At 35.7% G+C, this 122,342-nt stretch overlaps 1 protein-coding gene across 2 annotated transcripts; it reads right to left on the bottom strand.

Annotated features, from left to right (window-relative positions):
• Positions 1 to 4,150: 4,150 nt before the first annotated feature.
• On the bottom strand, positions 4,151 to 113,018 carry VPS13A (vacuolar protein sorting 13 homolog A). Of its 2 annotated transcripts, XM_075020694.1 has the most exons (72): positions 112,856 to 113,018; positions 104,850 to 104,893; positions 104,268 to 104,310; positions 103,182 to 103,277; positions 102,796 to 102,897; positions 102,032 to 102,141; positions 101,645 to 101,704; positions 100,402 to 100,461; positions 100,089 to 100,169; positions 99,582 to 99,639; positions 97,803 to 97,930; positions 97,472 to 97,578; positions 96,665 to 96,836; positions 96,237 to 96,299; positions 92,119 to 92,254; positions 91,343 to 91,437; positions 90,396 to 90,538; positions 89,779 to 89,980; positions 89,575 to 89,689; positions 86,696 to 86,832; positions 83,461 to 83,593; positions 82,555 to 82,672; positions 77,534 to 77,672; positions 73,424 to 73,508; positions 71,552 to 71,724; positions 69,903 to 70,059; positions 69,446 to 69,525; positions 69,141 to 69,200; positions 68,907 to 69,063; positions 63,638 to 63,754; positions 63,446 to 63,549; positions 62,847 to 63,014; positions 61,885 to 62,192; positions 61,003 to 61,150; positions 60,033 to 60,183; positions 59,002 to 59,126; positions 57,942 to 58,111; positions 57,127 to 57,347; positions 55,681 to 55,913; positions 53,149 to 53,241; positions 52,284 to 52,640; positions 51,434 to 51,535; positions 49,946 to 50,104; positions 49,568 to 49,829; positions 48,507 to 48,667; positions 47,173 to 47,276; positions 45,606 to 45,903; positions 44,010 to 44,405; positions 43,081 to 43,185; positions 42,837 to 42,983; positions 38,621 to 38,749; positions 37,781 to 37,914; positions 35,819 to 35,948; positions 35,228 to 35,463; positions 32,390 to 32,543; positions 31,561 to 31,707; positions 30,912 to 30,993; positions 30,136 to 30,205; positions 29,538 to 29,643; positions 26,353 to 26,466; positions 24,372 to 24,517; positions 24,163 to 24,244; positions 23,071 to 23,184; positions 22,517 to 22,592; positions 22,255 to 22,418; positions 21,860 to 21,905; positions 20,887 to 21,010; positions 19,747 to 19,861; positions 8,946 to 9,031; positions 8,306 to 8,429; positions 6,674 to 6,748; positions 4,151 to 5,144 (listed from the first exon to the last, which is right to left on the bottom strand). In XM_075020694.1, exons 1-72 carry the CDS (start codon positions 112,953 to 112,955, stop codon positions 5,094 to 5,096), a joined length of 9,588 nt encoding a protein of 3,195 aa, XP_074876795.1. In that variant the 5' UTR covers positions 112,956 to 113,018; the 3' UTR covers positions 4,151 to 5,093. The 2 variants fall into 2 exon arrangements, with proteins under 2 accessions (XP_074876795.1, XP_074876796.1); XM_075020695.1 differs by lacking the exons at positions 97,803 to 97,930; positions 100,402 to 100,461; positions 101,645 to 101,704; ... (4 more) ...; positions 104,850 to 104,893; positions 112,856 to 113,018 and having other exon boundaries at positions 100,089 to 100,107.
• Between the last annotated feature and the right edge of the window lie 9,324 nt (positions 113,019 to 122,342).

Raw genomic sequence — 122,342 nt, 5'->3', positions numbered from 1 at the left:
GTAACTCAGCCCAAAAGATATGCTGAGGTTCTCCTGTATTATTTAAATACATGAAAATTCCTTTTTTCTAAGGAGAAATACTATAGCAATGGTTTTTACTACCGGCATAAAATTGCAATTTTAATGCAGCACAGAAAAAAAATTCAAGTTATATTGATTTTTCAGCTTGAGGAGTGCTTCTGTGTTTTCAAACAGGTTGCTAGTTGTCACAGTTCAGTCCTGTGAAAAAGCACACCCTGACATTTCACTGCCCATAAAAAAATGTTTACTGTTTCACATATTAAACAGCACAGCTCCCTTTTGTCCAGCAGTACAGAAAAAGTAAAGTCTGTCTGGAGCTGGTTTTGGTTGCTAAGGAGAAAACAGCTCGTAACATTTGATGCATTTGTTCTTTCTTTAGTGTTGGAACAAGCAGTAGAAGCCCGTTCTTAACACTGCTTTAATGTTTTTTCTGTGAGGGAAGGACACTGACCTGTATGTTGTGCCCATACTAATGAATGGCAGTAATCAACACTGAGGGAACAGCGCAGTACACCCTGGGGTGAGGTACAGTGCCACTTGCTGGACAAGAAGCAGCCAAGGAGGAGTGACAGAAAGCACAGAATAAAACAGCATGTCTACATGTGTCATCTCTGTCCCTGGCATATCATCTCTACCCTCCAAGCACTATCATGTCAAGTCCTCAGACCTCCTGTCCTAAACACTGTTGCTCAAAAGATAGTTCAATAGCATTTGTTGTCATAAAATCTGTAGATATTGGAGTTTTACAGTACTTAAGAGCTTCAGTCACATGAAAAAGACGACGACAAAACTACTTCTTCTAGGGCAGCAGATTTGATGGAGGAAAGCATATAAAATGCCCAAATACTTGAACTACTTGATCCAGTTTTGGGCCCCCTGGGAAGAAGTTCTGGAAAAACGTCTGTTTAAACTCTTAGCTGTTTCATATCTTGAGTCAAGATTTGCCGTCTCTTTGAAGAGCACATTGGCATCATGAATATGGAAGCCTGACTTTGCTGGAGTACAAGCTTTGCAGATTGTGAGACAGTTACCATTTTACAGGACCCATCAGTACAAGAATGCTTTTCTTTCACACTTTACAACCAACATTTAAAAACATTCACAAGGGCAGTTACAAACTGCACATAGTTCTTGATCTGCTTGATGCAACAAGGAATAAAAACCCACAAAGATAAAAAAAACAGGGACACCAACTTCCTTGGCAGAAATTACAGATAAATTGATCAACATAGGAAAAAAGAACCACCCTCAGTAATTTAACTGTTAGGAACTTTAGCCACCTATATCCTTAGTTCCTGGGAGGTAAATGTTTCATTGGTATTGGTTGCATCTTCAGTTTCAGTCACTGCAGACAGAGAGGGATCAAATGGGAGAGATTAATGCTGGAAAAAGGTACTGTGGAATTGTATGGTTTGCTGAAGAAACACTGGGCATTCTTGCCTTGTACAATACTTCTGTGATTCCAAGCAATGTAGTCTCCAGGGAGTTCTTTTCTGGAATTCCAATGTGAAAGGCTTAAGGGGGGGGGGGGGGAATCTTCTCAATAGTTTTGTGGAATATTCTCATTCATGAAGCTAATACAGTATCAGGAAATATATACAAATCAAATATATAAAAATCTATTTAAATGTCATAGAGATACGGAGCTATTTACAAACAAGCCACAAGACTTAGCAATCCTATTAAGGTATGCAATGTATTTATTGAAACTGTTTTACATCAGCAGAATAATTAGGAAACTTAGGAAACTTAGGGTTGGTAGTTCAAATTCAAGAATATGCTGCAAGTATTAAATTTTTGTTAAGTGCTAAAGATAATAAATAGCTAGTGGCATATGTATGGAATTTTTTTTGGTGAAAAAAAGAGGATTTCATAAGAATCTGGTTATCTGGCAACATCATCTATGTTTTTTCAATGTGGCAACAGAAAAAAATACTTTAAAGGAAGCTTAGACATGTAAATCTAGTTATTAAAAACTTGTCCTTATAATAAACCAAAGGTAAAGACTAAAGTCTGTATTCTGCTTTCACTGAGATGGCTGCAACAGAAGCTTGTCCTTGTATTCTCAGAGACAGGATTTAACTTAATTTGTTGATTTCTGCCTAAGAAATTCTAAGTAATGGTATTACCTGTTAATTAAAGCAGTATATAAAGAAAACAAATAATCACATTCCAGTCAAATAAAATTCAGTTTCACTTTATTCAAGGTGAAGAAGAGGTCAGGGGGCGGGAGGGTGGGGGGCAGGGAGGGAAAGTGTGGAAACCAAAAGAGCCATGCCACGCAAAGCCATGCAGCTGAACAAAGGTGCAAACAGTTCAACTTACAAATTTTTTAGCAATGTGTCTGGCATCTTTGATTCTATGTTTGGTTTGTCATTGATTTCTTAGAGGTAATTCTAAGTATGAACAAACTACTACTAAGAACCCAAATGACATTTCTCAAAGGTATTATGTTTAGGTAACAGTCATCTAGAAGAGAAACTGTTCTTCAGTAAAGGCCATGGTATACTTTTAAACACCACAGTGGGCACACCTAAATGCCTACATTTTAATTTGTATTGATATCCCCTTGTCTAATTGCATATACATTTTTAATAAAAATTAATATATCTATTCTGCCTTCTTATTGAAAAAAAAATATGCATATTGCAATAAGGAATGAGGCACAGCAGAGTGGAAATCTCAAACAACTCGCAGTAATCCAGAAAACTTCACAATGGCATAAGTCTGAATACGTTTCTCCTCATCCCAGGCTGATGTATAGTTAGAACAAAAAGAACTGGTGTCTGCCAAGAAATGGCAAAATTCATTCATGACTGTATGGAGAAAGTGTAAGAAAAAAAACAAGGAAAAAGATAAAATTTACTGACTAGAAAAAGGGGACTATAGGAAGGCATATTGTCATTACAAGTGGAGACAAGGAGGGAGGTGGGGGAAAGGTCCCATGTTGACTTTTGAACACTTCCAGTGTTTCCGTGTTTGTGTTAAGGCTTTTAGTTAGCACAGATGATCAAAATATTTCATACTGTATAAGAAAAATGTAATTTTGGCGGAATTCTTATGTTTTCCAAAACATGAGCTTAACCACAGACACACACATTTAAAATAAATCCTTCAACATTAATGGTTAAATTGCTCAAATATTACTGAAGTGCCAGCTGAGATTTGAGAATCAGGAGTTTGTTGGCAAAATAAATACAAGAAAGTTAAGAACTGGAGATAACAATTGAAATAGATGCTCTGTGAAAAGAAAATACTTAGAATAGGGTAAATTGAAAAGCTACACAAATGGGAATGTACAAAGTACTTGCAAGAGGTACTAAAAGTGAAAGTTGCAGCAGATACTCAGTAAATACTGTGGATGGAGAGAGGAGACAACACAGTAATCAAGATCATGATAAGGCTATTAATTGAACTATCATGCCTAAGATGAAAAGTGATAGATGAAAAATTACAGATATGGAATGGCACTCAGTGCACCTAATAACACGACTTATCTAAGGCAAATTACTCTATTAGTTTGGCATGATTATAACCTGAGTTAATACTCTTGGTACGTGCTTAGTGTACAAACAAGTGGAGTAACACAGTCATTGCGATAGTTAGGAATTCTCTTATAATCTTTTGATTAAATTTAAAATTTATGGGAAAAATTACAAGATTACATGTATTTTGTAACCCACTAAATGGTTACTCAACACCAAAGGCAAGACTTAGAGCAAATTAAAGAACTGCAATTGTAAGTTAGCATGCTAGTCATTTTAGATTTTACAATAATACGACAATTTGGCTATCTCAAGCACCAACACCAATGTCAGAATTATATCCTGTAGCTATAAATATTCCAAACAGTTGTTTGGAAATAATGTTTTGGCAGAAGGTACTTACTTTATGTAGCAGATATTTTGAAGACTTCGATATGGGAATTTATGGAAACCTTCAGGTAACACTGTACTTTTTCCCGTACTTTTTATATCAACTGCCGTAAACAGCCATTCAACAATACTATGACTATTACATCTAAGAAATAAGCAGAATTGCACACATTCAGGCTTTCCCTATTAAAGTTCTGCTGTCTGGATGTGAAGCAAAAAAGTTTAATTGGATAAGAAAAGTTGATAAAAGCAACTGTGAAATATTATATTTATTATTTAATATAAATTTGACTTTATTAGTCACTTGCTTAAGCACACAATACTGTGTAATCCAAGGCATTTATTTTTGGTATGCAACAGTGCACTTATAACCCCATAAACTCCTTGAGCTGCAAGACTGAACTTTTATTTAAAATAATAGGCTTTAATTAATATTTTTAGTGCAGAGATATATTAATTTTCCCCATTACACATTTTTGTAAACTGTTATATTTTCTGTGAATATTGATGGAGATGTTGCAACGTTTCCTTGAGTAGAATATAAAAAAAGTTTACACTAAAAGTGATACTGTATTGCAAATTCATCATGACCTGGTCCATTCATTTACAAAAAAGAAAATGATATTGTTAACTAAGCAGCCACTCCTGTCATCATCTAAGTTAGACCTCTCTGGTCAATAACCTCCTCCTTAGAATTTGAATTGTAAGACTAGTGATTATTAAGTTAACATTTCCTTTGATAAAGAAATTTGAATTTCAACATAGCCTCAAGTCATAAGAAAACTAAGACATAAAGTAAGTATTGATTTTCAGAATCAAACCCAAAAGATTTGCTCTGAATACCATCATAAGAATTATTCCAGAGTTCAATTTCAATATCAAATGTAATGGTAAAACAAATTCACTTTACACTGTATTTATAAAAAAATGAAATCTGGAATTCTTATGTTAAAAAAAAAACAAAGAAAACAAGCCAAAACTTGGCAGAATTTTTTTGATCACTAGATTTTTTTAACTTAACATCATCTATTTTTGTTATACAGCCATAGACTGTTGTGACCATAATAAACAATTTCATAAATCCTCCTTCCCTCCTGTTTTTGCTTTTGTTGCTGATATTCAAATAGTTCTGCTTGTTAAAGAGGACTTAAAAGGTAGCTGTTCAGTGTTCTTCGTATCTTGGTGCTTCTCCAGTCATTACAATTTTGGCTGATTCTCTCTCACTTCTTCCAGTTTAGAAAGGATCCACTGTGTGAAGGGAAAAAAAAAGTTTCCTTGGTAAATACCATACAAAGCAGCTGAAAATTAGATTGGTTTGGCCAGACATTTCACTGCCAGCTCTCTTCCTAACTGAGTTTTAACACAGTGCTCAAAATTCTACTGTAGATTATAAACCCCTGATTTTCTCACATGAAAATGGAGGCATTTAAGTACCAGTATCTGACACTGAATACCACAGCTAATTAAACTGCCTAGGTTGATATATCAGTTCCCTGGTCTGTATTTCAATGAATAATATATTAATAAATAAGTTACATTATCACTTCACCCACATCATTATTAATGCTCTGCATTAGTCTACAACTCTAGACAAATCACTGATGACAACACAGAAGCAAGAATAGCAAAAGACAGAGAACAAGAATAGGTTGCAGCAATGTGATAATACAGTTATTTAGAAAGAAGCTTTCTCTAACTACAATTGGTTTCTTTTCAGAAATTTCAAATTCACATGTTTACTGAACATGGAAGGGAAATTAGTTTCCAAAGAGACTAAAAAAAAAAAAAAAAGAGGGGTAGGGGTAGGCAGGGCAGTGACATGGAAATCTAGGGTAGGAGATGAAGTTACATGGAGGGATTGCCAGGAGAAAGCTGGATAACGCTTTCAAGGAAGATGAGTGGATTATTACAAATCAGCATCTCCAAAGAGTGCAGACAAGTCAAATTCAACATGGGGCCCTCAAATACCTTGACAGTATTTGTAATGCTTTTTGAGGTAAGGGTCAGAAGGTATCACTCAGCTGTGGTTAGAAACTACTCTCATGAAGACAAAAGCAACTAAAACTGATAAGAAGATGCAAAAGCAACTTAAACTAATGAGAGGATGCAACTTTCACAGACTGTTTCAAAGTGTGATCCTAGGGTACCATATCCCACTGGTGTGAATATATACAAGACTAATTTATTGACTGTGAAGATAATTAGCTACATTAATAAAAACAACCTGGCTACCTCATCGTTCTGGTAGCAGACCTGAACCACTCTACTCTCTGTTGTAGTGAAAACTAGTGATGTCAAAATGAAGAGATCATACAGAATATGTATATAATAATAGCAGTAATATCATATAACAAATAAACTATTTGTGTTTCTATTAGGGATTTTCTGCATTCTTCATCCAGAACTGTATTTTGAGGAAGAGAGGAATGACACCCCACCCCCCAAATAAAACTAGGAGTAATTTACAAATATTGTTTGTTCTATTAAAACATACCATTTTGATTCACATTCTTGAATTTTTATTAGCAGTACTGTTAAATCAGCTGTTTGACAGACAGTTATAATTCCAAAGATTTATGTAAGGAAAAGTTTGGTGTTGGAATTAAGTATTTCTGAAATTCAGTACTGAATAGATCATTGCCATTTCCATCTGGGTAGTGGCTGTGTGGAAATACTGAATTTTAAATATACATAGTCATTCCAGGTTAAGAATATTTCTGTTTGACTTTTTAAGCCAAATTTAGCACAGTACAATTGTAATAGTATTTTGATTTTACCTTAGCATCCTCTGGACTTTTAAAATTAATAATTTTTCCAAATTCTTTGGCATGGAACACAGACTTAACTCGTTCCTAAAAAAAAAAAAAAAGTAATTCAAAATTGTAGTTAGTTTCTTCAAACTTTACAACTAAGTAGTTATTTACCATTAAGGCAGCTATATGGTTCAGACAGCCATATGTACCCATTACACTAATCTGAGTATGTTCACATTGCATGCACACACCCTGAGAAACTTCATTTTCTGCATGAAAGTACCGTGGAGTGTAACACTCCAGCAATAACAAACTTCCCTTTTTACCATGGAGGCCCTGGAGACTGGAATATAAAGGTGTGTAGGAATGGAAGGCAGATAATGGAGTATGTGGGGTAACAAAATCCAGTACTCCCTAAGGTAATTTTTCATTCTCCTTTACGTCATTACCTAAGTGGACATTCCACCAATACTGACTTGCAAGTAGTGGTCTTAGGTAGTGGAAAATAGCAACTTAGGCTTCAGAAATAGAACATAAGCAGTGCTTTGCAAAATACAGGTTTCAACCATAGATTTCAATAAAAAGCATACTGCAGACATGTGAATGGAGTCTGAAATGACTGCTGTGTAGGGGTAAAGATGGGTATGTTATTCAGCATTGTCTGAAATGACAGAAACTCTAAGAATTTTTTCATCCTGTAAAAGTTCACTTGCAGTCAGAAATCCAGTTTGGAGGATTCCAAACCAATATGGCTCTGCCTTTCATGCTCTCTGCAATAGAAACAAATAATCTGAGTGAAAAACTGAATGACTTTGTACACTGTCAAGACTGTCCTGACAACCAAGATGCGTAATTACACACATGAAGCTTATTAAAAATAGAAACAAAACTAAACACTGGCAGGTAAATTTACAGATTGAAATTAAATTCAGTTACCATCTGAACAAGAATTTAAGAATTTATTTTTTTTAAGGAACTTTGCCTCTATAAGTACAGTCAGTCATCAGCGGTCATCTTTCTCCTCATGTCCTTTGCCACTTTACCAGGGAAAGAAAGTTTTGGGATGTTTTAAAGGAAAAATTGCAAATGAAAGTAACATTCTTCAACTTGCATTGAAAGGGATAAGCATATGTTGTTACATTTTTTTATGAAGATGTATTAAAACCTTATTATACTTTTGAAGAATTTGATTACTAGCGAATGGAAAAAAAAAAATCCTTGAAGCATAGCACATGCAAATGTACTGCTCTGATACATTTGAATCTTTGGGATCGCAACAAGGTACAAGTCCACATATTGGCATATTTCCACCGTGCCAGAGTGAGTAATAAAAATATTCTGCAATTTTCTGAGACAGTTTTGTTGCATCACCATTTTCCAAACTATGAATACACCATGAACTGGTGCATACCAACAAAAAATTCCCAGGTTTCAAGGAATAATTCTATCTGTGAACACCAAGTCACTATTCTGCTTAGAATAGTCAGAAGCTAGTTATCTGAGGAGTTTGCCCATGCCAAATTTCAACTCCCTTTTCTTTATGCGTCTCAACTAGAAGAGAGATCAAGAATTCAAAGGAAAGAGATCAGGAATTCAAAGTTCAATTTTATAAACAGTAACACAAAAAGAAAACAAAACATGATTAGGTTAACATACCTTGGCTTCAATGCGTAATCTTCTGCCATCGACGATGAACGGTTCTTTGGTAAACTCATCATAAGTGTATTGCCATTCACATGTCAGCTGGCCAAATGTCCCTTTTGTCACAAATAACACACCACTAGGCACCAGAAAATAAAATTAGTAATTAAAAAATTAATGTAAAAATCCCTAAAAGTTATCAAGTTACCCTAGCCCCAGTGAAGTTACTCATTGTTCCAAAATAGTTTTCAACTAATGATATATAATAATCATACAGCATACTTTCCAAAAGAGTGAATTTTGAACCTTCCTCTAACTTACTTAAAAGACTGTGTTTCACAGCAAAACCGCAACACTACTTCTAGCTGTATTTCTACAAAAAGTTGTACAGACTTCTTATTTGAGGATGCCTGATACTCCACTGTTAGATATTATTGACTCTGTTCCTATATCCTTTTTTTCCTTCAATATGCTAACTTATAAGCGAATCCCACAGTTCCTTTGACTTCAGCCTAACCAGTTTTATAACAAATTTCTCATTTAAAGAAATCATAAAACCAACATTCTTTTTTTCTCCTTAAATAGAGAGACTACTGTAATACTCAAAATAACATACTGATCAACAATTAAGGCATGCACAGTCAAAACTGTTTACCTTTTTGTTACCATTAACAGATCTGTACTGTTGACCATAGCATGTGCAATATATCTGAGTTTTGCAAATCTTCCATTTTCAATTTTCTAAAAGAGAAAAAAGTTTTATAACTTTGAATATGCTAGTATAAATTCATGTACTAATTTTGTGCTTAAAATGTATTTATCCTCTAACAGTATAAATTATAACAAAGCACACAGCACATACCTTTAAATAAAAGGCTACTTTCATAAAGTCATAATATGACTAACATATCTGTGACAGCTAATGTTCATAATTATGTAGAATTATTCGGTTTCTGTTAATGCAGTTATGCAAATAAAAATCAATCCTAACCAAAACTGGCAAGGAACAATATAATTTCTCAAAACATTTCAGGACTCAGTTTTCTATGTAACTTTAGCACATGCCAAACTTCTGCTGACTAAATACAGTTCTGAGACAACAAAAGAAGTAAGGATTCATCTCCTAATTTATGTCAAGTCACCTCCAAAACACTGGAGTAATTAACTCTGGGAATAAATCTATACTTAACTGTATACAAGAACCCACTATCATGTAGACAGTGGGACTTAATAATGCACTTGAGGTAACATATAGCGTTTCTCCATATTCTTTTGTTTCCCTCTGAATGTACTTAATCTTTTCCTACAATTGCTGTGAATATTGTAGAATATTCTGTAACAGGCAACAAATTTTTAATATTGATGACAGCAGATGAATCGTTCTTAAAAACAGAGGCTCTAACTTTAATGTGACTTGGCAACCATTGGATTTCTGACTTTCTGAGCAATGAGTGATTAAATTAGTGATTGAATTAAGATTGCTGCGTCTTAGTTGGGAATGGCAACATGACTGCTTGCACACTTCCCATCTGTTACAAACTGGAAGCAAAAATAGATTTGTATAAAACAGTATGATTCAATAAACCTTTAACTACAAACATATTGCTTCAGATATGTATGCCAATATTTAAAAGCATGTAGGTTTGTTCTCAATGCAGTTAAAATAGCAAAACCATTTAATGAGTATTCATCACTGCTGTAAAATGATAGACATTTAATTAGGTGTACCCTACAACTTCAAATTTGCCCGCATGGGTAACTCCACTTGCTCATTTTTTTAAATGATGCCTTCCCTCAAAGATGTGGATTCTTTAGTGACTAAAATGCAAGAACACTTGAGTAACAGGTTCCCAAGAGAACTTTCCAGAAAGCTCTCAGAAAGTTCAGATTAATTCTCTCTTCCCAACTTGGTTGGGCTACAAAATCACAGCTATTAATCATGTGCCTACTTACATAAGTCACTGCTTGAATTTATTTCTGCAAGAGCTAGTGTCAGGGGCAGGATGAATACAGCAAGAAGAATGGCATAAGAAATGAGGAATTAAGGGCTTGGAAAACAGATTTTTTTTTTTTTTTTTTTTTTGAAACTCCTTATTCAAGCTTTGTCTAGGGGTTGCCATCCCTATGATTTGAGTCTCTCCCTGCCTCTCCTATTTAGGTCCAAGCTCCTATTTCATAACTAAATAACCAAAAAATCCTCTCTCGAGGTAGCCTCTACAGTGTTCCAGCACACAACACATTAGATGGTTAGAAGGTAGAGTAGTATGTATGGAAAGACAGCATGGATAGGATACTTGACCCAGATACCAAGCTACTGGTCTAGTTCTATGTCCTGATGGATTTTCAGTGTTAGCGGCCTAGTGAGAAAGACCAGGACTGGGAGGAGAAGGCTGACAGGAACTTAGAGAAATAATGTGTGTGGAAAGAGCAAGGATGGTTCAATACAGGTAACAAATACACACCATTACATTTAATCTGCAAGACTCTGTCACAATGCCAGCAGTTCCTCTTACTGACCAAACACATTACAAATATTGCAAAGTATGACGAGTATCTCTCTTCTGTTAGCAATTATAGGGAAGAAGCATTTAGCAATTTAGCCTTATTAGGATGGAAAGGATCTCTAGTCTTTCTCCTGCATCAAAGATGATAACTTTCTTATGCTATACATAGCATTGAGGTAAGGCTCTCAATCCAAATGTTAATTCCCCTTAAGTGGGACTTAAGAGAGCAGGGTTAACTCTTTCTGTCTTTTCATTAGCTTGCTAGGTAATTTTCAACAAGTCATGTCACCCCACTTTAACTTACTCTGTTTACTGATAATCAATTGAGAATTATGAAAATTATTATGGAAGTACACTACTCAGATATCACACAGGTTGCAATCCTAAACAAAAGCTATTTAAATGTCCAGCAAATTCCACAAAAACTATTTCATTCTACTAAGATTTACAAACAAGTGACTTGCTCAGCACAAAAATACTGTCAGTATGTGGTATGCACTAACTACTACTCATTGTTAGCTATAAGTCAAAGGTCACAAATTCAAGTTATCTGTGTTCTATAGTTTTGTAGATAACAGACATTAATTGGGAAATAAAACACGGGAAAATGCTGCACAGTCCATTTGCAAAAGTAACACTTGTGTCTATGTCAATGCTGAGCAGTAACTACTTGTAAATTTTCTGCCTTTAGATTTTTCTACCCTTCACTTACAATCTTTATCCCTTTCAGCATTAGACTTGCACCTATTCATTAGCTAGTACGTCATAGAGGAATACACCAATTTACTGCTGATAATTCTTACAGCAAGATCACTAATGTGCTCTGCTACCAAAGTGCCTTATACAACTCAAACATAAAAGAATATATAATTGATCCCTCAATATAGATGCATAAATATGTTTTTTTAAATTTCACAGTATTTAGCTATTAATTGTGTGGAGAAAGACAGCGACTTGGACCACTGGTCATGCAAAACTACGAAAGCGAACATTGATCAATCGTTTGTTTGATATTAGTTTCACCACTGTAAGAAAACAAATGTTAATTTTTAAAACACAACTTCTGTATTTCAAATTAAAAAAGGTTTAATAACCTTATTACTTTAGTATATGTTATGATTCATTGACTAGACATGGAAATTGAATGAATCTATTGAAAAAAGACATACCAGCAGCTGTAAAATGTGAAGTAATCCAAGCACAAATCCCCTCCTTTGCAAATTATTCTTACCTGTAGTACAAATGTTTAGATGTCGCTGCAATAATCTAACAGTAGAAGTGATAATTTATGCAGATATGGGTATGCAAATACGCTCAGCGTCTTAAAAGTAGCACCTCTGCATTTGGTAAGATTCCTAATCGTATCACACACTCCTAATTTATTGAGAAGCAAGCACAGAGGCCTTTGACAAAGTTAGAAATGAAACAGAGCAGAGCATAAGTAGTGGAAACAAAATGTAAAATCTACAATCCTTCTGGTTATACTTCTAAAAAATACTCACAGTATATGTCATTAAAAAGTCAAAATGTTTGATATCCTTGAACTCATCTCAACTGAAACTACTTGTAAAAAAAACACTGTAAAGACCTTAATTACTTAAAAAGTGGTTATAAATCTGCTACTCCTCTCTTGATGTTCAGGCTAACTTGAAGTTTTCAGTTAAATTTTAGATTGCCACTGTATTTCCTTATGAACTGATTACTGTCCAAATGTGTGAGTTCTTAAGACAATTCACTGTTGTTGCTAGAAATTCCAATATTGTATGTATCTTTCAGCTCAAATTATAAGGTGACTTCTTCAAAAGCTGTAGAATTGCTACTTTCAGCAGGCTAACCTGGTATAATTACATACCCAATCTTTCCCACAGAAACATTTAATAATTCTAAGCAGTACTTGGTTCACTTGTTAGATCTAGCTTGAATGTGTGTGAAAAAAGGGGAAAAATTGTTAAATAAAGAAAAAAAACATATAAAACATGTCTTTTTCTGCCACAAAAAATTCTCTCCTCATCCTTTATTAATAAGAACTAATGTCAATCTTTTATTGCCTACTCCCTCATTCCAGTTATCCTAATGTGCAATGTCATTCTATAAAAAGCAAAGCTTTTGTCTATGACATGTTAGCGCCTGAATTCAAGATTCCATTCAGCCATGCTGAACAAACAACCACTCTGAAATCAACATGATTTTCTTCAAATCAACAGAAATTTGTGGTCATGGTTAACATCTCAATCTAAGGCCACAGTATGCAGGACACTAAAAATTAGGAAAGCAGCTTTCTTTTAGAACACAAAGTTTCTACTTCACAACAGAAATATAATTTGCCTGTGCTGACTGGCAGAATTATCTTGATCAATTTTTCATCTGAATAACAAAGAGAATTCATTTGATGAGCTGAATGTAGAAACCATACTGATCTACACTTTCATTATGATGACCACATACAGATGTTCTGTTTCCTGCCAATATAACCAAAGTTCTTTGATTTGTAGCATCTGAAGTGATTACAGTATTAGCAGGAAAATGGAAAAATATTTCAATATTCTTTTCTGTATTCTCTGTTAGCAAACAAGCTGGTGTATGCTTTGCCTAGGACACTTCTAGTTTCTACTTGCTTTTCCACCGTATAAAAGCATTTATGCTTCAATCACAAACAAGTTAAAATGAAACCAAGCCACACACCTTCCATGTTCTTCTGAAACAATTGGTGTTAACTAGTCTCAGACTCCTGTAAACATATACAAGTCTTCTACTTGGGGATGGGCAATGGCTATGTAATAATATCCAAAAGTTGCACACTTCAGTGGTAAGGATCCTGCTCTTTCCTTTAACCTAGACACAACAGGTTTTCCAAAGGAGGATGGATGATAACAGTTGGGAGCAGCAAACTAGATAGCATGCATGAATGAATGCCTGGTAAGAGTCAGGACAATGTCAAATAAAAATGAAGTTACTTTGAACTTTATAAAGAATTTCTCCCTATGATTTTATGAAGTGAAACCTCAGTTTTAGAGTACTTCACAATATGATGTTTATGTTTTGATTTGAACCCAAGCCCAAGCCGGGGGTGAGGGAAGGAGAGAAAGGAGGAGTATGACACACTTTTCCCACTCCTCAGATGTTCTTCCTGGCAGACTGAAGTTTGAATACTAAGAAACAAGGGCCTGTTCAACCCATTCCTACATTCTGCCATCTGATCTGAAGCTTACGTCATGACGAAAACAGGATCGCTGAACTGAAAGCTGAACACCTCCAATGCAGTAAGACACAGTACTGCAGCATGGCTTTAAAGGATTGTCTTCTCTACAAGCTTACATCCACTGCAGCACATTTGGGCAGCAGCACATTTGGGCAGCAACCTTGCAAACACTGTAAAAGAGCCCTCACAAACTCACACTATGAAGGCAAATTAAAAATAAAAAAAAAGGGTTTGCATTTTGGTTTTGGGTAGGCACTGAGCTGTGACACAGAGAACTCCACTGATTTCATGGTGCAAGTGCCAATGACTTAGGTTCCTAAGCATGAGACTAGCCTATCTTTCAGATTTAGTCCCTGGCAGGGCAAAGCCCAGTGATTTCTGGCAGATCTACAGCTTCTGTAAATAACAACAAAGGTATAAACAGTCTATTAAATGATGCCAGGAACTGTCTATAGTATCCCTCTGCACTGACTTAAGTCTACAGAGCCTCTGGAGAAAACAAAAAGACCAAAGAACACTGATCAAAAGGGCTGTACTGGATAACATCAAAGATAAAGCACACAGCCAATTCTTCACCTCAACAAGGAGGAAGCCTATAAATTCAAGTTACCATTATACAAGTCACTAAAAGAGTAAAACTAAACACTTGGGAAAAGCTGGATCATCAGTTTGTTCTGTAGCTGACAGCAGAAAACTTGGCAACCCAGGCTGAACGGATGGCACTTAGTCCTGGAGTTTTCAGCACTGGACTTCAAATTCAATTTACCAGTAAAAAAGTGGGGAAAAATTTGTGCAGCCAAAAGTTAAACTATTAAAATACATTAAACTGAAGTGCTGGGAGGGGATGCATTTGAAGGTCTGTATTTTTTGGTATGTTACTTAAAATCCCTAAAGAAAATAATGTCTAAATCGTGATTTTTTTTTTCATTTTTGGTGCCTTAAAGAGCATCAGTTTCAGCTAGTTAGCTATTACACTTCTCACAGGTTTTTGTTCCATGACCTGGAGAAAAATTAAATCCTGATATCCCAGGTGATACAATTTTTTCTTGTCCTAAATCCAAATTATTTCTTTTCCCAATGTATATTCAGAGGAAGCTAGACTCAAGACAGAAACAAAAATTACTACAATTTTATTAATAGAAAACCTTCAAAAAGAGAACTATACTCCATGAAAGACAAAATATGATTATATACCTTAGAGTATTTGCCAAATACAGTGGTAAATTTTTTACTGTTTTGGGTGTTTTTTTGTTTTGGGTTGGGTTTTTTTGTTTGTTTTGGTTTTTTGGGTTTTGTTTAGTTAGCATTCTACAACCTTTCAATCTACTGAGTAAAGAAAGAACTGGTTTTAGTTATATTGCAGTGGAACTTCAATTAGTGATATCTGACCCAGAAGTACTACCATTCATGCTAAATTTTACTTCCATATTCTGTAATGATTTGTAGAATTGTAAATTTAAAAAAGTTAGGTCTATCTGTTAGAAAAAATGTATTATTTCTAAAAATCAAATTCTTTTTTTTTGCAGGGATGCTTTTTCAGTCAAAAAATGATTACGTTTCTTTCTCAAGCTGTTTTACAATGAGGAAAAGATACGTTTTGTAATAAAATTGACATGCATTGTCTTGTAAGACAGGTCATTAAAGAAGACAAACAATATCTTATAGGATAAAAAAGAAATTACAGTAAAAAGCCAAAAAGGAAAAAGGAAATGTCAGGTAACATAGTCAACGTTACCAAAACCCAGTAAAGTTTAAAAATGCAGCAGTAACCTTTCCATAAAATTGTACCTAACAATTTCCTCAACTTCTAGGTATGAGGTGTCTTTTTTTCAGGATTGAAGATCAAAATAATTTCCTACATTCTTCAAAGAAATACCTGAGATCCATTTGTACCTGATATATTGAAAATCGTTCCCACAATGTTTCAGGCAGTTACACATGGCAATACAGTCATTCATTTACTTCTGCAAGACATTCTTTTCAGATGACAGTATTACAAAATAAGTAGCAATACATGATCTGTAGCAATCTTAAGCATCAGTAGTTTCAGCTAAAACAAGCTCTTAAATTGAGTTTGTCCCGTCTTTTATCTGGGAGATTACAGGCATATATTCCTTCACTCATTGCCCAAGAGATCAGACAGTACAGGAACTTTTGAAGGCATAGCGCTAGAATAAACAGTCTTATGGATTTTAATGGTTCTTCCCTCAGAATTTTGATAACTGGAAGACATATCTATGAAGGACCTGATATCATCTTTGGTAAATACGCAAACAATTCAGCAGCTCTTATTGCTTTAGAGCAATTCTAATTCTTCAGATGTTGGCAAAAAAGTTAATTCTTACTACAGTACTTATTGATACATAAATATCTATTGCAAGATGTCTTTAGAATGCAACACAAAATTTAGCAACAAACCACAAAAAAAAAAGAGAAAACTGTGCAAGCATTCCAGTGAATACAGAATAAAACAATTTTTAAAGAAACACAATACAGAATTATAGTGATTCAGTGTTGGTTTTTTTTTTTTTTTGTCCCCCATGTCTAAGTGAGTAAAAAACCCATATTTTTGCATGTTATGTAACTTTTACTACACAGAGCCTTGTAAAAGTACTGGTGTTTTCTCCAGCTGCCCATAATTTTACATAGGGTTTAGTCCTGGGGTGGATTTTTTTACTTTTTTTGTTGCTATGAAAACAAAAATATTGATTTAAGAATCAAATAATTTATGGTCACAATCAAAAATAACTAAATAATCCATTACTTCACACATCTAAGGATTCCAAAGGACAAACAAAACAAGTATTTAAAAATTACGGTAAAACAAATGATAAATGAAAAATTAAAGGTTTATGTTAAATGTTCCTTTCAAAATACATACATTTTATCTTTTAAAAACTTTTATAGGCCATTTAGTGTTCTTACATAATCTAGTTCCAGGAAACATGAGAAACAATGTTGGAACAGAACAATGAATCCATTTTAGATATAATTTAGATGTGTTTATTGTTAAAAAGAAAAGCAGACAAAATACTTTTGAAATATGAAATAAATAAAACAGTCAAACAGCATTTTAACACCAGTAATGACTGTACAACTCAATAAAGTTTTACTAAACACATTTAAAAGCATTCCATCTAGCAAATTGTAAATAAAACCTGTCAAACACTTATATAAATGCAAAAACATTAAATACACTTGATAGAAACATATCTGGAAATAAACTTTAAGTCATGGTATTACTATTTCTTCATATTTTTCAATATTAATTTCACCTAATGTCCAGTTTTATCTATAAGACTATTTTCATTATATTTTTTGCTCCTTTCCCTAGCATTCACCGTCATACAGTTTATTTCCCCACATATTTTTCTTTCTCCACAGTTTTAAAAATAAGAATTTTATATCAGACAACTCCAATTTCTCAGTGGGAATCATAGCAGCAACATTTAATACTTAAAGGTCAAAAGAGCATGACAAAGGCCATGTATATCTGTTACAGTCCATATTATCCTAACTGTCATCATCATCACTACTATTGTGAGTCTTAGTCCATTCCCTGTAGGCCTGTCTTTTCTGAAAGCATGGTAAGGGAAGAAGAAAGCAGAAGTATTAGTTTAGAAGTATTAGTTTGTCTGGCAAGTTTGTTAATTAAAGCAAAATAAAACCGCAGAAAACAAAGAAGTTCTGAAGTGACATACTAGTTCAGGACACAGTATGAGCACACGAAATCACCTATATCCTATTTTTTTAATCAGCATATACAATCTCTAAATCACTAAAAAGTTTTATTCCAATCTAATTTGGTAATCTGTTTAAAATGCTACAACACAGTGCCTGCAGTGGGGCCAGTCACCAGACCTGTATGCATAGAAATAATACAAAAGTTGAAAATAATCTTTTTTTCCCCATAAGAAAATATTATGCTATTCAAACTTCTTCAGCTAGGGGACATGAAATAAACTAAGTCTCATGCAAAACAAAGAATGATCTCTAGAACCAGAAACATCAAGAACCAAAAACATTAGTACACTTGAGGGTAAAATAAGATTAAGACATCAAATGTATTATATCAAAAATTAATGTCTGAAAAAAAATTACACGATTCAGTATTTTCTGATTTGACTGCCTATTAAGAGAATTACAACCCTGTTTGGAGCTTTCAAAACATTTCTTCAAGAGTAGTTCTACCTTAGAATCATCAGTAGTGAAAACTAATATGAAACATACAATTTCTCAACTGTAGCTACTGTCAGATGGCAACTACCATCACAAAATATGACAGGCATAACGCAAGGCAATGCCTTTAAGCTTTTTTAAGTCGGATAATGCAAGGTGGTGGTACTGTACACTCAACCACACAGCAGAGAAAAATTAGAATTGCATATTACATTGCAGAATTTTTTAAAGGTTTCTCAGAAAAAAACCCCAAATGCAAACATCGACAAATTTAAGAAGCAAAAAGCAATGCAAAATCATTAGAGAATTCTGCACATTAGAGCCGACTCTGTTGGCTCACTAGCATTTGTTTTAGTGATACACTTTAAAACAGAAAATGGGATGTTTTGGAATTCATTTTCTTACCAAAAAGAGGAGAAGGATTAGAAATAAGTTTATGCTGTTTATCAGTAGTGGCTTCTAACTACGCTCTAGTTAAGATAATACTGCTTTATAACACTAGGTTTAAATTGGAGAGCACGGGTTAAAGCTACTTCATTAGAAGAAAGGCGGAGGCGTACTATTTATTATCAAAGAACTTTCACAGTTTGCTGAACTATATCACCAGTGAATGGTATGGCGAACATAGCTGAGATGCCCCAAATAGGACAACCCTCTTCTACCAGAAAACAAAAGACACACTAATGAAATGCAGCAGGAACAGAAACAACCAGATTGGAACTTGACATTTAACACACAGCTGTGGCAATTCTCAAAATAGTCTAAAAATCCTCTCCAAAGGCTACTTCATTCTTATCTGCTTCTCCAAAAAGGTTATTTCTGTATGACTTCTCCAACATTTCCCTGGCACACTGTGAATCCTTCAATGTGTATTTTAAAAATTCTGTTTACATTCATGCAATCACTAATTACTACTTTTTTTCTTACGTTTGAATATTTTTAAGATGCAATTTTACTTCTAACAGAGAAAAAAATAGAAACTTTGTAAGCTGCAAAACAGTTGAAATTATTTCCACTTTGATATCCAAGTAAATTTGCTTAAGTAGCAGCTGAATTATTAAAGAATAGCTGCTGTTCAGCATGTTCATCATGCAAACATTATCCTACTTCAAAACTGTTTATGTTCTTTCAATGGCTGTAGTATGAGATAAATACAGCTATTTTAAGTGTGTTTAAAATGCTGTTTTACATAAAATTCAGATTTAAAATGTGTATTGTAAAAATACTGAAAAAAGTGTCTGTTTATCATCCCTGTTTATCAAAAATAAAAATTAAAGACATAAACCTTTTTAATTACACATATAAACATTTTTCTTCTTTCAAAATGCTCTGTATCTTGTAGAAACCTCTACCGCTATACTGGTGTAAATTATGGTGTCTTTCTCAAAAGTTGTATCACAGAAACGAAGTAACGAAAGTGGTCATAAGCCTAAGAAAGTGAATGAAACTTCTTGACTACTGAGTTACTAAGTAAGGGGCAGCAGGGAATTTAAGAAATGGGAAATTCTGTTAAATATTTATTTGAACATATGATGAGTTAAAATGTATGTCAAATTATCTTTCATTTTCTTCACCTGTAACATTTGACTTCCTGTTCCATCTCTTAATCTGTAAGGTCTAATAACTCCATCTTCACCGAAGAAGCGAGGTGGGCGCAGGCTTATCACATCTTCTGATGAATCTGCAACTCTGACAATAAAGCAGCAAATTTAAGGTGTGCGTCAATATCTCTACTTAGCTATAATATTTAGCAAAGACTCTACATCATTTTAAATAAAAATTAAATTCAAGTACTAGTACAGCAACTGTTGCTGTCTATGTATGTGCTTTTGCATATGAATAGACATTGAGTAGGTAGTCTATGAAAGAGTAATAGATTTTAGTCAGAAATCTATTTCAGAGAATGTTTATTAGAAAATTAGATGGCACAGAGCAGCACACATCTGTCTAAGTATTGTACTTCAAAACTTCAAAATTAAAGACATCTGTGCAATACAGAACTTTTGCTCTGGTATTTTTCTTGCATTTCTCTGCTAAAGAACTTGAAGAAGTGGAAAACAAGAGACTGGCAATCTCATGGCAGCAAAAGTGGTCCAGCTCACTAAGAACAGGGCCATTAAACAGCTGTATTCAGAAGAAACTACTAAATGCCCCCTCAAAACATTTTCTCCTACTTCTTTACATATTACAGCATGAGATAATGTACAGCAACAGCTTTATTAAAGTGAGGCTACCACAGTGTTCAATATGCCGTCCTAACAGTTCTCAGTCAGAACAACCAGGACAGATTCCTGGCATGACCTGCTCGTCTTGGAACTCATCTTACAGAGTAGCAATAATATAAAAAGTAACTTCTGATGCAGCTAAGCAGTCCTTTTTTCCTGTATATTTTGGGCAAAAGGAAAAAAATCAGCAATCAAAGGAAGTCCTATCACTCAGGCTTTCAAACTAGTTTCTTTGGTAATACTAGAAATACCTGAGATTTGATGTTGTGATTTTTTAAAAAATACATAGTTGGTAGCATTTAAGTGCCACATATTTATCATATAAATAACAATATGGATAAGATTTTTTTTATAGCTCATCTGTATTAACAACAAAGTTGAGAGATCCAGAAACATCGACACAGAAGCAACACAAAGACACAATGTACTACTGCTACTACTATTGTCTGTTTAATGCCATATGTCATTCTTCATATTTGTTTTACTTACTTTTTAATACCCTGAAATGTGCTGCTTGCCATGTCTATGATTCCTCCAGTAGGCCTAGCTACTGCTCCCACTAAGCCTTTTCCAACACCTTTGAAAAAACCAGCTGCTCCTTCTTTCTGAGCTCCTAAAAGGATTAAGTGCAGCAAATAATTACAAAACACCAAGTTTTTCTTATAATCTTAGCAAACTTAATTACCATTTAATTACAAATCTTATTTGATATGCAACTACATATTCTCCTCCACATAAAGTTCACGTAAACAACATTTAAACTAAAAGTCAGTAGGAATACAAAATCTTGATAAAAAGTTTTATAACTCAGATTTACAATGTGTGGTGGGTTGACCTTGGCTGGATGCCAGGTGCCCATCAAGCTGCTCTATCACTCTCCTCCTCAGTAGGGGTGGGAGGAGAAAATAAGATGGAAAAAAACCTTGTGGGTCAAGATAAAAGCAGTTTAATAAAGCAAAAGCCACACACAGAAGCAAAGGAAAACAAAAGATATATTCTCTACTTTCCATCAGCTGGTGATGTCCAGCTACTTCCTGGGAAGCAGGACTTCAATACACATAGCAGTTGCTCCGGAAGACAAATGTCGTAATAACGAATGCCCACCCTCCTCCTCCTTTCTCTTAGCTTTTATTGTTGAGCAGACGTCATATGGTATGGAATATCCCTTTGGTCAGTTTGGGTCAGCTGTCCTGGCTGTGTCCCCTCCCAAGACCTTGCTCACCCCAGTGAGTAGTGGTGAGGGGGGGATGTTGGAGAGACAGCCTTGATGCTGTGTGAGCACTGCTCAATAGTAGCCAAAACACTGGCGTGTTGTCAACACCTTTCTAGCTACCAATGCAGAGCACAGCACTATGATGGCTGCTATGGGGAAAATTAACTCCATCCAATACATAATGTCTCATCAAATATCAAGAATTTACCATCATATGAACAGTTAATGCATCAGAAGACATAAACTTACCTCTTATTGGTTTTGTAACTATTCCTGTTATGCCACTGACAAAACCCTACCAAGAGAAACAAGAGACATTACAAATAGGTTTTCAGATTATATTTTTCATTCTTTACATTTCTCTTACTACTTTGCTGGTGAACAGCCTCAAAGTACATGTGTTTGAGTATTCTAAAATTCACTACAAGTTAACAGAATTAGAGGCACCTGCTTCACAGTTACTACCTTCTCTTCTACCCTCATATATTTTTCTTTAAAACTATCAACCAATTCTGGCCATGTATTTGCAAAACCAGAATTAAAATAAAGAGTAACAACTCTCTGGTGACTATGGCAGCCTCTATATTTGTTACACCCGCCTGCCTAAAATTCATTAATCTTTTTGTAATTTTTTTTCTCCTTACAGAAACTAATCCTTTTCCGCCACGAGTGATACCCTCTCTCAGACCAGTGGGCTGTTTATTCATGGCTTCTCTCCTCTTCTGCTGGTAATCCTCATCCATAGTTATCGCAGCTACTCCTTTTGCCATAGCACCAGTGATTCTCGATGCAGCACCAGCTAACCCACCTATTAGAAAATAAAACAATGTAAAATGTCAATACAATTTACAAATACTCATCTATATTGCTTACTATTAAGTATACTACCATAATGCTGAAACTTACCAACAGCTCCCCCTACTAGTGCTTTAAGTCCTAGTGCCATTCCTTCTATAAATTCTTCAGGACCCTGGATGGCTCCCTAAATAAAAAAAAAGGATTGCATAAATGCAATGCTAAGCTTCAAATAGTATGCATTACATATTTTTAAATCTTACATTTTTATTGGAATTTATATATAACAAGGAGAACAAGAGCGCAAGAATGTGTAATAAAGTGTGAAAGTGCCCATGAGAGCACTTGTGAGAGAAAGACTATTTTAGAATACTAATTCATTCCCTGCAGTCTGCTTATTTTAAGGCAAATGGAAAAAAAAGCAGATTTATTTTAAAATAAGAACAGTAAGGAACAGTCTTTTGTGAATTAAGTTAAATGGACTAGTCTCTCTGTTTTATCTCCCTTGAGTTTTCCAGTAACTTTTCCTGGCACTTTCACTTTAAATTTTCAATTCTAAATCAAAATTTAAAACCAAAAAAGGCATTAATATATCCACATTTTCAATTTAATTCATATCTCTCTACTTGTGCTACATTTCATAAGAAGGCAGCAGAGATTTTCACCTGGTAAGGTTCATAGAAGAATGCTTCTACTCCTTCAGACAAGCCTCTTATGAATCCAAATGGATTACCCAAGACGTCAAGGCCAAGAATGAGAACATACATCTGTTTAATAGCCTAAAATAAAAATAGTTACTAGTAAAAATATTCAGAAATTACACTAAAACAAAGGCAGTGTAGTATATTGAGATTAAAAGAAAGTGGAATATGAGTTTAATATAAAAACCTCAAAATTACGTGGAAAAGTAGAAGTATTGTATTAAAAAGGATCTTACAGTGGGTAAATCATATTAAGTCAGTTAAATAAACATTACTTCTTAAAAGTACTTCACAAACAACTGACATTAATGTTCTTGAGATTTTACAAAGCAAGCACATTACTTAGATTTCTCTCATGCTACAGGACAAACTGAGAAAATTTTATTGATAGTCACTGCAAAATGCTGCAACTACATCTATACGAAGTGTAATTCAGTTTTAAAAAAAAGGTTGAGCATATCCTAGGAGATTTAAATTTTCCCTCTGGAAAAAAGGAAAAGTCAGAGAACAAAAGATAATTCATTCCCCAATTAAAACCCTTTATAGGTTTTTTTTCTCCTTTAAATACGGACAGAGCACTAAATTAATAAGTTCAAAGAATCCCTTATTATTAATGATGGATGGATAGAATAGGACTAATCTCTTTATGCAAAAGCATGTCTGCTGGATTCTCTCCACTGGATGACAGGACCTGAACAGTACACAAAGGCCACAGAGGCTTCATAATTCATATACTACTAATATCCAAGAAAAAACATTAATATTTTTATATCAATCCTGCTCTATCAGAGCTGTATTGTGTTTGCTTCCACTATCCATTCCAGCAAGCTGTTTTGGCATCTGTGCCACTTTTCCTCTAGTGATAATCTGGAAAGAGTACTTACCCCCAAAATAAAGGCAACAGAATACAACTAATAAGTAAGGTGTTTATGTGTTTAACCTTTGTACGAACATACAAGGCTGAAAGTAATTTTATTTATTTTCATAGAACCAAAGCACATAGTAGTGCTTTCAAAATATAAATTTACTGAAATATTGAAATTTACTTATTCTCACCTGTTTTGAATAATGCCTGACAACTGCTGATTGGAGCTGTTGTGTAGTACAGAAGTGATAGCTGAGTTCAAAGAATGCCAACCTAATAAAAAAAAAAAAAAATAAAGAAAAGAGAAAAAGTCCTTATTATAAAAGCAAATTAAAGTCTAACATCTGTAATATTGGTTTAATCCTTAGAAGTAATCTTTACAATCGTATTTTTAACCTACTTAAAGACAACATCTTGTACATCGGTGAGGGTGGCCCCTATACTCTTCAGCAGGAGATTCAGGGACTGAAGTGGTATCAGTTCATTCTTTCTTTCTTCTTTGTTACTATCTTCTCCACCCGTACTGAGTGAAAAGCTTAAGTGTAACTGAAGGATAAAAATGACATTGGGAAATAACACAACTGGTTAGTAAAAGTATTATATTTCTATGTTTATAATCTTTTAGATGATTTAAGAATTGAGATAAGACTTTTCTAATCTTGTCTGAAATCATACTGACTTCATAACAGAAAACATAAATACACCATGTAGGGCAGTACAAAAACACTGAAAGTCAAACTGTATAACCAGAACTACCTTTAAGAAAACAAGAACTTGAAATTGCTTACTCATGTTTTCAGATAAGGTCTCCAGAATCTTTTAGTTATAATTTAGGTTATTAGCTTGTTTCCAAAACATTTTGTTTCTATAACTAATATCCAAAATCAAAGCAGACTGAAACTGGTAACATAGAATGGTGTCCAGGCAAGAAGAAGAAACAAAAGCCTGAAACCAAATAATTTTTAACACAAGTTTTACAGGTGCTAAACAAACACTGGAACATGTATACAAGAAAAACCACACCTGGGCAGGCCTGGATTAACCAAAGTATTTGTTTCACAGAAATTCAGATGACAGTCTCAAAACAGAAAAACATTCAGGAAAATTGCTCAGAGGGCTCTATAGTGCACAAGTGTATTCAGCAGTTTTCAAAATCAGATGAAAAGAAGTTAAGTCTGTTTCCAATTCTCTGAAGACAACACCACATAACATTCATTAATTTATGGTATAACAGACCTTAGCTATATCTCATTTCAAAGATACATAGCTTGTCTTGCAGAATCATTGTCAATTCACAGCTCTATATTGACTTCATAACTGTTAAAGACTAATCTTTTATTAGAACCTGAAGCCTGTTTATTCCATCCTCTCTCCTCCATGTACTTTTTCTTGTCAAGTATGACAGAATACATTCAAAAATAAGCTTTTGTTTACTTTGTTACAAAGTGTTCACTTTGTTACCTTAACATGTAAGGGGCATTTTAATTCTGCCAAGTCAGGAGTAGTTTTTGTAATAAAACAAGTGGAGATGTAGCTATGAACATCTAAATGAAGATACATTGAAACAGCACTAGATATACTTGGAATGAGTTAAACTAAGCTGTTTACATAAAGCTAGCCAAGCATTTCCTGCAATTACCTGTTCTATTAGCAGACTGTTTCTAACTTCTTACCAGATACTGTAGAGGTGAAACTCAAACCATTGTCTGATCTATTTCCCAGGGGATGGAGGTTAGATTCTCTTACTGAGCACTGTTATAGAGCCTACAAAGTACCATCACAGCTTTAACAACGTCAGCTATGCAATTGTCAAAAACCAAAGACCAGTAAGCTAAAAATGCATGGGAGTTAGATTTGGGCAAACAGGCTGTTGTTTCCATGTAAGTATGCACCTATTATTCAACAGCTGTACCTGAATGTTTATGGGAATGGGGAAATAGCCAAAAGTAGACTTTACTGGAGTCAAAAAACAAAACTGTTTTTCCAGTAAGTAATGATAAAGCAAAAAATATCATTGCGCAGTCATGCTGGCTGTACATGTTTTTTAGAAATGACCTCATTCCCCAATACACAACACACGGTCTGCACACAAACTATAGCATTTTGCAAGGATCTCTTAAATAATAAAAAGTATTACTGTATATGAAGAAACTCATGGATATGAATGAAATAATGAACTTCTAATGTAAATATTTATTAAATACTAATATAAACCCCTTAAATATAAGCTAGGGGTAACAATGAAAGCACTTTTCTAGGACATTTTTATTTTATTTTTTATCACCATTATGTTTCTTTATTTCCAGTGCCTACTATCCTACAGGAGTCAAAAATTCTTCAGTTAGAGAGCAAACACAGGCTGTACTGTGAAAAAGGTATACCTTAATTGGAGAGATATGAAAGTATTCATACAGGCTGATTTGTGACGTATCCATTGACGACACACTCATCAGTTCTTCTTGCAGAGATTCAACATCCTTTTTGAAAAGTTCTAGCTGTGAATGCATTTTTAAAAAATATTACTTTAAAATTTAGAGTATATAAAACTACCCTGCATTTGTCACTGAGATGCAATACGTTGACTAATACTACTTATACTCTCCTGATCTTATTTTTTTATTTAGTTGACATTTTAAAGGACTTTTTGAGTTTGCTTGCTGCCTTTTTTTGTATGAAGAGGAGGAAACATATGTATATAAAAGACAATCCAACATACATCTATTCATTAGTTTAAAAAAATCTATTTTTATGAAAGTTCAAATACTAAATATTTCAAGTAAATCTTGGACAATTTTACATGGATCAAACAAAGAGCATACATGTATACCCTTCTGAACACATAATACAGCACATAGGTTTTTAAATACAAAAAAACTAGACTAAAGACTATTTTCTGGTACACAGAAACTAGACTTTTACATACTCTGAGAAGACCTCCATCTAGCCCTTTTTTCTTTTCTCCTTCAAAAGACAGAGTTACTTTGCAACAGTTTTTCAAGAATTGGCCAAGTAAAAAAACCAAAACATTTTAAGATTTTTAAATAATTACAATTCTGAAGTCAGAAAAAAATTAATAGTCAAAGAAAATGAAGTTGTAACTGAAAATAATGAGAGGTCCTTTCAGAACAGTAAACCCCAGTACCACCTTGCTACTTAAACAAGCAGAACAGTCAAGGTACTAAATATTAAATAGTGACCAAATCCGAAATGCCTTGCAATTCCAATAAAAATGAAAGTGCAGAAGAGGACTTCCTCTAATCTCTGGATTCAGTGATTTAGCTCACAATGCTGATCTCAAATCACTCATCTTTCCACTGGGAGGGGAAAGAGAGAATAAAATACAACAATTTATTTTTTCCACTACACAACCATGCATTGAAAATTAACATAATTTTTCAAACTACCATAATAATCTAGGATTCACGGGTACACCTGGTATCAACAGATGTAACAGACTGTATGCCCTAGCACACTGTTGGGAACCACGAGTTCAGACTACTTACTCCCACATATGAAAATACAGTGACATTTCTGAAACAATTCTAAATTAACATTATGAATGTTCATTGAATCTCTGCTTTAATAGACCCTTCAAATTTCCTTATATTTCATACGTCACAATTAGACCGCTCATTCTTACTATTTAAATTTTTTAAGATGTTTAATTAAGCTTATGATGTTTAACAAAACTAGACTCATCTAGCCTTTAAAAAAATTACATTACTCAGGTTTGCTTCAAGAGTTTATAATATAATAAGAAAAGACTATATAGAAATACATGCTTAGGTCTTGATTTAGAGAAAGGTGCCTCTCACCAGAGAGGATCCCATTCTTTAAGTTAAAATTTTACTTAAAATTTACATTACCACCAAGAGACAAGAGTTCCTAAGTCAATAAGCAGTTAACATGTTTCGTGAATCTTTCCAAAATTGTGGTGCCTCTAGAGCTCTGCAAAGAACCCACAGGCTTCAAATTACAGCAACAGGAAAGAAAGACAGGACTATGAAGAATCAACTACATCTTCATGCCTGCTAACCCCAAACTCAAGGTAACCACATAAACGTCTGTGAACTGGACAGTACATTTAGTTTTCCTTTATCCGAGGCCAGAAAACAAGCTACAAACAACCCACCAAAATCAGAATCTTCTTTTTAAAATTCAAAATAACGAACTCCATATGCTTAAGAAACAAAAGTAGGAAACTGAGGGTATATTTAATACATTATACCATGCAAGAGTAGCAAATTTATTTAGATGAAAAGATCTACTGAACTACAGCCCATAGCAGACAAGTCTTACATTAATTTATTCTGCTGTAAATTTACAAAATTCTAACAAGATTCCTATCTTGTTTGAAATGTTATTCCAGAAATAAATTCTCTTGTTCTTCTACAGTTCCTTCTAATTTTCAATTTATATTTACACTGGAGCAACTTTTTAATCTTTTCTCCTTATTTTAGTATAATCCCTGAGCAGTAATAGTTTTTTCAATCTCTGGTGTGTAGATATGGGGAAATAAAAGCAAAGTAAGTTGCCTTTCCAGCATACCTTTCACTTGCCACAGTAAGACACTACCTTTTAAAGCCCCACGAAAAAGGACGTTTTTGCTCTACTCATCCAGGAAGATCTTGTATGCAAATATTTCTGGTTCATTTTTCACTAGCAGCATTTTTGAGATACAGACAAAACCGATACACTTTCTGCTAAACAATTTATTATCAGTTCGTTGTGTATTGACATTCAAAATTTCAATACTCTTAACAAAAGCAGCATGCCCAATTGCATTGTATCTACACAGCTTATCACCTTTTTTGTTTTATTTTGGCAAATCCAAGAAACTCTGGCTCCTCTGTTGCTTTATGGTTGTATCTGAAGTTTTTATTATTATTTTCCAAGCAGACTACCTTGCATTTCATATTCTCATTTCTACTGTTCCTATGTACAAACTTCTCTCATTCTCCATGTACAGTAATTAAATTCTGTCCTGCTGCCCTCTCCTCTCCACTTAGTATCAACATGTCAATTACATCATCTTCCAATTTTATAATTTTACATAAAATTACTAAAGACTATCACTTTCTGATCAACCTCTCTCTCCCTTCTTTTTACATTCTCTTGCTCTCATGGGTAGGTAAGTTTCAGTGATTTCCTGGCCAAGATTTTCCTTTTTTTTTTTTTTTTTTTTTTTTTTTTAAATAAGTTGCATTAAGGAAAAGAGCATTACTTTCACTTCCTTCCTGTCTTGGGTTCTTAATTAACTGATGCCTCAGGCATTAGTAAGACCGAAGAGCCTACAACAGCATTAGTTTCATTCTTTTCAAAAGGTTTTTGAAGCCTTCTTTGTACAGCAAGCAAGATGAGGATAAAATGAAGTGTTTACTGATTGCCTCAGGCAATGGTAGTGCTTAAAAACCTCACAGCTTCATTAGTCCCTGACACAAGAATTAACCAGTGTTATGGACACAGAAGACCAAGTTGGGGGTTTTTTTTCTTTTTTTAAATATAAATTGAATAATTACAAATAAAAAAAAAATCTATTAATCTTTAAACAACAAAAGGTTTCTACCTCTTGGTCACTCGGCACATCAGTCTGTGTAAAGAATTCAACCAGTGCATACAGGAAGCCAAGATCTAATCTGAGATCCATCTCTTGAATCAGAACCTTAAAATACCTACACATGAAACAAAAAACAATTATTAAGGTGTTTTATGAAAACGCGTGACACATAAAACTCAATCTAGGGTATTTAGGCCACTGATGTATTGACTTCATGTACTATTTCCCACCACCCCTAGAGGGATTCACCAATACTGGCGAAAAGAAGGCTTCCCATAGTGGTGTAAGATAAACACATTTCCTGTAACCAGAATCATTTTAAACAAGTAGTGGCATTTAACATTGTATATAGCACCTTTAAACACAGAGTTTTTTCTCAATCAAAAATGACTAAAAATCTGCATTACAAACACAGTAAAAATCCTTACTTTACTCTGCCATTATATGGACAATAAAGGGGGATGAGCTTTCATCTCTCTAAGTGCTCTGATCTTTCTGAGAATGAGTTCATGTAAAATTATCTTCCATTATCTTTGCCCCATAATAATTTTAAATCTTGATTAAACAAATCAATAGCAAAAGAGATGAAACATGTCAAAATACTTACTTAATATGAGATATTTGTGAATGTCCTGCAGTTCTCATGACAATACTGACATCAGTAAATGGTTTTGGTGCTATGAAGTTGTAAAGTAAAAAGAGATCAGGACAGATTTTTATATGATATACGTACCTTTATATTTTTAATATGAAAATGTCATATATGTTCAGGATTTTCTCAATCCTGTAAAGTAGGATTACATAATGGATATGACTAGCAAACAACTAAATCAGGGGAAAGAGCAGGAACAGAAAGGAATAGGAAGACAAGGATGAAATGGAACATAAAAATTCTATTTCACTGATCTCTGGAAATGTACCAGTTTCATTTAAAAGCAAATTAATACTGATATAATCTTAGACTTATCTAATTTCCCTGGTCATGGAATAAGATTTTCCAACAGGTGATACCAAAATATAAACTAAACAAAGAAAAGAATTCCACAGATTTATGCACTGTTTTAAGCTTGATCCAAATGTAACTTTCACGTTACACTCTCCAAGAGCACTGAATTAGTGTGTCAGAAAAATATGCTTAAAAGGTATGATATTGATGAATGAAAGAAATTTTATTTTCTTCCAACTGTTAACCATTCAAATGGTTTTCTGTATATGTTCTTTGTAGAGAAAACTGCTTCCCTATCTCTAACATTAGTATTTGCATTATCTGTAGTCAGTAAGCTTATACAGACTTCATCTGATAAGTGACATGGTTAACTTCAGTACAAGCAAGTTATCTTGTCATTTTAGAAGTAAGGATTATGTTAAACTAGAAAAACAAACCTGAATCCAGGGTGATGGACTTTGGAGGTTTAATAGGATAGAACACAAAGGGAAATATGGCTCCAGGAATCTGGTTTTGTATCTAATAGGGGTAAGGACAGGACAAGGCGCAGCACGTTAGCTTTTCAACAGTGAAATATTTTAAATTCAGGACAAACACAAGAATTATGGACATTACCTGTAGCATTCCACCAATTCAAAAGCAGGAAAAAAGCTGCTATTGTGGTTCAAAATATCTCCATTTTCAAAATTAAATCATCCAATTCAAATAGTCTAGAAAAGTTTCTCTAAGTTGGTGGTAATAAATGTTCCACAGAATTTTTGCAATGGATTTGTTTTTAAAAACTTGAACATATGCAAGACAACAAACTGTACCTATTTTTTTTGTTGATTGTAAAGCAAAGCCACAAGAAAAAGCATGGAAGATGAATGGTAAATGTTTTTCCTGAACAGTCAAGTTGTCTGGGGTTTTTTTCCAGAAGCATTTAAAGTAGTATTTCCAAAGATTGAGAAGCACTGGTGTAGAAGCCAGTGAGTACAATTAAATTCAAAACATGATAAATCCAATCAATTCTAAAAAAAAATTCCAAGTTTCCATAAAAGTTGCTTTTTCTTAAAAACTCACTCACTGTTTTTTGACAAGACTCACCTGTATCCTGTAAATTTGAATTCTGAAAGACTTCTGATGTGCAGATGAACTGTATTCTACTTTTAAAGCTGGCAGATAATTCCTTCTGATGGGAATCTCATTTGGTTGTTGAATTTTCATGTTCATTCCATTAGGAGTTAAACATACCTATCATATTATTAAAGAAAATTTGCTATGTGTTTCAAAAGACTGCTTTTTATAATATACTTTAAAATTTACACTGTCCATTGACATTGTAAAGATAGCTTAGCAGTAAAAATTTTGCAGCTTTTAAGGCAGATGTCATAACTTTTTTTAAAACAATCAAATTTTGTCATAAATTTCAATAGGAAGTAAAACTACAAAATATTGCATTATTTGGGGGATTACTAGCATTTAATACGTGGCTGTCTAGAGAAAGGCAGAGTGGTATAGTATAACAGTCTACAATTAAGATAAAAATTGGCTTATTTACTTATAGCATGTTCATTTACCTACAACACAATTCTAATGAGTATCTAGAATCCATCTACAGACAAGGACAGCAGCATTTGGAGCATAATGTGCTTCTACATTCCAGAATAATTTCTGGAATGATTTTTTCATATGTATGTTACACTTCAATTTCAAACTTAGAAGCTAACAACAAAACATCTATAGCAAGCTTTCAAATGTTTAGGGATTTTTTCCAAAGATTTTTTTCTAGACAGAGAAAAAGAAGGGTTTTCAAATGGATTATGTAATCAATCATCTCAATTTTCACTGGAAGTTTCTTCAAAGATAGCAAAATTGATACATTTTTTCCTGGGTATGCATGTAAACAATAGAATTAGAGAAATATCACTATTACCAAAACATTTGATTCCAACTCAATAATCTTATTTTCTGAAGGAGTTAGCTCACTGTAATCTTTGAATTCTTGTTCTAATTTATCAGTCTGCTTAACACTCATTGGTCTCCATCTTGACTTCTTCTTGGGTTTTGTCTCCCAAACCACATCAGAACTTTGAAAACAAAACAAAGGACCAAGAGAGAAGGATTAGCTATTTCAAAACAAGTTTTCCCAACCACAGTATGGCTTTTAATAAGTTACAACTATGGAATCAGAAACCACATCATAAAGCACTACTGTAGTAAATAAAAGTGACCTAAATCTCCCACTACCTTCTTGGTACTAAGTGGAAGCTAGTCTCTGCAATATAATGCAAAAAAGAAAAGTTAACAGAAAGTCTGTATAACTCCCCAGTTTGATCAAGATGGGTATGCAAGGATACTTAATCAGGAAGCTCAGTTTCAACAGTACTGCCATCTATTATTCTACAATCTCAGTGTAGTTTTCTGCATATACCCCTGCATGTATTTTGGCATAGCTGAATTTACTAGAAATTGAGAATGTCGAGTCAAAATGAAATGCCTCCTGAACTACCTCTTACTTTTGATAGCTAGTTTCTTCATCCTGTCTAAATCAGTAGACGGTGATTTTGGTTTACATGTCTCCTCTAACAATTTTATGGTGGGAGTTTTTGGTTTGGGTTTTTGTTTTTTGTCTTTTAAAATGGTATCCCCAAATCAGTTATTTTGTCTCTTACTTTTATTACTAATAAAACAACAAAATAATTAATCATCCTTAAAGGGCACTGGACTCTTTTCTGCTCAGTTCCACTGCTTCTGGGAGAGGCTCTCCTGCCTGATTTCACCTTACAGTCAAACCAATGGCACATGATAGGGCACAAACCAACACTATCAGCAGGTAGAGGGTATTTCTTCTTTCCCCAAGTTCCTCTATAGCCCACAAATACATAGCTTTCCAGACACAGCCCCCCTAATCCAATCCTGTCCTGGTTTCAGCTGGGATATAGTTAATTGTCTTCCTAGTAGCTAGTACAGTGCTATGTTTTAAGTTCAGTACCCGAAGAATGTTGATAACACACTGATGTTTTCAGTTGTTGCTCAGTAGTGTTTAGACTAAAGTCAAGGATTTTTCAGCTTCTCATGCCCAGCCAACAAGAAAGCTGGAGGGGCACAAGAAGTTGGCACAGGACACAGCCAGGGCAGCTGACCCAAACTGGCCAAAGGCGTATTCCATACCATGGGATGTCACATCCAGTATAGGAACTGGGGGGAGTGGGGCTGTGGGGATCGCCCCTCGGGGACTGACTGGGTGTCGGTCAGTGGGTGGTGAGCAATTGCACTGCATATCATTTGTACATTCCAATCCTTTTATTATTGCTGTTGTCATTTGATTAGTGGTATCATTATCATTATTAGTTTCTTCTTTTCTGTTCTATTAAACCATTCTTATCTCAACCCACGAGTTTTACTTCTTTTACCAATTTTCTGCCCCATCCCACTGGGTGGGGGGAAGTGAGTGAGCAGCTGCGTGGCGCTTAGCTGCTGGCTGGGGTTAAACCACAACAAATCCCTTTTAGCTATATCTGTGTCTGCATTCAGATACATCAATGGCAGACCCACCTAAGAAAAGGTGAGCTAATGGGCAAAATTGAAATTGCTGGGAGTTTTCCCCTTTTTTTCCTCTCTGCCTGCCCTTTCCCCCCCTCCATGGGCTGTGATCCCAGAACTGGTGTGGTAAAACTTGTTTCCGCATCAAGTTAGATACAAACTGCCTTTTCCGTTCTTTTTATAAGAAGACATTCACAAATGGGAACATTCTGAATAATAGGGTTTTCTTCACCGTACCCAAGGAATATACTCTTATCCTTAGAAAAAGCTTGCAGGAGTTTGACATCCACTCAGGATTTAACAAGAAAACAATACCAACTGTAAGTACTGCTAGACTACTGACTATGGATGACTGCTTCCAGAAAACACTGATTCAGTAAAATCTCAACACTACATTGAATCTAGGCAATTAGCTGCCACTTTTAATGGAGTGTTTCCACTGTCTAGATAGTTATCAGATCCCAGTTTCTCAGGTGAGGGCAAGGATTGGGATTATCTTTGTGAACGATAGATGTGAATACATGAAGTATATGGGTATATGAAGTTTTTGCTTGTTTATTTTGCAGTGCTATGCAACGAATTAATCAGGAGAAAAAACCCTCACTCTGGCAACCTTATGGCTATGAATATACAGGAGTGTGTGGATTATGGCGATGATACACAAGTGTCTCTTGAGCATTCTAAAAAGCCCCTATTTGAATATATGATAGCACACATTTCTTAACCATTACATAGTTTCTTTTCTGTTTCCCTCTGCAATGTTATAGTAGGAAACCTAAAGTCACCATAATTTGTCAATCAAAACTAAAAAGAACTACAAGCTGCTACTGCATCAAAATTTTCAACACAGTATTCAGCAATTTGTTTCTGTAATGAAGACAGAATAATTCACTGACACAAATCACCCACAGACCTTACTCCTTAAAACACTATTATCACTCCCCGAACTACACAGACAGGAAATACTTCTGTTCAATGTATTGGGAAGTTTGCCACACAGAGTTACAATTACATGTAGCAAAAAAACATACATCCAAATACAGAAAGCATATGCATTAATATAAAACACAGTGAAAACATTTCTCTTTACAACAGGAGAATATGATTTTGTTCTAAATACTCTTACCCAGACCTCTTTTTCTTCTTCCATCACATCCCAAAATGAAATTCAGTGAGTGAAAATACCTGAAGTTAAACATTTTAGACTGTTGCACACAAAATAAGTTACCTTGTAATTCCAATGTAGGACACCTCTTGCTTTGTATAATTATTAACCAATGAAATTCCAACATCTTGCAAAGACAGAACAATTTCTTGTTCTGCTAGTTCTGCTTTTACACTTTCATATGTCAATTTAAATACATTCTCATCTTCAGTGATCAGGACAATACGCTGCAAACCTTCAAAAAATGACACTAAATAGACTGCTTTTCTACAATCCAGGCTGAGTATTTCCATTTTGTCCTACAAACAAGAAAGGAAAAGTTTTTACAACCATATTCATCATTCTACTCCAGAAGCAAATATAAAAATCTTAGCAATACAAACAACAATAAAAGACATTTTTTAAAGGTACAGGAAAATAATAAAATTTTTAATTATGAAGTTTTACAGCAGTCTCCTTCACACACACATGCTTTTGAACTGAAGACAATGCTTATTGGCACAAGCTCCAGCAAACACAGTTGTTAATGTTCTGTGTTTGAACCTCATATGAGATTGCCAATCATACTCATTACATATGGAATTTCATACATACACTGATGAACAGGATAATAAGTTAGACAGCATTAAAAGGAGATTTAGATAATAAACATACCTCTTTTGGGGTAATTTCCTCAGTTCTATTTCCACATTTCCATTTCAATTTTCTAGATCCTGCTGGGTCTGCCCAAGTATACAGTACTGCCTTATTTGGCTGAAGACAGTCTTCCAATTCACTGAGGGAGCTACAACAAGGTAATATTAAATTAAAATGTCAATGAATATTTTGTGCCAATGACTTTTGCATTCTAGCATTTCAACAAGAACACCTCAGTTATTTTTTCAAATAATGAAATGAAAACTTAAAACATTGTGCATGAAAAAAACCACAAAACCATTCTCAGCACACTTCAAAATACATATGCAGACTTTAGAAATAAAGTATACGCAGTAGATTTTAAATACTCATTTTCTTCCCCACTTGTAGTTAACAGGAAAACATTAAATAGAGAGGAAAAAAAAAAACCAGACAGTGGAGCTTACAAGCTGAAAGGAAAATTCAGGATTTGTGCTGCCTAACACTAATATTCCAAGAGAAGAAATGCATGTTCAAAATCCATTGATTAGGAAAGGTTTCCCTTATATGATTTGCTGAAGGGAAAAAAAGTGCAGTGTTTAGTATCTGGATACAGTGGATCTTTTCAGACAAAGATTTTAAACTCCATTCCTCCTCACACACAGTGAAAAACTGGCAGACTTGTCTTCTACAGCTCTCTGAAAGGAGCCTATCCCAGAAGGGGAAGTGGAAAGGGACGTGCTGATCTCTTTTCACTGGGATCCAGTGATAGGACGAGTGGGAATGGTTCAAAGCTGGGCCAGGGAAAGTTTAGACTTGACATTAGGAAGCATTTACTGAGGGGATGGTCAAACACTGGAACAGGCTTCTTAAGAGAGGTGGTCGATACCTCATGCTTGTCAGTGTTTAAGAGACATTTGGACAATGCCCTTAATAACATGCTTTAACTTTTGGTCAGCCAGTTGGAGTAGGTGATCATTGTAGGTCCCTTCCAACTGAAACATTCTATTCTAGTCTATTCTCCATAGTTCATTACAAAAGTTACATATATACTTATTAACTTTACACTAGGGATGCCCAAAAGCCAGCTTAAAAGATCAAAATTACTAATCTTTACAGATGAAAACCAAAGCAAACAATTTAATATATTCTTCAAACAGGAACATACAGCTGCAAGCTTAATTTGACTAGCAGCTCTTCTACTTTTCAAGTAAAAAATCTTTAAACAACACTGCTCTGACTGACTGAAAGGAAAAAACGGTAGAGGCTGTTCGGTTTTTTAAAAGAAATAGGTCAAGAATGCTGTAGATATGCTTACACTTCTCAGCACTGCTTAGTATCTGCATACAGTAGCACAGCATTATAAAGACATTCTGTCTTGAGAACAGAACCAATACAGCTACATGCAGGTGCATAACCAAATTTTCACTGATTGCAGATAATTCATATTTGTTAAAATAAACTTAGTTTTGGTCTGGCTTGACAAAAATTTATGTAAATACCTACCCGTTTTTCAGTCCATTCCCTCATCTCTCCAATAACTTTTTAACCCATTCTTTCAACTGAATCTCAACTAAATATGATAGAACAGTAAAAATCTCAATCTAATTACACTTACAATTCATTTGTTACTTATTCTGCACAGTCAGCACCTGCACAGTTTCAGAAAAGCCAAGCATATCCTTTTCCCCCACGAGGAATGTAAAGGAATGTAGTGGGCAAGGCCATAAAATTCATATAAAAAGAGACCAGAAAGCTTCTTTAGCTCATAAAACAGCTTCTTTACTTCTAGAAACAGGCACCTAGCACTATATAACACTGCACTGGTAACAATTCATTCTCTTTGATTTATAAAACAAGACATTTTGGGGTGGTCTGACAAAATTAGACACCCATGTCTTAAAAAATAGGCTTCTTAAGAAATAGGCATGTTTACAATACGTGAAATAACAGTTCACATGTCTCCATGCAGACATCCACACTAAAACTCTTCTTACATACCTTTGTCCATACTCAATAATTTCTTCTTTAGTATGGTTTATCAAGAGAAAGGGAGCTGCACCGTCATGGTAATTAGAAAAAGTAATCACTGTAGAATGTTCAGTCAGGTTAACATCCACTGTAATTCCTCCAAGCTATCAGATATAAAAATTATGAAGTAAATAACAATGGAATTAATTTCTAGTAAAGCAAATGTAGTTTACATATTTTGGAAGACTTCTACTCTCATCAGATAAAACCGCCAAATAGTCAACCAACCAAACTGTTTTAACATGTCTTTAAATTATTTCCCTGATCTAACTACTAGGTAACAGGCATTGCACTTAATCAAAACTATGGAGGAGTTCTGTACTGTCAAAATTTAGGCTGGTGGTAGAGGAATCTTCCTTGAACCAGTCATATGCATTAATGCCCCCCAAAACATTCTACTGTTAAAAACACTCATATATTTTAAAACTACTACTAGATGAGACTATATGCAACATAGAAATAAATTCAGTGGTGTTAAAGTTACTTTTCAAAGTAACAGTGTTATTTTAGAACCAATGTAAATACCTCTCATCTTCAGCTAGACAACACTAGCAAAATAATCTCTGTTTCAACTTCTATAGACCTGCCTCCCAGAGAAGCGCTTAAAACAAAACACCTACTTACATCTGTGTGTACACACACAGGAAAGAGAGAGCACAAGAATGAGAATAATACACTTGCATATACATAATCTTTTCCCCAGTTAAGGTTTTGCAATACTTGATTGTATAGGAAGACAGAAAGTTTTGAGAATGAAAATTAAACAGTTATTTATGTTGGTTTACCCAATTTCTGAAGGCAACCATTTACCTTGTTGTCCAAATGCAGCAGGAGACAGTTTTCTTGCTTATCAAAATTTATCTTCTTTGGGGGGAGGTCAGAGTTTTCAACTCTAACAAGCAGTTTGTTAGCATCATTTTCAGGCCAAAAAGGAATGCACTAGAAAAAAAAAATAATCAGATATTTTAAAGTAAGTAAGAAAACAAACTAGATGTTAAATGGCATTCATTTCAGCCCAAAGTTCATCTACTAAAATTCTACCTAAAAGCGTAATGAGTTGGATCAAAAACTCCATTAAAAAAACTGAAAGTATTTACCTACCTGAACACAATAAATTAAAAGTCAGAAATAATTCAGACTACAGTGAAGAAACTGAGCAGTTAAGGAGCTAAAAGGGAAAACAGTAGGACTTCATATTCACATGAACAAGTAGATTTAAAATGGGTAATGTATATGAAATCCAGAGTATAAAGCTGAGCATGGCTACAACACTGAAATGCCCAAGTTGTTACCAAAAAAAAAAAAAAATTTAAAAAGATCAATTGACAAAACTGTTCTTCCATTAACAGACCTTTTGCCAAAGAAGTAGAAATTACAGGTCAATCTTACAGTGACAATGACAAAAAGGGATATTAGCATAAACACACTCCCCATAGTAACTTGCGTATGCAGGACATCAGCATATTAGATGTTCTTTTGAAATACTTTATATATATCCATAAAGATACATATACGCATAAATATACACACACATATATATGTGGATATAAAACATACATAGATAAAATATGCAGCATTAGGCAGCTAAATCAGAGAGCATGTTCTGCTATTCACATCCACAGTTGAAATCACAGCAATTCTGGGTTTAAAAATCCTACAGACAATCTCTCTTCAATAGTTTACATAACAAATGGGTAAGACAGGAGGCAGGGAAGACAAAAGTTTTAATTGTAACTAATGAAAAGTTTCCAATTAAAAGAGTCCTGCCACAGGAACAAGCTATTCTTAACATTAACTCTCAACCAGGAAGAGCCGAAGTTCGTCTAGATAGACCAGTTTTCCTCCATTTCAAACTGTTCACCTGCAACATCCAAAGCTTCAGGAGCATCATTCTCAAACATAGGTTAAGAAATGAGATGTTTATATTTAATTGCATCCGAATCCTAGAATTAAATCTTCAATGGTGAAAGACTAGTTCACCAACTTACCATGCCACTAAGTTCCCTTTCCCATTGTTTCTCACACCACAGGAAGCAGGAAGACAAAGGAAAAAAATATAGTTAAACAGAAAGATTGAAGGTGTTATCTACATCAACACGTATCCTACAGACAAAGGAAATTTAAACTGTGTTGTAAACTAGCATAAAACATAGCAAGTAAATCTCAACATAGAAATTAAGAGACCTCAAAGGAAATTAAAGGAGAATCAGTCAACAGTAAATAAAAGTTTAAAATCAAAACCAACATAAGTAAAAAGGATTGGCTAAAAAAGAAGTTACAGAATCAACCACAGAGAAGTGAAAAATAAATTTTTGCAATACCCTTTAGCCACAGAAAGTGTCACAAAATGATGCTGTTGCCAAATGTTTTGCCAAACACTTGCTAAGTGCTTCACTAGGTATTATGTTTATACAACAATCTCCATTTCATAATAGGATCTTTAATTTATATTTAGCAGTGGTCTCGTACAGTCTTCAGCAATGTTTTCTTTCTTTCTTTCTCTATGTTGGTCAACTGTCTTCTGCTCAAAGGAGTGTCCTTGGCAAGCCATTTCATACTAATCATTGTCCAACAACTTCTATTACAAACTTTGAAGAACAATGGATTTTTCTAAAAACAGTAATTAAAGTTTCTGATAGATTGACTGCTTTCCAGACAGGAAACATGTCAAAGAGGAAATGGGTTCTACGCAAGGATTGCTTTTGTCCCTTAGAAGACAAGCTATCTGTCACTAAGAAAGAAGAGAGGATAAAAAAGAGAATGAGCAGGAAGGACTCCACTTAAAATGACAAAAATAGAATGGGGGGAGAGGGGAGCAAGCTGAGATATGAATTAACATTTCAACAAGTTTGGTTTTTTGAAGATCAACCTAATGTAAAAGAGTAAAGTGAGAAGTACTCAAAGTCACAGGCATTAATTAAAAAAAAAAAAAAAATCTAGGTTAGCTGGATAGTAGAGTTCTCCATCTCAAGAACAGGATCAGATAGGAACTTGTTCCTGGAAATCTGTCCTGGGTGCCCAAAGATAGACCAATAGTGGCTGGACTCTATCTAGCTTTAGAAGAGGCAAGAAACATACTGGATTGAGCAACTGGGTTACAAATGAACAACCTTGGCAGACTTAACTATCACATAACAGATTTTGAGAGACTGCTTATCAAAAGGTAAAATATGGACACAATGTGGAAAGGCAAGCAATTTGGGGAGTGAAGTTTGGAATAATTTAGGAGGGGATACAGATTCCTCTGTTGACCTCTATTACTCCATTTGATAAACTGCCATATCTAATCTTTCAAAAAATATTAGGAGTGATCCTAAAATGTACAAAGCCCTCCTTTGATACTTGATAACAGAAAGGAGACTAAGATCAATTAATACAATTATGAAACTCCTGAGAAATGATGACACTTGTCAGACAAGTTAGAAAATTCTGTAAACATATCAGTAAAACAGCAAACACAGGAAAACCACAGATAATATACGTGGCAATGTCTTTGAACTTTCAAAACTACTACCTTTGAATATTTTTTGCAGAAAATTTCAAAAGTTCCTGTAAAATAATTCAATTTTTCTAATAAAAACTCTATATCAAATATAAACCACAGGACACCAAGAAGTAATAAAATCTGACTATATTTTCTCAGAATAAAAAGTCAGATATGAAGTAGCCCATGCCACTACACATGAACCTTTGTCATTTCAGAGCTTTATCAACAAAGTAACTGAGGAATCATGCATGTAAGGAACCCAAAAACTATGTCGAGTCAAACAAAAGTTTGGTGCAGAGGAACATAAGAATATTAGGAAATAGAACAAATGTGTAGGCTTATGGCAAATAGCCTATTCTTGAGTAAAAGCAAAGAAACATTTTTTAAAACAATGATAATCAACATGGGAAGCTGAACTGACCTAAACACTTAAAGATCTAAACATCATTGTGTACACTTAACAAAAATCACAATGGAACAATGACAACAAGAAGCACACAAAGTAGTATCAATTCCAGAAATTGAAACAATGATATTTAAATGGTATTTCTCTCCCATAATCATTAAAGATAAAATGCTTACTTAAGGCACATGTGTAGGAGGTACCAAAAATGTAACAAAAAGATCTGGTTACAAATCTGATTTAAAATAGTCTTTTAACTTTAGTATTTTAGTTTGCAAGCATTTTTGGTAACCATTTGGAGTATCTACAACACTAAAGAAAAGCAAGAGGGCCTCCAACTGCACTATTTGTTAGGCTAAACTCTGTCTGGTTTGGATATGCTCTCTTCAAGACTCATTGGAAGGGAAGGAGGGAGATTTCACTCTTCCCAGAAGGCAGTATGGATCACTTTCAGCTTTCACAGGCATCCAACACTACCCCAAACAGACATTTCTTTTCCTACATGTCCTGAAGGAAGGCATGATGGCCTCAAAACACACACAAAACGTAATTGAGGGATACTGCAGTGCAAACAGCCAAGCTGCACACCCAATCTGCAAGAGTCTGGACCTCTGCAACATAGACAAAAGCCCAAAAGCCATTTCCACACCGCTTGCCCTGGGGGCCAGCAATCCCTCTCTAGAAATGATGCATTCATTAAGCACTAAAAAACAGCTGTGAGACTAGTCTCAGAAGAACAGTTTGGAGCTATCTGAACTGATCCACATGAGGGATTTTCTTCCTATATCAAAGTGGCATGACATGTACCAGCTCAGCCAAAACACTGTCAGACTCCACTGCAAAAACTGAACAGAAGTTTCAGTGCCACTACAGAGAGAGATAGTATAATAACAGTACAGGTCTATTTCTGATGCAGGTAACAGAGAAAACATTCCAATTACAATGTAAATCAGCTTCACAATAAGTCCTAAAGCAACACTGAGAAAAGGTAACAGGACGCAAGCACAATATATTCAGACGCTGTCATTGAACACTATGCATGGCTCTTATTTTCCATCAGTGAGTGTTCAAACCATTCTGGGGTTTTTTTTTCCCCTTAGAGAAATGACTCAGAACAGCTTCCTTTATAAGTTTACCTGTTGCAAAACAATAGGAATCCACTTTTCCTTGCCTTCTTCAGCTACTTCCAAAGTGTATTTGCTTCTATTTGAGATCATAAAAAATGGAGTGAAAGTTACAATTCTAGTAATATTAAAACTGCTGTTGTTTATGGTGACACCAACCTGTGAATAGAAAGACATTGTTAGAAGTATGTTGTTCTTTTCTTACTTCATTTATATCTCCTGAAAGTAATGAATTTGAAAGATAATTTTAACTCACTTGATACTCCTTTTTATGACTCTTGCATTTCACAGAACCATGACTTCCAACTGTGTCCAGTGAAAATGGATCAGACAGTTCACTATCAGTTACCATAAGCTGCACCTGTGAAGAAGCACCCTAAATTAACTGTCAATTTACAGACACTGACAACATTTAAATCGTATATAAAGTATGCATATATATATAAATACAAGTCCATACTGGACATGCTGGTTTGTTTATTAAAAGGTCAAGACACAACAATTGCCCATATCTTCTCACAAAGATATTTTCTACCACCCTTAGTTATAAGCTATGTGGAATAAGCATTATAAGTGTAAGATACTCCAGAAGAAGCAACCACATAAGGATCCTTTCCAAAACTTATCACAATTAACATCTCAAAGGCAAATCAACACAGTCTTGTGATCTCTCTCATATATTTCATCCATCAGTAATATTCAGCATTAAAAAACTCACATGGCAGACTCAAATGGTAAACTGCTTCTTAACCTTAGCTTACTACAAGCTCAGACACAACCTACCAACCACCACTGCAAGCATTCATTTTTCAAGTAGCATCAATTTTTCAAGTACCACAGTTTACACTTCTTACAAAACTTCTAGGTCTTACTTGAAATAAGGACCTTTATTGATGCAGTTTAAATGGGATAAAGGAAATTCTTTCATTTAGGAAACATTTCTCAATGAATTTTATTCCTCTCAAAGATCTCTTTCTTAAAAACACCTTTGATAATGTAAATTTCCCACCTCAAGCATATCTGACACTACACTTACTTAAAATATTGTCTTTAGACAGAGATATTGTAGGTTGCATGCCCTTTTCAGAGCATAGTGTAGTGTAGGTAACCTTCTAAGTGTAAAAAATACTTTCATACAACAACACTGGGGAGTGTGGAGCTGTCAGGTTTTACAAGATATAATACCTTATTATTCTGAAGGAAGTTTTTGGGCTGGAAAGAAAAAAGGAGCGGCCTTTTGTAATCCGGAGGATGCTTGCGGTGAATACCATCAGCTTTGTATTGCAACATTCGACCAGTTTTATTTACCATCCAGTACGGACTGTGAATTGCTATAACCATCTGCCCAGTTGTGTAGGTCACGTGGACAGCAATATCCAGCTCAGTCTTATCCAACTCCGTGATGCAGTAAAACGTTGTGAAGCTGATATCAGGTAGATTGCTTTTTATATGGTACTCACTTTTCCAATTTTGATCAAGATAGTTAAGCAACTGTAAATCTAGTTTTGTTTGATCCAAGACTGCATTATGAATCTGGGCTGAACATCCTTCTTGTAGAGTGTCATACTTGTTCCCATTTCCCTTAAAAAAATCCAAACAGTGTACATTTGCATAAGTCACACTTAAAATTCATATCAACTTTTCTTTTCTAGCTAGCTGTGAAAATTAAGATACATACAAGTTATTTAGGCATAATTTTTAAATGCTTATTATGCTATTTAGCTATGTTACATTCTTAAACATCTACCTTAACACAACATTTTACAGAAAAACACTTGTCATTGTCATCTTTATTTAACACCAAAAAAAAAATCTGTCACCAAATTCAAATACATAAACATGCTTAAGTGGCAGATTTCCTCAACTCAGTATTTCTTTCACTAAGTTTAATTTTATAAGACACAAGCAGAAAAAATCCTGTTCCTTCCATACATTCGGTAGAGGCCACGGTCTCTAGCTCTAGTAATTGTGCATTTGCAACAAAATTTCATCATTCAATTCTACTATTTGAGTCCACATACTAAATACTAAGACCATTTGGAAAAAAAAAAGTTTCAGTGTCTCCCATCTATATTTCTATTATCTTATGTCTACATCAGTAAGCAGTGGGACACAACCATAGCAGATCCACAGAATGAAACATTTAGTGTTGAGGAGCTGATGTCCACAGTGTACATGTTTTAGGTGTTTTACTTGAGACTGGCTCTCATCTGGCACTGGAATGAATGACTATTAACAGTCAAAGCACACCTAATTGTTTAATTTCATGTGAAAAGAATATAAAGTCTGGCACTAGGCTGCAATTCAAACCAAAACCTGGCAAAAAGGCAGGTCTGTGAGAAGTCACTAAAAGCATGCTACTGCTACAAGTCAGTGACCGTGACAGCACATAAAATGCTACTGCAGGCTGACCCACTTATGTCACTTGAGGCAGTCATAATTCACAGGAAAAACTACACTGCAGTTAGGCTTAAGCTGCACTTGAGCACCAGCAAGTGACACTCTCACAGGGCTAAACGTGCACAGTGTAGGTTTTACTTTGCATATATATCTAAAGTATGACTTATTACTAATGATTAATACCACCACTTTTCACATTCTGGTACTGTTTCATTTCTATACATGCAGACTTGCCCTTACAAGATCTGTAAACTTGCTTCAGAGATACTTTAACAGAAGTCTTTCTTCTAATATTCATTTAGAAACATATTTCAATTAGCTGCTCAGCTTTCATACCATAGGTGGGAATCATCACAAATAATACAAACATTAAAGAATTACCTCTACAGAGTAAGTGATTTGATAAGGAAGGAGATTGCGGAGAAGAACAGAAGGCCATAAATGAACAACATATGGAAAATCCCATTGATCTTCTGCACATAATGAAGATGTCAACATGTCTTTTACAGGAACAATATTGATGATAAGTGAGTAGTTAGTTGACCTCGCAGACTGGCATTTCCTTTGTAATAAACTGTCAACATTTTTCATAATTTCATCAAATGTAATTCCTTCACACATATCATATTCTCCATCCACTCCATTTTCATTGGCTAGCGGTTGCAAACTTAGTATGGATCTGTAAATGAAAACTTTTTTTAAACATTGAGTATGAGTTTGAATTTTTCAATTATGAAAAAGTAATATGCAACACTAACATTCTAGGATTATTTGGATTTTGGAAGATTTCTGACAGTAATTCATTGCCTGCCTTTATTTTGCTTAAAGGAGGAAGCAAAAGGTGGAATGGATCCCAAAAGTTAAGTGAATTATACCAGTTGGAGTTTTTTGTTCCATAACTGCACATACTTCCCTTGCAAAGAACTGACTGTTGGAGATTCTTATGAAGAGGCTACTGAATTCCCTTAAAAGTGCTGCTATATTCCTGTTCCAAGCAAAAGGCCTGGATAAACAATTCAATCCTATGACACATCTGCAGAAAGCGCCCTTCTTTCCAGTCCCATAAAGCATCAAGTTTATGCTTTTACACACACGGCTTTTGTAAGGCAACTGCTTTAATCCAATCAGCTGCTCCTTGACTGAAGATTTTTGTTAGTAAACATTTCCTGCCTAGTGGAACTCACCCATGTATCTGTGCAATGAATCAGAATGTCACTAAGCTTCATTAAATAAAATACAGATAGTTAGAAACATTAATGAACTTACATTATCTACAGTAAAGTGTAACTTGTTTAAGGAAAAGATACACAGCTGTCATCTTAAAAAAAAAAAAGGGGGGGAGAGTGTTTGGGGGACAACAGAAGGAAAAAGTCTGTCATCATAAAAAATAATCAAAGCAAACTTATCTGTCTAAAAGTTGGGGACAGTTCAGCTAAACTATGTGTACAAACTCATTGCAGTTTTAAGTGGGTATTGGCTTGAAGGTGCTAATAGCATAGCTATGCTAGAAGACAAGTCTTTATAAGGTTTGCAAGTCTTTTTCTACATCTGTGAGAGAGTTTAAGTGTATTAGTTTCAATTTTTTATTTCAGAATCACAAAACATCAAAAGCCCTTTTTAAGAAAAAAAAAAGTCTATACTGTGCAGATAACAATCACTGTGTTCCCAGAAGTACCTGGGCTTGGACCCTTAAAGTAACTTAGCTAATTTAAGTTGTTCAGTAAAATGGATTTCAAAAGACTTCCAATTCAAGAATCAAATAGTATTCTGTTTAACTTAAGACTAGATGCTCTGAGAAGATCCTACCCAGCAATGATAGCACAGTATTAATTGCAGTATGAGGTAGCAGAGAGAACAATTAATTTTTTTTTCCTGCATAATTGTATGGATACAATAATCAACAATGTATAAACATATTCCATGATAAAAGAATAATGCAATGAAGTACCTGTAAGAGGACAATGGTATGTTGAATTCATTTTCTGGTGAAGCAGTCCCTAAACATCTTCCTTCCTCAAAAATATTTAATGGGATTGAAAAATGGTTCCTTATCTATGTGAAATAAAAATCCAGCAACATACATTAGGAAAAAAATGGACAGATAAAGTGTTTTGAGCCTAACAGAGCACAGAGTGAGAACTCTCTCATTGTTCATCTTACCCATTTACCATTCAAGGTCAGGTATTTCAAAAGAACTGTCTCTAACACCAGCAAATCTCCTTAAATGATTTGGTTGTGCAGATTGATGTTATATTTTAATTATGAAATTAATACATTAGTTGTAAAATTCTTTTCAAGGAGAAACATAAAGCTCTGTAAAACCAAAGACAAGTAAATCTGAACTATATAATAACTTTCCAAAGAACTTTCTCCTAAAAATATAGCACATACAAGGCTGTGTGGGTCAAAATCCATATGGCAAAAAATACAAGGGAAGTCAAATACTTATTTAAGGTTAAACCATCAATACCCATTATAATTTGGGTCGTATATAGTTCTCTTGTTCTTTGTTAACATTTTTTTATTTATTTCAGGGTTAATTTAATGGCATTATTAGCTCTGGAAAAAAAAATTAGTTTAGGGAAAAATAAAAAGGTAAATCTGGTTATTAACCAAGTCGTAAACCACTCTGGGCAAAAGCAGCAAGTGAAATGTAACAGGGACATTATCACTATCAAACACTAATATCTGGACCATCCCGATACTTGTAAACCATATAATGTCTATCAAAAATACTATTCAATCAAAAATACTATTCAATCAAAAATACTATTCAATCAAAAATACTATTCAATCAAAAATACTATTCAATCAAAAAAGATATATGCTCAGAGGGCTCACTCTTCAGCTGACCTGGTACCAAATTTGAAATTCATGTATTAATGGTATAGGATGAAAAAAAGAAATAATCTGATAGAAGGATAACCTTGCAGAACCAAGGTAAGGTTAAGAGAGGTTTGATCACTTCACACAAAGCACTTAGTTCAACAAGACTGAAATCAGAGCTAGCATTAGAAAACAGTGCTGATGAATGACCCTGATCTAAAATCTGGTCCATTTCTACCTCCATCCCGCCCACTGTCTTTGCCACTTTGAAAAATCTTTTTATTCTTGAAAATCTCTTTTAAACTACCTTATAATAAACAACAGCAAAGTTACATGAATTTTTCAGATAATTTTTTAAAATATGTTTTTTAAAATGTTTATTTAAAGACTATAGGATCATTTTCATTCATTAAAAAATTCAAGTAATAATGAAATTATCATGTATGGAAATGTAACCTGAATAGGAGAACGTATAGTTATCATCTTGCTTCCTTCAACAGTATCAATCTGGCAGACAATGGACCTTTCAACACCCGATTCCTCATGTCTCACTCTGTAAATACATCGACCCACTTTTGTCAATGGAATCTTTTCCACAGTAGAATGATTACGTGGACCTAGAATTTAAAAGATGAGAAAAGAAAGACACAAAAGGAGCATACAAATATTATTTGAAAGACAGAAATATGCACTCAATAGAACTTCCTGTATTATTCAATCTATTAAAAAAAATTAAAGCAGATGAAAAAGTACAATCACCACTTTTAACATGCCAATCTTGCACTGTTACTAAAGAAACAGCAAAGATTCTTTTATCACCACAGGAAAGAGTGAGTCCATCACTCAAATAATTAAGTAGGGTTTGCAACTGCAAATAAAGAGAAATGTTTACAAGATGTAATGGCTTATTAACAAAGTACAGCTCACAAATATTGTGAAAACAACTCAACTAATAAATCATATGGTCAAGACCATTTTGAAAAATCAGTTTTGAAAAACTGTCAATTGTTGCAATAAATCAACTTAAATTGTTAACACATACTCCATTAAAAAAGAGCTAAATTTTACTTTTAGCTTTAACTGTGCTTTACTTCAAATTATTTAAAACAATCTTCTCTTAAAAACATTCCCCTTTAGAGTAACTTCTATGAACACACATACATATAGGTCTCAATTCTACAAGAAAAACATTATTTTGGGTGGCTTAATTCTGCATTAACATGTGAATACAAACAAAAATATTTGATTGCAGTAAAATTATGAAATAAAAATTAGTTATCTAAATAATATATCATATTAGAAAATTTATGCTACAAAAATTAACAAGCATAATACATGTAACTTTTAGCTGCAAAGAAGAAAGCAGGATTTCAAATACTGCCACGCATCTTGAATCCAAAAAACCCACTCCTTTTATGTTATGTAGTCCCCCAATACTTACTGACCTGTACAAGGTGCAGTATTATGCATCATGTAGTATTTACAAAAACAGAAGGTGTATGAACTTTGGAACTTACAGATCTGAATGTAAAACCTCTTGCTACTCAGAGTTGTCATTGCTGTGAACTGGTCACTCTCATTTTTTGTTCTGACAAATTCCATATTTAAATTCTCTCCATCTCTTAAATGAAATATTTTTTCTCCACATTCAACATTAAGGACACTAAAGGAATCACTAGGCGAGACAGTGATGGGAAGTCCTAAAGAATTTATTATTACAAATGGTGCTCGGTCTTTTTTGAAGATGTCTGAAGTTTGACTAGCAGCTTCAGCAAATGCCTAGAAAGCAAAGTATAGATACAAAACACATGTACTGAATAAGACTTCATCAAGATTATCTGTGCAAACCTTCATTTAATAATTCTGACACTGCATAGTTAAGTAATCTTTCTTACCGTGCCCAAGTTACTCAGCATTTGTAGCCCACATTTGGATAGTGTAATGTTCAGCTGGTCTTTTGAGGAAACATTTATTACTGTTTTATATTCTGGAACTTTGTAGTTTTCTTCTTCTGCATCTGATTCAACCAACGCTTTTTTAGCCTTCTTCTTCATCTGAAAGGAGATTTTTAAAGAAGTCTTATCTGACCCCTCCTTCTGTAGAAGCAAGTTTCACCTAAAGAGTCTTTTTCTCTCCCTTTCCTGCTCCTACATCCCGCCATGGTTTTTCTTTTTTTGTTCATGTTTTAAGTCTCAAATAAATACAAAAGAGGGAGAGAATAATGAAGGCAAGAGGCAAGTTATTTTTCAGAATTCAATGAAATTCTAGCAACAGTAGCTAAATTTATGATTATTCAAAAATAAAGAACATACCCAGTAAATGCTGTGCAAAAACATTTATCTTAACATATCTAATAACACTGTGTAATAACTATTATACATAATTGATTTCCTGTTCTTAAAACAGTAACTCTAAATTTAGTTTTTATAAGTTTCCAAACCAAATACTTATTTTGTATGTTTTCATTTTTTTGAAGGAAAGAAATAAAAATCACATGGATTACATTTTCCTGGCCTTCAATATTTCTGGAAATTATGTATTTCCAAATGTTATATGTCAAATCTGGGCAAGAAGATATGAGGTTTGACTCACTATCTTCTACCTTCCTCCTGCATTAGGTCTCATATCCTTCTGGAAAATTCTTAGGAATATTTTTAATAGCAATTTCTTAATTGCAATATCAAAGTCCATAATTTTTACCCTTCTGAGGCCATTACTGTAGAGAGTTGTTTAATCTAACTGAAAACAGTTCTAGGAAAAGGGTGGTTCATCCATTCTGAGCAACCTCTCAGGCTAAAAATACTTGAAAGGTTTTGAAAAAAATCAGAAAACAATGTAATAAAACAGTTAAGACATAAGGAGAGAAAAAAGATCTATCGCCCTTCCTCAGATAAATGCTTATCTATTTTGAGACCAGAATCTAGACTATTTCCTTAAGAAAGATGGAACCGGAGTGGTAAGAGCACTATTCCCACAGTGCACTTTGTGCTGGTCAGTAACAGGTATCAGTTTTTCCAGTACATTTCTACTAGATACTACTGTGGAACAGGATAAGTGGTCTTCTATCTTTCCAAAGTCACTGAATGCATCACTAGCATATGACCTAACTTTAGAGAAACTGATATAAAGTCATTATGATTATCTAGTGTAACTCGAATCAAATCTTCTTGCCACCTGAAAGCCAATATTACTTAACAGATCTGTGAGTCTGGATCTTCACTTGTGCAAGAGCTGGTTTCATTCACTAATTGGGGAAAAAAGTCTCAGTAACAAACAAGAAGGAACAAAATTATTAGAGTAGTCTCAGCAATGAAAGGTGCAGAGCCTTTGTCTCTTCTAATGTATTGAAATGAAAGATCTGAGTTAAGCTTTGGAAAATATACCTTGATTTCAAGAATCCACGGTTTAAAAAAATCAGTCTTCTCAACTTCTAGTGGTTCAAGCAAAGGTTCCCACACCCCAAACATCTCATTAAAATAGTGTACCTATCAAAATGAAGAAGTCAATTAGGAAATTACATACAACTGTTAAATCAATGAAAGCTCTATACTTAAAATTCAATTTACTTTTATATTAATTACTTTGGTAACATAAAAGTCTTATAATCAGATTGAGCTTTCAGCTCCCACCATAAGATGAAGCAAATGCACTAGAGAAATAAATGAAGCAGCTAAGTCTCTACCACAAAGATGCACTTCCAAGTAAGTGGTATAAGGTGTGTCACTTAAAATAAAATTTTGGATTAAACTGTAGGCACTGGAAGTTTAAAGCACTACAAATAAGGAAAAATGTATCTACAGCAACTACTGAATTTTAAGTCACTAATTTCCAAATATGAGCCAGTTTGGATGTTTTATGTATAATACTGGTACAACATAGTATTTTATAGAAATGACATGACTATATTATTCTACTGTAATCTTAAATTAAGATTGTCAAAGAGTTTTAGCCAGTTGCTACTCCAAAATTTAATATTGATGCAACAGGTCTTTGTGAACTTGTATAGAGTATAAATGTGAGCTTGTATAACACCAATTACTGCTGCTAATAGATTACATCTAATGCATTAGATTTTCATTTGAACTACCGTAACACCTCATTCCTGTCCTGCTCCCATAACGTGTATCTGCAGGAGTTTAGTCATCAAATATATGGACTGTTTTTCTTTTATTGCCTAACATAACAGGTTTAATATCTTAAGAAAACTTTTCTTTCTTATGTAGGATTCCTCACCTCTAGCTCAAGACGAGAACGTAGGTTGATTAAAGTAGTCCAGTTTTTGACTTCTCCAAGAAATGAGGACTTGGCTAAAAGCATTGGTACAGTTCGGTGCCCAACCCCAGCTTCAAGTGTTAGAAAAACAGAGTCTATATTAATTTTCAATGACTCTCCTGTGGGAATCAGTTCAGCGGTTGGATTTGTATCTTCATTTTCATTTGCCTCTTCAAGAAACCACATTTTTAGATTTTTTATATCTTTCTTATTCCACAAGTCTGGAGGAATTTGACTAATCTCTTCTTCTGTTGTTTCTGCAGTTTGATAAAGGGCTGATGTAATAGTAATTACTGTGTTTATGATTATTGGTGAAACCTACAAATAGGAAGTTGGAATAATTGGAAAAGAGAAGGTAGTACAGGAAATAGACAGCTACTTTCAGACACAAAATTATAATGAAAACGTTATAGTAACAAAACACCTCTATACTCTACAGGACTCTTGGCTTGAAAACTCATTCCTTTGCACAAGCTACAGTTCAACCTCCTCAGATTTTCAACTCCTGCCTTTCCTCCAGACAGGAGCTTTCTGAACTACATCAACCAATGCTCTATCTGAACACTTCAAAACTTATCTCTGCACACCAGGCCATTTTATAAAACACAGATTCCGAAACCAAATCATTGTGACACAACTGTTAATTTTCAATTTTGTTTTCACGTGCTAAACAGATAGGTGACCTGATGAAGAACAGAAAGAATTCCCCTCTTCAGTCATTCCTGATTTCATTTTTTTTTTTTAAGAAACATATCCCACAAGCAGTTTCAAAGCCTTCTGAGCAGGAAGTAGTAGAGAATTAAAAACACAATAAAAGTTTACCTACTTTTATTGTTAGAGATTTAATCGTTAGATCAGCTGTCTGTGGATTAGTACCTGACTGTTTCATTTCAAAGAAGAAGTCACAAGGCTGTAATACCTAAACAAAAGAGTTAAAACACATGTTAAATAGAGAAAAAAATCTTTTAAAAAAATCATACATCTTTTAAATACTGCATATCAAAAGTACCAAAAGGAAAAGTTAGCATTATATGGTTCTTCAAAATTAAGAGCAATCTGAACACAAATAATGTGTTCAAATGTAAAGAAAAAAAAAAAACAACCACGTATCAGAAGCATCACCTCAGCCATTCTCAATCATTAAGGATTCAAATGTCAGCTACAGTAAAATGCATTACACTTCAGTAACCCCATTCTTTAGGTAAAGCCTGCAGATGTCTTCAAATACACTGCATCATTGTGCCTGTGACTTTTGAGGAGAATCAGACTTTTCAGTTAAGGGCAACACAGCCACAACAGTTTTCCTGAACAAAAATACCACTGTTTGAATCACAATCACTCGGTTCCAGCTTTATTTTACAACCAGTCCTTGCATACTCCCACTTGCCAAGGCTTACCAAAAACAAATCTAAAGTACACTATAAACAAAATCATAGTGCTATGTGATTAATAAAGCACTCGGATGTAGTTAGACTCTACTGAACCTGTTTTGACAGAAAAATTTGCTCTCCTGTCCCTACCTGAGTAGATAAGTCTTTCAAAAACAGTAGTTTCAGACCATATTGTTTTTGCAATCTTTCCCAACATCTCTTTCCATATCTGAATCAGATGCTGGGGGCATAGAAACACCCTGAATCAGTTTTACAGTTTTTCCAAATGAGTTTGATCTAACAGATTTTTTTGTCTGTATTATTATTTCATTCTCTGCTGCTCGAATTTTTTTTTTTTTCTTCTGTGTTACAGCCAGGAATGAATAATAACATACTCTCCTTTAGACCAAGGTAATGCGAGAAATGTACAGAACTCGTGCTACTCTAAATCCAGAGGCTAGTTTCCCAGGTATCTGGGGAAACTTATTCATCAGGTGGGTGAATTCACCCATCACTAGTGTCCCCGAAGTTTAGGCAATATAAAATCTTCACATCAATATCAGCCTTCAGAAATCTTGTAATCCTCATATAACCTCATATCATACATTTTCATTCTTGATTAAAGGCAGCCAAGGAATGTCATCTGAACCTCTATTTCTCTGTTTCCCAGACTGAAATCATATTGTTTACAGAAAACCTGGGTTCAGAAATTTCCTTATGTGCATGTTTTCAAAAGGGGAAGTTATGCTGCTAGCTGCAGGTAATGTCTTGGGTTTTGACCTCTACTACTCTCTTGAGAACTTTCTGAATCTTTCAAAGAAGGCACTGTTTTAAGCATCAAAACTAAGGTCCTCCGAAGTTCTTCCCCTCTTCATAGCACAAACATCCCATCAGATACAGGTCTTTTTCTCTGTTTCTACAGTCTGAGGTAAGATATTCTGGCACAAGATATTCCTGTAAGAGGGAAAGCTTGGTGTGAAGCCTTCTAATTGCTTTTTACAAAGCTAGCCATATTTGTGCTACATTCGCCAGCTACAGAAATGGGAGTCAAGCAACTTTGCGTTGTGGTGTGGCTATCACTACATCACTTTCTCAATGACTAGATTGTTAACTGATTAATGCAAAGACTTTGTCTACCCAAGGAGTAAACTGAGCTGCTATGAAAGTATCTGATAAGGAGATGAAGTGGAAGTCCCAGCCCTTTGTGCTTATACCTTTGGTCTTTTCTATGTAGCTCCATAAAGTAAGCAAGCATAAACGCAGAGCTGAAAAGACTCATTTTTCAAAATTCATTTGTGATCTGAGGACACAGATAACAGTTGGATATACTGTCAAACCGAATTTTTTTTCTCTGTTACAACAATATCATTACAGGGTTAACTGAGGTATAGAATGCTGTAGAGGCAGAAAAGCTATAAGAATCTCCGGAAGTCCATGCATTCCCACCTGCCCGGTAACTAGCAAGTCTGATTCTGTTGCCAAAATATAAATAGGCAGTTTTAATGTAATGGATTTATGGACCTTAACACAAAAGAATTTATGAAGAGCATACCATAAGTAAACTATATCATATTACATACTTCCTATTCTGTCTGTGACCCTTTCTTATTCACTTACATAGCTATTTAATGCAAAGTTTCAGACTGAAAGTATTCCAAATTTACTACATTGCATTTGAAATAGTGTACACTCATAACATTCTATTTATTCGGCTTACATGGACTGTAAGAGATTACTAACACTTTACTCCTCTGGGCTCTTCATATTAGCTTGTCATACAAAGCAAACCTCAAAGCCACAGATCAAGATGACGCTTTTGGCACATCAGACAAAACAGAATAAAATGAACAAAATAAGTTAGCTCCAGAATTTTACTCCTATGTCTGTAATATACATTCTAATGATGAAAGCTTCAGAAATAACTTGCATTCTAATAGTATAAGTTACACAGAACGTTTTAAATGCAAACTGGATGTTTGCAAACTCACCGTAGTAATGTTCCCTTTCCTTTTTTCTGGAAGAAATGGGCACGCTTTCATTTGTATCTCTTTCACAGCAGCTGTCATGCTATACCTTTCAGGGCTATTTTTAATGAAGACCTCACACTGTGTTGTAACCACCAATGCAGGAGCATCACTTCTTGTTAAATCGGCCACAAATACGATCTCTGGATTTTTAACAACAATGTTCATCTCCATTGTAGATACAGGCTGCACAGGTGCTTCAAAAATGTAAATTAAATTAGATTAATTGTTCAAAGATTAAATTGTCATTATTTACATCTCTCTTATCACTTATAGAGAAGTTTTAAAGATTTAGTGATAAGACCTAGCATAACTGGTATCAGAAAACCTGTAGATGCCTGCAACTGACTTATTTCTAGGCTTTTCACTGGAGATACAAAACCATTAAAGCTCTAATTACTTTCAGACACAACAAAAGATTCCACAAAGCTTCTTTGTCAAAATGAAAAGGATAACAGTATCACCACCGTTATTACCTCTGACACTAGCAAATATATCAGCTTCACTAATATCTACATCAGTCAGCTATGATAGGGTCTTACAGAAAATGCTGGACACGTTTTCTGCTCTCTGGAGCAGTAAACCATACATTTTTCCATAGGACAATAATGCAGCATTTACTAGTGCCTGATGTTACCATTTGCAGTAGAAATATACTTTCATGTAAGACTTCCTAAGTTGTTTAGATTTTGATCATCTACCAAATAATCACAGCAGGCCTAACTGGGGTGGACACAAATAAGATATTTAGGGTACAGGAAAACAAAAACAAAAGACGGGACTTGCTTTGCAGATCTGATGCAAACTACCCAAGGCCTGGAAGCATAAATAGCCCATTTCCTGCTCTTGATGCTCTAATGGACTAATTTCTGATTTCAGGTATAGGGTCCTGCACTAGAAAGACCAAATTGGGCACTCAAGCTAAAACCCTGATTCCCGATGTAGGGAGAAATCTGCTTCAGTAGACAAGTGACATGACAAGATTTCTAGGCAGCAATATCTGGCAAGCTGAATTCATATTTAAGCATAATATGCTCCATCATTCTCAGGAAGGATGAAAATGATGATGGTGGTAATCATCATTATAAACTTCACTGAGATTGCAAAGATAGCCAAACTAACCTAGAGAGTGCCAGCTGTGATTGTCCTTTCCCATTTTATTTTAGACATACATTTTTAGTTATTTCCTTTGTCTGGTAAGATAAAGCTTCATTTGGAAAAAAAGACCAAGGGACATGAACCAATTTCCATGAGGCAAATAAAGAAACATCAATAGTTAAAATAAGCTGTTCTATACACACAAACACAGGAAATAACATGAAAGGAGTATTATAATTTTTAAGATAGTATTATAATGCCAAAATTAAACAGATATTTAAATACAAATTTTTAAATATTTCCAATACATACCTTGCTCCTTTAAAGGTAATGACTGTTTGAGATTTCTCTGTGCAGCAGCACTTTCTGCATTAGCCTTTAGGAATATATCTGCAACAGTAAGTAGAAACTCCATGCTTGCACAAAGGTATATCTCTTGAACAATCACATCAAGAACAGTGCCATCTCTCCCCTGCTTATAGCTTATATCCACCATAACTTTCTTTTCAAATCCATGTTTCATTTCCACCATCCTGAAAGACCATTAAGGCAGAATTTAATGAGACAATAAAAACCAGCCACAAATACTGAAAAACACTAGTGATTTTCACTCCAGCTGCAATACATTAACAAGAGTGAATTTTAAAAGTACACCACAGATTTTAAAACACGACCAATAAAGACATTAACATGAACTCTATAAATCTTCAAAACTGGACTCCCATACCTTGGCAACTAAAGGTCTTCATAATTTTAAAAAGACAAATCATCACAATTCCTTGTTTACATATCAAAAGCATTACACTTTACTGAAGTTTGTTAGTCTTCATGAAAAAAAAAATCTTAGTCTTACTTAGCCAGCATTTGTTAAAGCTGAAAGTTAAATTTGCTTCTATATGAATTTATTGATTTCATATTTAAAGTTTGTTTTATTTCATATTTAAAGTTTGTTTCTAGCATTTCTCTCAAAATGTGGAACAAAAGGCAAGACACACAAGTCTACAGTAACATGTACTTTAAGAACCACCTACACCAAAACAATTGCAGTTTTAACAGAACATTAAAATGGGAACATTTGGAACTCTTTGTCAAACTCCAATTAACAGTAATTATGTCAAAATACAGACCTTGGTGTAGCCTTCTGGATTGACTGTCTTTTATCATCTAAGGTACAGTTTGCCAGCTTGACTGAAGCATTCATTGAACCATCTGATAACATTTTGACAGCAGCTGACATCAAAACTAACTTAAACTCTGCAAGCTTCAAAAGATCATCTCTCTGATCCAAATTTGTAACCTGTTTGAATCAAATGAAAATATGTTTGTAACTTCCTTATGGGTAATGGAAATAATACACAGGTGTGATACACAGCTTTATTCTAACTGGTAAGATTTCTAATAATAATATATTAAATAAACCCACTGGTAATTCAAAAGACAACACAAATCAATAACATACAGAGAAAACTGAAAAAACCCAAAGCTTTACCCTTCTACTAGCTTGCTAAAGCAAGCTTACATTAGTGAGAGGGAGAGACTATGTTCAAAAGAAAGTAGAATTCTCATACACAATTTTGGGTTTTCTGATGTTTAAAAATACATAGTATATGCAAAGACACCAAAAAAGAAATCAAGTTTTATCTCTTATGACTACGTAGTGTTTATCCAGATATTGGAAAATTGTTCAAAATGTAAAACAGCCGCCTTAAGTTTACAATAAAAAATTACCAAACTTTTACTGAGAAATTTGCTGGCAAGTTTTGTAAATTTAAACCAAGAAGATTAAAAGTCCATTCATACTGTTAATACCAATTTAAAATCTCTCTCCACAATTTCATTTATATATGTGTGTCCACATATGTGTGTGTGTAACTAAAGAGTAGGTTGCATCCTTCTGCATTTTTTTCTTCCCAAACTGTATTTTAAACCAAGATAAGTTTTCAGCAAATTTTTAGTCAGATCACAGAAGATACCACATATCATGTGCTACCACTGATTATTCTCCTTCCTGTAATATCTGCCATGAGATTTAGTTACAATAGCTGTTTATCATTTCCATCATGTTCATTACTACAGCTAGAAATCACTTTCTCTGCTCATAAATTAAACTATTCCCGTTCAGATTTTCCAGGACACTAGGCAACCTTAAAGCTGTTTTTTTCTCTTTGTAACCAAAATTATATTTACCTGTTTTGAATTCGGACTATATAATACTAAAGTCAGAGAGTCGAATCTGAAGTCCAGTTTCAGTGTTGTTTTTATTTTCATAGGTGAATGCAATTCCACCACAGCTGATGTCACAACAGTTACACCTTTCAGAAATTAGAAAAACACTCAGTATTAAGAAAATTACCTGACTGCAAATAAGGAAAAAAAAAAAAAAAAAAAAAAAAAAAAAAAAAAAAAACACCAACAAAACCCAAACCCAACATCCTCACTAATGACTATAAAGACAAAAAACAGATGTAAATCCATCCACACTTAGGATACATTTATCATGCTCTCTGTAATTACATTCAGCAAAATCACACGATGTTTGAGAAAATAGAATACTCTGCTTACATATTCTACACGCAATTTTTACCATCTTTAAGACATAAATGCACAACTTCCCTTAGTGTTATATGGTACTCTGTGCAAGAATGTTACAAAGAATATAATTTTGCTTTCACCCTCATTGGTTCATCTTGACATGTTTTTGCTGTTTTTCACATTTAACAGAAGAGTTCAACAGAAGATTCTTTTCTTAACCTTACTTTCCTTTTTTTAGTGTGTGCTGAACACTTTAGGAATAAACTGAATAGGAACAACTTTTAGGGATGCCATAATTATGACAAGACAAACAGATCTAAAACTGAACAGCAACAGAACCAGCATACACAGGAAAAAAAAAGAGTAACATAGCATCTTTCCAAGTTGGGATGTTACCAAATCCAGCTGACAGACTTTTAGGTGCTCACTGCATTATTGCCGGTAGAACAAGACAGTCCTTACATTAAAACACATCATGCTACAAAACTCGCTACAGTGGCTCAGTTGTTCCTATCCATTATCATTATTGTTAGCTATAGCTCAAACCACAATGTCAAGATAATAGAGGCATGCTGTTAAGAAAACCTGCATCTGGCATCCTTTCATAAAGGCAATTCTAACAGAAATAATAAATTGACAGTAATACCTAAAAATGTTAGGCCACGTGTAATTTTAGAAAATATTACCTGCAGAATGCTGTGAAGTACTATGCATATCACTACAATGGCTAGTCGTATCTTTTGGTTCTGGTAAAGAAGTTGATGCACCAGAGCTGCCACCTATATTTTCATTTAGTGTCCTCAGTATTGTGGTAATATCTTCCTGACTGAGAATTAGCTTAAAAAAACATTGTTATTAAACTCAGAACAACTCAGTTCATGAAACTTATGGTAACTAAAATCTGTTACAAATAAACAGATAAGCAAAGTAATCTCATCTGAGTCTCTGTTTAGGAGACTAAAGAACCAAATAAAATGTTTTGATCAAATCCACACAACCCCTTACAGTAACTTCTAGAAATCAGAAGTCATTCACGCATTATTTTGTTTTAGTCCACAAACTTTCTTTACAAAGCTATAATTTAGAGATTGAATGTTAGAAGTTGTACACATATAGTTTGACTTATAGTCACCCAAAATTGTTATCTGCATTTAGTTACAAGGTACTTTACAGTAATGGCTACTAGTTCTATTTCAAAATTTGGCAAATTAGTTTTCCTCATACATGGACAAGCTTTATATTTTTTGAGGTTACATTTAAATGAGCACATGCACTAACTCATACTCAGGCTTGTCATGGGTATGAATTCAGCAGGCAATAGTGCTGCTAATGAACAGACCGAAAAACTCCAACTTTTTCCAATGCTGCTTTGAAAGATACTGACAGGTAAAAGGCGGCTGTAACAGCACGCCCACTTCTTACTAGCAACAGTAATATATAGTACAAAGTCTTCCTGCAGTATCATAGATGAAATACAGAGCTTAGATTAGAACAGAAAGCTATTCACTTCCTTCTTGCTATGAAACAACAAAATCCACTCTACCTATATGTCTTGAAATGAATACCATAACTAAGGAACTGGGACTTTTATGGACAGAAAAATAAATCCATCTTCCATGGATATTTTAGCAGCTGCTTTCAGAAATAAATGCTTACATTCATAGGCTTGAGTCGGCCAGATATTTCAATATCAGGAACTTCGTTATACCAAGCAGCAGCTAAATTTCGTTCAACAGCTACTTCCAGATTGAGTGGCTGCAGCAACTGTACTTCAGTTTGTAGTGAACCCTGCTCATAGCATGATCTGTGAATAGAAACAAAATACTCCCAACTTGACATGCTTCACTTTAACATTCTAACAAACACATTTCTGACTTTTCCTCATCTTTTTGACTAGTACTGTAAAACAGTCTTCATACTACTCCTGGTATCTCTAGTTAAAGCCTTACTCCAACAACTAGACATCTGCCTTGGCAGGGAGGAGACACATCAGGCACATATCAGGCGTGCAACATACGAACTTCTGGCAAGTTAGGACCTCTTATGTGTTCTCCACTGGAGAGCAATTCCTCCTTTTTTCAGTACTCTTCAACTGTGTTTGAAAATCCCCTTCCCTTCCCTCTCCCCCTCCCAATCCCCTGCACCAAGGCCCATTTTCAAACGCTTCTTCACAGCTGTCTGACTTGATATCTTTCCTGCTACATATAGCTCAAAAACCCCATCAAAATAGCCATTTACAAATGGGTATAACCTGTCCCAAAGTAGTGAATGATGCATAAGTCTATTATTCTACACAATATTCCCTAAACAAACATTTGCTTCTATTTAAAGATGTGCAGATTGTTATTTCTCCTAAACCATACATTCTTATAGCTTTTACAAAATCTTTATTAATTTGCTGTTACATTTCAAGATAATAGTGTATCCATCAGCCACCAACTATTAACTAATTATTTTGATAACAACTTCTCAAAGCTCTCTAACTGAAGTATCCCAAAAGGATTACATGAATTAAAAAATATCTTGACACTACATTACCTGTATAACTTTAGTTCACTCAATTTCACCGTCATAGAATCAACAACAGGTGGGAGATTATACCGTGTTTTTGTTTTAGCAATAAAGAATTGGTTCTTCACAGTGATTAGACCAAGATCAGCCACCAGGACATTAGCAGACATTGCTGACTGTGGAACTATCACAACAGGAGCTTTAATGTTGATATCTAGTGCCAAACGGGAACTACGTTCTGCTAGCTCTTTTACACCTGTAGCTGCTTTCTCTGCTGCTTGAACAGTTGCCTCAGTAAGAGCTTCCTTAGCAGCTTGGAAGTTATTTATAAAAGCCTAGGAAAAGAATACAGATCTTGGAAATGTTATTAAGAATTACACTACTTCAAAAACACCAAGAATCATAGTTTTTTAAATAACAAACCATGTTAAGATACTGTTTTTGCTATGGACTTTTTCTGAATTCTTTAATAGGATAATCTCCCCCCAAATATGAAATATGCATATATGTAAAAAATAAATTTCCATACTAAATATTTGGCAAATCAGATGGTAACAGCAATGACCTTGTAACATGACTTGTATGAATTATGTTTTATTTACTCAAATGAAGAGCAAGTTAGATTTACTTAGCAGAATTTACGGAAAAGGCATTTATTTCCATGGTTTATTACTTATATTTCAGTGTTATAAACAATGAACAATGAATATCAAAAACAATGAATATCTAAAAGCTGCCACAAGTAATTTAAGGAAAAAAATTACTAACAATAATAGCCAATACTGTTGCTTAGCCACCCACTCCACAGTAACAGACACATGGAGAAGAAAAGTAAATAGCCCAACCACCCATCCCAGTGAAGTTTTTACAATAGTATATAAGAGTTCTCACACAAATGGGCACCTCCCCATATGGGATGCTTTATCCTTTTTTAGGTCTGACAATGTTATCTTAATGCTAGGGAATAGTATCTGGAAAATTTAACTTACCAAAATAGATGAAACAAACTTGTTGACAAAAACCACTTGAATACACCCAACAGTTAGGTAAATACGATTGTCCACAACATCCATATTTGTATATGCAATACCATCTGTAGCATTCACATATGACATCATTCTAAAGTTGAAGACTTCTTTTCCTGTGATGTAAAGAGCCTTAGGAAGAAAAAAGAGTATCTCTGCTGTAAAAAGTTATGCTAGAAAGACTGAATTCCAACACAGAATGTAGTACCTCACACTTCTAAGACATTTGTACTTCAAATATCTCAACAATAAATGAAAAATAAAAATCCTTTAAATAGCTGAAGATATTCAGTTGGAAGCTCAGCTTGAATAATTTCGTCCATTAAAGTCAACAAAATAAGGAGCATAATGAGCAGCTGGGCATCACAGTTGCACAAAATCAATGCCAGCCTAACAATCACCAGTTCTGGGGGCGAAATCAGTCTGCCTATAGAGAATCATGCTCCCAGCAAATACATAAAATATTATTAAAAAAAACATAGTTAAAGAGTAGAGTCCACAAAGGAAGTTCAATTTAGCATCTATATTCCACTCAGAAATCAATGATACATGCAAATGCATACCTTTTTGTACAATGCCATCTCATCAGAATCCACAATAATGATGTTCTTTAATTTTGCAGTCACTTCTGTTGCTGCTTTCTTCATGATCACTTGGCTATCCAGACCTTAAAAAAAAAAAAAAAGTCATACAAAATCTAGAGACTATTCTGGTTATGAGGTTTTATGCCTTTGTGATTAAAGTTTTGTTCCTACCTTCAATGTGAATTTCAGCTATTCTATGCTTTTTCTCTCTAATAAAGATACGTAAACAGGATAAATCTGCACAGATATTGAGGTCAATAACATCTTCATACTTTGATTTTTTTGATGCTGTAGGAAATAGAAAATAAAAAAAATTACAGTTCTTCAGGGAGGAGATGTAATATTTTAGTATCCCTTCCCCAAAGCCTAGTTTGCTTCAAGCCTGCAGCACTGGCAAAATGCACTGCACCCATACAGGCAAGCATGACACAAAGGAATTGTATATACAGGATTGTATATATAAGAGTCCTCATGTGCTTCACAAACTGTGAACACCAGTATTTTACTAACTGTAAGAAATACATTTAATATACATCTACATAGCACAATGCAAAATTAGAGATAGGTTATTCAGGACTAAGCAGTTTACCTCAACTAGTGGTACCATGATAGCTACATTAATACTCTATCTGGTCTGTTGATTAGTCATCTGCAATGAACAGTCTTGTTTACATATGGCAGGTGACTTTTTATTAAATGTCCACCACCTGTATTTTCTAAACTTAAGTTTTAAATATGAAAATACCATTAATATAACTAGACACTGAAGAGAAGGGACAGTGGGTATCTTTCAAAAATAGTATGGTCAACCTTAAGACTTACAAAAGATACAAGCACATATATAGTACCTTTCAGAACAGAGGTGTCCAAACATTTAGTCCATTTTTGTTTTTCCCAAAACTGCATAAGAGTAAAAATAACCTATTTCATGTTAACAGAAATAATCTCCATTCATTTTGAGTAGACATGACTGATGCCACACAACACTCTCTGCAGGTATGGTGCTAAATACAGAAGTCAACAGATAGTGGACTCAACCAATAAACTTAGTCCATTTTTTCTGAAAGTCAAATCTGAAGTAATGTTATATGCTACTTCAAATGACAAAGAGAAATGTCATATCCTGTATTCAAGGATTTTGAGTCCTAAATGGTAATCTATATACAAAGCTAAAAGCAGCAAAATTAAAAGTAATAAACATTCAATCCATTTTTCCACAGGCTAGCTTGTCAGATGAGATACTACCTTTAATGTTGTGTGTGAGTATGTTACGGCTCTCTCAACCCTCACGATTGTGATAAATGTGGGGCAAAGATTGTTTATCAAAGCTAAGAATGAGTAATTGGGAAATACGTTTTGTTACTGAAACAAGTTAATTTTAATTCATCTTTATATTGTAACAATTAACCGTTAATTAAACCCTCAGGTTAAGCAATAAGGATGTACTAACGATTTTACTGATATGTGTGGGGATGTACTGATTATTGTGAGGAATGTGAAGAAAATGTTCCTGACACCTGAAACAAAGATAGGTCAAACAGGAATTGTGCCTGCGAGAAGAACAAGATAAAGATTGGGAAAGGAGATATGAGCAATTTCCGGACACTTGAAACAAAGATAGGTCAAACAAAAACTGTGCCTGCGAAAAGAACAAGATAAAGATTGAAAAAGAAGATATGAGAAACTGAAGAATGCGCACGTTGCGGGAAGATTGCAAGCACCAACCAGGAGCTCAAGTTTTGTAATATGTATGAGATAATTAAAAACCTAAGGACTAAAACTATAAAAACAAGAGGTGTGAATGTGCTAGTTACGGCAGTCGGCGGAGCGCAGACTCCCCTGCCGTCCAGCGCTGTTCTTTGCTCCTATCCTACTTGCTACAATTAATAAATTTTAATTGGATTATAGTCCGTTGTGGTCTCAATTTATAACACGATCAAGCTATGATTCCATAAATACATTGGCTTCAGTCAGATGATTTTATTCTATGTTGCTAACAGAAGACAAGCCACAGTAAATTAACCAATAACTACCCTCAGTCAAAGTTTATTTTGCACAGTTGTATAGGATTGGGGGAGGAGGAGGTAGGAGAATCACCTATGAAGCTTTTCAGCTGTGTAAAGTCTGAATTGTCACATGTTAATACATAAGGAACTAATTTAATCCCTTGTCTCCAAGAACTCTATAAAACAGCAAACACTTCACTGTTTGCCTGCATAGCAAAATGGTTCAAAGCTAGAGAAATGGTGAATCTTCTGTCTACGGCTCTCAGTAAGCCAAAGAACAGAACTCTAAGTTAACAGACTATCATAGGTACAGAAATGGTATTCATCTAGTGTCTAAGCATGTTCCTGTGTAACTGAAATCAAACAACCACCATGAATAAGAACAATCTCACACAGAAAAATATCATTTAAATAATACAGTTAAATGGAAGAATATTTTTTTCACAGAGCAATTATTCTACCTTTTACTTCTCAGTTCTATTATGCAATGGAGACCTACAAAACACCTTCAAAGAACAAGCTGAGGAACTAAACTTCTTAACAATCTGATGGAATAATAAAACATCATCAGCTGAAAGACAATGCCTGTGTGACATACTAATACTCTTCCCACATCTCATCATTCATAAGGCAAATATTTTCCTTCATCTTCCTCCATCTCCCCCCCAAAAAACAGAGCCTACAAAACCTTATTTTCTCTCATTTTTTAAATAACCTGTTTGGGTCTAGACATGATAATTACCTTTCCTTTCACAATGCTTAAAAAATTAACATAGCTGATTTCACTTAAGTACCTATGGGAAACAAATACTCAAATCCCAAGAAAAGGCACCGTTTCTGCCTGAAGTTCTTCAAAAACCACTATCAGGCTACTAGTTCATCAACCTCCTATAATAAAATCATCGACCCTTAGCAACACTGAATTAATCACTGAATATGAGTATACACTACACTTACAAACATATTTCTGTTTTTCAAAACAGAAATATATTTGTAAAGGCAGCACAAATTAACATTCTCAAAAAAATACCACCAAATGTCGCAAATGTGATACTTGCATGTTAAAGATACCAAAATAATGCTGAAGTTTAACTTGAAATGCTTATAAGAACTAACATCAGTGAACATAGACAGCCTCAGAAAGATCTCATCAGTGTACCAGTGGGTTGGCTAGGTCAGTCATATGGGGGAACTACTGAAATCAGTAATGCAGAGCAAGTATTACAATACTTCAACTACAATCATCTTGAGAATTACCCTCTACCATAGTTTGTGTGTGTGTTTTCTTTTCTGTTTTAATAACTTGCTGGACCCTCAGCATTTTACAATTAACAGCAAGCAATGATTGCAAAGATCTCAGAGAAGTCCTTCTCAGAGCAGAAGTCAACATCATTGGCATAATGCTGAGCATTTAATAGAAGCTTTCATTTCAAAGTAGCTCCCAGACACAAGACCAAAAAAATGGAGGTGATCTGTTTGTTTGCTCTTGCACAACATTATCAACAAATCAAACCTGCCAAATTCTTGGTTATCGAATGAAAAACTGCATAGCAAGCAAGTTATTCACAAGAGATTGATGTTCTTCAAGTATAAGGTAATAAAATAACTGTAAGGCAATCAAAAGTCTCAATTCATCCCAGAAAAAAAGAAAAAAGAGAAACAAAAAAAAAGAAAAAAGAGAGACAAGAAAAAAGAGAATGGCAAAAAGAAAAAAGAGAACGGCAAAAAAAGAGAACGGCAAAAAGGAAAAAAGAGAAACAAAAAAGGAAAAAAGAGAAACAAAAAAGGAAAAAAGAGAAACAAAAAAGGAAAAAAGAGAAACAAAAAAGGAAAAAAGAGAAACAAAAAAGGAAAAAAGAGAAACAAAAAAGGAAAAAAGAGAAACAAAAAAGGAAAAAAGAGAAACAAAAAAGGAAAAAAGAGAAACAAAAAAAGGAAAAAAGAGAAACAAAAAAAGGAAAAAAGAGAAACAAAAAAAGGAAAAAAGAGAAACAAAAAAAGGAAAAAAGAGAAACAAAAAAAGGAAAAAAGAGAAACAAAAAAAGGAAAAAAGAGAAACAAAAAAGACAATGGGGGGGCTGTATATACTCAATGATTTGAATACAAAGCAAATGTATGTCTTGACCAATATGTCATAAAACGGCACATGGAAAGAGATAAGATTAAACTTATTAGACCAGAAAAATTCCTTCAGTCCAATATTGTTGGATAACTGACTGGCCTGCACTCCTTTCAGGATGCAACAGTGCTAATGCTTTTGCAGGCCAAGGAAAGCTAGGAACCCTAAGTTTATACATAGAAACCAGATACCTGTAGAGTACCATGTACCTTTGATAAACATAAGGAGGCTCACCAGATTTGTCTCAAATTACAGGAATTCATATTCTACTTGTGTCCCCAAAAACACGGTAATTGATATTAATAAATGCTATTACCAGCTTCTTATAACAAAAGACTGAAAATGCTCAAGCCATCTTCCACCGTGCAACGACTTCCTATTTATTACACTTCAAGGCAAATCCAAATTCCTGTGCCAGTTCATAAACCCAAAGCAGCAATTCCAACAAATTATTCCTACAAAATTGGTGCCAAACAGAATTTAGCCATTCAGTAAATCAGTAGATCACTAGTAACCAAAACTGCCCTGGAGCTTATTAAATGCAGTAGCATATATATTATGTACTACAGCCAACATCTACAAATCAATAAATTGCTAAATTAGTACCTATCTGCAGGTTGCAAACCTAAACCAACAAAAATATTTTGACAATGGGAAAAAAAATAGTGTACCAAGTTATTTCACTGAGGAGTTAAGAGAAAAATGGTAATTATGTTATTATTTGGAAAGCACAAAAGTGTCTAGAATATATTTAATAAACTTATCACAGAAAGTTTTCACCTTCATGCTAAATTTACTAACCCATAATTTTTTTTTTTATTTCCTTACTTTTTATAAGCACCTTTTCTACATAAATACTATAACGCAAAAATACTTTTCTCATTATATGGGACAACACCATTAGGAATATAATCACTGCCAGTAAGTCAGCATTCAATGTAGATTATCATAACTAAGTGAATTTGAACACATATATTCAAAAAACATGCTTAGTATTTCTACCTCAAGAAATGTCAACAGCAGCAGCATCTACCTTGCCTCATTAATTATACAGTTATTCCTCACCTACACACTCCCAGCCAGGGAACAAGAGTATACCCTTGCTACTTCATAGTACTCTGATGGCTAACACTCTTATTGCCACTGAAATTAAAAAAGGCTATGAAGTGGGTAAGCAAATATACAGTAAACAAAATTTCTCATTTCAAAAGCCATTGACGGGCTTACAAAAATAGAAAATGTCTGTTTTCTTCCTTACTTAAATAAGTGAAGAAAGAGGAATGAAAAGAGGCGGGGGGGGAATAAAGAAACTTACTTAATTTCTTAAGAACATCCTTCTTCTCCTCTATTTTTTCATGGACCGGTTCTTCTGCAACTTTAGTTTCTTGTTTGGGTAGAAGATTATTCAAATAGTTCATAGCATTCAGCAGAGCTTCAGTATGCAAATGAACATCTAGAGATGAAAAGTTCACCTAAAAGAACATATTAAATTTATCCAATATCCCTCTCTTCCCACAATGAGAAAATTACGTTAAAAAAGATACCATACCTTTATTTTCTGTAGAACATTCTGATAGGCTGTTTTCAGTTCCGGTCCATTAATATCAGCCTATTCCACCAAAACAAACAAACAAATCAGAAGTTTGCGAATTTCATTAGAGAGAATTTATTTCAAAAAACACTACAATTTAAGATGTACAAGTGAATCTGTTTGGGGAGCAGACAGACTTTGCTCATAACACTCGGTATGTTAGGGAATGAATAAGAAAGAAAAAACCTTCAACAATTGCTCAATACTACCGTACTGTTCATGATTGGCTTAGAATTCAAAAGCAAAGTCTTCTCTTTTCTTACCTTTATGTACTCCAGAGTTAGAAGATCATCTTCTACATTATCCAACGTAGTAATTATGTAAACTGGCTTGTCATTATCATCTTAAAAAAAAAAAAAAAAAAAAAAAAGAGATTAGGGTGTTTTTTTTCAAGAATAAAAATTGACAAGTTTTCTACAACTCTTTTAATCATCTGTAGTCTACCGATTAGGCTATTAGCTATCATTACTTTTTAATCACAAAACCTCTTCTGCACCTAAAATACTTAGGTGTCTCTACTAAAATCATCAGAACTAGAACATATTTACCAAAGCATTACTAAGAAAATGAGCTCCTGAATTACTTTTCCCTCCCCTCCCCCACAATTTATTTTAGGAAGCAAATCTTCCTCAGCTGACAAAAGAAAGCTCTAAGGCTTTTTGAAGACAAATTCACAGTGTTATTTGTGAATAATTCTTTTATCAGACTATAAATACTTACCCATATACTCTGGGCACAGCAGACAAACTTCACGAAGGAAAGCATTTGCAGTCATGTCAAATGTTCTTAATTTAAGTTCAGTGCCTAACCCTACAATATCAAGCTTCAGCACAGGTGTCTCAGTATTACCAGTAAGACGGCATAATTTAATTAAGACCTAAAAAAACACAAACAAACAAACAAAAAAACCCAGAAAAAAAAGTAGTGGATTATCCTCTCAATTTTTACATAGTATGATATATTTATATACATTTTACTAGTTAATGTGTATTGATCATTTAACTTTATACAGCGAATGCCTTGAAAAAAATACACAGTTCAAGAAGCAAAATTGCTAGAATACTGTTTGCTGTTATTTTAACAAAATCTTCAAACACGCACACATGCAATATCAAAGTTATACTTACATGAACTAACTTATTTTTTAAAACAGCTCTGTAAAGCATTTAGTAATGTTCAACTCAGTCAAAACTGTATTTTCAGTCAACACAAGGAGTTTACTGCTTTCACTGGAATTTCTTAGAACTCTCTTGGTAACAGTTAGATTCCCAAGCTGAATATCAGGTGAGAGGATTTCCTACTTTTTCACCCATGCATGACAAAGATGTTGTTAAATAAATACCTGGCTGAGCTGTGGTTATCTGTCTTTCACAACCAAAGCAAAACAAAGATATGTACTCTTCCTTTCCACATAATGCCCTCTATAAATAGGGAAAATCAAACCCAAACTCAATAATAAAGCCAACAGAAGGTGATTCTTTATAGATTCTCAATTGTAATTTTTTCTTATAGATTGTAAGATAGTTTCTATTAGAGAATAATGTAAAATACAGCATCTATCTTTAGACTAGTAGATCTTAAACAAGGTCTTGTAATCGCACAAAACTCAGTACATTTCAATTTTATTTATGTATTTTCTGTAAGGTGTAGTACATAAGATATGTTGCAAGCTAGTTATGATGTGTTGAAGCCATTCTGTAAGCCCTAGCCTAAAACAGAATTTGTAGAGTTAAATGAATTTGTATGGTTTATTTGTAAAGTTATACAGTGAGCAGCAGCAATAACACTGTCATAGACATGATGGTCTAATGATAAAGGTAATGATAGTGGTATGAGGCCATCTCTTTTACTAGACGAACTGATGCAGTTAGAAAGTGTCTGATTTTGTGTAAAATACTCTTCCTCCACCCCAAGTCTGAAGCAGCAAGAACAACATATAAAACACCCTACAGTGAACATGTTGCAGGCCACAGAGTCTGGGAAAAACTGGAGCAGAAAAATAGGTTGCGTGTCACAAGATAAAACATTAATGAAGTTTTCCCAGTGACCACAGCAGTATCTGGAAAAAAAGATGTCAAAAGCTACATCTTAAGCCAAAACAAATACATAATGTGATTTTTGAGCAATAGTTAGGTAAAGGAAATTGAGTGACAAAATTAGCTGGGAAATAAAGTGGATAAATCAAAGCATTTCAGTGATGACAAGGATGCAGAAGCACAACTGTGGCTTGGGAAAAAACTCTACAAAATTGTTTCAGCAAGAAATGGGGAATCAATACTTCTGCAGACATGGATTCATAAGCACAACACACAGGGAAAAATTACAGTTCAGATGTGCTTCAGAGAAACAAACAAAAAAAGTAACTTTACCTCAGCTACTTCAAATCTTAGCTGGAATTCTGTCATATTTTTCAAAGACTCTTGTTTACGTAGTTTTTTTTGCCTTGTACTGCTAGCTCGCTTCAGGGAACCAGATGGGGCTTCAAAAAATGGCATGTCTTCCACAGGACTGCTTAGAGCATCATAAAATTCTTCTTCTGATTCTAAGGATTAATTCACAACAACATTATATACACGTTTTAGCCAATGTTTTGCAGTACTGTGACCTACAATTTTATGTCTACACCTATAAAAACTTAAATGTACAAGTATGGGAAGATTACCTAACTGATAATTAGCAACCAACAAATTCTGTTTCTATAATTATCTCCGCTCCTGCCTCCACAACTTTCCACCATCCCTGCAGCTCCCTCTATCACATTATCATAAACCAGTTCTCCTCAACTAACTCTTTCATCAGCATTTTCTCACTATTGGCTGTGCAAAACACAGTACAAACCATGGCTCATCTTGCTTTTAGTGTGTACTAATAGCTTAACTCTTCTGCTGGTCTGACTGCTGCTGATTGTACAAAAGCCTTTGCCTCGCTATCAGTGGCACTACTTTGGATCTCTCCCTGCCAAGATCTCCCATTTCAGGAAAGACTCCTACGGACTATCATGCTTTTAATCCACCTGACATTATTACAGAATTATAATCAAGACAAATACATTGCACCATCTTATAAGGCTCTTTTACTTCACCTAAAAACCATAAACAGTGAAGTATCCTTCTTCTGATAAAATTGAACAAATGACATTAACAGATATTTTCTAAGGCTGAAAAGCACCCTTGAATCTAGGGGGTGAAGACAGAGAAATAATATGAATCACTTAAAGTGATTGCACAGCTGTATGTATAGTATAAATACAAAAAAAAAAAGACTTGATTTGATCTAAATCTAGTCATTACTTTCTCTAATTGTTGCCAGTATTCTCTCTCATCTCACCCTAATTTTTAAGAATTGAAAGAAACTTTCTCTCTACCTTTGGGCACTTAAAGGCACTCACACAAAAAATAGATGAAGATGCACAGATACATATTTCTATACATACTGTACACACACTGAATTTAAAGTGATAAAGTAGACATAAAAATTAACTGTGCTGATAATTTTGCTAGTGTTTGCAAACCACATATATCACTAACTTAAGAGAGGAGAGAAAGTATTGTCCTCTGTTTCTCCAGTTGAGTCTTTTGGCATGATGAAGGTGATTGACACTAAAATAACACTGATATATCTGATTATTTTTCAAACATAAGTACTAGATGGAATGTTACAATATAGCTAAGCTGTTTGAACAGCAAGGCAGTATTAAACATGACCATTTCTCCACAGCCAATCTTCTGTTTGATCCTGTAGAAGTCAAAATGATGCTTGTTTATAAAAACACAGTGGTTTCTAACAGTCATCGTTTCAGTATTTTGTAATTTAAATAAATCCAGCTAAGTAGGAGAGGAATCCTTCACCAGAAGAAAATAATTGAAACCAGAGGACTAAGTACATACTGAACCAAAAAATGACATACATACTACTTCAGATGTTCTGAATAGAGATTTGTAGTAACATATGCAAAGACAAAAATAAACAAACCCATCCTACCAAACAAACATTTTACTGCTTTGTGTTCAGAAAGGGAATGGCAAGAACAAGCATACAGAATTTTATTGCTATGCGAAAATACTCAAGTATTTTGTACAGTGTGAATTATAATAAGCTGCACAGAATATAACGCTACTCACAAGAACTTGAAACAAAGCCACAAATAGTCACTTACTCCAAAAGAAACACATTAATTCAATGAACTCAAAAACTTGGCTTGATCTGTTTATTAAACCAGACTTTAAAATAGATCATATTACCTGACTCAGCAAATGAATGCAGATCCAAAACAGGAAACACACCTTGTGATAAATGTGGTGCTGAAAGCACAGGCGATATTGCAGCCTGAAACAGGAGATACCATAAAATTTTTTGCTTGAATTCATTGGTCATGCTATTGCATGCACAGATGCTGCATGGAAGTTTTACAACTTAAGGAAATCGGTCTTATTTAAAGCACAAGTCAATACAGTTAAACACTTACGTTACTAAAATGAAAAGCATGGGGAGAAATGAGGCCTAAATCAGGTAGAAGCAGCAGGTAACTGCACATTCATCTACTACAGAGAGAACATATCAGGAAAACACAGCAAAGAGGTTCAAACATCCAACTTCACAGATCAAAAGATGGACAGAAACAGCACATCATATGAAAACCCAGGAAAGACAAAACCTAGTCCCTCGCAGGACTACAGTATGGCAACTTCAGAGAAGTGTAAAAGATCAACTGATTTTTATAAAAATCACATAATACTAGTGCCAGGTGGGAAAAAAGAAAAAAGAGCTAGAGAAAACATTAGAGCAGACAGAAATGTTTCTAAATTTCATAGATCGTGGAATCATTTAGGTTGGAAAAGACCCACAAGATCATCAAATCCAACCATTAACCTAACACTGCCAAGTCCACCACTAAACCATGTCCCTAAGCACTACATCTACACGTCTTTTAAATACCTCCAGAGATGATCACTCAACCACTTCACCGGGCAGCCTGTTCCAATGCTTGACAACCCTTTTGGTAAAGACATTTTTCCTAGTATCCAGTCTAAACCTCCCCTGGCACAACTTGAGGCCGTTTCCTCTCATCCTATCCCTTGTTACTTGGGAGAAGAGACCAGCACCCACCTCACTACAGACCCCTTTCAGGTAGTTGTAGAGTGATAAGGTCTCCCCTCAGCCTCCTCTTTTCCAGGCTAAATAACCCCAGTTCCCTCAGCTGCTCCTCATAAGACTTGTGCTCCAGGCCCCTCACCAGCTTCATCGCCCTTCTCTGGACACGCTCCAGCACCTCCATGTCTTTCCTGTAGCGAGGGGCCCAAAACTGAACACAGTACTCGAGGTACAGCCTCACCAGTGCTGAGTACGGGGCAACAATCACCTCCCTGCTCCTGCTGGCCACACTAGTTCTGATACAAGCCAGCGTGCTGTTTGGCCTTCTTGGGCACACTGCTGGCTCGTGTTCAGCTGGCTGTTGACCAATACCACCAGGTCTTTTTCCAACCGGCAGCTTTCCACCAACTCTTCCCCAAGCCTGTAGCTTTGCATGGGCTTGTTGTGACCCAAGTGCAGGACACAGCACTTAGCCTTGTTAAATCTCATTTCTTCATGTATCTAGAAAAAATAGATGCTAGTAGTCTTTAATTGTCAGATGCAGTTATGCACAACCCAGATAAGTAACTAAAAATGTATGAAATGTCACTATTTTGCCACTAGAGTGGACAAAAGGACAAGAATCCTCACTCCATGTGGTATCATATATGACAGAATTAAATTCTCTTTTTGAAGGTAACCAAAATGTTTATTCACCAAAGCCAGATTTCCCATCAAGGTCAGAAAGCAGTCTCAGTGGTTTGAGTTTGTAAAGAATTCTCATCTGCATGTTCCACATGCGTATCTAGTATACGTGTGCCTTGCACAGAGTACTAAAGTAAGGAGAGACATGTGCATTGTCTGTGTCCCTATTCTTCTTGGGGTGCCTCTGGCTCTGGACTGCACAGACAAAGGTAGGGTGGTTTTCCCTCCCCCCTGCTACTGCCACTTTCAAAGCCCAGTCTCAGACAATTATTCACTCACTCACAGTATCTTACAGAGATCTAAGTGTTATGGCAACAAACACTCATCTTTGCATGCTGTTTCCAAGGCTCCATTTTTCATCTCACTCTTAACATTTCAACAGTCTCTCTTCTCAGTCTCCAGCCTACATAATTTGACCTTACTGAATATATCCAAGTCTATGAGTGATAGATAAACCAAGTCTCTAAGAGTCTTGTAACTGTGAAAGTGTGTCATCTCTAACACTTTCACATTCTAAGAAGACAAGCAGAAGAAACTGTGAGATTTGACTTCACAGTACCAAACCATAAGAAATAAAGCCTTCCACACTAAAGTGGACAGCCTTCTTGTACTGAAGTAGAAGAAAGTGCAGGGTGCAAAAACCTAGAAGGATCTGTTCTGAAGAGTCTTCTGTTATCACAGCCCAAGAACAATTCCTCCACTAATTCAAAATGTAAGGAACTAAGTTCACATGCAGAGCCCTGAAAAAGGATTTCACATCCTTTTCGTTTCAGAAGTGAAGTGATGGCAACAAAGGATTTCAGCTACAAGGATGAAAGCATGGGAGTATATCTGCCACCACCAAAGCAGCAAATCCATTCAATTAACTTAATGTAATACCAGGAAATAGAGTCTGTCAAGCTCTGCATTAGATGGAAGCTTGAGCAGGCAGGTTTAACCATAGGTTTTAATATGGATGCTGCATATAATACAAATACATTCACACTGGCTCAATAGTCTTTCCTTACCTCATCTTTACATCACAAGTAAAGTACAGGTAATACTAAGCACAAAGTCACTTAAAGGATTTTAAATGTAATAGTTGAATTCTATAATTAAATTCAAGTATAAGCAATGTTATAAAGTACAGGATAATCATCTTATACTTGCACATTTTATTTACATTAAACTAAAATCCCATCACTTACCCTTAAAGAAAGTTTGTCTGTGATTAGTTGCACAAAACAACAGAGACTAGGGCAGCTTTTAGCTGTGGATACTATTAGTATACGAGGAATGAAAGAGTAGGTCAGAACTAGCTAGAATTTTAACATCATCACTAAAGAGATGGCAGGAACTACATGTTAAACGGAAACAATCTTCACTTTATATACACCTTCAATAGGTAGGCATGTCTAGTTGGGTGCATTTATAGTTAAATATTACGCTAAAATAACCCACAGAAAACACCACCAACACTGCAGCAACAGCCATCAGGAACAGGGCAGAATAATTTGTATAAAGAGGAAAAGGTAATTAACAAGTAATCTTAAAAAAAAAAAAAACAAAACACAGATTACCATTATTCCTTTAGAATCAAGTACACAAAAGATTAAATAACAGGTAATTAGAACTATTTACAAATCACAGAAAAATGGATAGCCCAATTTTGTCTTTGACCTTGAGATTTCACATATGTTCAAATGATAGAACTGCCTTAAAGATACATAAAACATAGCCAGATCATGCAGACTAGAGTGATGTTAACAATCAGCAATTCAGAGTTAATTTCCTAATTTTGTTAAGAACAGCTCACAGCTAAAGGTAAAACATACTCTTTAGGAATAATAACAAGAAAATAGCAATCCTCTGTCCCGAAGAAATCATAAAACAGTGACCTGAACCATTTTCACTAAGGAAAAGGGGTGGGGAAGTAGGGAGAAAACGCACTCCACACTCCTAAACCTTAGAAATGCAAGGCAGAACTGCAGCCCACTCAGGTGTGTTGTATAACTGAATAAAGAAAAGCTGGGAAGAGCAGTGAAGTGTGCTGAAATAAAAGCTGCCACTTCTGCCAGGCAGGCACTATTTATCCAACATTAGCCACAGACAGTGGATATTTTTTGTGGTTTTTTTGAACATTAAACTCCCATCTGGCTAAGGTCCACATAACACTTCAACTTTAAAAATTCCCTTTTCTTCGCTCAACAAAATAGCTGAACCCAAACTCTGCAGCACTCTGATACATGTGTAAATTTGAAGGTATAATTAAACTAATCCTCAACAAAAGTGAATATGTTTGTTAATCAGGATTAATATGAACTACAAAGCTATTCCCAAAGTAGTAAAGGTTTGGGGAGTTTTTTTATTTTAAATTCAACCACCAGACAACTATCTCATAATTATTGGCTAAGGATCACAATAAACTAACTAACTGACAAGTAAAGTTTCTACAGCTTTAGAGAATTAGCTAAGTTTTTCAAGAGGTATTAAGTAAATGCTTATTCTCCACTTGTGTTCCTCTCAAAACTGCAATGCTAATAGCAAGGATGTATTTTTCTGACAACTATTAATGAAATATATTTTTAAAACCTTACCTCAGTTATTTTTGGAGGAGAACTGGAAGCAGGAGCACTTTCTGGCTTAGGAATGCTATCAATTAGCTCCAAGATACTTGTCAGCTTCTGGTCTGATATTTGGATGGAAAGTAAAGGCAGCTGTCCAGACAGTTTGAACCTGGTTTGTAAACAACCAAAGTTATCTTAAAACTATTTCATTTAAACTTTACATTCATTTCCTTCTGAAAACCACACAACTCTTCCTGGTCAGAAAACCACTCATCTAACTATTGCATGTTACATATATAACTTCTGTTGCACACAGAAGAGTTACTTAACCAGCAAGTACCGAGTTATTAATGTAATTTATAATTCCATTTGATACAATGTCTTGTGGATCAGGACTGCAAATAATACTAATAACCACTTCTGATTTGGCTACATAAAGCATATTGTCCTCACAATCAGAAATTGTTCCCTCTTGTTTGTATATTTAACTTAATTACTTGTAATAAATCACATAACTGAGCCTTTACACAGTATTTTACAGAAGAAAAGGTGGGGGCTTTTTTTGCATAACAATGTTTACAGCCCCAAACTTCAAGCAAAGTATACAAAATGCTTCCTAGAAGTTACTTATATTTAAGCTGATTTTAGCAGTAATCTAGTATTTAACAAAGGAATAAATGGCATAGCTATAAAGGACATAAAAGAATAAAATAACAGTCTTCAAAAATTGAAGCAGGAAAACATAGTTTAAGCCTGTTTGAATAGGCTTTGGCCAAAAAGAAGTAGAATCACTTCAAACGTAGGCAGACTTTTTAAAGACCTAAAACCCATCCCAGTTTCTCACAGAAGTGAGCAGAATAGAATTAAGCAGAAAATTGGCTCCAAGAACATTATATGCTTTTATTACAACGTCTAGTTAGAACAAATAAAGAGGTCTGTTCAATAAGCCAACTGTCTCCAGTAATGGACAGCAGCAGATGCTTAACACACACAGTGTAAGGAACGGGACCTGCTACTTCCTCCCAGTTTTGCTGTGCTTAACTCACAGGTCAGTCTTCGAAGGAATATAAAAAATAATACATGGAGAAGATGGGAGGACAAAAACCCCCAAATTTTCAATCACCTTCAACTTTGAGACTACATGAGTAAATGGAAAAAACCAGCTCCTCATACCTGAGCAAGCCAAGCACAAAGTTGTACATGTTAAAGTGTAACAGTAAGTACCTAGTTTTCTACAATTGAGGAATTTCCTCACATCCTTAAATTCTTAAGGTATTAATTCTCAATTACTTTTTACTTTTATTCTTAATTCCAGTTCTGTCAGAGAGAAATTTAGACTTTTTTGTTTATATATACTTTTATTTTAATGGAGAGAGGCAGGGTAGATGTGTAGCTGCCAGGTCTGAAAGGCCATGTCCATCTACTGCTTTGAGTGCTTCAGTAATCTAGGACACTTAGCAGTTCTCACTTCCATTGCACTTAAACCTCCCTATTGTTAAGACATTTTTGATGAATATTTGTTCAATGGACAGTCCACGCAGTTACACGGAAGGCACTTAGTAGACACAAAGCAGAGAACTGCAAATAATCCCAGACTCACTCCACTGCTCTTTTAACAAAAGCTTTTAAGGTTCAGAAAACATCTGGAACACAATCATTCCCAACTGGTAGAGACTGAGGCACGGAGGAACTAAATACTTAATCGATGAGGAAATCCACACAGAAACTTCTTCCAAGTTCAGACTGGTTATATTTAGAGAGAAGGAAATGTTAAGGATGCCATTCTCAAAGCTGCAAATAAGTACATTCCTTCAAACTGAATTTATTTATTTTTTTTAAAATACACACTAGTATATAGAAGGACGGTCTTAATATTGGTATACTAATCCTGGCGTCATACACCTTCAAAAACCAGATGACAGACTCCCAGACACCTCCTTCAGAAAATGGGGGAACCATATCACAGGATGAAACAAACATTAAAAAAACCTTGCACAGGCTAGAAAACTACAGAATCATATTAGTGCTTCCACAAATGTGAAGTGACAGAAGCTGTAAGGAGCACTGCATCCTATTCTCAGAAATGACAGAAGGGTAGATATTCAGATCTGATCACACAGTAAAAGCTCATTTTAAGTGTTAGGAAGTACGAGCAGGTGAAAATACAGGTTAACAGTAAAAGGCCTTTGATATAGTGGTCTTCAACAAGTGAAAATTACATAAATTAGTATTCTCTTCAAGGCAGCAATATAGAAATGTGCCTTCCTAAACAAAGCCAGCACAAAGGTCTGGTGAATTCATCATTGGTTTTGAACAACATAAATCACAAGGAATTCAACTGGATTCAATGGTCACCCAAGGAAGTACAAACATCAAAGAATCAAAAAAATACAGACACCCAATTACCTGCTTTTTAGATAACTTCAAGTAAAATAGGTGCCCTCTAAACTAAAGGACTCATTCATAAAATTTTACTATAGTAAACAAAGCAATTTTGATATTAGTTTTTACTGTAAAACAAATATTTTTCAACTCACACCTTTCTCAACAGAACTATGCTATTCTTTAGCACAGTTCCAAAGAGTAATGAAAAAAAGCTCAGGAAAAATATAATGCTGGCTTTATATGCAAGTATACTTATAAAAGTTGAACTATAAAGGAATAGCTACAAGTATACTAAAAATACATTCATATATGTGTAACTGATGTGACCAATACTGATGCATAATGCCCTATTCAACTATAATTACTAAAATTTACAGTTTAGAGGATTATTGCTGACACAAAAGCTATCAGTCAATTTTCATCATTTGTGCATGATGTCATCTAGAGGTCACATGGACCTAAACATTTGTACATAAACACTCATTAACTGACCATTCTTAAAAACACAAAGAGGTTATGCAGTGATAAGAAAAGATTTGGCATTTGAAGATACATTGATAATGATATTATTGATGGGTTTGAGTAGTCAAAGCTAGAGAACAACAGAAAATAGAACATTTGTAGTTTCAACTGGTTCGGGAGGTATATAACGAAAAGTAAAAATTTATCATAAACTATCTTAACCTGACATATACTATTCAGAGGTTCATAATTTTCAGACTTTTAAAGAGCTCAAAGCAAGAAGGAAGAGCAAAAAGCCCTTAAAGAAAAGGTCAACTCTGCACCATCAGGTAAAAAGCTGCTGTACCAGTCATTTCAAGACTGGTAGATGACTCTAGAGTATTACAATACCATCTGCAGAATACATCCTGAAAGCGTTTGGAGACTGAACCAGGTACAAATGAACAAGTGCAGGTGTTGTTAAGTCACAGTATCAATATGCTAGATTTGAAATGGTTACTTGCTCTTGGTGCAGGTTAAACTATTAGTTATGATTAGTAACTCACTGTGGTATAGACTTATCTAGTACTAAACTGCTGTCCATGGCATTCCTAACCGTTGTAGACAATGCAGGCACTCAGAAAGAAGCAGCAGCTGATCTCCAAGAAATATTACTATCTCAGTGGAAGAAAAATTTGCCAGTTTCTAGACACAGGTAGAAACTTTTTACTGCCAAGGAACTGACTATATGAGAATTCGGTGTACAGAAATAATATCCATTAGGGAAAAATTTCCCAGAATCAGTCTAGACGCATAAACTGCCAAAAGGAGAAGCACACCTGGTAGCCAAGACAGTTAGACAGGTAGTACTACAATACTGCAACAGGTGTTCTCATTAAGAACAGACACTCATTAATTCAGGTTATACTAGTGTAACTTGGAGAAATGTCAATTACAAACCTACATTAAAACAACATTCTGTTACATGACCATAGAAATGAAATCTCACTTTCCCTCCCTGGACTTTCTGACATAACAAGACAGATTCCTGTGAGTTGTATTTCCCTTGTCTCACCTTCTCCACGAAACAGAGAAAAAGTAAGGAGGTAAAGAATAAGATGTTTTGTAAAGTCAAGCATCAAAATTCAAAATCTGGCCTCCCAGCTTTCCAGAAGGTGGCACCATTATACCATGCAATCAATGATCTGCATTCACAATACACTGCACTGGTGAGGTACATTATTTTTAGGGTTTTTTTTCTGACTAAGCAAACCCTAGATTCTTCATAATTCTCTCATTTCATAAGCTGCCTCTTGATTTTGCTGATTTTACTAAATAATTTTCTGCAACAGCCTAGGTCTATTTTTATGCCATTAATTTTCTGAAGTGCCTAGCTAAAATCTGAATTTCCAACAGCGTTAAGAATGAAATAAGTATATGCTAACTTGTAGCATAAGAATATGATTCTTATTAATGACTTACTATACCAAACTACCTCATAATGCATTAGTGTGCTAGTCTGCAAGTACTTCAAAACTGATCAAATTTTTTTTAGGTAGTAGTGTCCTTATCGGACATTAGTGAAGATGCACTTTCCAAAATATATGCAAGGTTAATCTTTGCCACTTTGACTCCGTGATGTTTAACATCAAAGTTCCATCATTAATAGTAGCATATATTTTCTTCTGATTTGAGTACAGTTTCCATAACCAACAGGTTTTTTGCTAAATAAGCCTAAGTGCAAATTCAATGCATTAAGAGCTGTTTCTCTAAGAAGTGATCTCTAGTAGGTAAATAAACAAGATGAATAATGTAAGTGAAAGAAAGGGATTATGACAGCACATTACTTTTCAGAATATTTTGTGATGGTTATAAAAGAGACTTTGTAAGTTCAGATTTTTTGCTCCTCAGTATTTCCAATGAGGACTGAAATGTAGCTATTAGAAAGACCTAATTAGAACAGGTATTAATATATTTAATAAAAATCTTTAAATATATTATACATACTTATTTTTATAACAATGTAACATTCTATCACCTCTTCAATATCTGGCAGCTTCTTGGGTTTATTCTCTATTTTTCTCGATTAAGGTATTTTACTTCCAAGATTCACACATGGCCAATGTAAAATAGCAAAAGTATAATTAGATCCTTGATTTTTTTCTTTTTTTTCCCCTAAAAAAGTCATTTACCGTAAAATTTCAAAATAGGAAAAAAACACATACTTGGGCATTCTTGCATCTGTAACAACCATAGCCCTGCTAAATTCCACTTTTACATCCAAGGGCTGCAAGATATGTTGAGATGAATATTTCAGCTTCCGAGCCTCTTGCCAGTTCTCATCTAGAAGAGCAAAGAAAACGTATGCTTTAAACACTGAGATTTCTTCTCATTACACATATCACAGAATTAAAGTATCTGATATTAATTAGTATACATGGCTGAAAATTCAGGTGACACGATCTTGTTTACAGCTCTATCAATACATATATATAACACAAGATCTGAACTTCAGACGTAAAAGACCACTTAATAATTTCTACCATTCACATCTAAACAACTACCCCATCTGTGCTGCAGACTGCTAAGGTCCCAATTCTTAACATGCATGGTACTGGGAGTTTAGGCTCTGGATTCCCCTCTGGAACCAGAGGGTTAAGAATTATATGCTTAAGACTTCTCTGGTTCTGACTCTTTGTATATTGTTAGTTCCCAAAATACTAGTAAAAGTTTCCTTCATTAAGGGATTCTGACCCTTTCTTCACCCTCACAAAATGATCAAACCCAAAACTACTCATGGATTCTGCTTTAAATTTGGAGGGAAGCAAGGAAAAGGCACTGTAGGAAAACACCATAAATAAATAAATTACACTCTTATTACGCAACAAATCAAATGAGATGCCTTCACAAATAAGGGATTTAGTAAGTTTGTTTATTTAGCAAAAGCTAAGGTTGGAATTTAAGGCCTAAAGGTATGTTTTGGAAATTCATAACATGTTCATAGGACTGAGTTTAGAACAAGAAGTATGTTCCAAAGATTCTCCACTACTTCAGTTAAAAATATAAAAGGCACATGAACCACCAAAATATTTTTACTCATATAGAGAAAAATTACTTTCATGAATACTTACCATGTTTGCTGTACAGTAACTGTATACTACTGAGCTGGATATCAAAACTGTCATAAGCTCTTGACATTATATCTTCGATGGTGCTTTGTCCTACTCTGAGTTCTGATAAATCAGAACGACTTTTGCTTTCCATCTTAAAAACAGTCAGAAAAAAGCATAAATCAATTTCAAACATATTCAAAGCACTAATTCTACAAATACTTGATCCTACCATGACAAAAGATTAAATTTAAAGTCCTCATTATAAGGGCACAGAATCTTACAAATATCACAGCAGAGCAGATATCTAAAATTAGTAGCCTGTATCAAAAAATGAAGAGTTTTAAACTCCATTTCTTCTTCAAGGAAAGAAATAAAATAAAAAATTAATTAAAATCTATGAGGTTTTATACAACATATTTTTTACAGAATTATTTCTTTTAATAAGTGACTCATACCCTGAAGTATATAGTCTCAAACCCTTTGTAATCAGTAGAATAACTGTTTCAGGGTTTTATATATAAAAATATTACTGCATTGATCACCTCAGAAACATGAAATCTATTTTTGATTCCTGTTGAATTTAGTTGTGGCATTACCCTGTTACATATTAGTCAAGCAGAGTAAAAGGGAAAAGGGGGTTTGGACTGTTCGTCATCAAAGTTCAATGTCTTTGCTTTATTATCATTCAATATTCCTTTGACTCAGCTTTGGGATGCACACACTTCTTTGGTATTTCACATTTGTATGTGCCCTCTCTGCTGTTCATCTCTGATGAAATGTGGCTGTCCTCATTCTTAAATGTCTAACAATTTTGGATCCACCTTTTTTTGTCAGTCCCAGAAAATATTCAAGATAAAGTTCATAACAGTGAAAAGGTTTAAATACTGGTGTCCAAGACATAGCATTTCTTTTTCCAGTGCTACTGAATGATGACTACTTTTACATTAAAAATAGCTTGTAGACTGAAAATTCAGAATTACCACATTAGTATTGCCTGTGCAACCTTAATCAAGTCCACTTACATATCTACATTGACATACAATTTTAATTTTATATGCCATTTTCCCCCTTGGGGCTTGTCCTTATCCAGTACACAACTAAGGGAAAGAGACTATTTGTTTTGTATTAAGCATATTCATTCAACAAATGACTGGCATTCACTTAAACATACGCCACTCAAAGTGAATACAGAATTATTAATCATATCCTGAGGAACATCTAACTTTTCTCTTTTGGTACTGCTGAATTCCTTCATCTTGCTTTCTAATTTCTGTTAAAGGACAGGAACCAATCCAAGAGTCACATTCACTATGAAAACCACTCATCGATTTCAGAACAAATCTCAGACATTTACTGGAGTCTGATTTTGAAACGTATTCTTCTATGTATTATTCTGAGAGTAATTTCCTGTGGATGGAGTAGAAGAGGTGGGCTGTTCTATTCCCCAGCTCCAATAGGTCTAGGAGGCTGTCTCAAGCACCCAACCAATATACAGATTGGTTACTGAACTCTACAAAATGCCTACAAATGACCAGCATTCAGAACAGCTGGTAAAATCATTAGTCACCAAAATAAGTGATCTGGTTGTAAATCCAAATTATTTTTAGTATCTACACAGCAATGTTTTTCACTAATTCCACTTTCTGAAGCACCTGATATATTCTTTTTCAACAAGGCCAAGTGGAAGGTCCTGCACCTGGGTCAGGGCAACCCTGGTATCAATACGAGCTGGGGGATGAAGGGATTGAAAGTAGTCCTGCAGAGAAGGACTTGGGGATACTGGTGGATGAAAAGCTGGACATGAGCTGGCAAGATGCACTCACAGCCCAGAAAGCCAACCGTATTCTGGGCTGCATGAAAAGAAGTGTGGCCAGCAGGTTGAGGCAGGTGATTCTGCCCCTCTGGTCTCATCAAGACCCCACCTCAAGTACTACATCCAGGTCTGGACTACTCAGCACAAGAAAGACGTGGACCTGTTGGAGCGGGTCCAGAGGAGGGACACAAAAATGATCAGATGGTTGGAACACCTCTCCTATGAAGAAAGGCTGAGAGAGTTGGGATTGTTCAGTTTGGAGGAGAAGGCTCCAGGGAGACCTTATTGTGGCTTTTCAATATTAAAGGGGGCTTATAAGAAAGATGAAGACAAACTTTTTGTAGGGCCTGTAGTGACAGGACAAGGGGTAACAGTTTTAAACTAAAAAAGGGTAGATTCAGACTAGATATAAGGAAGCAATCTTTTTACAATGCCGGTGGTGAAACACTGGAACAGGTTCCCCAGAGAGGTGGTAGATGCCCCATGCCTGGAAACATTGAAGGTCAGGTTGGACGTTGCTCTGAGCAACCTGATCTAGTTGAAAATGTCCCTGCTTATTGTGGGGGGGTTGGACTAGATGACCTTCAAAGGTCCCTTCCTACCTGATCTATTCTATGTTTCTAACTGAAACCCACCCAAAGTCAATCTGTGGCAGACATAGAAAACTTACTTCACTTTAGCAAGATTTTAAGCTTTGAAACAAATTCTTATTAAAAAAGCAGATAAGGCAATCTAAACAGATAGTATGTGGCAGAACTGTTCTTACCCAGAGTACAAGTAAAAGAACCAAAAAGTTAAATGCCTGTATACATGTAAGATCATTTGTCCTGAAAGAACACAACTTCACCAAGGAATAAGAAGATTGCTAATAATATGTAGAAACAGTCTCTTCTATGATTTTATAGTGCTAAATTATAATTTTAAATACATCATTAAACTACCTTTTTGACTTTTCCCTTGCATGAAGTATCTCAAAAAATCCCTAATTTTATCCAAGTTATTTTATTAATTTGGCAGTACATTTACTTTTCTAATTTTAAAGTAAACTGAATGACCAAAAGGTAATTGATAACAAGAATAATAGTAATACTAAAAATAAGAAGACCACTTAATCATGTAAGTAAAAAGTTTACTATTTTATAATATAAGGTAAAAAATTGTTAGACATTTTCCACATAACAGTTCAAAGCATCAACAGGGGTTTCATTCCAGGGGAGGATTATTTTCTAACAATTCCTTCCGGTTCAAAGAATCTACTGTGAAGAGTTCAATAATTTCTGCCTTGACTGGAAAGCAGATACCTAATACAATACCTAATACATAAACTGCAAGAGGAACTTTTACTTAACCAGTACCACGTAATAGAAGTTAAGAAACTGCAAATCACATAAAAGCCAAACAATCATTTTCAGTAAGTTACTTCATTAGATAAATACATACCTTAAGACTACCAAGATCCAGAAGTAGTAAATTGGAAGTACTTTCATAGAATCCTTTTTGTGGAACAATAATGTATGAAGCCATGAGGTTAATTTTGAGGTCAAGAACTTTCTGAGTTTCAATAACATACAACAGACCTGAAAATTAATGTAATTAGTAAATATAAACAAAAAAAATCCATACAGAAGCTATGGAATTAAGAGAAGCTATAAAAAGAAATTCAAATCTAACTTTGAATGAGCTGTGAATGCTAGATGACTAAGTTTCATTGCAGGTACAGATGCTCTTCAGATTTCTTCTGAACAAGTATTTATAGACAGTCTTTAAAGAAGCACCAAGTAGATGAAATGATGATAGCAAGCAATGCTAATGGACAAGTAGGGACAAGAACACAATACATGCAAATCCAAAAAAGTTTCATACTAGGCAGATATGAAATGACAAGAACTGGAATGTGTACTGCAACTTGGCAATTGCCGAGTTAACCCACTGTTCTCTGTAGATTCAGAATTTTAATTGTTCTAGAAGTTCTTATTGGCCAAATTACAAGTGTTGTTACTACTGAGATACTGAAGCTTACACTGGTTCTGTAGGCAAGCATTTCCATCTTGAGATACTGAAGACCAGCAAATAGGTCTTACAAAAATTCTCTTTAAAAATCATGCCGTTAGTTGGGAAATTCAGACTGTCAGAACATTTGAGATCAAATTCTGTTTTCTTGCTCATGTGAAGAGGAATGAGTAGTCTCATTTCAAGTTAGCACTGAAAACAGCCACTAATGCAGCCACAAGCCATTAAATACCTAGCAGGTGCAACAAGCTAATGATCACAGAAGCAGAGATAATAAATTACAAAGATGACAACATGACACTGCAGCACACCCACATTGCTAAGTAGGCAATTAAAACTGTTCCAACATTATCAAAGGTTGTCCTGCCACAGGAGAGCTAGATTGGTCAATGAAAAACCGGATGGCAACCACATTTCAGGATTTGCAAGACAGAACAACTTGGATTAATAAAAAGATAAAGATTTTTTCAGTTTTCAATGCCTAACTGTATTCAAGTGATGCAGACAGTTCAAGAAAATACTTTCTTTTTCCTTCATATGTAGAGAATGTAGTTGAGTCCATAAATTGAAGTCTGTGAAAATAAGCTTTTGTAATGTCTTTTAGTGGTGATGGAAATCATAACTATTTTGATGTAGCAAGTTCCTTCACTTCTGCCGTTCACAGTTCCTCAATATTTTCCAGCTATCTTCCACTGCTTGAAACAAAAGTTTTAAGAATTCTTTCCCGAGAAAGACTGCAAGTGTGAACTTATTAACTATATTGATATAATTCTTTTTTTTTTTTTAATTCTAACTCTGAGAACAGCATAATCCCCTGCTGCAGAATATTCTGCAGATGACATCTTCCCCTGGTAATTTTGTAAGTCTCAGCCAAGATTTTACAAGCAATGCACAGCACATTTTTAGAAATTTCCATCAAGCTTCTCATTTGTGAGTGGAACAAGCTTTTAGATTACTATGGGCAACTCAGCATTCTTGTGAAGGTAAGAGTCATTGGATATACCTCTAAAGTAATGCTATGCTTAAACTGTAATAGACACATAGCATGATTTCCTATTGCCACAAAAAAAAAAAAATCTATCATGAACAGAACTAGAGTATTCGGTGGTAATGAGCAGAGAAGCAAGCATATTGAATGTAAGCAAATTTTCATTAAATTAATCTCAGGAATGAACTGTGCTATTAATATATTTAGTATTGCTGGAGAAGATTCTGATAGAAAAGACAAGCAAGTTGATTGATAACTTTGGTTAATCTGACATTAGTCCTTAATGAAATAGTTCAGTCAAAGAAGAACTAATGAATAGAAATATAAATGACGCCTGATTTCATTTCTGATACTAGCTTGATAAAAGCAATTGATTAAATATACATTATGCTTGAGTTTTCTGTGATTTTTTTTCACTTATTATCACTGAGTATGCAGATTTTTTAAGTGTACAATTTAAATATTAATAGGTTAAAAAATTAAATGAGGTTAATAAATTTCACTTATTTTTCTTTTACTTTTGAAAAGAATTTATATATGAAATCTCCCTTTAGCATCCTCTCCAATCCATAGTTGGAGAGAGGACACTGTGCTGGACACACCTCTGATGTAGAAAGCCTCAGACATCCTTACTGGAACAAGTTAATTCCACAAATCTCAGTGTCAGTCTTAAAAGTATTCACTAATTTCATTCATGTGTCAAAATACAAGATCTCTAGAGATAGAAAGGTAGGATGAAATGAAAACTAGAGGAATGGCTTTAATGCTGAGTAACTGAAGACAGATAAATATAGTTTATATGACTTGATCTGAGTCAATCCAGATGAAAATCAACATTCATCGAGGAATAAAGAAAGTGGAAAACACCTATACAAAGTCAGATAGTGTCCTGAAAAGCAGCAAGTCTGGAAAGGATTTAGGGGTTTCATTAGAGGAAAAATATGCCAGTATCAGTTTTTAAAGAGTATGAAACTATTAAGGCCATTTAGATACTCAGACAAACAAAACAGAAAAGGTGCAAGTAACAAACTGTTTTTAAGTCTGCACGGAGTACAACAGAATAAATACTGAAATACTACCTCAAGGTGTGAAGCATATTTTACAAAGGAAGCTGAAGTTGAAAAAGATACCAACATAAAATTATCCAATACCTAGAACAAATACTTTGTAATGAGACTGAAGAATTCAGCTTATTTAGGTGTTGTATTAGAAAGCTCTAAATTGGATCCATATAACTCCATATGTAAAGATGTAATATTTTCACACTCCTAGAATCAAAAATTTTTCTGACTGTATAGTCGGAAGAGCATGCAGCACTTACCTGTTGATGTTTTTTCACGGAACTCTTCAAGCTTCATCAGAGTTGCTGATGTCAATTGCTCTAAATGTACATCTTTTGGAGGCCTGAAGAAATCTACTAAGCTATTTATTGTCATCTGTTAAAATAAAGAAAAAATAATACATGGCAAATTTACTGCTAAGTGAGATTTTTCAAGATTTATAATGTATTCAAATATTTACTTACTGCATCATATACTATTTCCAGTGGCTGTGATTCTATTCTAAGCCTCTGATCTGCTTTCTCATCCAAAGGATTAGTCTCAAACATTATGCTTAAGAGTGAGGTACTCTTGTCTGAATAGACCGTTCGAGAAGATAGAAGACAGGGTGTACACTTTTCTCGGGACATGCCTGTAACGTCAAGTGAGGCAATTTTTGTTTCAAATCTGTAAAGAAAGGTAAACAGCATGGTCAGATGTAACATCCATCTGGCTAGGTACAATTAGGTGGTTAAGAGTATAAGGAATGAGCTGAAAGAAAAAACAAACAACAAAAAAAACCCAAACACAAGAACAACATATCTCTACCCTACTTAAGTTAGTAACTGGATTGCTTGTACATAACAAACTGAAAAAAGGACAAAATCTGTATTGGCACAAAAAATGCTGAAAACAGAGAGAACATAATAATGGAAACAGTATCCATTCACTTTGTCTATCAGTTGCAGGATGATTCTGTTCCCAAACTGCACAAGAAATGACAGTGGAAAAATTGAAGTTAAACATCATGACAGAGCCTTAAAATGTCTATTAGCTGTCATCAACATTTCATGAGGAGCAACAAAAGTTTGATAAAGTTCACCTTATTGCTTGTGCACCTGGTCGTTGGGTAAATACTGTACTCAAGCCAGTTAATGCAAATTTTACCAGCTCAGGAGTTTGCTTGTTTTCTCTTATTGATATAGACATGCTTAATAATTTCACAGAGAACTTCATGGCTTCATACTAGATATGCAGGAAAAACAACAACAGTGGGTTACAAAATATGTTAATATACATTTCAGTACAGCTTATGACAAGATGAAAGCCACAAATACCTGTTTGGTACTATTTTTCTAGAGCTATAAATAGTTCGTATCACAGCTGGTGTAAAAGTAATTCCCAGATAGTTATAACAAAGAGACAGGGTTAGAGTAAGAGTAGACTATGCTTCCAGACTTATGTCTTTGATGTCTCTACACCACCTTATGAGGTAAAGGGCCTCTGACACAGAGCTGGAAGGCAGTCCATTGTACCGTGCATGGTAACTTACATAAAGATGACTTATCAGACAATTTCTGAATGGTTCAAAAATGTTACTCTTCCCCACTACAGTCCTTCAATCATCTTTTCCTTATATAGTCACCTACTGTACCTCATCTACTATCACTCATATTTAAGATTCCAGGGAATCAGGGCACTTTCTTAAAAAATTTCTGAATATTGTAAGAGGATATATGAAGCATTTCATAACTTAAATAATACACTATTTATATGATTTTATTCTAGCTTGAGCAAGCAAAATTTCATTCTAAACTTCTTCTGAATATTCAAAGTAAGCTCTATAACAACTGTCCTAAAACTACATCTAAGGATGCCCTGTTCTGCACAAAGCCAGCACGCAGTAACTGAATTAAAAACTATCAGAACAGTATTCAAATATAGAGACAGAGCTTCAAGCAATTTTAAAAGCAATTTCCTATCAGCTTTAGATATTTATTAGTAGACAAAGCTACCAATTGTTTGATATCATAGTGGGTTATGACTTACTGATTTTGGAAGGGTTGGATCCACAGCCGTTTCACTATATCCAATTGCTGCATAAAGTTTAGCCTTCTCTTCACGTGTCATCAGCTCTTCAAGACCTGTCACATAGCAAGAAGTTAGTTAAACTCAATACAGGTATCTGAAACATCCAAATACTATTATACACTTCCCAGTGCTTGGTAGCTCTACAACATACAGTAGATACTGTCGTCATTGTTCTGAATTAGTAAAAGCAAAAACCCTGAGGTCTAAAGCAAAGTCTTGAGTCTCCTAAAGTATTCTTGAAAATGCAGTTATACTTTTATTCTCACCTACTCTATCTCCTAGCTTACTAACAATGAAGCAATATTTCTAATTTACTTTCCATTTTCCACAACCTATACTATATGCCCTGTACTTAAGTGAATCAAACTCTAATGCACTGCATGAAATTATAAAATGAATGGAAGTAAAATAGTTTACATTCCATTAACTGCTACTGTTTTCTAGCACTTTCTTCAAATCCCCATAAACAGTACAAGATGCAGACAAATGCAAAAACCGTGGCAGGAGAAAGCACAAAACGAAGACAGTTCAGAAAGACTTATGGAAAGGATTGTAAGATACCTCTGTAACATGCAATTAACAACTTCATCAGAAAAAAAAGGCTGAGCAAATGTAAACATCACTAGTCCGATAGCCCAAATATTAAACAAATCCAAAGTTCCATTGTTAGGATCCTATTATTCTAATAAGTCATTTTTAATAATAGAAAAAAAAATACCAATAAATGAACATACTTGAACCCTTTACTTCTTGCTTTTGTTCATCCTTTTTTTCACCTGACCAGCTCCACATCCAACTAAACCAGCCACCAGAATTTTCATCATCTTGTTTCACTCCTGGTCTGTAGATTTTTAATCCAGCCTTAGTTGCCTGAAATATGAAAAATACTCAAACAAGTCATTTTCTTCATGCTTCTTTAATTTTCTTAAGAAAAATACAGACCCAAGACATGCTCTAACACATCAAAACATCATTAGACAAGCACTGAAAAGGCAACGTTACTTGAAGTTGTTAGAAGAAAAACTAACAAGTACGCAGTGCATCATCAGACCAATTCTCACTTGCATAAAATCAACCACCTTTATGAACAAAAAGAGCAAGCAAAAGGTAGCTGATTTTAAGTCAATAAATGTTTCCTACCTCAAAAAAAAAAATAATTCCACAACACTATACAGCACTCTACATCATAACAATGCACTTACAAAGAATCATTAAAAATACATATATAAGCAATTAAATAGCCATCACAGGCCAAATTTTAAATGACCCCTGTATTTTTCATTTCATGATATATGTCCAAAACAATAATAATTTAAAAAACAACAACAACAAAAATTAGTCTTGTAATAGAATATTTACTCTAAGGAATATAGAAAACTATTCCTGGATCTGACACATACAGCTATAATAGTAAGGAAGCCTTCACTTCTCCCACATTCATTATTTCAACAACTAGGGGTTGTCCTGTCTGATGCTAGTGATGATTCCAATACTGGGTCCTCACAGAAAATGCAAAGTACATCCAGACTGGAGCACCGCAAGTTTGGGATAAGGGACAGCAAACAACCATTAAGCAATCTAAGAGACAGAGGAGTTCTCAAAACTGCAGTGGACCACACAAACTATTTTTCTTCATGACTAATATGATCCAAAAAGATAGAAACACTTGCAGATAAGCCCTGAGTTTAGAGATGCTCTAGTGAATGCGATACCCAAAGTAAGTGAGACAGGGATCCCTTCTCAGCATTCAAAAAACCCAACACAATTAGGGAAAACAGCTGGCTATAAATGAGAACTTTTAAGGGACTTGTCACATCTATCCACCTACAGGCCAATGGAAGGCATGACTCACCATAAAACCACAAAGGCTTCTGAACTGATACTATTGATTCACCTCAGAGAGATGAGGAAGAATGTCAGCTAAATAACACAAGGCCTCAAAAAGTTTGAAAAAAATCCTGCAAAGTCCTCTTTGTAAAGGATACCAAGTCATCAAGCAGATGTTAGAGCAAATGGTCCAAGGAAAGAATGGACAAAACCTTAGAAAAAAGGGCTGTTGAATCTCTGAATTTATCAGTTTCTAGGACACCAAGGAGCTGGTGTTGAAGTACAACTGCCATGGAGAAAAAGAAGATGTGCTTAGAGCTATAATTCTCAATATGTCTGAGGCAGCAGCTGGCACCAGCGTCCAAGGCAAGAAAGGCTACAGACAAAAGGGAGGGGAGCTGTACTTCTGCAAGGATGAAGAGAACATTTGTGCATTATGGGAACTAAAGAAATTTCCTGAAGAAATCCTGTTGAGCTTTCCTCATCCTCCATTTACAATGGTTTAGTAATGAATACAGTCATAGTCTGTGGAAAGATTACTCAGCAAGGTAAACCGTTTTGACTAAAAGAAAGGGAGAACCAAGAGCATCATCCTGTATTCTGATTTAGGTGAATCATCTATATAGTATTCTCTAGAATGAAAGCACAAAATTTCTCAAGCTATCTGACACAGAGACTTGATGCTTGGCTCACTGAAGCTGGTGTTTGGTGCTTATGGCACTAGTGATAAAGATTAAGAAGTGGTCTAAGGTTTAGGAATATAAAGTTCTTGCTACAAAGTTCCCAGAAGATCAAATAGTACTGTGTTCACAAATGTGAGTTCTGGGGAGCTTCATTTCAAGGTCCAGAGAAAAGCAACCCCCTGAAATTCAACTCTAAGGTAAGTTTTTTAAAACAAAAAAGCTTAACAAACAGTAGGATCCTTTACCTGGCTTTACTCGGCCCACATCTAAAGGGTGCTCCTTTAAATTCCTAGTAGACTTAAGGCTAACTGTCAGGATACCAAGCTAGTAGTAGATTTGCCTCTTACAAGTCCTTTGAGACCTTTTCCAGAGTTATGACCTGATAACAATAAGAAAGATGGGTTCTGACAGATAGATGGAGGTAGAACAGTTTAGAATCACTGTGACCTGATTTTCAATACTTGGAAATAAATCCAGAGACTTAGCTAGCAGATCTTTCAAGATGCTTTTCTAACACTTTTCAAATGCGAGACTTAAAGCCGAAACAAATTTAAATTCAATTGCTTGTGTCCTGGTTTCAGGTGGGACAGAGATAACTTTCTTCATAGTAATCAGTACAGTGCTGTATTTGGGATTTAGTGCAAGAACAATGTTGATAACACACTGATCTTTTAGTTGTTGCTAAGTAGCACTTATCCTAAGTTAAGGATTTTTCAGTTTCCCATAATCTGCCAGCGAGCAGGTGCCAAAGAAGCTGGGAGGGATCACGGCCAGGATTGCTGACACGAACTAGCTAAAGGGATATTCTATACCATAGAACATTACGCTCAGTAAATAAATGGGCAAGTTGGCCAGGAGGGGCGGATCGCTGTTCGGGCATCTGTCAGCAGGTGGCAAGCAATTGCCTTGTGCATCATTTCTCTATTCTTGGGTTTTATTTCTCTCTCTCTCTTTGTTATATTCCTTTACATTACTACTGTTTAAATAATTATATTTTTTTATTATTGCTAATTTTTAATTTTCTTTTGGTTATTAAAGCATTCTTATCTCAACCCATGAGGTTTACTTTTTTTTCCAGTTCTTCTCCCCATCCCACTGGGAGCAGGGAGGGATATAAGCAGCATGGTCACACTGGAGAACAGAAAAATAAAACTAGACAGGACATTCTTTGGGATCTCCATCACCTTGCAAAAAGTAGGAGGAAAATGATAAAACCAAAAGAAACTATAAGGTACAAGATAAAAACATGCCAAAATTAAGTGAGAATTAAAACAAAACAAAAAAATGTTTGTGTGAAAAGCACTCCAATACAGCCAAACAAATGAAGTGGAAGGACATGAATGTGTCTTCTGGTTCTGTAAAGTCTGTAAAGTCTAAATAATGATCATACAAGCACCCAAATGTGGGTATACATGCAGAAAACCAGAAGGAAAAATCACATTTATGGATTCCTGTTCAGAGTTTTGGTTTAGAAGCACCATATCTATCACTGCAGTAATTGCATTCATACCATACTTAATATACTCCAAAAAAAAAAAATTAAAATGTCTTTCAAGCACTGCCATAAGATATGATTGACGTTCATGAAGTTTAGTTATCAATACATCAATATTTCAGATTCTAAACTTCATATTCTGCTTACTTTTAGTCACATTGATTATTAATGGAAAAAGACTACTTCACAGATTTCAGAAAACCTCTATAGGTTTCATTTCGGTCTCCTGGAACGATGCTCATTCTCTACATTGAAAACTAAGCAGTACACTAACCTAGGAAACACAAGGCTAACAAATTAAGTCTAACTACTCACATCACATTACCTTGCATAATTGTCATAATCTACTTAAATGTATTCTACATTTGCTGTATTCCGAATAACATTTGCAAACAGTAACAAAAGGTCAACACACTACACATACAGGTGTTCAGCCTACATAACAGGCTATCAGTAAGGAAGGGAATAAACTAATAGCCTAGGCTGTAAGGAGGAGGGAGAGGAAGCCTGAAGCTTTGGGTATAATCACTTCCAACTTGACTTATCCTATCATCCTTTGACCATATTTTCCACAGTAGATATTCCTCAACAAAAGTGGAAAGATATTCATCCCAGATCACTTATTTTGAAAAAGCAGTATATGGAACTATTTAATTTTTGCTTAATTACAAGCTGAAACTAACTATGCCTTACAAAATATATATAAATATAAAACATGAAATACAAGAAAAATAGGAAGACTGTATGATGCACAATTTAATCACTAGAACTAAAGTGGATCTGCCTAAAATCTCCACAACCTCATGTTGCAGTTATTCTTAGACTCACTTAAATGATGAAATTTTACCTCAACTTCTGCTTGTTGCCTTGCTAGAGTGATGTTAAAAATATCCAAGGCCTTTTCGAATTCCTAGAAAAGAGGTGAGAAATTATTTTTTGACAATTTCATTTGGTTAGATTTCACGGCTCAGTTTTACAGGAAATGACAGTAAACAACTCTTTCAGTGCAACCCAAATTAATTTGCTCAAGCTGAAAACTTAAAATAAATCTGGAAAAGCATCAGTTTAAGTTTTTCTTCACTGCAGTTATTATTTTTAAAAATTATCTAATATGTTTGTTAATACTACTCACAGAGAAAGGTACTGATAAAGTTGCAAGTCTGGCCACTGAAAATTTTATGTTAACTTATTACTGACTTAGGAACATGTAAACATTTAAGTTTAAGAAAATAGCAAGATGAACAATATTTCAGCCTTTAATGGAATATGGCTAACCTCCAACAATTTTACGATTTCTTCATTAGGTTTTTTTGACGTTATCTTTGTTTTATACATGTCTTTATAGTTCTTCACTTGTTTCCTGTGGTGCCGAATATGTTCCCATGACCACATTTGGAGCTTAGGTTGAACATTTACTTCAAGGATGCCATAAATAACATATTTCCACCTAAAAGCAAAGACAAATAAGTGTAGTTTACATTTCTTTTGGTATATTGAAAAGACACCTAGAGCTATGCAGACTCCCACTAAATACAACTTCAAGTTGTGAAAGAGTGAAATCCCTTGTCTAACATCACAATTCTGATCAGTAGCGGAATCTAAGGATTTTATTTTCTTCCACACAAAGTTGACAGGTTGCTATTTCCCCAGACTAAAAACTAACCTTGTACAAAAAGTGCCCACAAATATATGCGTGTGTATGTGAGAATAATCAAAATATATTTGTAAGGAATCTTCTGCAAAGAAATCAAATCTCTGCCATCTGTGTTGAAATGATTTGCCTATTTTTAGATAATAGCTACGTTCTTGTAATAGTACTTAACATATAATGGAGTGTCCTTCATTTCTGATAATGGTCTTTAAGACAGCAAATGCAGGCTTTCAAACACTGTGTCCTCACCTTTGGTTTGAGGTACTCACCAATGTTTTTTAATACTCCTAGCTTAAGAAAAACAACAATAAAAGAGAAGACTTTGTTTCAGAAGGAAATGAGTTCTAACCTCCTTAAGTAAGAAACAGTCCCTTTGTAATTATTTCAATTTAATAACTACCAAATTATTTTCAAAGCCTGAGGTGGCCTACCATGTCTTGGCATTGTTGTGCAATGGAACATCAGGTCTGTACTTCCTATATGGCAGATTTCGAGTCATCATATCGATGGACTCAAGAAGCTCCATAACACTGAAGTACTGAAAAAAAACCAAACAAAAAAATTCAAACCAAGTGTTAATTTCTGAAAACAACCTGAATCAAGCTTCTTTTTTAAAAAGAAAATAATTTACAAAGAAAAACAAGACTAAGAAGAAAATTGATTCTGTATGTTCATTATAAAATTTCAGACTGCTTTTCTTAGTATTCTTGCAAACTAACTTTTTTACCACATTACATATAACTTCAGAGAAATAGTTTATACCTGTGGCTTATTGAATTCAACAGTTATATCCTGTAAATTTACATCTAAATCCATTTTCGGTGATGAAAAGTCAACATCAGATCGAGGATTCATAAGGAGTTTGGCTTTAGCTGAAATTGGGCGGAATACTAAAAAACAGACAGAAGTTGATATAAAAAGTGCAATTAAAATATTTAAGACTAAATGATACATAATGCTTATCAGCTCAGTTTATGCCAGATTATTCATCTAAAAATGCTAGACTTCAAAACATGAAGACTTCATCAACACAGCTTAAAATATAACACAATCTATACTCAATTTCCAGTTTCATTATGGCAACATTTCTGGAACAAATATTTGTGGAACATTTTCACAAGATTTCCTGTATGTGGTATTACATGGCAGATGTTTCAATTAATAGTTTATATTTTCAACAAATCTAATTTTTTTGGCTATGACATAAGCTATTTATAGTATAAGATAGCTTCAAACATAGCACTTACTTCACTATAATAACTCTTATTCCATAAGGATATTTTTTTAATCTTAGTGATGTTTTACACTGTTGTATTGAGTTTCTGTGGCAAGGTTTTGGTAGCAGGGGGATTACAGGGGTGGCTTCTGTAAGACGATGCTAGAAGGTTCCCCTAAGTCTAATAGAGCCAATGCCAGCCGGCTCCAAGACGGACCTGCCACCAGCCAAGGCCGAGCCCATCAGCGACTCTGTGATAATATATTTAAGAAGGAAGAAAGTTGCAGCAGGCACAGAAATGGCGGTCAGAGAGAGGAGTGAGAATATGTGAGAGAAACAACCCTGCAGGCGCCAAGGTCAGTGCAGAAGGAGGGGAGGAGATGCTCCAGGTGCCGGAGCAGAGATTCCCCTGCAGCCCGTGGTGAAGACCATGGTGAGGCAGGCTGTCCCCCTGCAGCCCATGGAGGTCCACGGTGGAGCAGATCTCCACCTGCAGCCCGGGGAGGACCCCACGCCAGAGCAGGGGGGTTCCCGAAGGAGGCTGTGGCCCCATGGGAACCCCGTGCTGGAGCAGGCTCCTGGCAGGACCTGCGGATCTGTGGAGAGAGGAGCCCACGGAGCAGGTTTTCTGGCAGGACTTGTGACCCCGTGGGGGACCCACGCTGGAGCAGTGTGCTCCTGAAGGACTGCACCCCGTGGAAGGGACCCATGCTGGAGCAGTTCATGAAGAACTGCAGCCCTCAGGAAGGACCCATGTTGAAGAAGTTCGTGGAGGACTGTCTCCCGTGGATGGGACCCCACGCTGGAGCAGGGGAAGAGTGTGATGAGTCCTGCCCCTGAGGAGGATGAAGCAGCAGAGATAATGTGTGATGAACTGACTGTAAACCCCATTCCCCGTTCCCCTGCACCACTGGAGGGGGTAGGTAGAGAATCCGGGAGTGAAGTTGTGCCCGGGAAGAAGGGAGGGGTGGAGGGAAGGTGTTTTGAGATTTGGTTTTATTTCTCATTACCCTACTCTGGTTGATTGGTAATAAATTGAGTTAATTTTCCCCAAGTTGAGTCTGTTTTGCCCATGACAGTAACGAGTGATCTCTCCTGTCCTTATCTCGACCCACAACCTCTTTGTTATATTTTCTCTCCCCTGTCCAGCTGAGGAGGGGGGAGTGATAGAACAGCTTTGGTGGGCACCTGGCATCCAGCCAGGGTCAACCCACCACAACACTTTACTAAGATTTCTGAATAACAGCCAAAGAAGCAATTTCTGAGAGGCATTAAAAATTAGAAGTATACACGCATATTACATATACAAATAAAATACCACCTACCAAAATCATAACCTTCTGGAATCACATTGTGGCTGGCAACTCCCTGTTTTAAGTTAACCTAAATACACAACGGAGGGAAAAAAAAGAAAAGTTGCATTTTTATTTCATGATACAGTATTAAAATATAAAATGTTAGCATTTTAATACAAGCTTCAGCTAATCCCTCTGATACACAGTAGAATTCAAAATACTGATCCGTGTTTTAAACAGAATAAGACTCCCATTTTTAGCTAATAAAAATCACTGAACAGTAAGATGACCATATATTGTGTATAATTTTGTAACTGGCAAAGGACGACTTTTTTTTTTTTTTAAACTTCCTCAGATGGGTGTTCTACTTCCTTACATAAAAACCTTAATATTTACTATTTTTCCTAAAAAAGCTATTAGTAACAAGACAATTCTCCAGGACATTGACATAAATGGAAGCAGAACTGAATGTGAAGCATGCTCTATGCTTCACAGTATGAACTAGAATACTAGATACGTTATCTCATGCTTACTTACCAATGATTCATCACAACCACCATGGTAGAACATCTCTGATTTCACATTCCAGTAAGCAAAAAGGTTATCGAGTCGTACAAGCTGAAAATACAACAGAACATATGTATTAATATGTACAAATTTTAGATTAATAATTTGGATTTCACAAAGTCTGGATGAATAAAATATTCAGCCTGTTCCTTGCAGACTATGCATCCTTTTATTTTAGAGCCTATACTGTTACCTATTTTTCTTGATCTCACTTTCTGTGGAAGAAACTAATTCAGCTTGTTTTATTAACAATTCTTTCTTTAGCATACAGTTTACACTGTACCTTGTAGAACAACTTGGCAGTTTCATCATGTAAACACGGATTCCAATTCTTATCTGAGGTCTGAAATGAGAATTAAACAAAGTTATTCCAATATCTATAACACACCAACGTTTTATCATCACTGAAACAAACCAGGAAAAAAAGAGGGACATCATCATAATTAAACCTCACTAAAAATAATGGGACACCATCTTCTAATTCAAGAAGATTTAGCCATTATTTTAAGTAGAAACTTGATAAGGCTACTTCCCTCCCAAAAATACACACGCGTACGTGCAGTGACTGGCAGGCTGCACACAAGAACCAAAAGATTCTTTAAAATTCTGTTTTCAGTATTCAAACTGTTTTTCTTTACACCAATATTAATTTTAGGCAGGCTCTTTGGAAAGACATAAACAAGGGACTAGAATTCTTTTACAATTCTGGAAGTACTATTTTAGTTTGAGCCCAACAGAAACACCATATGCTATTATACTTTTTCAAGGCTAATAATAAGCATTTCAAGAGTGAAGCAGTAAGAATACTAAAGCTTTTGCTTACTATGCAAAACTGTTTAGGGGAGGGGGCTGGCAAGAAACTTTCTATGTGCTAGGAACAAGCATTCATAAGACAACTACTTCATTCAAAAAATTTACATTTACTTCGACGTATTTCTTTAAGATTGTCAGTTGCACAGCAAAAGCTACTGAGACAGAGCAACTCAGCAGAATCAGCATATTGCTACTACTAGGTAGTCTTCCAGGAAAAAAAATGTGTACAGTCTATGATGACTACTATTAGCACTTTAAAGTGGAACTTGCAGATCAAAGAACTGAGCTCTGGTTTGAAACAAGATGCCATCCTCTTTTTTTGCCTTTTTTTTTTTTCCCCCTTTTTTTCCCTCCCCAATATCAAGTAGTAACTTCCTCTCTTGGGGCTCATGGCAATTTCAGTAAAATATTCATAGATCTGAAAAGCCCAAATCCACGTCTGGTACTTGGCAACCACAAAGTGCAGCAGGCAGAAGAATAAGAATTTCCTCCCAAAGATCTATTTTAATGCTAGTGCTTTATGTTTAATGGCACCCCCACCACAATATTCATGCTGCATTTGATAAACCAAGTAGTTACCATTGTACGTTGTTCATGATTATAAGTACCCTTTCATTAGACAGTATGTTACCGGACAGCACAATAATACACAAAAGCTTAACTTAACCTATCAGTATACATCAAGATGCTTTTTAGATGAAAAATAAAATTACCTGCAAACTTAGATTCTGAAGTGAAATCCCAAATGACAACGGGTTATTCCGATTCGTGATCTAACAAAGCAGGGGGAAAATACCAAAAAAGGATTATCTTATGCTCTAAATTTAGATTTGAAGTAAATAACCAACAATAAAAATATATAGCAAAGACCTGACAACTATATCTTCTTTGTACCCAAATATATGCTTATAAATATCTTTATGCTTTGGTACCAGCTTTTTATCAGGTTTGTTTGTTTGTTTTTAAGACTATGAAATTTCCAAAACTGTACTAGGATTCTCTCAATGTGGAAAGCAACTAGAAGAAAAGAAATCTGACAGGTTCCTAACTTCACATTACAGTGCACAACCTCTCATGCTGAGATATACAAAAGTACTTACATCATCTTCATAGCGAATATGGATGTTGGAAATTTTCACCTGAAGATTTTTGATGACCTGAGTGACTAGTTTTTCTACAAAAGTGTCTTGTTTCTCTTCTTTTACTTTATCTAAGTTAGAGGAAAAGAATTTCATATTTTGTTTGTATTAAAGTATTTTTAAAACTACACTAGAGAAAACAGTAACATAATAAAGTTTGTATGATATTTAAATTTTCTTTTACATTGTACTCTAGTTGCATAAGAACATGTCCTTTCAGTATAATCTCTAACATTTATATCCTCAGAGTAGATGGTTTTAGCTTTATTACCTGCTGCATAAAGAATCAGGTAGTTCAAAAGTATGACTTGTACCCACTGATACTAAAGGTGGCCAATACATATTTCTTGAAAGTACCAAAAATTGAATTTAAGGTGGTAAGACTTAACATGTATCAAAGGGCAAATTAAACATAATCTTTAAAAAGGTGTAACCTTAAAAATTCTTTGCTACTGGAAACAAAGTTAAGGCAAAATATGACACAAACAAGCAATATTTCAAAAGCCTTATTTATATCAGATCATATCAATGTTTCAACATTTTTACTTTCAGGATACCTGTTCTGCAATATTGATGGCAACTACACCTAAAAATCTGTAAATAATATTTTTTTAAGTAACAAGAGGAAAAAAGGAATCTAAAACACTAAGTGAAAATCCAGCATGTTTTTGGATTAAAATAAAGAAAGAAATAGTGTCACTTTCATTAGCTTTTTCCAGTTTTACCTTGGTCAGCTATTTTCTGTTTTGCTTCTTCTATCCTTTGCAATTCCCTTTGTCTTGCCTCCAAGAGCTGCCTGGCTTCTTTTTCAGCATCATATTTTATGCCTAAATACACAATGTAAAAAGGTATGATATAAAAAAACCTTACACATTTTTGGAAGATGCTGTTTCAAAAGCAATAACTTTCTCATTTTGTTAATAGTTACATAACAGCAAAAAAATTAGGTGACAAAATGTAAACTACTGAAAGACACCCCAATCCCATTATCTAATTGTATTCGCTAGGAGTATCTACTAGGAACAAACCTCATGAAAACAATATCAACCCATTCCAGATACTTCTAAAATCCCACCTATCTATGTTCACTTTTTTCTCTACATTAACTTACTGGCTGTGGGCACAATAAGCAAATAAACTCCATCAAGAACTGCCTCAACGGGTTGAGTATAAAGGTTTTGCCATGGAATCTGTAGATTAAGTTGACCTACAAACACAAAAGAAAAAGGCTGAGGTATACAGTTAAATAGTTGATTGGAAAGAAAAATATTAGAAAGAAAAATCAACATTAACCACCAAATCTCTGGACAATTACTATATTGGACAGAAAAAAACAGTGCATGAGGCACGTGACCTTTGGGGTTTTTTTACACAGCACACAAATGAACATGAGGCATGTTTTTCCATGAGCAGAACTATTAAATCTCTCCCTACTGCCTTGAATTATATTCCTTCTTCCTAACAGCAACCTCTCCCTCCTTGCAAATCCACTGCAGCACCCTCATAAACAAGAGCAGCATGGGCAGCTCATATATAATCACTCAGCTAAACACTCCCAAACCCATTATTTTTAAAATACATATTTTTCTTTCTTTTTCTGTCGAAGAGTCTTAAAGTAGTGTGTATGTTTCACAAACATGGGGACCCTGAGGTTACACCGTCTCTCATTCTTCACACAAGTGTCAATTATAATAAACTATGAAATCAGTCATAAGAAAATATATACTTCCAGGGTAGATTTAAGGGAAATATAATGGCTTTAGACTTAGTTTGGTTTAACAAACCACTAACTTTTACAAGACAATCAATTTACAATGAGAAAACTTTTCATATTAGCAAAAACAGGGAAGAAGGATAGAAAGGAACGTAGAGGGCAAAATCTGTTGTGGAGTCTTGCTAAGACAAGGGATAAGATCCAGTCCTGCTCAGTTGCTCATCATTGCTGTGTTGGTTCTTTTCTCAATAATATTGAAGTGATTAGACAAGACTCGAGTATATTTTAGCTTTACTATCTCAGCTCAAGAAAAGGAGCTTCTTCAAAGAGTTTTTTTTCAGAAGAGACAAACTTCAGAGTGTACAAGGCATGCAAATCAAGGAAACTAGGAAAACCACTTGCTTAGGATGTCTAGAGCCACTTGCAAGGAAAAGTAGTATGTTTAGTAACTCCTGCATTGGTGCATGTTAAAATGTAACTTACCAATATGTCCTGCTTTAACTTTAAATGGCACATCCAGCTGACTCTGAAAGAAAGTGGTTTAAAACATTTAAGCTCATTTCAACAACTCGTGAAATGTTCCCACATAGGAAAAAAAGATGATGATAACCTTTACAACAAATTTACCTTTCAGCCACTGAAGAAAAAAAACCCAAAACATTCAATATAATGGAACAAGCAAGTATTTGGTTACTGATTTAGACTGTTAAGCCATGCTAGTTAAATACATTCCCAAGAGCAAGTTTCTAGCTTCATAAGCGAAAGAAAAAAAAGGTTTTTCAGTATTGCTTTTGACCTAAACATATTCTTTTAGCAATTGCTGAGAGTTTTAGTTTGGAGGCAGAAGGGGAACGGGGGGGAAGCTGAATGAAGCCAGCATACACCTTCACCTTTAAATTTAATCTCAAATTAATTAGGCAATCCACACAAGCACAGAGAAAACAAAACAGTAATTTTTCTCTTAAAAGACAGTGTATCCTAAAATAAGAACAGAAAAAAGCATGTACAATACAAAATGTTGTTCAAGAATTGTTTTTGCAACAGTTTTTATTTTCACTAACTTACCAGTGCATTTTCTTTTATTTCAAGATTCTTCAGTGCTACGGCTCCTAAAAGCAAAGAAGCCAATAAGTAAAACTACCATAAGCAAAGTAGTAGTGGTGCACACTAAACATCCTAAAGTCTGAGTCAGTGGTCCCTGGCATGCAGTTCTTCAACTCTTTGCTATGGAAGATATCCACAAGCTACACCTCAAATATCCGTGAAAGATGATTAAGAACACACTGTTCATTCATGCTACACAATAATATCTGAGATTTTCTCATGGAGCTTGCATGTCCATGGAAAAGAACCCATGATTCCTCAAAGTAAAAATGTTGGAAATTACTGTCACATTTTCTGAGGACTCATTTTGAAATTAAAAGTTTGCCTCTTTTTCCTCAACCATCTGCCTCCTATGCTTGTGAAAATCCACCAACATTAAATTTGGAGTGAATTTTTAGCCCTCAAAAGATCTTACATATGCAAGTTATATTTATAGGCTTATACAAGTTCACAGGAAGCATTTCAGTAAATCTAATTTTTAAATGTCTTAAGACAACAATAAATTCAGTACTCTATAAACACAGAAAATTTGAATTGCAGGATCTGTTTTTACAATGCACCTGACATCAGACACTTGTCATAACAAAGGTACATTGGAAGGGACCAGGAAACTTGTAACTTAAAAACATGCACATAGTCCGAAGCAATGTGTTCTGCAAATTCTACAAGAAGGATGGAACACCTGCAATGGTTTACCGTCAAATTAGTTGTATAGTGTTAACACATGCACATGGAATAGACACCTGATACAGCTGAGCAGGGGCATAAATGAGATTCAGGAAACCAGAAGCAGATTACAGGCCAGGAAAGGAATACAACTTGAGATTGTAAATGATGACTTGATTGACCCAGTAATGCTTTCCTTTGGGTGATGCAAGTTAGAAATGGCCAAACATATGGGGAGACAGGAGCTCCCTGTGCAAAAAAAATTCTGGCAGTTATATAGTGCTGATGGCATTAGACTACTGTTCAATGTACCACAACCTTTGGGAAACTGGACCACAATCTCAAAATTGCATTCATTAGAACAGCTGGCTCAAGTTGTTGAACTGCTGTAGAAGAGAGCTGATCAGGTAAACTAATCCATCCATCTTGTAGTACTCGCAAAATATTGTAAAGTTTTTAATGGTTTAATTTATTCATTGCAACAAGCTATTATCACTTTCCAGTAGAATTCTACCATGCCACCTGACATGTGGCACCATCAGCCTCTCCAGAGAAATACTATAAGCAGAAGGATGTTTTCTTAGAGCTGGTGGCTCTGCTTTTAAGCCTTACAATACACACATATTGACAGGGACATTAGAAAAGAAAAAAATCAAAGAAAGCATACTTAGCAGTCATCTATAATCTACTAACTGTAACTAGACTACATAGTCTTTGCAGGTAATAACAAGGTCAAAGTTTTTATATACCACTGGGTTCAATTCCACTCTAAACTTATTCCCTGATAAAGCTGACCCTGCACAGACCATTTTAACACTAATTAGAGGAAGTTTCATTATATGACACACACACAAAAAAAAAAAAGCATTTGCTTCTCCAAGAAGACATCACTAATTGTAACTATTCATGGCAAGTAATTATAATGGTATCCAGAGCAAAGGTTCGGGTTTGTAACTAAGTTACCATGGATGACATGCAATTTCTGCACCTCAGTTGAGCCACAGTAAAAATGTTCACAGGCAAACTCTAAGACTACGTGACACATGAAGCAGTTTAACAGGGTTTCATTTCTTCACTTTTCACTGTCAGCTAAGTAAACATTACCTCTCATTTATCAAGGGTTTGGCACATGCCACATTTCAGCTGAGGCACAGTAACTTAAGCTGCAATAATTTGGCAGCCCTAATTCTTCTAAAAACAAGGTACTGCAAAGTGAGTAAGGATTATTATCTCAAGCAGTTACAAACAATGTTTTGAGCTATAGTTCTCCATCACATTTCACCTGAGCACATTGTAATGGCAGAGAATAAACATGGTATAGACACCGTTTCAAACAAGAAGGCTTTGACAATTCTACATTAAATGTTGAGATTGGGAAGTGGAGTAAAGAATTCTTCACCATTTTTCCTACACCTATGATTTTATAATTAATAAGTTTAAAGGTTTTAGTTAAAATCCTAAGCAGAGACAGAAATTAGTAAAACTTCAATCATCCCAATTTTATACTACAGTACTGAAACACATTCACTGAAATATCACAGTTTACCTATAAAAACCTTGATTGAGGGTCTGATCATAGTGAATGGACTATCAAAGCACACAAAAGGCTACTACTGAAGCACTATGTTTTGTACATTTATAAAACCTTTCTTCTTCCTACACTTGAGAGTGCAAGAAAGAAATTGACTAAACATTCCTGCAAGTAAACAAGAACTGTTTCCAAAGTTATCACACCTCAGCTAGCAACCAATTCTAACACTCATAATTCAAAATGCAGTAACAGATCATGTCAGTATTCTCTTTCGCTGCCAAAACTTAGTCTCTATCACTCTCAGCTGTTTCACTTGCAATGAAACATACCTCCAAATGTACCTGCACTGAAACCTGACTGTTCTACTGTGGGGGGCGGGGGCGGGGAAGTAAAAAAAAAAAAAAAGCCCTCACAAACAGAAGCAGGAAGATCAGGGAACAAAGGCCTGTTACAGGAGATAACACAGCTACTGAATTTTACTGTCTTGGAGCACTGCCAGTGGATGTTAACTGTAAGAATTTCAAAATACATCACGATTTGGCTATTTGGTTTTGTTGGGGTTTTGGGCCCCTGTTGGGGGCAATTGGATGTTTCTTTGTTTTCATGACAGAAATGCATCCAGATAAAACCCCATTTGATGGGTTAAAAATTGCCCAACTAAGCAACCTTGAAAACTGTATATACAAGTAGTTGGAGTTGTATAAATATCTAGGGTTAAACATGCAGGCTAACAGCCAAAACAATAATAAAAGCCAGAACATTTATAAATACCTACAACACAGTCTAGGATTTATTTAGGCTATATTATAAAGCAAATTCTTAGCTTTACTGATCTCTGGACATTCAAAATAATTCAACAAAATCAAACTTTTGTCAAAATTCTGGAATAAATAGGTTTATGGTTTTCATTTAGGTACTCAAAATAACTTCATAAATTTGAGTGCATGAACCGACATCTCCTACCAAGGACTTAGCTCGCAATAAGAGATCTAGAAAATAAGATTAACACTCAGTAAATCACTTCACCAAAGAGGCCTGACTGAAATTTTGTTATGGATGTCAACAGAAGTTAAAGAGGGGGAAGAAAATTAACCCACATAAAAATCCTGCAGATTTAACCTAAGTATTAATCATATCTCTGCTGTCTTGTAAATGGGGGGGGGGAGGCACGCAGGGGGCGGAGTAGGGAAGGCAGATGAGAGAAAGAAAGATGAAAGATGATAGGCATCAGAAACTGAAAATACCTCAGCTGCTATCTGACCAGTACTCAACACTCCTGCTCACTCACATACTTTAACAGAACTTCTGCTTTTTAGCAACAGCACTGTCAGCTTGTGAACCCCTTTGATCACTTTATACAAACTGCTGCCTTTGTCAGCCATTTCCCACTTGTCTTTGTGCTGTTAATTATTTCTGTTTAAGCATACCTTCTGGAGACAAGCTGTCAGCCTTTGAGGATCAGAGTGTCTGCCAAATACCTCCTCTATTGATATCTATTGTAAAATAGGTCATGAAAGGCAGCAGAAACTACTAGATATTCTTCATACCTCAGTAAATCCAAATTACTAATATGTAAGGGGAGAACTGCACCTGCTATACCCTTGCACCTGCTATACCTACACAAGGCAAGGTATGCAAAAGTAGTCATCTTTTATTATAATAATATGTGTAGCTGGAAAAAAGTAAAAAGTGCTTGTGTGCTCACAAACTTGTGTCAATTATCTGCCTATATCATCCTACTAATGTAGCTACCCCAATAAAAGACACCAGCTATGCAAATAACAAGTTGTGTTAATTAAGATATGCTCGAGACATTGACTAATAAGTAGGTCTGCCAAGTCAACAGAGAATCAAGTACTTTAAAGGGCAGTACAGAGGGTCTGACCAGGACACTGAATGAAATGTTATTTAGACCCAGTCAAAAGAAAACAGAGGCAACAGGGACTTTGGTGAAACAACTGTTTGGTCTCTCATAGCGTTTGGAAGCCTCAGTGACACTTCACTTCTCAAAGATAACTGTCAACATCTCACATTGCTTCAATCATTGCTTCAGGTATTGAAGTATAACTTTATTAGGTCTAGAGCATTCAAAAATATCTAACTTATCTAAATACTCATCTAACTTGTTTATCTAACCCAAGTACTTACATGTTTGTTAACACAGCACATTGAAACTATCTTTTTAAGTGAAGACGAGAACAAGAAGAGGTTTAAAACGCTGTTCTTCCCAGCATCAGCCATCCAATAGCTTTCCTTGGTGGCTGCCTAACACAGCAGCTTTTTATTCTGCTTCATACTAATGGACTTCTTAAGGAATATGATTTCCTTCCCTGTTACATCCTTTCCTGAGCCTTGGCCTTTCCAATATTGGCCTTACATGTTCAAACTACCTTTTTTACTTGTATAGGTTGTCCCACATTCTCCTTTCTCCATTGCCTTTTATATTTCAGGTCATTCAGTTCTTGCAATTCTCCCAGCCACAAGTCTGTTTCCAGACATCACATCTTTCTTTAGTATTGAGACACCCTGCATTTTTACCCTTCAATGTAAGGGTAAAGGGTTTTTTTAATGAGGAGGAAAAAAAAAATTAAACATTTCTGAAGTTATTACTGTGTTCATGTATGTTGTTTGGAGCAGTGTCATCACACAACTTTACTACACAGATTGAATCTAGATAGCGTTGATATGGCATGCTGAATTCTCTCATTATGCAAAACCAGAATGGATGTTAAGCGTGTTCATTAAAAAGTCATTAATAAAGCTTCCAAATTTACAGAAGCTGAAACTATGTAAAATTACATTTTATACATATATCCAGAGTCTACCAACAGGTTACCAGTGTTAGTGTAAACAGGCTAGCTATAAAATATCACAAGGACATAATTTATTCCCTACAGCATCTGAAAACACTCCCTTGGGTGTTTAACATTCAGAGGTAAAAAAATACACGCCTTTTAAAATTTGAGATACAGATACATAGTACCTGTGTAGTGCTATGGCATCCAAAAAGCACTGGCTCTTTGTTACAGGGAGAAAAACTTTCCTTTTAATCACTACTAAAATATTGAATGGATTTAGGACAATTTAATTTCAGGACTACTTTGTTTTTGTAAAATGTAGCAAGTTTATCATGACATGTAAAGACAAACACTGTACGAAAACACACAGCTGTAATGGAAACACTTTCAAAGCATGCAGACAAACATGAAAAAGTATTAAGTTTACACAAAATACAAAGACAAAAATATTACTATTTTTCTAAAAAAAAATAATTTAGTTCCACAATTTTAGTAATTAGGAAGCCAATAAAATTATTGGTAGACTTTAGATATACTGTGGGTGTAGGGATCTACTAATCAGCGGTGGCCTCCATGTAAAGACAGTAGTCTACTGCTATTACTACTAATAGTTACTGCCCTTTAGATAGAGGAATGCAATTTCTAGGTCCTCCAAAATCTTCGGAATGAAAAATATTGCAGATGCACATACCATTAAACATAGTTTAAGTTGCAAACACAAGTGAAAGCATCGTGCAGTAGATGAGGAAAAAATAAAACTCTACAGGTGATGCTTCAACAATACTACACAATAGTTTTGGGCATCTTGGAGCAAAACATAGCTTTATATACCATTTTTCATGCTAAGCAAGTAAACAGACTATGTAGAGGAAGACTAATTTTATTTCAGTACAAAAGCACTGTACTGGGGATAAAGGAATTTAATTTAAAGAAAAAATATACTAAAGCCTCTAAAATATTAAAAATACTTGAAGAGGAAATAATAGAAAAATCCCAAAATCAAGTTCCACATACATCAAAAACATAGCAGCTGAATATCAAAACTCCAAAGCAAAAATTAATGAGATCTATTTAGCTTCTTTAAAAAAGTAAAAAGGTAATGTGCATCTAATCTGGTGAGAGTTTACTCTTGGCAGATTATGCATCTATGAGGCACCACCACCAGCAACCTACAGAGCTGGAAAAACAAGCTTTTACCTTTTTGTAATGTATAAACATTGCCCAACACATTTACAGAATGTTCCACATTATACATTAAATATTTTGCTTGCCTTCCCTGAACAGAAAGAAAAACCATGATAACTGAAGAACGGGTTAAGTTCACAAATCAAACAATTAGTCTGACACACTTTTGCTGAAAGATGCAGTAACTCAATCCTTTCAAGTAAGACGCACGTAATCTGTAATAAATATGCTATATTGGGCCTTAGTGTTGCAGATCAGAGACTACTACTTTCTCTCCAGAAGTTATCTGTGCCGTTGCAGTGTTAAAACTCCACATAGACACTGAACTTTGCCAAGATCCTACAAATGCCTTGACTAACTAAAGCAAAACTACTGCAGCGATGAAACCAAATAAGGACGCCATTTCAGGAAACAAAAGCGTGAAACAAAAACGTCCAAGATGCAAAAAACTCCAGGAGAAGATTCCAAAATCTGATTCATACATATGAGTACCTAAGAATGGAACTGTAGGTAGGGAATACCTCGAGGATGCTTCACACCCACAGACGTACGAACGCACATGTAAAAAAAATAAAAAAAAAAACAAACAAACTCGCAACTCTTCTGTTTGTTTTTGCTGATGCTGCAGACACCTGGAACGCACATTCGAAACTGAGCCAGGAGTGGTCCCTGCACACGCATCTGTTAATTGTACGTGTCTTACTCCTCTCACGCCTCCTTGCTTTGCCCGGACATACTGGAGAGACCTTTGTTGCTGTTCTCTTGTACGTACGTTCCTAAAGGGACCTCAGCAGAGCACATTCAAACGGAACACTTTTCCTCCGTTCAGAGCCGGCACGCTGATTTATTTCTACAGACTACTGCTCAGCCCGCCTAGCAGAGCTAGGTGACAGCCTCTGCCAACACCGAAGACGGTCTCTATTCCTGATTCTTTAACGCCAAAACGACAAGTAGTCTAGAGCCACAGGTAACAGCACCGAGAAGAAACGGCATGTCACTGCTGTTTGCTGCTCCCTTCAGCACACCACCGACACCAAAGCGCTACCAAAACCCCGCGCGCTTATTTTCAGTTTCTTGTTTCCGGGCAGGGAACCAGCCGCTCCGTCACTCGGCCAGACGGGTTTCGCATTCACGCAAAGCCGGGCCGGGCTCCCGGCTGGAGCTGGAGCTGGAGCCGGCGGCGGCTCCCGCCGCCCGCCCGGCCCTCCCCAAACTTCCCGCGAGCGCCCGCCGCGCCGCGCGGACCCCCACACCCGCAAGCGGGCCCCCCGCCAGCCCGGGGGAGACGGCGGGGCCAGCTCCGCAGGGAAAAATGAGACCCAGCCGGACATCCGCGCACCTCGGGCACTGCGCCCACCGTTTTCTCTCCCTTGCTTTGCAGCCCCTCCCGGCCCCGCGGCCGCGCCCCCCTCCGCCGCCGCCGCAAACCGGCTGCTCCACGCCCCCCGCGGACACCGCCTTCCCAGCCCGCCCGCCCGCCCCCACAACTATTTTTAGTCTGCCGGGCAGGTGCTGGGAGCGGCGGCAGCGCTGCCGGGCAGGCAGCCCAGCGCGGCGACGGGCGCGGCACCGCCGGGCCCAGCCGGACGCCCGGGGGACACCGCCCCGGCCTCCTCCCTTGCGCGGGCGGCAGGGCGGCCCCGAGCCCGGCCGGGCGGGAAGAGCCGCGGGGGTGCCGAGGGCGGCGGCGGGCGGGCAGGCAGGCAGGCAGGCAAGGCGGCTCCCCGGCGCGGCCGGGCCAGCCCGGGCCAGGCGGCGCGTCCCCCCGCGGCGCGGCAGCCCCGTACCTCCCCAGATGCCCAGCTTCAGCTGGGAGCTGTCCAGGTTCACCACGTAGTCGCCGAGGAAACGGTTCAGGACGTCCACGACCAGCGACTCGAACACCATCCTGCCCGGCGGCAGCACCAACGCCGCCGCCCCGGCTCCCGCTCCCCCGCCTGCCCCTGCCCGGCCGCGGCCCCGCCCCGCCCCGCCCTCCGCCACACACACACACTGCGGCGCCCCGCCCCCGCGGCCCTAGGGGGCGTGCCCTGTGCGCGCCCGCCGCCGCCGCCCCGCCCACCTCCCGCCAGCCGCCCCGCCCACCTCCCCCCGGCCGCCGAGACGCCGGGGGGGTTGCCCCCCCGCTCGCGCCGTGCGCACGCGCCGTGGGCCGCCTTCCCGCGCGCAGGCGCGGCAGCTGGGTGCCCGCTGCGGAGCGGGGGGGGGGGGAGGGGGGGAGGGGCGCGGTTTGCCGGAGGCTACGGGAGCCGGCGGGGGCCGCGCCGCGGCGGGATGAGGGGATGGCGGGGGTGGGGGCCTGGGCTCTTTCCCAGGGCCGCTTCGTACGGTTTCCGAGGGAAAGAGGAGGGTTTCGCGCTGGCTAGCCGCTTGCGGCGTGCTTGTAAGATACCCACTAGGTGGTCCGAGGAGTTTAAATGTGGTAGCCATTACCATATTTTGAATACATTTTTTTTCCCCAGGCTAGGCAAGTGTAGAAATTATTACATCTCTCAGCTGTTTGAAAGTGGCTGAACTATTATTTGCATAATGACTAAACCAAGTTGAAATTAAGATACTTCTGCAAAGAACCTGACTCTCATGCCATTTTCTGCCTCGGGGATCTGCTGAATTAAACTGGGTCATGTTTGCCCCGAGTGACTGTGTGCTGAGGCCTCCTGCGCTCATGAGGCTCTTGTTCTGCCAAACAGCCACAATGCACTTCTTTGGTGATGGCAGGAAGAATATAGTTATCTTCCAGCTTGTTCCTGGAACTGCAACAATTAGGTTTGAAATGAAGTTCAAATGTTTATCAATAAGCAAACCCCTGAGTTTTTATAGCATGTGGCATTGGGTTTGCATGACAAGTCGGGGAGGACAGAGAGCGGCCTCTGCGTGAAGAGAGCAGGGGCTGCCCCGTGCCAGACACAGCCGGTTCCTGCCGGCTCCAACCAGCCCATGGCAGGGCACGGCTGAGCCCCACAGCAGTGCTCGTGCCACCTCTGGGATAACATATTTAAGAGGAGGAAAAAACAACTGCTGCACAACAGCAGCCAGAGAGGAGTGGGAATATGTGAGAGAAACAGCCTTGCAGACGCCAAGGTCAGTGAAGAAGGAGGGGGAGGAGGTGCTCCGGGTGCCAGAGCAGAGATTCCCCTGCAGCCCATGGTGAAGCCCATGGTGAGGCAGGCTGTCCCCCTGCAGCCCATGGAGGTCCACGGTGGAGCAGATCTCCACCTGCAGCCCAGGGAGGACCCCACGCCGGAGCAGGTGGACATGCCCTGAAGGAAACTTCAGCCCATGGTGGCCACACACAGGAGCAGGTTTTCTGGCATGACCTGTGGCCTGTCAGGGACCCACACTGGAACAGTCTGTGTTCCTTTCTGTCAGTGTCACTGAACCACTGTATCTAATACAAGAAATTAAACCATTTTAACTAGAATGTCTTACTCACTGGGGGGATAGGACTGGGACGACTGCCAGAGATGATACACTGTTTCATTTCTTTTTATAGTAATAAGAGAATGCTACCTACCACTTCTCCGGACCTTTCCTTTCCCTGTGGCATATATTTCCCTACTTACCAACAGCCTGCCACAGCAGCAATGCCTCGCCTCCGCTCAATATGTGGAATTTAATCATTTACAAAGAAGTAGGTTGATTTAAAGAAGCATACTTTTATCAGGGTCATCATTGTTGTTGCTCTTTGATTATTAATGCAAGGAAGGGGACAGAATGAGACTGAAGAAGGAGAACAGACAATGAAAAAACATACTGTCTTATTGACACTTAGGTTCCTCTGAAGTTTTTTGTGTATGGTTTGAAGAAATTACAATCTCTGCATTTCTGGTTCTTGAGTTTATCGCCTTTTGCTCTTGAGAGACAGCAGTAACATAAAAATAAACACTACATTAGAAAGAGATAATTTAGACCAGTAAAAACCAAAATGCCATCAGCAACTCGTTCACATCAAATGTGACTGTGTCCATGCACTAATGCACATACATGAGAACATTTATGCAGCAGGTTTTCTATAAATTTCTTACACAAAGCCAAACATATTTCTTACAAGCTGTCTCTAGAGGACTGAAGTGTAAACACAGGGTTTCTCTTATTTTTGTGACTAAATCACGTATCTTCCTATTTAGTTGTGCAAAAGCTAGTTGTTAAATCCATTTACATCTACTCCTGTCCACTTATTCTTCCAAAGTCAGGCTTTCACAGCATGCACCCTCCCAAATTAGCTTCCTTTTAAAGTCTGCAGTCCTTAGGGTATAAGGTAAAGCTTCTTTGTCTTATTCAAATATTCTGCAGAAGGCATTCTCAAGTCAGGGGAACTGAAGTGTCCTGGGCTAAGTAGCATTTGTATTGATCAGAAGGATATGATTTTCATTTTGTTACTGCAAAAAAAATTCTTTTGGTATAATAGATCTTTCCACTGCACAAAATATGGGTGAATCTTCCACAGCAGTCAGTTAGGCTTGAAGCTCTCCACCTGAGAAAAACTGCTTACTGTCGATGAACTGCTAGGCCTAGTGTAGGCGACCACAGATACGCGTGTGATTTTTACTAGTGACTCTTATATAATTAGAAATCTCTAACATTTGCAGACTCACCAAGGCAAGGGGGGTCTTTTTCCCTCATCCCTCTTCAAGTCCCACAGCTCACTAGCACCAGCAGGTCCAGTGTGATTTCAAGCATAGCTGGAGCAGTAGCTGAGAAGTAAGGAACAGGGTACATGAAATGGTGGAGTATCCGTGGAGCATCTGTCCAGTCACATGAACCAAAATTTCTCCCTGGGATTTCCACAAAATTTGAGAATTCTCTCTACATACATGACACAGTCACAGCCACCTGGACAGCAATTTTTCCACTGGAACTGGTGTTCTGTGTGTTCCTTCAGTCCCCATAGAAATCCATTAGTAATCTCTGATTTTCCCAATGTCCTGATACCTTGATGGCACTTGACACCCGTAATAAAACTGTTTAACATCTGGCTGAGTATTAGCAACCAGGTTTCTGGGCTCCTTGCTCATGCCATTTCTTCAATCTGAGCCTGGAGGTCACAGACTTCTCTGTGCCGAAGGGGGATCCCAAGTCAGTTTACTGATTAACCTCTGTGTGAACACTGCTCAGATTTCTACTTGAAGTGACTCAACATCTCACAGGTCTGCCAGGATGGCAGGTCATCTTCAGGGTACAGTGCTGTCCTCTGCTACAGAACAATCACAGGCAGCCTTCTCAGTCATATATTAGAGTTCAGGGAAGTACATTTGCTCATAGGAAAAAAATGTAAAAGGCGTTTGTATTGGGTTTGTGTGGCAAGGTTTTGGTAGCGGGGGTGTGACAGGGGTGGCTTCTGTGAGAAGCTGCTGGAAGCTTCCCCCATGTCTGGCAGAGCCAAGGCCAGCCGGCTCTAAGACGGACCCGCTGCCGGCCAAGGCCGAGCCCATCAGTGACAGTGGTAGTGCCTCTGGGAGAACAGATTTAAGAAGGAAAAAAAAGTTGCAGTGGGCGCAGAAACTGCAGCCGGAGACAGGAGTGAGAACATGTAAGAGAAACAACCCTGCAGACACCAAGGTCAGTGAAGAAGGAGGGGGAGGAGCTGCTCCAGGTGCCGGAGCAGAGATTCCCCTGCACCCCATGGTGAAGACCATGGTGAGGCAGGCTGTCCCCCTGCAGTCCATGGAGGTCCACGGTGGAGCAGATACCCACCTGCAGCCCGGGGAGGACCCTACGCCAAAACTTGGTTTTATTCTCCTCAAAAACTTCTAATTTTCAGAGTCTAATGAAGTCACATAACTTTAGGCAAACTGCCGTGATTCCATGTATTTTCATGTTCATAAATATGAAAATTCTTATCATGGTTTCTTCCATCTTGCAGCTAGTGCTTTCAAAATGGCTCTGGCTCAAAGAATGTTGAAGGGTGGTGAATACAACAGGATGGACTATGAACCTCATTTAGTGTGTCCCCCAAACCAGAATTCTATCAGTCTTACAGGGATGTCAACATTTATGAGCTATTTCATGAACTATTTTAGAATGCACTCATAAGTGCAGTAAAACCACACATCACAGGGATACCTTATTTCTAAGTCTTTCAGAGCCACATGGTTTTGAATCTCCTTTGGAATCAGCTGAATCATGGTGGAACAATGCTTGCTCTACTTAACACAACCCTTTCATCAGACAAGGTGAAATATGTTTAAGTCCTAAACTACTCCAATTACACATGCAGCAATGTAGTAACTGCGGAAATGTGTAGAAATCTTACTCAGTAAGTCCACAGTACTGAGCCTAAACTGCTAAACTTTTTGAAACTCAGAGACAAAACTACTCCTGAATTTTCCATCTGATCATGGTATGCAACAAAAACTCCAAGATCTGCTTATCAATAAAACATTTTAGCTTAATTTTAAAGCCAGTTCTTCCAGTTCTAGGAACAAACTAAAGAGTAATTACATTCTTCCTGCCATCGTCAAAGTGAATTCAGCAGTTTGGCAAAACAGAAAGTTTAAAAGTCTGGTAGGCTTCTGAACACATTCACTGAGAAGACACTGATCTTCAAGCTTTATTCAGCAGTGTAAACTGTGGCTTTTCCCTTGCTAGTTGTGAAATGCTCTCTCTTGCTGATGTCTGTGGGAACTGTCAGTTGCTCACATCAATGCCATCAAATATGTATTTTTTGGTGCCTAAGTGACTACAGAAGTCTGGCCTTACATGTGGGTGGTTAATAGAAATAGAGCACAAAGTAGAAGGTTCCTACCTTAATAAAAGAGGTGCCATATAGCAAAAGCAGGGAAATCAATAACTTCAGCTGTGATACCCAGGATGATAATTAAGCCCAAGCATATTACATCCACACTTTGTCTCTCTGTTGCTATAAGCGCATACAAATAAGAGAGTACTTGTGCAGAGGATTTTAGGTGGAGAGTCATCCCAACTGGAAGAGTAAGAACAACATTTAATTGTTTGCACTGGCAGATCTCCTATACTTGTATTAGAAAGCAAGTACGTCATGCTTTCTTCTTCACCTACAGCCACTTCCTGTAAGATCAATAATGAATCTCATAGAGATTTGACAACATAACCTGGATGTATATTTTTATGGTGCATACAACATGAAAATATGTTTCTAAATCAGATTTATGACTACAATATTTAAACTAATAATACATAGATGTAATTATTTCTATTTCAAATGTTATTTTTAAATATAACATCTGAAGTCCTTAAATTCCTCACTCATCATTATTCTCTCTAACTGACAGTATTACCCTATTAAAGCTAATTGAAAATCCTTGTCTTGTAATTTCACTGTCACAAAAAAGCTGCAGTAGATTCACCAGTTAAAACACCAAGACTCAATTAGTTGCAAGAGGGGCACAAAATTTTTTGCCTAAGACTGTGTCAATTTTCATGGTAGTTGTGTTATTAAGAGCTTTAATTTTAAATGAGAAAACTTTAGATCTTTCTTCATCATCCCATGCAAAAAGAAATCCTCATTAAAACCAAGAACTTTGCTGGTTTTAATAACTGCACTTCAATGCTTTTGGAATTTTCCTGGGACTAGGGACATGACTACACTAGAGTTAACATCTTTTTTTTTTTAAATGCTTTTAAATTACTTATCATAAATGTCTTCAGCTACAATGATATGCATCCTAAGATTTGCATTACCTGAATTATATTCAGTAGCTAGCCTCAGCAGGCCTGTTTTGTCAAGCTGCACTATGGTCTTTTTTTTGCAGTACTTTATTACACTGGATGAAATTGAGAGATAATGCAGGAGCAGAAAGCAGCATAGAACATGAACCTGTAGATTTTATCAGATACTCAGGATTGCTGTCTGGAGACAAGCATTTTTCTGTAGAAAGCACAGGTTTGCATTGCAAAATCTTGGTGGATGTTGTTTTGGAAGTACTACTCAGAAAGGTGTTGTGACTAATAAATTGAACCAGTGAGGATCTTGAAGCTGAATCCTTTGTAAATGGAGAACAGTGTGAGCTTTTTCTGTCATAATGGGCAGTACTTTCTTGTAAGCATATACTGTAGTTCTTACGTATTTCATGTGAAGTTAGTGGCAGTGTCTGCAAATGGTTGTTTAAAACAGATTTCATACAGATTTGCTTTGAAGTTTCTATTTTTTGTGTATTTACAGTAATAGTAAAATCTATGTGGAATAAAGATTCCTTTCCTGTGTGCAGATGTCCCAGGACTTCAAAAATACCATGTTTTGACAATTGCGGTGTTCTTTATCCATGTGATTCAGTATGAACTTTACCGTTTAGGCTGATGTTTTCCATTTTTCTGGTTTTATTTTGGTAGTTTGATAATTGAACAATGTTGTTATTATTATTATTATTATTGATTATGCTTTTTGTTTCAGAATCAAGAAGTGGGACTTTTGAAAAATAATCTTTTTTTTTTTTTTTTTTTAATGAACACAGGATGTTTCTGTAGAGGTTAGACACATTGACCAGGCTCAAAAGATCTGGACATCTTTTCTAGAGTCAAGAAATTTCTTGGAAATTTGGAGTTCCTTTCTTGTGAATTACAATCTCTGTTAGCTGAGATTCTTTGATTTTCACCACATGGCCTTATTGCAGTGTTTTCATGATTTATTTTAATCAATATAAACATTTGAAGTATTATCTGGATTGAGAGGAACCTGTTTTGAAATGATCTAAGGAACACAAGAGAAACAGTTATGAAAAATCAGGAAAAACAATGACTATTTAAAAGCTCTATTTTTTATTTCCATTGTGTCATTTGAAGCAGATTGCATGAATAAAAAAACCCAGCACATAATGTATAGTTAGCAGAAAATATGCTAAATGGAATTGTAATCTAACATAACAGTGGACAAAAGAGGTTTTTTCCAATATATTTGGCATATTGGCAGATCTTCTAGTTGATTAGAAGAACTAATGAAGTACTATACTTAACATTATATGTGCTTTCTTTATACTTCATATAGAATTTACACCAGATTTCAAAATTTGCATTTCATTTTAAATTTGGTAAATCACGCATGAACGATGAAAAGCAACAAGACATAGAAAGAAAAATAGAATTGGAAATACTATGTTTGCATGTACGAAGTAATACACATTTGTCTGACCATTGGAAATACTGATATGGCACTGTTGGCAGGATAAATTTACAGCTGACACTGAGCATATTTTGTTATATGTCCTTGTCTTTTTTTTGAGCCATGGAAGTGTTTGTCAGGTGACACAAAGCATGACAAATAAAGCCCTGATTTCAATCAAAACCAATAGACTGGTCCAAGAAATTATTGTTGATGGAAAAATTTAATCTTAGTAAAAGGGCACCATCTTCCCTGTGAGCAGAATATGAAGTAAGGTAAATCACTTACATTTCTAGTAGGCCAGGGTCTGCTTTATTTTGGACAGGGGTATTAGGATTAAACGCACATATATTTCTTGCAATTACAGGGGTTTTTATAAGCTATACACATGTAGTATGTCATTTGTATTGATAGTGGCATGAAAAGTAGATAAACACACAGTTGAATATATGTTATATGTTTAGGTAAATTGCAAATATTTGCTTATATTCTGCATTATGGGATCTTGTGTTGTTTTTAACATCAATATAGATTTGTTGAAAATGGAATGTCTTATTTCTCTGATTCATAATGTCTGCTATGTTGAAAAAGTTTAAAACCTTTCTTCACTTGAGACAAGTTATATTATTATATTGAAATGGCTTGGATTTAATCTTTAAATATTTTCATTTAAATGTAGTACCTACCCTACTATCTGGAAAAAATAAGTCTAGTTCCAGCAGTATTCATGACTTTTGTAGTTTAGCTGTGTTCAGAGCAGATGTATAGCCAGGTTTCCTAAGTGATGGAAGGAGAGATGTTTTCATTTGAGGGAATTGTGTAGAATTTGTTGTAAACTAAGAATCTACAGAAAGTGTCTGGACTGAAGGCAAGCCTAGAGAAAAAGATCTGAAAGGAGACTGAGATAATATGGAGAGGTCCTATAGCCATATAGCAATTAAAAAAAAAAGCCATGCTGAGGTACACTTCCAAACCTGTGGATTACTATTTCAGACAGACAAAAACCTTTGACACCTTTTTAATAATAGCAATAATTCTTTCCAACAAACAGGTTTAAAGGATTTACAGTTTAAAAATATATATCATGAAAGGCCATTAATCCATCCAAAAAGTTCACAGATAAAGGATGCCTTCTTTGTTTTGAACTATTTGGGAGATATTTCTCCACCTTTAGTTCTTGCTCTACTACTTTTCTAGGTCTTTGATTACTGGTGCAAATCAAAATATTTTTTGCTCCTTTAAAGTGTACAATTTCACTGAAGCGAAATGTTCTGTAGAAATGCATCATCAATGATAAGTTTTAGCTGATAAAGTATTATCATGTAAACCAAAATTTTGAGTTGTCAGAGGAAAGGGAATGAGTGAATGGACTACTCAGCTTGAACACATAGTATGACAATTGCTCCACTATTAAAGCACTTGAAACACTGAGACCTTTCATCCTTTGAGTTGTTAAGCCCATTTCAAACACATTCCTACTGTGTTTCCCCTATAACTTACAGGATTTTGGAGCTCTATCCTGACCCTTACTTTTCCAGTGTAGGTAAAATATGGGGAAAGGATTACTCTAAAGAGTTCCAATTGAAAAAAAGAAACATGAAAAAAAAAAGGCAGCAACTGTAGCAACTAATCTTAAAAGTGGCACTTCCTGGACCATCACATGTACTCTGAGTTGGGTTCCCAAACAGCCAGGTTTTGCAGTAGCATTTGTTTTTAATGTCTGTTTTTGGAAGAGCAGCATTAGTGCCACTGCAAGTGATTCTCCTATCAGCAAAGTAAACAGAAATGTTACCACTGATTCCGGCAGAAATGGCATCAGGGCCCCAGTAGGGCAATTCTGAATGCTAGAAATACAAGTAATCTGTATTTGACATGACATATTTACACAAGAGAAACCAATGTTAATAAGATTAGTCATAGGATACAGATGCTATTGACAGAACTGCTCAGGATACACTGCCCCCTATTTTGTAGAATCCAGACCTCTTTTTGACACAAATAGCAGCTACATATAACTTCCTTAATTGTAAGTAATCACTTCACAGAACTCATAGGCCATCATCATCTTTTTCTTTACTGCTAGCCTCTGCAGTTGAAGCACAACTCCATTTGTTCAGCCGCAGTGTACATTCCTACTGTGCTGCAGAGACAAATACCCACAGTGTGCTACATATCCTGCACAACATGTGGCACTTTGCTTC

Source organism: Buteo buteo, chromosome Z, assembly GCF_964188355.1.
Source record: "Buteo buteo chromosome Z, bButBut1.hap1.1, whole genome shotgun sequence".
Classification (NCBI taxonomy): Eukaryota; Metazoa; Chordata; class Aves; order Accipitriformes; family Accipitridae; genus Buteo; species Buteo buteo.
This window is presented reverse-complemented; position numbering and strand designations above follow the sequence as displayed.

Coding starts and splice junctions, on each gene's coding strand:
- VPS13A (XM_075020694.1), bottom strand. CDS start 112,955: ATGGTGTTCGAGTCGCTGGTCGTGGACGTCCTGAACCGTTTCCTCGGC. Junction 77,673..82,554: donor ACAGATGCAAGAATGCCCAA/GTATGTGTTTTT, acceptor TTTACAAACCAG/GTTCAAACTGTCTGGACAGC. Junction 62,193..62,846: donor AGTTTGTTTCATCTATTTTG/GTAAGTTAAATT, acceptor TTCTTTTCCTAG/GCTTTTATAAATAACTTCCA.